This window comes from Cetorhinus maximus, chromosome X (assembly GCF_964194155.1).
Source record: "Cetorhinus maximus chromosome X, sCetMax3.hap1.1, whole genome shotgun sequence".
Classification (NCBI taxonomy): domain Eukaryota; kingdom Metazoa; phylum Chordata; class Chondrichthyes; order Lamniformes; family Cetorhinidae; genus Cetorhinus; species Cetorhinus maximus.
In genome coordinates, this window is record NC_135917.1 from 6,175,632 (window position 1) to 6,319,810 (window position 144,179).

General features: G+C 45.4%; 2 protein-coding genes across 5 annotated transcripts; one reads left to right on the plus strand and one right to left on the minus strand.

Moving 5' to 3' along the window:
- The first annotated feature begins 5,202 nt into the window (after positions 1-5,202).
- Positions 5,203-89,606, plus strand: LOC144672621 (transmembrane protein 198-like). 2 transcript variants are annotated; one of them, XM_078534447.1, is made up of 6 exons: positions 5,203-5,219; positions 6,013-6,539; positions 72,582-72,807; positions 86,568-87,143; positions 88,083-88,231; positions 89,463-89,606. In XM_078534447.1, exons 3-6 carry the CDS (start codon positions 72,651-72,653, stop codon positions 89,604-89,606), a joined length of 1,026 nt encoding a protein of 341 aa, XP_078390573.1. In that variant the 5' UTR covers positions 5,203-5,219; positions 6,013-6,539; positions 72,582-72,650. The 2 variants fall into 2 exon arrangements, with proteins under 2 accessions (XP_078390573.1, XP_078390574.1); XM_078534448.1 differs by lacking the exons at positions 5,203-5,219; positions 6,013-6,539 and adding an exon at positions 11,891-11,959.
- A 7,090-nt stretch (positions 89,607-96,696) lies between these two features.
- Positions 96,697-137,766, minus strand: LOC144672622 (matrix metalloproteinase-19-like). Of its 3 annotated transcripts, XM_078534449.1 has the most exons (13): positions 137,681-137,766; positions 135,208-135,335; positions 132,299-132,544; positions 131,921-132,032; positions 131,019-131,186; positions 127,881-128,467; positions 117,485-118,177; positions 116,216-116,909; positions 115,006-115,640; positions 112,664-113,364; positions 111,744-111,836; positions 105,600-107,390; positions 96,697-97,249 (listed from the first exon to the last, which is right to left on the minus strand). In XM_078534449.1, exons 1-5 carry the CDS (start codon positions 137,728-137,730, stop codon positions 131,135-131,137), a joined length of 588 nt encoding a protein of 195 aa, XP_078390575.1. In that variant the 5' UTR covers positions 137,731-137,766; the 3' UTR covers positions 96,697-97,249; positions 105,600-107,390; positions 111,744-111,836; positions 112,664-113,364; positions 115,006-115,640; positions 116,216-116,909; positions 117,485-118,177; positions 127,881-128,467; positions 131,019-131,134. The 3 variants fall into 3 exon arrangements, 1 of the variants encoding a protein (XP_078390575.1); XR_013574125.1 differs by lacking the exons at positions 96,697-97,249; positions 105,600-107,390; positions 127,881-128,467; ... (3 more) ...; positions 135,208-135,335; positions 137,681-137,766 and adding exons at positions 120,098-120,215; positions 123,510-123,868 and having other exon boundaries at positions 110,811-111,836; XR_013574124.1 differs by lacking the exons at positions 96,697-97,249; positions 105,600-107,390; positions 127,881-128,467; ... (3 more) ...; positions 135,208-135,335; positions 137,681-137,766 and adding an exon at positions 123,510-123,868 and having other exon boundaries at positions 110,811-111,836.
- Between the last annotated feature and the right edge of the window lie 6,413 nt (positions 137,767-144,179).

Here is a 144,179-nt window from a genome sequence, read left to right on the forward strand (position 1 = left end):
TTGTGAGAACTCAAGCGGTGGGGTTTTCCGCACCCGCACGCCGCCGGAATCTTCCGGTCCCGCCTCAAGCCAATGGACTTCTGGCTGGGGCTCCGCCTCGCCCACGGTGGGGGTGGGACCCACAACCACCCACAACAGGGCCGCAAAATCCCGTCCAAAGTTTCCAGGGGGCTAAAGCAGCTCTGAATCTCTTAAAAATTTGCTCATTCCCTCATAACATTTCCCTCAGGTTGGGAGCACTGTAGTTCAGAGAATCTAGGCAAGAATCAAGAAGATCTGAGGGGCCGTAGATGGAGCCAGAAAAGAGTGATCTTTAAATGTCTTGAGAGCGTTTGTGGAAACTTTCACTTAAGTACCCCCACACCTATTGCCCTTTTCATCCAATGCCCTGCCCTGCTTGGAAGTTACGATTTATCATTTGCCTTACGTATTCACATGGAGCTGTCTGCAAGCGAGATGATGGACAAGCAGAGATCGAGGCAAATTCCATCATTTTCATTTACATTACCACGCACAGAACTAGGAGCGCAAGTCTGACGGGATACTATTGTCACACTGCCCCCTTGTGCATACCTAACAACAAGCCTGTATTGGAAAGCGAAGAAAAACTTGCATTTCTATAACACCTTTCACAACGTCAGGATGTCCCAAAGCGCTTTGCAACCAATGAAATACTTTGAAGTGTAGTCACTGTAGGAATGCAGGAAGTATGGCAGCCAATTTGCACGCAGTAAGCTCCCACGAACATAGTGAAATAAATGACAATATCATCTATTTCAGGTATTGTTTGAGGGATAAATGTTGGACAGGACAACAGGCACCCCAGTTTGTCTTCAAATAGTGCTGCCCAAATAGTACCCCACAAAAGCTTCTAATTATAACTTAAACAGTTAAAGAATGTTCTAATTGCTGACATGTGAGACAGAAACAGAGAAAGACACGCACAGATAGATAGAGATAAGTAGTTAGAGTGTCTTTCCTCATCTTAGTTTGAGTTCCCTTCCAACTATATTTAACTTTGAAAGTAAACAAAAGACTTTTGAAGGAAACAGAAAGGAGGGGAATGTAGGAAGGGAAAGGAGGAGGGAAGCAGGTTGAGGGTGAGGAAAACTCTGGCTTCTCATCATCCATTCTTGGGAGGAGTGACGGAATAAAAGGACAGGTTGAGAGTTAAAGTGACTGGTAGCAGAGCAAGAGGGAGGGGAGCATACAGGAAATGAATGGATTGTTCAAAGACAAAGTGGTAGGCTACCAATGGGATTGAATTGGGATAATGATGGAAGTAGGGGGCTGGTATGAAAAGGAGGAGTAGTGAGAAGATGAGGGGGACGTGATGGGAGAGACAGTGGAGAATGCAGGGATTGGGGGAGGGGTAGTGGGAAGAAAGCTTTTGAGGGTTACTGACTTAACTTTCCAAGCAACCTCCACACAGTGAAATGTGTTACCCTCATGACTCCTTTAGGCCATCACCACTTCTTATGTGAAAGAAAAGAGGAAAAAGACAAAGAAATAAAAAGGGAAGGGGAGCAGGTGGGAAGAGAAAGGAAGAAATGAGGAAAAAGACAGAGAGAGAGAAACAGTAGCAAGAAAATGTAAAAGAGAGGCCATATGGTGCCATGGGAGATCAGTTATATAAGAGTGCCCATTATGTGAAAGTAGGCAGTGGCTCAGTGATATATTAGAAATATAAGGTTAGGAATTAACAAATGCTGGATCTGGCATTTTAGCATTAATCCTTCTTTTAAAAGGCTTAACTTCTCCATTAAAACAGCTGAGGAATGCCATCTGAATGAGTTAAATGCTCACCCACTATTATTGGCGAGCTCACATGTTGGCATATTGATAGAGGGCCGGGTGAGGCTTAGCTGTGATGCCTTCTCCCTCCCCATGCCACGCATGTGTGACCAACAGGAAATTGGTGAGGTGCCAGCACAAGAATGACTGCCTTAGGAGAAAGCGAACAAGGGAAAAACACTGTTAGAGAAAGGCACCTTTTAAAAAATGATGTGGAAGATTTAACAGATTCCAGCCTGAGTATGAATGGTGACGATGAGAAGTGAGAGATAGAACAGTGTCAGGAGGGGACTGATATGATGCCGCCCACTGCACATTCATCCTTGAGTTGGATTGGGTCAGGGGACGCGTCGCTGTTCTAGGACTGATATAAACACCCACAGGATAGCTTGGGGCCCTTAATTATACAATGGTGAGCTGGCAAGCCATTGTTCCAGGCATTATGTGAATGTGTGTACTGTGTACAGTCACTGCAGTTAAAAAAGTAACTCATTGTGTAAAGGAGCACTGTTTGGATAAACTGCAAAAAATACTAGTGAAATATAAATTGTTCAACAGTTAATGAAACAATCAAATTTGTCAATTAAACAGGAATTAATGCCCCAGCCATGGTGGGGGTTGGGGAGGAGAGTGGCTAAGTCTACAAAACTACAGCCCTCTCAGTGTCACTGTTGGCAGCTGCTGGACCCCAATAACTGACAGAATAAAAAGAGCCAGAGGGATGCACTGCACTGTGACCTGAGTCTGCAGGAGGCTTGTGTGTGTGAGGACAGAGAGTTACCTTATTACCACGATGAAAGATTCAGTGCTTCGATCTCTTGCCGGCAGGCCACAGCAATCAAAATTAAAAATCGCATTAGATGAAATAAAGGAACATCCATCAATTTTTTGCAAACATACAAGTTAGGATTGATGAGACGCAGGGAAACATCTTGTACTATGTCTGTTGCATAACTCAGTGGGGTCGACGTAGATTGTTTACAATGGGGCCACACTGTTTTGCACCCTTCATCTGTAACAGCAACAACAACAACTTGTCTTTAATGTAGTGAAACATCTCAAGGGGTGCCCCCCCATCAGACAAAATTCAACACTGAGCCACATAAGGAGATATTGGGGCAGGTGACCAAAGGCCAAACAGTGTTAAGGAGTGCCTTAAAGGAGGAGAGAGAGATAGAGAGGGATGGAGAGGTGTAGGGAGGGAATTCCAGAGCTCAGGGCTCTGCTTCAGGTCATGCTTTCAGATTAGAGGTTTGTGGTTTCACAGAAGGAAGCCAATGTTTTGTGAACATCGTTTGTGAACATTGTGAGGCTGAGCAAAAAATCATCACAGCAGGTTTCTTTTTCAAACTAAAATTACACAAGAGAAGGATGAGTACTTCTTAGAAAGATCGGAGGGCGTTGGACTGTTTTCAGGAGTTTTGTTTCTTCTTGGTGGGTTTAAAAAAAAAATTGCAACCAACATGGGAGGAGACCACACAGCCCCTCGATGCCTGTTCTGCCGCTGAATTAGATCGTTGCTGATCTGCCAATTAGTTTTGTCAGTAGGAGAGCACTAGACTGATCTTTTGGGACCCTGCAATGTTGTGGCTTCTTGAGATAGGTCCCAAAGAGGATGAGGAACAGGTGGTGGCAGATGACACGTTTGTCTAAATGACAGAGGGTAAAATAGAATCTACAGCACAGAAAAAGGTCATTTGGCCCAACATGTCTGTACCAGTGTTTAGGCCCCACATGAGCCTCCTCCCACCCTACTTCATCTCACCTGATTAGCATCTTCCTTTCTCCCTCATGTGTTCATCCAGTTTCCCTTTAAATGCATCTCAACCAATCCCTGTAGGAGCGAGCTCCACCGACTCACCACTGTCTGGGGAAAGAGGTTTCTCCTGAATTCCCTGATTAGATTTATTACAGGCTATCTTTTTTTGATGACCCCCTAGTTTTGGACTTTCTTTTTATTAACCACAAGTGTAAAAATAATTGTTCACCTATCCTCTTTCCAGAGGTCTGCAGTTTCTTCAAATAAACCTGTTTGCAGGAAAAGTCTGCTGTTTTTAGGCTGTATGTACAAGTGGAGATAATTTGGTAATTCCCTTTCAATCATGCCTGGAACCCACACTGTAAGTGACCAGGATTGAGTTTACCCACATGATTTTTATAATGCATCTATCCTCCACTCACTGTCTTTTGCTGGACAAATAATCCTGCTTTTGTCGGGAGACTTTGCTGTACTTTCAGTCAGGAGTTCTGTTACCTGTAGTTCATGTAGAGTGTTTGAAGAGACTGTTTGCTGGGTAAATAGACTGTGCATTGTAAAGGCGTAAATTAGACTCTGTTTGACATAAACTGGGCTCTGCTTTCTGTAAACTAGACTCCGTTTGACATACATCCCATTTCACCTCACAGTGGCAAAGAAAGACTTGCATTTATATAGCACCTTTCATGACCTCAGGACATCCCAAAGCACTTTACAGCCAATGAAACACTTTTGAAGTGTAATCACTTAATGTAGAGAACATGGCAGCCAATTTGCACAGAGCTAGCTCTTTGCTATTTGTGGGAGCTTATGATAACTTTGTTTAGCGATGTACTAAGCACAGGCCTTGAGGTCCATCAAGTCCTAAAGTGGGGCTTGAAACCCCAACCTTCTGGCTCAGGAGGTGAGAGTGCTACCCGCTGAGACAAGGTGACACTTCGAGATCATGCAGAGGGCTCCCGGCACTGGTGTCACTAACTCCAGAGGAGTTGCTGGTTGACCTGAGATAGAGAATCAGCTGGTGGTTTTTTTTTAAAAAAAGATTGGGATTGAAACATGATATTCACTGAGCTGGAGTCAAGATTAAAGCTCAGTTTCTAACAAACAATAATGTTTGAGGAGTGAAAGAAACTACTATTGGAGAACTGTTAACACATTCCTCATCTTGGAACTGACTGGGTTCAATTGTTTAAGAGATAAATGATTTGAATCAACCCACCCCAGCAAAATCACTTGTTCCCAAGTGCCTAAACATGTCAGACGCACAGAGAACTTCAAGGACACATACAGCCCCAAATTAGTACTGTAATTATCTGCAATTAGAATGCAGGGCAGTTTATTCCGGTTAAATGGGAACGGGAAAAATAGGTTAAGTTCATGCAAAACAATCTCATCTGTTTATTTTAAATTCAAACTTGAAGGATCTCATTACAGGAACTTACCATTTTACAGTCAATCGTAAACCAGCAGTATCAGGAGGTGAACATAAATGAAGCTTTTCTCTCTCTCCCTTCACTAGTGAGTTTAATTGGTAGAGTCTGGAAGTGAGGTCATTGCTAACTGAGTGTGGGGAGAAAAATTTAAATTCAATCTGCAAGGGAGAACAGTTAGTGTGTGAGAGAGGGCAGTTAGTGAAGGAGAGACTGAGAAGAGAGCAGTTAGTGAAGGAGTGACTGAAACACAGAGAGAGAGAGAGAGCGAGAGACAGAGAGTTAGTGAAGGAAAGACTGAAACAGGGAGAGGGAGAGAGCAGTTTGTGAAGGAAAGACTGAATGAGAGAGAAAGAAAGAGAGGGAGTTAGTGAAGGAGAGACTGAAACAGAGAGAGAGAGAGCAGTTAGTGAAGGAAAGACTGAACGAGAGTGAGAGAGAGGGATAGTGAAGGAGAGACTGAAACAGGGAGAGAGAGAGAGAAAGGGCAGTTAGTGAAGGAGAGACTGAACGAGAGTGAGAGAGAGGGATAGTGAAGGAGAGACTGAACGAGATTGAGAGAGAGGGATAGTGAAGGAGAGACTGAAACAGGGAGAGAGAGAGAGAGGGCAGTTAGTGAAGGAGAGACTGAACGAGAGTGAGAGAGAGGGATAGTGAAGGAGAGACTGAAACAGGGAGAGAGAGAGAGAGAGGGCAGTTAGTGAAGGAGAGACTGAAACAGGGAGAGAGAGAGGGCAGTTAGTGAAGGAGAGACTGAAACAAGGAGAGAGAGAGGGCAGTTAGTGAAGGAGAGACTGAAACAGGGCGAGAGAGAGGGCAGTTAGTGAAGGAGAGACTGAAACAGGGCGAGAGAGAGGGCAGTTAGTGAAGGAGAGACTGAAACAGGGCGAGAGAGAGGGCAGTTAGTGAAGGAGAGACTGAAACAGGGCGAGAGAGAGGGCAGTTAGTGAAGGAGAGACTGAAACAGGGCGAGAGAGAGGGCAGTAAGTGAAGGAGAGACTGAAACAGGGAGAGAAAGGGCTGTCAGCGAAGGAGAGACAGAGAGAGAAAGGGCAGTTAGTGAAGAAGAGACTGAAAGAGAGAGAGAGGGAGCAGTTAGTGAAGGAGAGACTGAAAGAGAGTGAGGGGGCAGTTAGTAGAGGACATAAAGATTCAAACTTAGTTTGTGAGAGATAGGAAGCCAGAGAGAGACAGCAAAACTCAAGTCTGAGAAAGAATAGTTAGTGAGTGTAGGCATTCAAACCAAGAGAGAGGGACTGACATTCATATTCAGAGAGACAGGAAATAGTTAAATGCCAGACCCAAACTGAGGGATTTGCAGCCAAGGCAGTGAGGAGTTCATTTCTCTGCTTGTCTCTCTTTCTTTCTGTCTCTGAAATCCTGTTCCCAGTGTGTGTGGACCAGTTTCTCCAAAGGCCACAGATTATAATATATGATTCACACGAAGTTAAAGAAGAGTTTGAGAGTTGTTTTGTGTAGACGCTTTGAGAGATATTTTCACCCCACTCCAGAGGAAATGGCTTCAGTGCACGAGTGCTGAGAGGCTGCTAAATTCAAGGGTGAGTAACATGTGTTGTCTGCTGACTTGAAGACTTGGCTTTTGTTCACTGTTTGCACGAGGCAGGGGTGACAGATAAATCCTTGAAGCTCTTCAGCGAGGGCCTGTTGCTTCCAGCACAGTACTGAAGTCAGGCAGCTCTTCTTGCTCTGTTTACATTGTTCCGAGGCTCTAGAAAAGAGGAAAGCCTGTTACTGGTGTGTGTATGTGGAAGCAAAACTCCAACTACAGATCCCACTACACAATAAGTCAATGAGGCTGGAAGAAAAGCCACAACAAAAGGTATTTCACATTTTTCTTTTGGTGCAGTGACTTTGTCACTTGTGAGAGACTGGCTCAATCTGAACCCGTGAGAAGAGAAAGGTGATTCAGGATTTGCCACCCATTCTCCAATGGAGTATCCATGTCTCTGGCATTGAGCCCAAGATGGTACCAGGGAACATGTGCCAGCATCATTTTAAGAGGAATATTCTGGAAATCTTATAAAATAAGATTGCTCTGAGTATTGAGCCACATCCATTTGTTTCACTGCCTGTATTCCTGACAACACGTGATAAACGCAGACTGTGTTGCTGTTTGCTTCCTTTGCTGTCTATTCAGTAGATTGGCAGCAGGGTTAATTCTATCTGATATGATTTCATATTGAGTTCACAAAGATAAACACAGGGGACCATTCAGTCCATCTACATCATCCTTCCATAAAAACAATAACTGCCATCTCAATAGTTTTTTATATCCACCTCTTGCTCACCAGGATATCGAACGGGTACTGACCGCTTTGTGTGAAGAAGTGCTTCCTGACAAGTTTGTCAGTTTGTACGTATGCCCCCGCGGTTGTGGTTTGCCTGACGTAGTGCTCAGGATTAACCTTTTCTATTCCCTTTGAGTCTCTCGTATCCTCCAAAGGGACCTCCTCATTCGTCGCCTTTTCAAGATGGAAGATTCCCAAGTTTTTCTAACCTCATCTCAGAGCTCGGTTCTCCCATCACCAGGAGTTAGATCGACCTCCTGGACATTTCCCTGCACTCTTTCAAGGGTCCCTTGTGCCTTCAGTGACCAGAATGAATGCAGTGCTCAGTAGACTGACAGACCAGAGCATCGCAAGGAAAAGGCTTGCATTTCTATAGTGCCTTTTACACCCTTAGGACGTCTTAAAGCACTTTACAGCCAATGAAGTACTTTTTCAAGCGTAGTCACGATTGTAATGTAGGAAATGTGGCAGCCAATTTGCACACAGCAAGCTCCCACAAACAGCAATGTGATAATGGTCAGATCTGTTCTGTGATGTTGATTGAGTTGGACACCAAGGAGAACTCTCCCATTCTTGAGTATTGTTGAAAAAAGAGACATGCTGTCGAAGATTTTTGTCTTGCACACATCAGGACAGGTGCAAGAATGTCAAATTTCAAAGGGTGCCGATTAGTTGGCAAGTGGACTGTGATTGAGGTGTTTCCCTGGGGAATGCACCAGGGAACAGTTATTCCCCTGTTATTTCCCAGCTGATGTTACTACTGGATGAGTCAGATCCCATAAGACCATAAGACAGAGGAGCAGAAATTAGGCCATTCGGCCCATCGTGTCTGCTCCGCCATTCAATCATGGCTGATAAGTTTCTCAACCCCATTCTCCCGTCTTCTCCCCGTAACCTTTGATCCCCTTACCAATCAAGAACCTATCTATCTCGGTCTTAAATACACTCAATGACCTGGCCTCCACAGCCTTCTGTGACAACGAATTCCATAGATTCACCACTCTCTGGCTAAAGAGGTTTCTCCTCATCTCTGTTCTAAAAGGTCTTCCCTTTACTCTGAGGCTGTGCCCTCGGGTCCTAGTCTCTCCTACTAATGGAAACATCTTCCCCACGTCCACTCTATCCAGGCCTTTCAGTATTCTGTAAGTTTCAATCAGATCCCCCCTCATCCTTCTAAGCTCCATCGAGTATAGACCCAGAGTCCTCAAACGTTCCTCATATGTTAAGCCTTTCATTCCTGGGATCATTCTCGTGAACCTCCTCTGGACCCTCTCCCAGGGTGGAACCTGGCTTGATAGATCCTAACTTTTATTTTTTTGTTTAGAAATGTGGAGGGCAGCTACTGAACAGAGTCACAGGAGTCTGCTGATGACCTTTTAACAAAAGAATAAAACATTTATTAAACAAGAAAAGATGTACTATACTCTACTAGTATAGTAGACTATATAGACTATAGTATATACCATACTCTACTACTCTACTCTACTATACGCTACTCCTTCACCCCAACTATACCTTTACAGATATGTATACAAATTCGTAAACGTTATACAGGTTACAAAATCTATCTTATACTCTAATGTTCACAGTAAGCACACAGTCCATGTAAACTAATGGGCGAACTGTGGTCAGACACACCACGCTCCAAAACCAAGCTTCTATCAATTTCTCATCGGCCCCCCAGATGCTTGTCACACAGTGAGCCAACTGGTCTCGCCAAAATGCTGTCTTTCCCACAAGGGCTTCCAATCTCCATGTTCAATGAACTCGCCCTGGAATTCTCTCCCAAACGGCGCTTTCTCTCGGGCATCTCCAATCAGGATCCACCTCCAGGGTTTCAACCTCTCTTTCCGAGGTTCCTTTCCTCTGGATCTCTATGTGCATTCAATCTTCACCTTCCACATGCACACTCAGATACTCAGCTGTGTCAAGCAGAACACCACTGCCCCAAAGGCCCACAGTAAGGAGTCACTGACCTTTGGCTGTTTCCTCAGGTCTTCTGGCATCTTGCAAGCCCACCTCAATCCAAGTTTGCTCCCTGGAGCTCTGTCTTTTTAATTCAGAGCCTTTTTCTCTGCTCCTCACCTCTTAACTTCACCTAACAGGATCTGTTTCAGATTCCTGTCCTCATCCCTTAACTTGACTGTCTTCCTAGGACCTCTTCCTGTCCCACTTTCTGGTTTGGGACGACTTCTTTGTTTTGGGACCTGCTCCTAGTCCCTCTTCTGTGTCTAGCTTCTTCTGTCACTTTCTTCCAAATGGTGTTTTCTTCTAGGTCACCTGACCCTCTTTTCCCACTGTTTCACTTTTGGATCGTCTTTTCCTTTTGCACAGGTGCAGAGCTGGCTTCCAACCTGGAATTAAAAAAAAAAAGAACTGTGCATGTGCGTAGGGCCATTTACCGGCCTGAAGAAGTGCATGTGCAGCCATTTCCCAGCTGGCACATGCACAGACCCACCAAAGATCATTTAAAAAAAGAATGATCTGCGCACGTGCAGCCATCCTACGGCCGGTGCATGTGCGGAGACTGCTGGGGCCCGATATCTCCGTTTTCAAAAGAAGTTTTTTTTTCCTTTCTCTTTGGGGTTCATCACACCCCAAACAAAAGCTTGGGGAATGCCCTGGTGCATTCTCCATGGCAACATTAGTGATGATGGTGGTGACGGCGGTGACAGTGACGGTTTGGCGGCTGTGTTGGTGGTGACTTCGATGATGGCGGTGGCATTGACGATGGTGTTGGCGGTGACAGTGACAGTTTGGCAGCTGTGTTGGTGGTAGTGATAGCAGTGCAGGTGGCGTTGGCAGCGGTGATGGTGTTAGCAGCAGTGGTGTTGGTACTGCTGATGTTAGCAGTGGTGATGGTGGTGTTAGTAGCAGTGATGTTGGCAGTGCTGGTGATGGTAGTAGTGATGGCGTTGGCAGCGGTTGTGGTGTTAGCAGCAGTGGTGTTGGCAGTGCTGGTGATGGTAGTAGTGATGGCGTTGGCAGCAGTTGTGGTGTTGCCAGTGACAGTGGTAGTGGCGGTGTTGGTGAAGGCAGTTGTTCTGGTGTTACCAGTGACAGTGGTAGCGGCGGTGTTGGTGAAGGCAGTGGTTGTGGTGTTGCCAGTGACAGTGGTAGTGGCGGTGTTGGTGAAGGCAGTGGTTCTGGTGTTGGCTGTGACAGTGGTAGTGGCGGTGTTGGTGAAGGCAGTGGTTCTGGTGTTGCCAGTGACAGTGGTAGTGGCGGTGTTGGTGAAGGCAGTGGTTCTGGTGTTGCCAGTGACAGTGGTAGTGGCGGTGTTGGTGAAGGCAGCGGTTGTGGTGTTGCCAGTGACAGTGGTAGTGGCGGTGTTGGTGAAGGCAGTGGTTCTGGTGTTGGCTGTGATAATAACAACATATCTGGAAAAGTTCAGCAGCTGAGCCCAACCAACAAAAAAAAAACTTGCCCACACTAAAATGTCTCGCTGTGGAAAAACTCCATCGCAAAATAAAACTCACAGCAAGTCTCGATTAACAATTTATTCTGTCCACTTCTGTCAAATTTGAGAAACATTTTGTTCAGTCAGCACTGACTGAAAGTGGTTGGTGGGCATGACTTTTGGGGAACTGAAATAACATTAAAAGACATACAGCGATGGAATCAGTGATTATTCAGCATTAAGAGTGTTTGTTAACTCGAACTTTTCAAAAAAAAAAGCTTCTGATAAGCCAAATATTTTTACTAGACAAAGGAAGCAGTGCAAAAACCAGGCTTTGACATGAAGCGGAGTTAGTCACTTGAAACGGCAGGAAAGCACTGATAAGTATATTGTGATCACGAAGCTCCTGATTAGTTTAATGAGAAACTTTATCTCCGGGACATTTCCACTGCAGTTATACAAACTGACCAGATTGAAACCAGTCTGTGCAGTGAGTGAGGATTTTCAACCACCCTCTGCAGTCATAAGAGCTGTGAATGAGCTCGTTGTGGACTCTGTAACTTTTCTTAACTCTTGCTTTCCTCCTTCAAGGCCCTCCTCAGAACCGACCCTCTTTGAACAAGCTTTTGGCCACCTGGTCTAATATCTCCTTATGTGACTTGGTGTCAAATTTTATGATACCCCTGTGAAGCGACTGGGGACATTTTACTATGCTAAAGGCACTATGTAAATGTAAGTTGTTGTTGCTGCCTACAGTCTGACTTTGAAGTAACCAGTTTTTAATTATATTCTCAAGCTAAAATATTTGAAATGCTTTCGTCTCGGTGTTCTACTCTTGTCTCCACTCCTCCTATGAAGGTGCCAACTAGTGCTGAGGTTGTGGGGTGGAGCAGGGAGTGGGAGATCAAGGGGGGAGGTTACAGCCCTGTGAGTACCAGGCACCCATTGGTATCTCCCAAATGTCATCCTTCATGTAGGCTATTCCACCATGAGGGAATCACAACTGACCCCTGCCGATGTGCTTTCCAGCAGAGGTCATTGGAAATAGGTGATCTTCATGATGGAGGGGGGGAGAGGAGAATGTGTGAAGAAGCCCAGCTTGAGATTGGCTGCTTATCTTTGTCTCCTTTTGTTAAGCAAGTGGCACTGAGGCCAAGAGCGGTGCCCTACACCTATGATCAGTGAACCCAGCACAGATCAGGGACGGAAACAATACCTGGGGCAATGATGCACGAAGGCAAAGCAGGTCTGTTTTGGCACAGAAGGCCAGGTTAGAAAATTGTCTGGTTTTAGTATTTCAAAGGCTGTTGAACCATTAACACGCAATTCCACATCAGAAGGGGCACTTAGCATTGAAATAAAACTTTTGTTCAAAAAAAAAAGAGAATGATCAAGAGTAGGAAAAGCAAAACTGTAATCTGATTCAGAAGGACCCTGTGGCCTGTGCAACAGACCCACAAGGTGGGACCTCGAGGCCTGTACAGCAGGCCCCTGCACACTAGCACTGGATTACTGCTTTGGGTTTACTTTGTTCTTTGCAAGTTATGGCTGTTGTTGATTTCGGTGTCATTGATTTGTGATATTGACACTATTGTGGGTTGGCGGAAATGATTCTGACATTGTTACTGCAAATGTCCTCAGTCTGCAGCTCATTGCCAGGGACTTGTGCGATCAAGTTTAATAAGCACCCTTTCTGATTTTGCCAATCTTCTCCTCCTCTCCTGAAGGTATTGACTGGTGCTGGGCTCCAGTTCCACAGGCACCAACCATCTCTCAGGTATCTTGCTGCGCCATTCTTCACAGAGGGCATAGATAGCCAGTGTTTGGCTATGGGGCTGTCACAGTTCACCCGCTTCATCCAACTTCCACATCTGCTTACTTTCCAATTGACAGTCACTAGCAAGCAATTGGGAATGGGAAACAAACTGATGTTCACCGCCAGTGCCCCCACCGCGCCGCCCCTCACCCCAGGGTCACCGAGGTAAATTGGAGCAATCCCAGCTGTGCCCAGTTGATATCTGCTACATCACCCCAGAGTAGCACTGTCCAGCTAAATATTGGAAAGACCAAAGGCATTGTCTTCATGCAGTCCCTGCCACAAACTCCATTGCCCAATCACTGACTCAAGCCCACTCCCTGGCAACTGTCTTGAGGTTGAACCAGACTGTTTGCAATCTTGGTCTCATACCTGACCTCGGGTTGGGCTTCTGCACTTATGCCCTCCATCATGAAGACCACCTATTTCCACCTCCGAAACATTGCCTGGCTTTGTCCCTGTCTCAGCTTATGTGCTGCTGAAACCTTCATCCACGTCTTTATCATCTCTGGACTTGCTATTCCAATGCACTATTAGCCAGCCTCCCATCTGTCACCATCCAGAAACTTCAGCTCGTCCAAAACTCTGTTGCCTGTGTCCCTCTGCGCCATGTCCCTTTCATCCCTGTGCTGGCTGACTTACTTTGGCCCCCACTTAAATAATGTCACAATTTAAAAATTCCCATCCTGGTTTTCAAATCCCTCTGTGTCCTCGCCCCTCCCTATCTCTGTAATCTCCTCCAGCCCCACATCTTTCTGAGTTCTCTGCGCTCCTCTAATTCTGGCCTCTTGAGAATCCCCCGATTTCTTCAGTTGCCTTGGCCCGAAATTCTGTGATTCCCTCCTGAAACCTCTCTGCCTCCCTCTCCTCCTTTTAAGAAGCTTCTTTAAACCTACCTCTTTGACCGAGCTTTTGGTCACCCGTCCCAATATCTCTTTTTGCGGCTCGAGAGTTGAATTTTGTTTGGTAACTGCTCCTGTGAAGCACCACGGGAGGTTTGACTGAGGTAAAGGCGCTATATAAATGCAAGTTGCTGTTATTGTGTTTGGATGTTACTTTTCTGACAACCACGAATTCTCTCGAGTCGTTGCATTACTTATTTGCATCATTTTGAGCAATGCCACAGTTTTAATGCGCCAAGTGTTTGAGTTTGAATATGATGTATGTCTGCAAGTTTCCAGTTGGGGGATGGTTGGAGGTGGGGTGGGGGCAGAAGGTGGGGTGGGGGCAGAGGTGCAGGATGAAGGAAGTTAAGCATATGGAGGATCTTGTGCCTCCTTAATTGATTTCAGAAAGCAGCTCATTCCCTCTTGACCTCAGTCCCTTCACAAGCAGAAACCCTTCTGATGACTATGGAAACAATTATGAGCCAAGACATTTAAAAAAAAATCTGGCACAAAGATTGCTGCAGAGAAACTTCAAGAGACATAATGTTCTGTGGTTTGATAGTTCTTAACTTCTACTCTATAATCAGTATTACAGACGTTGCAGAAAGCTTCAGTGAATAATGTGCATATTTTCAAAGCTGCAATGAAGAATCCTGTTCCTGAGTTTTTGGCTTAAGCTACACTGTTTCAGAAGATAACTCCATTTTTTTTTTGTCATTCTTCCATCCCCTCCCTGGCCACTTTATTGTTCTCCTCTTCCCTGTGCTAGCTGTCGCCAGGGTGAAATCTCGTGGTGTCCTCCAGTCGTGCCATTCTTATGTGAGTATAGACGGTGAGTGTGGTTGGGCTATTCGACTGTAGCGTGAATTGTGGTGATGCCAGATCCAAGGATCCTCGCCGTAAATCGTCACTGGGAGCAAACCGGCGCTGAAACCTGGGTCAGGGTAGCATGGTGCTGCATCAGGCGTTAGAGTGGGTGCAAAAATGATTGACCAGAATGGTTCCAGGGTTGAGGGGTTCAGTTAGGTGGATAGATTGGGGAAGGGGGAAAAGGGCAGTGAGTGGGACCATAAAACAAAGCCAGAAAATGCTCTCCACAGATGCTACTAGACCTGCTGAGTTTTTCCAGCATTTTCTGTTTTTGTTTCAGATTTCCAGCATCCACAGTATTTTGCTTTTATCTTAGTGAGTGGGACTAGTTGAGTTGCTCCGGCAGAGAACAGGCATGGAAATGATGGGCTGAACGGCCTCCTTCTGTGCTGTAGGCATTCTATGATTCAACTTACCCACTGAGCCACTGGCAGAAGCTTTTGGTAAAGTTTTGTTCAAAACAACCATTTGAAGTCTTATCAATTGCTTGCTACAAGTTGAGGCAGGTGGTCAGCCAGAGTGCAGACTTACCCTTTTGCTGTGTTTAACTTCTGAAGTTGTTGAACTCAAATGCTAAAGCCGGAGAGTTGTAAAGTAGAATGATGAGGACATCGTGAGTGTGGGAGTGGAGCGGAGAATCAACATGACAAGGAGCTCAGGGTGGCACTCGCAGACTGAACAAATGCAAGTGCAGGAGATGCCACAGCTGCCCTTTCACCTCCTCCTGCGTCACCATCCAGGGCCTCAAACACTCCTTTCAGGTGAAACACTGATTTACTTATACGTCTTCAATATCAGTACACTGCCTGTTCACTGTGTGGTCTCCTCATTGTCTAACTTCCCCTTGGTTCTGTTCCTTATATAAGCTGTTCATCTGTAATATCGTCTGACAAAAGGTGATCAATCTGAAACTTTGATCCTTACCTTCCTCTCTCCACAGAAGTTGGTTGACCTGCTGAGTGTTTCCACTATTTTCTGGTTTTATTTTGAATTTGCAGAATTCCCAATATTTTAAGTCTGATGATGCCTCATGTTGTCCCATTGCATCCAAGTGCAGGGGATACAGAGATGTCAAACTTTATTTGATAATCACTCCTGTAAAGCACCTTGGGATGTGTTACTATGTTTGAAGACACTATATAAATATTGTTGATTTGGGGAAGGGGTGGGGAGCAGTGAAAAGCTGCCTCTTAGGTACTGTGACATCTCTACAGCATCCAGATAGAGGATGGGGTGAGGGGTATTTGCAAAGCTTGTTCAAGGGCGATTTTTCAACTGTTTAATGCCTTGGTTTGAGTGAGTACAAAAGGATATTTGATAACATGAATTGAGTTATTCAAGGCTTACTCCAAGACAAGGATGAAATAAATTAAGCTGGATATTTCTGTAAACGAAGCTGGGTCCACAAATACAGGAACCCAGGTTGCTGAGATGAAAAGACTGGCTGTTGACGCCTCATTCAGTAAAGACACCACGCAACTGAACCATACAGATATAGAGCCTCAAGTTACCATTGCAATCTCTGACGCCAAGCGGAGAGGGGTTGGGTTGGGAGGAGGAGGGTGACTATAGGAATGCTACAATTGGCCTCAGTACCCGAATGAGGGGAGGGGGAAAATCAGTCAGGGTTCCCGCTCCTACTGGGTAGCACGTGTCATAACATAAGAAATAGGAGTAGGCCATTCAGCTCCTTCAGCCTGCTCTGCCACTCACTGATCTTCTACCACAATTCACTTTCCCCCTACCTCTTGATTCCCTTAGTGTCTAAGGTGAGGGCAGAATCAGGCTTTACAATGATGCATTCCATGGTTGAGCAGCCTACGAACACTCACTGTCCAGGCTTAGTGCTCCTCACCAGACTAGACTAGTAATCCAGAGGCCCAGCTAATGGTATGGGGACATGGATTCAAATCCAACCAGGGTATCTGGTGGAATTTAAACTCAATTAATAAATTTGGAATGTAAAAAAAGCTAGTATCAGTATTGGTGACGATGGCAACCACTATTGATTATTGTAAAAACTCATCTGGTTCACGAATGTCCTTTAGGAAAGGAAATCTGCCGTCCTTAATGGTTTGGCCTACATGTGACTCCAGACCCAGACCCAGAGTAATGTGGTTGACTCTGAACTGGCCTAGCAAGCCACTCAGTTCAAGGTCAATTAGAGATGGGCAACAAATGCTGGCCTTGCCAGTGACACCCACATCCCATGAAAGAATAAAAAAAAGCATCCCTTGCAGGATGACAAAAACGAATGTGTCAGCCAGTCCGTTTTAATCTCTTTTTTTGTTGTTGTTACATTGTTTCAGTATAGTGGCACAGGATTAAGTTGTGTTTCGGTTTATAAACAGTAACGGGATGATATTTCCTGTGCAGTATCATCTCATTCTTTTTAAAAGCATTTATTTCAAGATGTTGCTAACTTGTTAAAATAAAGTTACGAACAGGCAAACTGGGGCAGCTGAGTTATCAAGACCAGCATTGAGATGCAATGACCACTGCAATTCTTAAGTGGCTTGCGTTGGCAGCAGATAGAAAGAGATAGAAACTGAGAGGGGAAAAAGGCACAAAATCAATCCAAAATGAAGAATTGAAGACTTATGGTTGGCCAGGTTGAGGTTGGGGAAACAAGAAAAAAAAATCCATTATCCCCATTTGAAGAGTCTACATTAGAAGCGATGATTCTGGGAAGATGTGAAGGCTTTAGAGAGGGTGCAGAGATGAGTGGCTTCAGTTACGTAGATATGTTGGAGAAACTGGGACTGTTCTCCTTGGAAAAGAGGTTGAGAGGAAATTTGATAAAGGTGTTCAAAATCATGAGGGGTCTGGACAGATAGAGGCAAAATTATGTTGGCAGAAGGATTGAGAACCAGATAACACTGAAGGTGAATGGCCTGAAGCAATGGTGACAGCAAAAGGAAATCTTTTTTGCGCAGCGAGTGGTTAGGATCTGGAATGCACTGCCCGAGAGTATGGTGGAGGCAGGGTCAATCGAGGCCTTCAGAAGGGAATTGGATAATTATCTGGAAAGGCTACTGGGAAAAGGCAGGGGAGTGACACGAGGCAAGTTGCTCTTGCAGAGAGTCAGCATGGACACAATGGGCCAAATGGCCTCCTTCTGGGGGTGGGGGGGGGGAAGGCAGGGGGGTGGGATGAAGGGAATTGCTCTTGCAGAGAGCCGACACAAACACGATAGGCTGAATGGCCTCCTTCCGTGCTGCAACCATTCTATGATTCTATGAACTAAAGAGGAGTCTTTAGTAACAGGAGGAGGCCATTCTGCCCCTCAAGCCTATTCTGCAATTCAACTGGATCATGGCTGATCTGTACCTCAACTCTATTTGCCTGCATTTGTTCCATTTCCCTTGCTACCTTTATCCAACAAAGGTCAGTTTTAAAAGTTCCAATTATCATAGAAACATAGAAAATAGGAGCAGGAGTAGGTCATTCGGCCCTTCGAGCCTCTCCACCATTCAATATGATCATGGCTGATCCTCTATCCCAACGCCGTACTCCCGCTCTCTCCCCATACCCCTTAACACCTTTAGAGTCCAGAAATCTACCTATCTCCTTCTTAAATATATTCAGTGACTTGACCTCCACAGCCCCCTGTGGTAGAGAATTCCACAGGTTCACCACTCTCTGAATGAAAAGGTTTCTCCTCATCTCAGTCCTAAATGGGCTACCCCATATCCTGAAACTGTGACCCCCCCAGCCAGAGGAAATATCATCCCTACATTCGGTCTGTCCATCCCTGCCTAATCGGCCCAATCTCTCCTCATACGACAATCCTGCCATCCCAGGAATCAGCCTGGTGAACCTTCGCTGCACTCCCTTTATGGCAAGTATATTCTTTCTTAGGTAAGGAGACCAAAATTGCACACACGACTCCAGGTGTAGTCTAAGGCCACGTACAGCTGTAGTTAAGACATCCTTGCTCCTGGGCTCAAATCCTCTCACAATGAAGGCTATTTGCTTTCTTAACTGCTTGCTGCACCTACATGCTTGCTTTCAGTGATTGATGTACAAAGACTCCCAGGTCCCTTTGTACATCAACATTTCCCAATCTATCACCATTTAAATAATACTCTGCCATTCTGTTTTTCCTGCCGAAGTGGATGAGTTCACACTTATCCACGTTATACTGCATCTGCCATGTATTTGCCCACTCACCCAACCTGTCTAAATTGCCTTGAAGCCTCTTAACACCCTCATCGCTCACATTCCCACCAAGTTTCCTGTCGTCAGCAAACTTGGAAATATTACATTTGGTTCCCTCATCCAAATCATTGATATATATTGTGAATAGCTGGGGCCCAAGCACTGATCCCTGCACTACCCCACTAGTCACCCCCTGCCTCATTTATTCCTCCTCTCTGTTTCCTGTCTGCTAACCAATTCTCAATCCATGCCAATATATTATCCCCAATTCCATGTGCTTTAATTTTGCACACTAACCTCTCATGTGGGACTTTATCAAAAGCTTTCTGAAAATCCAAATATACCACACCCACTGGTTCTCCCTTATCTATTCTGCTAGTTACATCCTCAAAAAACTCCAGTAGGTCTGTCAAACATTTTCCCTTTCATAAATCCATGTTGACTTTGTCTAATCCTGTTGATATTTTCCAAGTGTCCTGTGATCACATCCTTTATAATAGACTTTAGCATTTTCCCTCCTACTGAGGTTAGGCTAACTGGTCTGTAATTTGCTGTTTTCTCCCTCCCTCCTTTTTTAAATAGTGGGGTTACATTTTCCACCCTTCAATCTGCCGGGACTGTTCCAGAATCTACAGAATTTTGGAAGGTGACAACCAACGCATCCACTATTCCCATGGCCAACTCCTTTAGTAACCTGGGATGTAGATTATTGGGCTCTGGGATTTATCGGCTTTCAGTTCCATTAATTTCTCCAGCACTGTTGTTTGAGTAATACTAAACGTATTACTAAATACTTTGGCACCCTTGTTACATGCATCTCTATTTCCTGCTTAATGCCATCCCCTACCTTACCACTACTGTTTGGAGGCCTCTAGACAACTCCCACTAATGTTTTCTGCCGTTTGTTGCTTCTGAGCTCTGACCCAGAGTGATTCTACATCTAGATTTTCTGAGCCAATATCCTCTCTCACTATCGCACTGATTTCATCCTTAACTAACAACACCACGCCACCTCCTTTTTCTTTTTGCCTGTCCGTCCTAAATATCGAGTACCCTTGGATATTCAGTTCCCGGCCTTGGCCACCCTGCAGCCATGTCTCCGTAATCACAATCACATCATACCCTTTAACGTCTATTTGCACTGTTAATTCATCTATCTTATTGCGAGTGCTCTATGCATTCGGATACAGTGCCTTTAGATGTGTCTTTTTAACATTTTTACACTTTTTTTTGTTTTATGGCCCTATTTGCTGCTAGCCCTCGTTCCCTCTGCCTTCCAATTTTGCGTTCTACTTTTCTGCCTTTCATTCCTATCTTTCTTTCCCTCTCTTGTCTCCCCCCGCTCAGGTTCCCACCCCCCTGCCAATCTAGTTTAAACCCTCCCCCACAGTACTAGCAAATATCCCTGCGAGGATATTGGTCCCAGTCCAACTGGGGTGCAACTTGTCCAACTTGCACAGATCCCATCTTGCCCAGACCTGTACAAGCTGGACGGGTTGCACCCCAGCAGGACCAGGACCAATATCCTCACAGGGCTATTCGCTAGTACTGCAGTATCCACAGGCTTTAGGGGAGAGAGTTCCACAGTCCTTTGTGTGGTTTTGCATCCGTGGTTTGAAAAGTGACAAATTTTAATGCTGCAAAACAAGATGGCAATCTGAGTGTGCGGCTGTGTGATTTTTAAATACCATGTGCAATCCAAAAAAAAAAATCCAAAGTGTTACTACACGAAGAAACACTTAATTTCCCCCCCTTCCTATCCCCTCTGCACACCCCCGATCTCAGGTTCTGAGAGCTGTCAGGGAAATTTATAGACTGTGACAAATAACATTCCAGAGTAGAAACATGCAGGAAAGTATTATTGCAAGCATGGAAAAAAGTTTATTTTTCCCCTCAGGAATTTTTTCCATTCCTGTTTGTTACAAATTTGAGGCCTCGCACCACACTGTTAACAAGCTCCAGCGATTTGTCAAGAGGCAATTTCCCTCCTTGGCAAAAGCCACAGATGGTCTATCTATATAGATCTTCCAAAAAACAAAACTGGGCAGGATTTTTACCTCGTCGGCTGGGCCTGGGAGTGGTCACGAAACTGACCGCTGCCCACAATCGGGCCCTGACTGCAATTTCACGCTAGCGGGCCAGTTAACAGCCAGCCAGTGTGAATTGCGCGCTGGAATGCTGAGCGCTGCCTGGGTGGGGGTGGGAGGAGGGCGAGCGTGGGAGTTTGCACAGGCGCGCACACTAAAAGCTCCCCGGAGGCACAGAACTGCCTCAGGGAGCTGAGGAATTTTAAAAACATAAATGAAGAACTTTAAAATGTTAAAAACATGTTTATAAATGAGATTTAAACTTTAAAAAAAATTTTTAAATTCCTGTTGGAAACATCCCGCTCATGGATGAGGTTTCATAAAACATCCAAAGGCCGCCTGGCCAATTCGCCTGCCCGCCAACCGTAAGGTAGCGAAAAATTGCATTTAATTATTACTTTAATGGCCTTAATAGGCCTGGTAATTGTTGGTGGGCACGCTGCCAACTCCGGCAGGCACCTGCCGACCGAAATGTCGCGTGAGTGTGTGATGATGTCGGGACGCTCGCCCGACATCATCACGCATCATTTTACGCTCCAGCCTGTTGGGCGCACGCCCCCATGCCGGGCAAAATATCCTGGCCAATGTCGTCTTCCTCAATGTTGCACCCTGTCAGTTTATAAAAAGTACTTTCAGGTGATGGATTCACATCAGAGGTAGCTTACATGTTGCAGGCAAACAATGGGTTTGCATATTCCTAATTTTAATAGCTCCACTATTGATGGCTGTGCCTTCAGTTGCTTGGGCCCTTAACCTCTGGAATTCTCTCCCTAAATCTCTCCACCTCTCTCTTTCCTCCTTTTAAGATGCTCCTTAAAACCTACCTCTTTGACCACTCTTTTGGTCGCTTGTTTTAAAGTCTTCTTATGTAGCCTGATATCAAATTTTGTTTGATAATGCTCCTGAGAGCCTTGGGATGTTCACCACACTAAAGGCGCTATATAAATTCAAGTTGTATCCCTGAGAGTATAGAAGATTAAGGGGTGATCATCTTGAGATGCTTAAAATGATTAAGGGAATTGATAGGGTAGATAGAGAAACTATTTCCTTTGGTGGACGGAGCCCAGAACAAGGGGGCGGAACCTTAAAATTCGAGCCAGGCCATTCAGGGGTGATGTCAGGAGGTACTTCTTCACACAAAGGAGAGAGGGAATCTGGAACTCTCTCCCCCTAAAAAGCTGTTGAGGCTGTGGGGTCAAATGAAAATTTCAAAACTGAGATTGATAGATTTTGATAGACAGACTGGGTGACCGCTTTGCAGAACACCTTCGGTCTGTCCGCAAGCATTACCCAGACCTCCCTGTCGCTTGCCATTTTAACACTCCACCCTGCTCTCATGCCCACATGTCCATCCTTGGCCTGCTGCATTGTTCCAGCGAAGCTCAACGCAAACTGGAGGAACAACACCTCATCTTCCGACTAGGCACTTTACAGCCTTCCGGACTGAATATTGAGTTCAACAATTTTAGATCATGAACTCTCTCCTCCATCCCCACCCCCTTTCCGATCCCCCCCTTTTTTCCAATAATTTATATAGATTTTTCTTTTCCCACCTATTTCCTTTATTTTTAAATGTATTTCCATCCATTGTTTTATCTCTACCTTTTAGCCTATTTCGATTCCTTCATCCCACCCCACCCCCACTAGGGCTATCTGTACCTTGCTTGTCCTGCTTTCTACCCTTAGTTAGCACATTCCTTAGATAATATCACCACCTTCAACACCTCTTTGTCCTTTTGTCTGTGACATCTTTTGGTTATCTCCACCTATCACTGGCCCTCTATCCAGCTCTACTTGTCCCACCCCCCCTTAAACCAGCTTATATTTCACCTCTCCTATTTTTCCTTCGTTCTGATGAAGAGTCATACCGACTCGAAACGTTAACTGTGTTCCTCTCCGCAGATGCTGTCAGACCTGCTGAGTTTTTCCAGGTATTTTTGTTTTGGTAGATTTTTGTTAGGCAAGGGTATTGAAGGATAAGGCGACAAGGTGGCTAGACGGAGTTAGAAATACAGATCAGCCATGATCTAATTGGATTTCAGAACAGGCTAAAAGGGATGAACAGCTTCCTCCTGTTCCATTGTCCCTAAAACAAGTCTTATGCCTTCAACAGTGGATCCTCCATCCAGCTTTCATAGACATACGTTTGCGAAGAAATGCTGGGTTTACCTGCAGCTTAAGTTACAAGTCCATGTCCCACAGTACTTTCAATGTCCTTATTTATTTGCATATGTTGTAGGCTTATGTTTAGGAGCTTTTTTGAGTAGTTTGCTTTTTAAAAGCTTTTGCTAGCATTCCAGGTTGGCATGTGTGTGAATACTTTCTGAAACGGGGCTTCTTTGAGCGTGTGTTAAGCTTCAGGTACTCTAGCAACTACCAGTGTCAAATATGTCAGGCATCTGTCCAGGGCTCAGGCGTCTCCACAGCCATCTGTTCTCTCCCGAATATGGCAAGTCTCTCCAGTGAGCTTCATACTTTCCTAGATTGTCATTTGAAGTGTTCCTCGATGGGCTAGAGCCTTATTTTTGGATTTCCCACTAATAAACAAGGCTCACAAGCTGCTGCTGGCTGATGTCAAGTGGCACAGAGCAAAGGCGCAGATCCAACGTGACTCAAAGGCATTTGTGGTGTAGAATATTCCCCTTTTCAGTTCCAAGGGTGGAACCCACAATGAGGGAGCAACAAAAGGAAAAGGGGTGGCCGTTTTAAAGTCACAGCTTGTGATTTTTGTTCTTGCCTTTGGTGGTTTAGGAAAACTTTCTCCCCACCAACAGTTAAGAAAAAAAAGTTTTAATGACCTGTACAGGCTGCCTAACAAAAACTTGTAGCTGCCTCCAGTATGGACTCTTTCTATGCCGTAATAATGACGCTGACTCCTCCAGGAGCTGCCAGGAACAGCAGAGCCTTCAAACTGGGTCACCCACCCAGGTTGGACATACTCCTGCAGGCATTATCACATGACCCTCCTGCCTCCGACTTGTCCCACCCCCATGCTATTGCCATTGGCTGCCCGACATGTCCATTATTGCAGCACACCACCTTCCTTCTCCAATTGGAATGGGAACTCACTCTTGGTTACCCAATTGGATGATTCTTGACTGTCAATCAAACAGCCTGTCTTCCCACCCCACCCAACCCAGCCGCCACCTCCAACACCTTTATAACAAATCAACAGCAGTGTTCAAAGTAAATTGTAAAAGAGAACTTCTTTATAAAAAATGCTCTGATGATTTTTCTCTGGAGTTGCTGAAAACACCATCCAGGCGATCAGTCTCTAATTCCTGGAGACTCCAGGGTAGCCCTGGAGGGTTGGCAACACAGCCTCCAAAAGGTGCTGAATGAGGCCCATATCTTCAGGCAGGTCTTGGCATTCCTGGAGGCAGTGGCACCAACTCCACTGGCACTGAAGCTGGGTCTTGTCTCGGCTGGGTGGCACAGTTCAATGTGGGCACTGGCCTTGGATAATAACTGGCACGATTGCAATCAACAATGGCACAGCTGATCCATTGGCAATTCTTTTTCAGTGCAATTAGAGGGTGCCAATCCTCTAGGAATTAAACATCAATGTCCTGGGCACATGCTGCCGGCAAAAAGCCGGGAGAAAAATTCATTAGGGCATTAAAAAATGTTATTTTAAATTTTTAGCTGACCATTTTTTGTTAATTAGCTTTGAGGAATGGAGATGGGGGAGGAAAGGGGCTATTTGACCAAATGGGGCAGTTGGAGGCGAGAAGTCATGCGATTAAATCTCCAGGAATATGTCCAAGCAGAGTAGGCAACTGGCAGTGTGACAGCAGCTTGGTGTTATAGTGCCCTCTGGTCCCCATCGTTGGGGGAAGAGGCATGTCAGTTCAGAATGATCCCTGGCAAGAGCTGCTGATTTACCTTTTTTTCTCCTCTGGCAATCTCGTTGCTTTCTCTGTCAATGAGGTGCAGAATTCCCAACATGACCAGATTTGAATGGAAACAACTGTTGGAATCGAACTCGAGCGAATCTGGTGTAATTATGGCAGAGGAGCATGCCGAAATGGGGGGAATTTATCCCACGTTCACATATCTGGACCGTTTCTGATGCCAAGGCTGTAATTAATCCTCTCCCGCTGCTCAGTCCATTTTGATAGATTTACCCTTTCCTGGACGTATGTTACTCAGAGAGCTGTTAAAAGATTTGTTCTGGAGATGATGGTAAGCCAGTGCTTTACTGTCCAGCCTCGGTTGCCCTGATTAATAATAAGGCATATTGTGTGGGACTGACACCACGTGTAGGCCCAGGCCAGGTTGGATAGTCAGGCCCACCTCCTAGAAAGCCATTAATAGACCGCAGAATCATAGAATAGAAGTTACAATGCAGGAGGCCATTTGGCCCATTGTGTCCATGCTGGCTTTCTGCAAGAACAACTTACCTAGTCTCACTCCATCACCTTTTCCCCGTAGCCCTGCAAATATTTTTCCTTTCAGGTAATTATCTAATTCTCTTTTGAAAGCCACGATTGAATCTGCCTCCACCACACTCTCGAGCTGTGCATTCCAGATCCTAACCACTTGCCTGCAGTTCTCCTCATGTCGCTGTTGGATCTCCTTAAATTGGTGTCCTCTGGTTCTCAATCCTTCCCCCAATGGGAACAATTTCTCCATATCTACTCTGTCCAGACCCTTCACGATTTTGAACACCTCTATCAAATATCCTCACGACCTTCTGTTCTCCAAGGAGAACAACCCCAGCTTTTCCAATCTAACCATGTAGCTGAAGTACCTCATCCCTGGGACCATTTTTGTGATTTTTTTTTTCTGCACCCTCTCTAAAGCCTTCACATCCTTCCTAAAGTGCGGTGCCCAAAATTGGACTTAATACTCCAGTTGAGGCCGATCCAGTGTTTTATATAGATTCATCATAATTCCCTTTCATGCTAGGTTAGTTACAACAATTAGGCAGCTCATTTTATCCCATGCCAGTAAATTACCTGATTTATTGACATGCCTTGATGGGATCTGACCTCTAGCCTGGTAGATAACCTCTCAGCTACTGCCTCCATTATCTAACTGCAGCTCTGCTGTAACTGCTCCCTAGCCCCAAGTTCTGTGCCAAAAAGTGGGACCCACGCCTAACTCTGGATACGTGTAGAAAGGTTTGATTGACTGTGTAACAAATCTGTTGGGGCTGAGCCACATGAAGCTGATAAGACTTCAAATAGCAGGGACCCTAAGAGTGAGGGAGGCACAACACTTAAGGATAAATAGCCCACAGAGATAGGATTGTCTTTGAATTTAAAAAAATAATTTTTCTTTCCCTGTATAAAAACTTAATCCCTCTTTATCATTTAATTAAAGGACAATCTTTTTGGTGAAACATAAAGCCAGCAACTACATATGCTGTAATATAAAAGGGAGACTTGCTAGGAAGAGTCCAGATCAGAATGAGGAGAGAATGGACACAGTTAATGCTTCAAGTCTGACCGGCGAAGTGTATCCGGCAGCATTGTGAAAGCTCTTTTTAGCTCTGAGCACATGGCCTTCACTCCTGGATGAATTGGAACTGCAATCACACCTTTTTTTGTGTCTCCCCTCCTCTCCTGATGCTGATTGGTGTACATTTCTAGAGGAGAGCTCACAACCTTCCAGTACCTCGCCCTGGTGATCACTTTTCGTGTATGAACCTAGACAGTGAGCACCAGTGTACTATTCCACTTTGGTATGCATCACATGCATTAGCACACTTTCTCAGCCGGTGTCACTAGGTAGCAAACGCCAGCCAGGGACTCTGGACAAATGTCTCTTTCTCCCCCCCACCACCCCCTCCCAATAGCATGTAGTCTAACGTTAACACTCCTACTGCAATCTCAGCTTAGAGTTGACTCAGTTCTGACAAGGGATCAAACATGGTATCTTCTTAGTCTATTTAGAATCTTACAGCACAGAAGGAGGCCATCATGCTTGTGTCTCTCTCTGAAAGGGCTATCCAATTAGTCCCACTCCCCCATTCTTTCCCCATAGCCTAGCAATTCTTCACCTTCGAGTATTTACCAATTCCCTTTTGAAAGTTACAACTGAATCTTCTTCCACCGCTCTTTTAGGCAGCGCATTCCAGATCATTAAAAACTTGTTGCATTAAAAGCAAAATCTCCTCGGATCCTCTCTAGTTCTTTTGCCAATTATCTTCAATCTGTGTCCCTTTGGTTACCGACCCTCCTGTCATTGGAAACAGTTTCTCCTTATTTACCCTATCAAAGCCCCTCATGATTTTGAGCACCTCTATTGAAATCTCCCTCAACCTTTTCTGCTCTAAGGAGAACGATCCCAGGTTCTCCAGTCTCGCCACGAAACTGAAGTCCCTCATCCTTGGAGCATTCTTGTAAATCTTCTCTGCACCCTCTCCAATGCCTTCACTCCCTTCCTAAAGTGTGGTGCTCAGAATTGGACACAACACTGCAGCTGAGGCCTTGGTAAAGTGTTGCTGTTGGCACCAGAGCAAAAACTGTATTTTTAAAGGAGTCCTGCTAATAGTTAGAATCAACCCTGCAAGCTGGAACAGGGAAATTGTGAGTGCTTCCACCCCCTCTCTCCATCCTCCCTAATCAGAGTAAAATTCTCTGTCGGTGATTGAGTCCAGTCTGCAATTCATCAAATTCAGTGCTTGCTTTATACAACTAAAGGGACATTGTGGCCAACCTCTCCTCCCATCTTACAAACAGGATGCAATGACAGAAGCTTACACTTAGTACCAATCAACTGAATCAGCACTGACCAGCACCTTTCAATAAGATCATGTCATTTTATTTTCCCTTTCTAAAACTCTGGCATTCCTGTGACAAGTGAAGGATTTTTTTTTTAACCTCTGCCTTCTCCAGCAAAGGAGAATGATTGAATCCCCACTCTGTTAAATCCTGCTCAGGATCCATAAAGTCACCTTGGCGATCTTTTGAGCTGTGTGTGAAAGTTTAACAGCGACTTTCTCTTTGAACTCATGTCCATCTACTCCGATCCAGTCAACCCCCGAGGATAAATTATCTGAGGTTTTGGCAGCTCTCTCTTGCCTGCTTGACCCCTTTAAAAAGCAGTAACTGAGTTGAGAGGGTCAATGGAAAGCAACTATTTCATCTGACGAGGGGAATCCAGAACAAGGAGGTGTGACCTTTAAAATCAGAGCCAGGCCATTCAGGGGTGATATCAGGAAGCACTTCTTCACACAAAGGGTAGTGGAAATCTGAAACGCTCTCCCCCAAAAGGCTTTTGAGGCTGGGAGTCAATTGAAAATCTCAAAACTCAAATCGAGAGATGTGAGGTAATTAAGGGACATGGAGCCAAGGCGGGTAGATGGAATTAAGATACAGATCAGCTATGATCTCATAGAAAAGCAGAGCAGGCTGGAGGGGCTGAATACTCTAAACAATTTTTTCTACATTCTAGAGAAAAAAAGCTTTAAATTTGGAAAGGATTTCTTTGGTTCCGTGGACAAATCCGTAGGATTGAACCTTGCTAGAGGACCCGAGGTGTGACACTCATCAGTGTTGGATCGCTGATAAAGGTCAGAGGAATAGATGGGGCACCTGAACTGGCACTCATACCTCTGAACCAAGCAGAAGGAAGAAAACTGCCCAGTATTACTCCCCTCTCCTGGTTGTTATGCAGTAGCCTGCGCTGAAATGTGCCCGTGTGGTGAGGGCCAAATGTGCTTGTCAGCAGTGCACCCACCCCCCCACACAATGGTGGACTAGCCGATGCATGAAAGAACACCATTTTGGTGAGTTACCTGGGCAGCCATGCCACTGTAACCCCAGCAAGATTCACCGCCCACAGGGCAAGAAAGGGGCAAACCTTGCGTTTGTGGTGTTGGTCCCTGTGCAGCAATGACTTCAAGTTGGTTTTGCGTGGGTTTACGTAGCAGAGGGCAGCTGCTTGGTTTGTGCTCTTGTCGATTTGTATGCCTGCTGGGGGTAAGTTGAAGTCAGTGGGAGGAGGCTTGTGTGGAGTATCGACACCAACATAGGCCAGCTGGGCCGAATGGCCTGTTTCTGTGCTGTCCGCTCAATGTAATCTAATCCTACCAAGTAAGATTTCAATGAAATGTGTAGCTTGCCACGGAAGGGAGTGCATGATACAGCTGCTCTTGTTGGCAGCGTTTCATTTGAGCGAGACACGGCAATTTCTGGAATCGATCCCAGACAGATCCTGTAGGAATTCTGCTGCATTGCAAAGCAGAAAGCCGGCATTTCCTAATGGGAATCTGCACTGATTTTTACCTGCTGTTTGTCACAGGATATTATTCAATCGATTTTGTTTGTCTTTAACAATACCTTATGTATCTTGCATGCGTGAATCCAACTCTTTTTGCTTCCCTCAGGGGAAACTTGCATTCATATAGCCCCTTTGACATCCCAAAGCACCTGAAGTGTGGTCGCTGTTGGTCTGTAGGAAATGTGGCAGCCAATTTGCACACAGCAAGCTCCCACAAACAGTGATAATGACCAGATACTCATCTGTTTTAGTGATGTTGGTTGAGGGATAAATATTGGTAGGACACCAGAGATAACTCACTTTCTCTTCTTCAAATAGTGCCATGGGATCTTTTACGTCTACTTGAGGGTAGGCTAGGCCTCAGTTTAACGTCTCATCTTAGCACCTTCAACAGTACAGCACTCCCTCAGTGCTGCACTGGGGTGTCAGCCTATATCTTGGGGCACGGGTCTGTGGAGTGGGACTTGAACCCACAACTTTGCAACTGGGAAGCGAGAGGCCTACCAACTGAGCCACAGCTGAGACCTTTCGATGAGGCGATTAGAAGTGTGGCTACAATTCGACTGTCAGGGTAAATTTTACCAATGGAAACACAAGGAGTCAGCACACAGACATCACTCTCTCGAAATCTAAGCCATGGAAGGCATGGGCAAGAAGGAAGTTGCATTCATATAGCACCTTATCAGATCCTCAGGACATCCCAAGGCATTTTACACCCAACAAATTACCTTTGATGTGCAGTCACTTGTTACATAGACAAAAATAACTGCCAATTGATGCACTAAGCAAGAAAGTGCTTCTTTGCTGATGAATTTTGCACTTGGAAATCTAAAGGATGATTCCCAGAACAAGGGATCTATTGTCATTTTGGGCACCAAGTCAAAATGGCATTGGGAAGTTCTCCAGGAAGGGAATTCTAAGATAATGGCAACTCCAGAAACATTGGTGGGTTAATGCACCACGTCGTTTATTATTGAGACACACAGGCCAGGGAGATTACAGGCTCAATTTCCAGTCTTACAGAGCATTACAGAGTGTTAACAGCACAGAAACAGGCCATATGACCCGACAGGTCCATGCTGGTGTTTAAGCTCCACACGAGCCTCCTCCCAACCATCAGTTTAAACATTTTATTCCTTTCTCCTTAGTGTGTTAATCTAGGCTCCTCCCTGTGGTAGTGAGTTCCACATTCTCACCACTCTCTAGGAAAAGAAGTTTCTCCTGAATTCCCTATTGGATTTATTAGTGGCCATCTTCTATTGATGGCCCCCTAGTTCTGGTCTTGCCAGTAATTCAGCCCGTGCTGCATGAGCTGGTTTCACCAGTGGAGCTCAGCATGCCTGACCTAGAGAGGAGATGATCAACCTGAGGTGCCTCTCCTGGTGCCCACCCAGTGATCCCTGCTTCAAAGTGAATGGTTGTGGATTAGTAAGACCAGGCTAAGATACACCTGCCACTGATCATCTACGCTCCCATATGAAGAGTCATAGAATTTATGGCACAGGAGGTGGCCATTCAGTCCATCAAGCCTATGCTGGCTATCCAGTCAATCCTATTGTCCTGCTCTATCCCCCTAGCCCTGCAAGTTTATTTCCTTCAAGTGCCCATCCAATTTCCTTTTAAAATCATTCATCATCTCTGCTTCTACCATCCTCGTAGGCAGCAAGTTCCAGGCCATTACCACTCACTGTGTAAAAACAGTTCTTCCTTACATCCGCCCGCCCAATATCGCATGCCCAAGACCTTAAATCTGTGTCCCCTAGTCCTTGGACCATCAGCTAATGGGAACAGCTTTTCGTTGTCTACCTTATCCAAACCTGTCTTAATCTTGTACACCTCTATCAAATCTCCCCTCAATCTCCTTTTAAGAGTAGCTACTTAACAGGGTTTTGCTGATCTATGATTGCTAGCAGCAACAACTTTTATTTATATAGCACCTTTAATGTAGTAATAACGTCTCAAGATGCTTCACAGGAGTGTTATCAAACAAAATTTGACACCGAGCTACATAAGTAGATATTAGATCAGATAACCAAAAGCTTGGTCAAAGAAGTTGGTTTTAAGGAGTCTTAAAGAAGGAGGTAGAGAGGCGGAGAGGTTTAGGGAGGGGATTCCAGAACTTGGGACCAAGGCAACTGAAGGCACGGCCACCAATGGTGGAGCGATTAAAATTGGGGGATGTTTAAGAGGCCAGAATTAGAGCAGCACAGAGATCCTCCATAAAGGTTATTTCTTGTAGAGCAGAAACATCGGGACTATAGCAGTTGCTGCCAGGTTACAGCCAGAACAAAACATCACATAAGGAATACCATCTTTGAGATGGAAACATTTTTTAAAAATCCCATGCTGTATTCATTGCTTTATGGAAATTTGGGCCTTCAGCCTGGAATTGAGTGAACAAGTGAAGAACAAATCCTCTTTTTGGTTCTCAAGCGATGGAGTAAAATCTTGGGAATGAGATTTATAACCAGCAAGAGTGAGTTACGATTTCCAAGAAACTTAGAGACAGAGCTTTCAAAATGAATCATGTTTGCGCTGTAAAAATGAGTGACGTGTGGACAATCTGGTTGGAGTGTTGAAAATTCCCCTGAACAGAGACCCAGTCGCATTAGGAGACTGTCAGGGACCTGTAATGTAGATTGACATAGCTGAGCCTTGAGGGTCTAGGGTGTGAACCCTTCCTGTTCACTTCAGTTGAAATAGTGTCTGATCTGCTTCAGACCATGATGCTATTACAGGCAAGAACTGCATAGGCCTGGGTTTTAATTTTGAAATCTTTTTTTGGAAGAGGCTGCAGGCATTAGTTCAGTGTGGCACCTTCAAAATAAAACAAAATTAGCCAACTCACAGCAGATTACTACTTGTGGAAGACGAACTCTTCCAGAATACGTCTGAGGGAGCAATGATGCAGCTCATCAATCACTGGGATCGCTAAATTCCGGGACTTAATGTCTGGACTTTGCCTGAACGCTCTTGTCAAATTATTTTTAAACTTAACAGTCCTTCTCTTAAGTCTCTACGACTTGATGTCTCCCTGGCATCACCAGGCTGTCATTTTCGAATCTTGGCTCTGACATTTCTTTACTGTTCATGGATGGTGTTGGGGAAAAATAGGATGCTAATTGCACCTCATAGAATCAGATAGCACAGGAGGCCATTCAGCCCATCACGCTTATGCTGGCTCTTAGAAAAAACTATCCAATTAGTTCCATTCCTCCCCATGGCCCTGCAATTTTTTTTCTTTTTAATTAGAGATCAATTGGGTAAATGCGATTACTGAATGTGGCTCTTAATGAAAAAGACCTGCAGTTCTACAGTGCCTTTCACAACCACAGAACATCTTAAAGTTCTTTACAGGCAATGAAGTACTTTTGAAGTGTAGTCACTGTCGTAGTGTAGGAAATGCAGCAGCCAATTTGCACACAGCAAGCTCCCACAAACAGCAATGTGATAACGGTCGGATAATCTGTGTTTGTAACGTTGACTGAGGGATAAATATTGGCCAGGACACCAGGGAGAACTGTCCTGCTCTTCTTCAAAGTAGCATCATGGGATTTTGAGAGGGCAGATAGAGCCTTGGTTTAAGGTCTCACCTGAACGGCAGCACCTCCAACAATGCAGCACTCCCTCAGCCTTGCACCGGAGTGTCAGCAGAGATTTTTGTGCTCAAGTCCTGGAATGGGACTTAAACCCATAACCTTCTAATTCCGAGGGGAGAGTGTTACCCACTGAGCCACAGCTCATACTGCCTTGGAGCCACACAAGCCACAAAAGTCCCCTGCCTCAGTTAACTGACTTTAACCATGCAGACACGAGGGTTGTTATAATTGGTCTCCGCATCCTTGCCTACATTGCAAGGAACAAAACGTCAGCCAGGGTCAATGTTGCCATGGATGTCTAGATTACAGCTTAAAAATTCAGGACATTTTCTCGCATAATGTTCAAACCCCTGGGCCTGTCAGGCACCCTAAGACAGAGTTTCCACTGCTAATCGTGAGGAGGTGGGCAAGGGGATGTTGGGATGAAGGCAAATCTGTCACTGCTGTGATGCCTTTGCTGGGCGAATAGCAGACTGACACCCACTACCGCAGCTGACTCACAAAGTGAGGGATCAGACAGTGAGGAAGCTGGAACATTTGGAAGTGAAAGCTAAAACACTAAACATTAACATTCCTGAGATAACTGGTTTTAGAAGCCTTCATCTAGGCTGATATGAGCTTGTAACGTCTCCTTGGAGATTGACTCTTATTTGTCAAGAGTAAAGGCGGTGAGCTAAATTTATAGAACTAGCTTTATTGTTGTCTCACTAGGTATTGCTAGTGAGGTAGGGTTATCCCAACCAGTGTGAAGGCCTTTTCCTGAAGTGCAATGTGGAGCCCTGGCAAGGAGACTGAACAATGAGCAGATCACAAATTGACAAATTATATACTGTCCTGAGCATGTTGTACTTTGGGATGGGGGACGTGGAGCAGAGGGGAGGACTTCCATCCACAGAAACCCTCAATCGAGGACCAAACTGCCCTCTGAATGACTTCAGGACTTTTGTCTTCATTCTCCTACCCAGGGAGGGGTGCCAATCCTCCATGATTGCCCTATCAAAAATTAATCTCCACTGAATAAAATCCTGAGGAACTCGAGGGTAAAATCACAGAAGCACTTAAATAAAAAAATGTATTCCACTCATTTCTTTGAACATGTATTTTCACTTATTATTTAAAAAATGGAGATTCAAAAAAGGGCAGCTTGATCCAGTCAAGAGTCAATGGACATTTAGACATTCTCCTGCCTGCTCAAAACATATCTTCAACTTAACCAAACATTTCGAGGAATTGGATGCCTGGTGGTTGAGAAACGCAACCTCGGGAGCTCTTTTTTGTGGTCCAAATTCCTGAAATGAGGCTCAGATATGTGCTGGAAAAGGGAATGAAAAAGCGTAAAAGTGAAAGGTTAGCTATAGTCTGTGGTTGAGGTAAATCAATTTTCCAACGTAACTCCGGCCTGGCATTTAAACAGGAGGAGGCTAAACCTCACACGCTTTCTCACAAAACTTGCCCACCTCCGGCGCGATCTTTTCTTTTCCCTACCCGCAATGGTGAAAGGAAAATGGCTCTGCAAAAATCTGCACAAGCTTCATCCTGCTTTTTTTTTGGCAGCGTCCCCATTGTGTCATTGGCCTGCAGCGGATTGCTGGAAACCCGCTCGCAAGCACAAAACAGCTTCCCCCCACCGTCCCTTGGCGAGGGGTCAAAGGTCAGAGTTCACCCATGACAACTGATCCCAGGTGCAGTTCATAAATCATTGCAGCAGCAGCTTGGTTTCTGAACGGGTGAGGGAGAAGGATAAACAGGATGCGACTGTTTGTTGCAGATAACAATACCTGCAGTCAAAATCCTTCCAGCAGGATTCCTTAATTAACCCTTTAGTCTCTTAATAATTCAGTGATAGGTGTAAAAAAATGGACTCTTTTGGCTGCAGGGCCTAGAGGGGATCAAAATCCAATGGCGGCTCCAACTCCTGATCGCTAGTATTCATTGAGGTAACCCTCTGCGTGTGTGGATTTTGCCTGAAAGAAAGATTGGGCTTGACTGTGATGCTCCCATGGTCAAATAACTCCTCAGCACTCACCATGAAGGCTCACACAATGGATACCTGCCTCCAGCCTGCACTCTGTGGCTGCCTCGGTTCACTCTTATTTGTGCCGCTGAAGGTTTGATGGAGAGGGCATGCAGGAAGAGGAGGCAACTCTGGTTGATTCCCCACAGCCATTGGAATGTAATCCCAATGTTGAATATGTCACCAAAGGCCATTCGCTTTCAGGATCAATGCTCCCCCCATCCTGTCCTGAAGGTGCTGACTCCTTCCTTCCGGTATCGAGTTGTTCTGTGAGCTCATCCAAAACTCTGCTGCCCGTGTCTTAAATCGCACCAAGTTCCCTTGACCTATCACCCCTGTGCTCGCTCATCTACATTGGCTCACAGTCCAACAATACCTCGGTTTTAAAGTTCTCACCCTTGCTTTTAAATCCCCCTATGACCTTGCCCCCCTCCCCTAACTCTGTAATCCCTGTAACCATCAACATCCTGGGGGTTACCATTGACCAGAAATTGAACTGGACCAGCCATATAAACACTCTGGCTACAAGAGCAGGTCAGAGGCTGGGAATTCTGTGGCAAGTAACTCACCTCCTGACTCCCCAAAGCCTGTCCACCAGCCTTCTACATAGAGCTGGAGATTTTATATTGAGGATAAAGTACCAGGCTTGGTTTGAACCACTGAGGTGTTGATGATGTGGGCTGCAGGTAACCCTGCCTTGGGACTGGTCCTCATCCAGATGAGGCCCATCGCAGGTTGGCATGGGGCCAGGAGGAGCAAGGGCCTGAGCAGCAAGAGGCAGCGGGGCCTCTAGAAGGTCAAGAGGTAATGGTGTAGAGGTATTGTCCCTGGACTAGTAATCTAGAGACCCAGGGTAATGCTCTGGGGACCAGGGTTCGAATCCCACTATGGCAGATGGTGGAATTTGAATTCAATAAAAATCTGGAATTAAAAAGCTAATGATGGGAAAAAAAGACTACAAGTGTGATGGAATACTCCCCACTTGCCTGGATGAGTGTAGTTCCAACAACACTTAAGAAGCTTGACATCATTCCTGACAATTCATTCCTGATTATTCATGGGATGTGGGCTTTGCTGGCTATGCCAGCATTTATTACCCATCCCTAATTTCCCTTGAGAAGGTGGTGGTGAGCTGCCTTCTTGAACCGCTGCAGTCCATGTGGTGGAGATACACCCACAATGCTGTTAGGAAGGGAGGAGCACAGTATGTGTGTTCCTCCATTTCTGGCCTCTTGCACATCCCCGATTAGTCCTCCATTGGCAGACATGCCGTCAGCTGCTTAGGCCCTAAGCTCTGGAATTCCCTCGCTAAGCCTCTCTCTCTCCTCCTTTAAGACACTCCTTACAACCTACCCCTTTGACCTGACCTAATATTTCCTTATGTAGCTAATTTTGTCTGAAAACACATGTGTGAGTGGTGGGTGTAAGGGGAATGTGGGGGATGGAGGGGTTTGTGTTGGGGGAGTTCATTAGGTTCTAGAGACTTACTGCTGCCAGTACCTGGCACAGAAAGAAATGTAAAGTCTGGTCTGAGGTACTGCAGAGTTTCTCACTGATGAATAAAGGGTCTTTTTTAAATTAAACCCTTGTCTCTCTCTTTTAAAAATGAAAACCATATGTCAACAGTCTTGTTCTGCACTTTGTAGAAAGCTGCATCTGCAGCAAATTCTCCACAGTCATCCTGTATCTGTAGCTAAGCAGCTGATTGCTGCCTTCTTTTCCAGCTCATTTGTGAAGGAGCTACAAGCTGAGGCATTGCCCGGGGGTAATGAGACTGACATTGATGGGCATAGTTGGGGTGTGAGGCGGTGAGTACTTTACCAGCCTGTGTTTGAGAAACGCCTGTTTCTTTTCCTTTTTGAATTGTCCCTGATTTCTTATGAATTATGCTTTTCATGTGTGCTACACAAAAACCCAAATAGCCTGTGTGTGTGTGTGATGGGTGGGGACGGTAGGCCATGGATACATAAGGGATTCTTATGTACCCTCCCTTTCACTACCCCCCCACCTCAGGGCTGCTGGTTTCCATATAAAATTGAAATACAGGCACTAAGGTTCAAAAAAGATGAACAAATATGATACTAGAACCGGGAGAGTATAACAATCAGGAAACATTGAACAGGCTGGGGCTCCTTTTTCTCTAGAAAAGAGAAGGCTGTGTGGGGATGGGGAGTGGAAATCAAGGTTCCCACTTCTGAACGCTACCTGTGTGGGTGCGTGTGAGTGGGATTGAGTGTCTCACCACTGTGTAACATGTCAATGCTCTCCCGAGCCTCATGCATGATATCACAGAAAGTTAACATGCATGTACAAGCAATCAGAAAGGCCAACTTTTATTGCAAGGGGCTTGAGAGTATAAGAGTTAAGGAAGTCTTGCTGCAATTATATAGGGCTTTGGTGAGACCACACCTGGAGTAATGTGTACAGTTTTGGTCACCTTACCCAAGGAAGGACATACTTGCATTAGAGGGAATGCAACAAAGGTTCCCTAGACTGAATCCTGGGAATAGGGGGTTGTCCAAGAGGAGAGATTGAATAGACTAGGCCTATATTCCCTAGAGTTTAGCAGAATGAGACATCTCATTGAAACATAAAATCCTTATTGGATTTGACAGGGTAAGTGCTGAGAGGCCGTTTTCCCCCCTAGCTGGAGAGTCTAGAACGAGGGGTCACAGTTTCAGAATAAGAGGTCGGCCATTTAGGATTGAGATGAGAAATTTCTGCACTCAGATGCTTGTGAATCTTTGAAATTCTCTACCTCAGAGGGTTGCGGATGTCAAGTATGTTCAAGAGAAAGGACAATACATTTTTGGACACTAAGGAATATGAAGATGAGGTGAAAAAGTGGATTTGAGGGAGAAGATCAGCCACGATTGTATTGAATGGGGCAGCAGGCTTGAGGGGCCAAATGGCCGACTCCTGCTCCTATTTATGTTCTTATATTTTTAATGGTCGCATGGTCATCACAAGACCCTTGTTACTGATGAAACTTATACTGCTGATCCATGAGGGGAATATTCAGTTAATCTGGTTTCAGTGGAGAGTGAGAAATGTTGACCAGTGAAGAGAAAATAGGGAAGAAACATGAGGGGAAAGGACTTGTTACCAGAGTAATCCCATCTGTAATCTTTTTAAATCAGGGACAACAGACTAACAAGAACTCACACGTATTTATACTGATTCTTTAACGTAGAATGAAACATCTTAAGGTGCTTTGCAAAGGCAGAAGGAAATGGATGCTGAGACATTAGGAAGGAGATATTAGGAGGGCTGTCCAAAAGTTTGGTCGAAGAGGTGTGTTTTAAGGAGAGTGCTGAAGGAAGAGGGGGAGGTGGAGAAATGGAGAAGGTTAGGGAGCGAATTTGGAGTGTGGAGTCTAGGCAGCTGAAGGCATGACTGCCAAAGGTGAGGCAAAGAGAGAGGTCATGCACAAAAGGGCAGAGCCAAGAGGATTGCAGAGCTTTTGCGGGGAGGGTGTTGTAGGCTGGAGGAGGTTCATAGAGATAGGGAAGTGTGAGGCCATGGGGGGGATTTAAACACAAGAATCAGAACTTTAAATGTGCAACGTCGGGGGACATAGAGAAGAAAGAAAATAAGAGCAACATTAAAACTCCGTTTTCTAAGCTTGTAGATTTACACTTTAAATAAGTATTTTAAAACCAGTGCCCTGTAGCGTAAGTTGCTATAGACAACAGCTGCTCAGTACTCTATTGCTGACATACTGTAAAACAATTAAGCCTTGGGGGAATGGGGATCATTTTTAACCATTAAAATGAGACTTGGTATAGCATACCCTTGGGAAGACTGCATAAACCTGGAGAGCAATGTGGTGTTGAGCTGCTGGCTGTTGACTCAGGTACAAAAGAAGAATAATTCTAAAGCACGTGTGTAAAAGAGTGGCTCACATTACAGAGTCTGGGGCTGTTGTAAGCTGCTTGTTACAGCAGTAAATCCGACTGTGTTTAGCAGGTGGCTGTCTAATCTGGTCAGAGCTCTTAATTAAATTAGAAGCTGGTTAGCTGGAAGGGGAGCAGTTGTTTAATCAGCAGGATGAGGGAATCCTTATGTGTGACTCGTTCTCGATGCTCAAGCGGTACAGAAACTCTGCAACAGGGCATTGCTGTACTTCCTAACTTATGTGGGCCTCTGCTTTATAGACGGTGAGAGTTGTTAGAGGTTTTGGCAGTTGTGGATATTGTACAGTGTATGCATGCTGCCCATAACTGGATGGTACCATAGTTTGAGTGCATGTTTAAAAAGGGTTCCTGGCGCTTATCAGAACTGTACAGACTGTGGCATGCAAATATACATCATTTTTTTGTGGCAGAGAAAATAAGAAAAAAGTGCCTCATCCTTTATCATCCTTGCTTTCAAATCTCTCCATTGCCTTACCCCCTCGTTATCCCAGTAATCTCCTCCAGCTCTACAACCCTCTGTGCCCCTCCAATTCTGGCCACTTGAGCATCCCTGTGTTTAATTTCTCCACCATCGGTGGCCGTGCCTTCAGCTGTCTGGGCCTTAAGCTTTGGAACTCCCTCGCTACACCTCTCCAACTCTCTACTTCTCTTTCCTCCTTTAAGACGCTCCTTAAAGCTTCTTTGACCAAGCCTCTGGCTACCTGTTCTAATATCTCCTTATGTGGCTCGGTGCAAAATTTTGCTTGATAATGCTCTTGTGAAGCATCTTGGGATATTCTACTGCATTAAACATGCCGTATAAATGCAAGTTATTATTATGTAAATAGTTGCAGCTGCCACTTTGCACACAGCAAGATTCCATGAATAGCAATGAGCTAAATGTCCAATTAATCTGTTTTTGATAAGTGTTGATTGAGGGAGGAATGTTGGTCAGGACAGGTCAATGTACTATTGAATTATATCTCCCTCCGCACATAAAGCTAAAGAAATATTCCTTGTGATGTTGCTGTGCTGGAGAAGACAGATGAAGTCTTCAAGAAAGAAAGACTTTCATTTATGTAGCATCTTTCATGATCTCACAATGTCCCAAAGTGCTTTACAACCAATGAAGTAGGAAAAACAGTCACAGTTGCAATGTAGGAAACACGGTAGCTAATTTGTCCACAGTGAGCTCCCATAACAGCAATGTGATAATGGCCAGATAATCAATGTTGGCTGAGGGATAAGTATTGGTCAGAACACAAGGATAACTCCCCTGCTCTTCTTTGAAATCGTGCCGTGCATTCATTCACATCCACCCAAGAGGCAGACAGAGATTCAATTTAACATCTCATCCTAAATAAGCATTTCTGTCAGTGCAGCACTCCCTCAGTACTGCAATGGAGTGTCAGCCTAGATTTTTGTGCTCAAATCCTGAATTGTGTTGTTGAACCCACAACCTTCTGACTCAGAGCTGAGACTGCTACCCCCACACATTGGGACTTACTTTAGTTTCTATGGATACTGACATTGTAAGTGTACTCAAAATTCATTCCCCCCTTCATGCTGTCTTTGGATGAATGAACATTTTCTATTTTCACCCCTTTTGTTCATCCTTCTTCTGACTGTAATTTGCTCTTGCATAGTCTGCATAATCTGACTATAGTCCAGGCACTAGGGGCTCTTTGGCTGTCACTCACTGAAGGAAGATGACTGAGAAGCATCTTAGGGAGTAGCTCCAGCTATGTCTTAATCTTATTTAACCTTTGTAATTAGTTAGCATGTACATAAATGTTTTTTCAACAAAAGACCATTGCCTCCAGCAAGATCCCTTCCAGAGTAAGAAGCTAATGGATTCCGAGATAAACCCATGATAACAGATGGTGGCAGCAGTGACTACACCCACACAGGAACAGTAGAAAATGGAGGGAAAAACCTCAAGTGAAGCCCAGCAACAGTGGATGAAGGACTTTGAAGCCAGCCCAGCAGCCACACCAGAGACAACTAAATAATGAGGGCAGCCCAGAGACTGGCAAGACTAGCAGTGTGGGAAAAGACAACCTCGAATCAGGGTGAGAAATGGCTACTACTTTACCCCTACCGGAATCATTTCAAAATATAGAGGGCCCCAGACAGACTGAGCTATGGCAAAATTGGCAAAGATGTTTTACCTGGTACTGCAATGCCTTAGGTCTTGTGAATAAAGAGAACAAGGTTCACGTTTGCATTTTGTTATGCATTGTTGGGAGCATTGCAGACAACATACTGGCCAGACAGGGAGTGAACAAAGAGACAGCCTCCTATGAGGATGTCATCGGAGCCTTTGGCTCATACTTCAGTCTTTGTAAAAATATTGTCTTTGAGAGGGCGAAATTTCATTGGCGCAGTCAAAAACAGGGTGAAGGGATTGACTCATTTATCAAGGAATCGTACCACCTAGCTGAAAATTGTGAGTATGGAACACTAAAAGACAACCTGATCAGAGATAGAATAGTCATTGGCGTTTTAGATGAGAATCTCTCCTGAGAATCTCCTTGAGAACCTGCTGTGGTGGGAAGAATGCCCTACCCGAATTGTACAGTGCCATGGCAGTGGCAAGTTTCGTCATTTTAAAGTGGTCTGCCATTCCGGTAAACCTGTGTTTACCAGACAGAAGAGGAAATCTGTTAAGGGAACATCCATTCAAGAAATTCAAGACTTTGACAACCACGAAATCACCTTCCCAGGAGAAATAAAGGAAAATAAAAAACAGTAGTGGAGTGCTGACATTGATGTAAATGGGCAACTGACTGAATTCAAGCTAGACACAGGAGCTGGTGTCTCAGTGTTATCTGACAAGAATTTCATGGCTGAATAAAGTGACACTGTAACCATCCTCTATTCAACTCCAAGGACCACAGGAGGATATTGCAGATCTTTCACTTCTCATTAGGGACAGGCTAGAAGAAGCGGGAACAGGATACACCAGGAATGATGGTGACCACCCACAAGATGATATTTTAGACCTTAATTTGCTCTTTTAAGAGTGCAAGGGTGCAATGTCACCACAGAGGCAGATGATCTGTTGGAAGATGATGTCTTGGACCTTACTACACTCTTTGACTCCACTGCCAATGATCACGAAGTCTTTGTTGTCTCTTTTGAGGAGAATTACCCTTTTGTTGAAGAACATAATAAAGAGGTGAATTTGTCTGCTTATTCCAATGAGCCCACCGACAACATGCATCAAACATTGCAAGCAGCCAGCAAAAAACTATTCAGGGAGAATGAGACACTTAACTGCAAATGAGATCAAACGTTTACCAGATTCATTCCTCGCTCAGGTATTAAATGCTTCACAACAAAAACAAAAACAGAATTACCTGGAAAAACTCAGCAGGTCTGGCAGCATCGGTGGAGAAGAAAAGAGTTGACGTTTCGAGTCCAATGACCCTTCAACAGAACTGAGTGTAGTTAGGAGAGGGGTGAAATATAAGCTGGTTTAAGGGCTTCTCTTGTCGTCACTACAGTGGTGAATGATACAGCTGCAAAGTTCTTCATCGGAGCCGGAAGTGCTTCATTTTGTCAAGCTGGTGCTTTCACCTTTCCCCAGTGTACAACACGGAAGAAAATTACAGGGAGAATTTGAGTTTTTTGTCTTCCTTTTCTAGGGTTTGTGTTCATTTGAATCCTGGAGGGTTCTGTTTTGAATCAGTTTTTCCTTGATTGGTCTTCACAGCCTTTACATTCAGGTGATTGTAAATGTCAGAGCCCAGGAGCCAGCTGTCGTGAGAAGCTGCTATCCCGCTCCATCAATGTGTTTGCCTTCCAAGATGATAAGGGAACACATCCTCTAAGAGAGTCAAGAACATTGTTGGGGATTGACGTCTTTGGTGAAAGTGACTTGGCGGGGGGGGGGGGGGGGTTGGGGTGGTGGTGCAGAAGTAGGAGTTGGATGGATAAATAGTACATGAGGTTAACAGTTTATGGGAGGAGTCAACTTTGGGGAGATGTAAAGGGTTAACTCTAATGATAGCTACTAAGCATGTGTGTAAGGAGCTATGTCACAGTGATGTCACTCACTGAGGGAAGATGACTGAGAAGTATCTTGGAGAGTAGCTCCAGCGTTGCCTTGGTCTTATTTAACCTTTGTAAATAGTTAGCATGTAAATAAATGTGTTTTCAACAAAAGACCATTGCCTCCAGCAAGATTTATTCTGGAGCAAGAAGCTAATGAATCCTGAGATAAAACCCTGATAAGAGGAATGGGAACCTGTATTTATTCCTGTAACACTTTCTACTGTCAAATCAGCTGAGATTCAGCGAACTCCAGCCTGACTCTGGACCTTACCTGGTGTGTGATGGATCAGTTGCTACTAGCCGCCGTATTTACCCAGTGAGAGAAGTGGGAAGACTAATTTCAGAAGTACAGATTGAAGTATCGGAAGCAAATATTGACATGTGAGATAGAAAAAAGAACATGTCACTGCTTGACATACATATACTTGTTAAAGTAATATGCACCACAGCATTCCAAAATCTTTGGCAGGGAAATACTTACTGCCGTAAAATTCCAAGGAGCTTGATAATTGGCTTTATTGTTTTAATAAGCATTTTTTTACGGCTACCTTGGGCAAGGATGCCTCTTGTCAGCCTCTCTGAGGAGGGGAGACTTAAATGACCATTTGGAATGTGACATGCTCAGCATCCCTCAGGAAATGAGCTGCTGTAGCATTGATTTGACTATTTAACAAGGGGTCCCCTGGATAAAATAAATAATGCTTCAAAAAAAGTTTATTTTCACCATAGAAAATACATCTTGTTTGCGCACACTTTCTGCTGCGGGGAGCTTCCATTTTATGAGAGGAGCAGGCCTGTTTTGAACCACTCAAGGCAGCAGTGAATGTAAACCCCTGGAACCTTGGCCAGACCTGTTGGTAAAATCCCGTGATGCATGGGAGGCAATCGATCCAATTGCCAGTATTGTCTGCAGTCCCTAATCACTAATATAAGTCTTCCATCCTGCTATCTAAAGGATATGAGATGATCAGTGTGAGATCCTGAAATAAGTAGGTTTGAATCCAATTTGGATAAACCTCTTACTCATGTCCCTAAAGGTTGCTGAAGAGGTTTGGAGTTCAACTTGCAGTGCCAATCCTAAATCAACGAAAATTTAGATTTGGCCCACAAATTGATGCTCAGTGACCATGAGACTTGTATATTAATGCTGAGATTCCAAGAAGTTAACACTGAACTGGAGCCTCACAGTTTGCACCTTGGCTTCCTTCTCTTTTAATGGCGCACATGTTGCCAATTCCATTTGGTGGCGGGGGTGGGGTGGGGTCAATAGGAAATACGGCTTAGTGTCTCAGTAAACTTACATGACAAGTTTACACAGGCAGTTTCCATTCTACGTGTAGACCCAGGAATTTCTAACTCAATCTGATCAAAATGTTTAAAGGATTCAATAGGGTAACTAGAAAGAAACCATTTTGTCTGGTGGAGGAAGCAAGGGGTCTTACCTTAAACTTAGGGCTAGGTCGTTCAGGGGTGAAATAGGGAAGCACTTTTTCACATGTAAGCATACGAGGGAGAAGGGAATAGAAGGCTGTGGATGTTAGGATGAGAGGAGGCTCGGATGGAACTTAAATACTGGCATGGATTGATTAGACAGAAAGGCCTGTTTCTGTGCTGTGTCATGTAACAAGGGGGAGTGGAAATCTGGAACTCTTCCCCCCCCACCAAAAGGCTGTGTGGATGCTGGGGAAAATTGGAGCATTCAAAACTGAGATTCCCAGCCCTCTAACCTTGCTCCATCCTGTGTGCAACTATATATGTATATTGTATACATATATCATATTAAAACAAGTTTGACAACTGGTTGCTGTATAACAAATATGACTCAGGCTTAATTAATGTGATCAATTACTTGGATGACTTTATAACCAGCGTTTAGCAAAACAATACAAATTGGAAGTTTTCTTATACACATGCTTTTAATTTAATTTTTACTATTGTTTTAAACCCTTGTTGCACACTCCCATATGTGATCCATAAAGCCCTAATTAGGCCGCAGCCACAAATTTAACAAGTTGATATAATATACCCTGTTATTTAATCACTCTAGTTATTTACCCCAGTTGTTAAGCTTTGGTTAAAATATTCCCTTGTCTCTTGGCATTGACTCTTGCTGGGGTACAGTTTACTGTCCCGTCTCCCGAGCAAGCGTTTGACAGAGCAAAATGGAGCCCGGCAACTGGCTAAATTCTGCCAACCCTACACAGATGGGCAATCGGAGTTGAGAACAGGTTTGAGAGCTGCACTAGATGGTGCATTTCACCAGCTGCAAGCTCCTAGCCTTGATTTTTTTTTTTCTGCATGAATAATTAAGTTGAAAAGTAGAGATCACTGTGACAAAAGTAAGGGCACGTTAATCCTTACAGAGAACCAGCAGGACTGGAGTTCCTTACAGCACCTGGGGCAGAGCTAGCACATCGTAAGAAGGAAGGGAACAAAAAGGATAGATTGGAAGAAACAATTTCCACTGGTTGGGGGTCTAGAACTAATGGGCATAGTTTAAAAAATAGAGGCAGGAGTGAAATTAGGAAACACTTCGACACACAAAGGGTGGTAGATGTTTGGAACTCTCTTCCACAAATGGCAATTGATGTTAGATTCATTGTTCATTTTAAATCTGAGATTGATAGATATCTGTTAATCAAAAGTATTAAGAGATATGGGGCAAAGGTGGGTATATGGAGTTAGCCCACAAATCAGCCATGATCTCGTTGAATTGCGGAACAGGCTTGAGGGGTTAAGTGGCCTCCTCCTGTTCCTAATTTCCTAAAGATAAACGTTGCATTTATATCGCGCTTTTCATGACCTCAGGATGTCCCAAAGTGCTTTACAGACAATTAAATATTTTTGAAGTGTAGTCACTGTTGTAATCTAGGCATCAACAACCTGTATTTATATAGCGCCTTTAACATAATGAAACATTCCAAGGTGCTTCACAGGAGCAGACAAAATTTGACACCAGTACTTTGAACTGGAATATTATACAATGCACCCATATAGCAATTGGTTTTAACAAGAAGTCTCTGAGACAACACTTAGAGGATCTGTTCTGTTGAAGGGTCATTCGGACTCGAATGTGTTCCTCTCCGCAGATGCTGCCAGACCTGCTGAGTTTTTCCAGGTATTTTTGTTTTTGTTTTGGATTTCCAGCATCCGCAGTTTTTTGCTTTTAACTTAAACTAGAACAGGCAGATCCTCTACCATTGCTACTGGGTCATTGTGGTGGGGGGGGGTGGTGTTTATTGTTCTGTATTGAACTGAACAAAACTTTAATGTTTCAAGAAACATTTTTAAAGATAATTAGCAAAAGAATCAGAGAGAAGATGAGAATTTTTTCTTACACAGCCTGTTATGACCTGGAATGTACCAACATGGTGGTGGAAGCAGATTCAATAGTAATTTTCAAAAGGGAATTGGATAAATACTTTAAAAAAAAAGTACAGGACTGTAGCAAAAAAGCAGGGGAATAGGACTAATTGGAATGCTCTTCCAAAGAGTAGGGGCAGACACGACGGGCCGAATGGCCTCCTTCTGTGCTTTATCATTCTATGTTGAATTGCTTACTCTACGAATTGATCACAAAGAAACCATTTTGATTGTCAGATTGTTCCCAAAAGTGACGATCACATCACTCCTGGTTTCAACAATAAACAAGCAAACAGCTTTTTGTGAATTTTCTTTTGCCAAACAAAGTAGGAGTAAAAGGTACAATGGGGGATATGTTGACATTTTCCAGATGTTCTATAATTCATTGACTGAAGGCCACACAAATGATACGATGCAATTTGTTTTTCATTGGGGGTAATAGAGGCTGGATTTTGCTCCACTCACTACCTTGAATCCATTGACAGCACTCTCTGATCTAGATCACTGGTATCAGTAGCTCGATGCCAAACAAGACTTGATGCCATCATGAATTCTTGATCATTTTAAAGCTTATCTGAATACTCATTGTAAAATGGACAGTTCTATGAGTGAAGAAGAATTACCTGAGAGTGGAGATGGGGATGAGACTGTGGGCGGAATTTACCGTGCTTGTTGGCGTCAGGCATCATGGCGGCTGTGAGCAGACAATATGGCGGGAAGGCCAAAAATTGGTTTCACGGCGTCGTGAAACCAGTTTGCAATCGTCCGCTGTGCCCATCAATGGTGGGCCGCATTTCCTGCTGCCACACGTTGGGAACGTCGTTTTAATACGTCTGCATGTCATTATAAGCCCTGCTCACCGCAATCATCCCCCCCCCCCCACGCTGGAATCTCTGGACACGTGCGACATGTTTCACAACTGAACATCAACAACGTGCACTTGGTGAGCTGCACTTCACTTGGGACTTTGAGACTTGTTTGCCTACCTTGCTTTGGGCAGCACTCGCAGTCATCAGCGCCAGGCTTCACAGGCAGCACCACATCACTTTTAGGGGGTTCATGGGCAGGTCTCTACTTATGAGACCAGCTGTAAGGCGGAGGTGGCTTTTCAACAGCTGCAGGGCCTAGGGCTTGCTTGGGGAAGGGGGAGAAGTGGCCTCAGGCAAGGGAAGAGGCTGCAGGGCGAGGGCTGTACTGGGGAAGGGGGTTATCCCAGGGTGTGTGTGGAGGGGGGGCACATGTTGATCTGTGCAAGTGGCCTCAAGATGGTGAGGGCTGAGGAGACAGTCTCCAGAGGAGATAAGCCAGATGGAGATGTGAGGGTGTGTGTGAGAGAGTGAGTGGTGATGTCCCTTGAGCTGGCAGTGAGTGAGATGCCAGTGAGTGTGTGATGGGCTTGTGAGTGGGTGAGTTTAGAGTGATGAGATGGTTGCCTTACCCTGGCGGTATGGATGAGATCATTCATCCTCTTTCTGCACTGGATGGCCAACCTCTTCTGTGCAGCGTTGGCACTGACCACCTCTGCCATCGCCCCCCAAGCTGGAGTGGTGAGACTGATGGGCCTCCTGCGGCCAGAGCAGGGGTAGAGGACATTGCGGCGGACTCCAACGTTTCCAGAAGGTGTTCCAGGCGTTCATCACTGAATCAGGGTCTGCAGTCTTCTTGCCTTTCGGGGCCATGTCTTCTGTGCAGCAGTCCTGGGCTGGAAGCACTGAGAGGCGTGCGTGTGGCTGCACTTTAAATATGGCGCCTGGTGTGAGGAAGCGGCGAGGTGACAGCCTGGCTGGCGAATTGGAGGCCGCCCACCAGCGAAATGATGCGTTTCCTGGGAATGCATAATTAATGAGACGGGGTTGGGATGCTATGGCGGGAAAGCCCACCATTACGGTCAGCGGGTAAAACATTCTTTTTCCCGCCCACTACCGCACTTAGTGAAAATCTGGGATGATTCCGCCCTATGGTTTGAATTTCTTCTTAATACTTCGCACTCACGATTAGTGCAAAGGTCAACCTCCTAAAAGCCAAAATGTAAACTCATTACGTGATTTATGTGGGATAGTGTGCCACAGGGAACTCTCATTGTGTTGGTGGCTGCATCAGGATTAGGACAGGATGTCAGTGTACGCTCCTGATCTCCAGAACGTGGAACTGGATGGCTCTTGCTCTGTTACAGAGGGCTCTTCAACAGCTCAGTATGTTTAAAAAGAAAAGACTTGCATTTCTATAGCGCCTTGCAAAATCTTGGGATGTTCCAAAGTGCTCTACAGCCAAGTATTGTTGAAGTGTAGTCACTGTTGTAATGCAGGAAACGAGGCAGCCAATTTGTGCACAGCAACTCCCACAATGGGATAATGTGATGATGACCAGATAATCTGTTCTTGAGATGTTGACTGGGGGAGAACTCCCCTGCTCTTCCTATAATAGTAAAATGGGATCTGATATGTCCACCTGAGGAGGCAGACAGGGCCTCGGTTTAACATCTCACCCAAAAGACGGCGCTTCCAACAGTACAGCACTCCCTTAGTATTGCATTGGATTGTCAGTCTGGATTATGTGCTCAAGTGACTGGAGTTTATTAAGTGAGTAGTTATCTATCTGTTCAGGAAATTCCCAGTAACCTGAGCTCAGGCAGCGTGAGAGGAAGGTGACATTACAATTGGTCTCGGGGTGGGGGGGGTGCGGGGGTGGGGTGAAAGCAGTCATGGTCCCCACTCCTGAATATCCAGCAGCCCATACTGGAACATGCATGTGCGCAGTGCTGGGTAAATACCGTTATTGCCACTGTGGTAAAATAGCTTGCTGGCATTTGGTGTTATGGTACACATGTGAGCACTAGCCATTTGGGAGAGGAAATGGAGGATGGACAGTGCCTGTAGCTCAGTGTGGAATCAATGCCTTATAGCAGCAGAGACAAAAAAAAATGAAAAGAAAAGAAAAAAGATAATTGAAAGCAGGAAGTACGAATCCTGAGCAAGTCAAGCTTTGCTTTGGCACAGTACAAGTGACCCACTTTGAATTGGCTCTGATTTCTGGCCCAATCAATTCATCCCTGATTTAGAGCATTTTTTGTTTCTCTCACAGTGTTCCCTTGTGTATATGCAAATGAGAAGGGTTTGAGCTCACTAGAAAGCAAAGTTAATGATCTACCGTCACAGAAAACAAAAGCGTTGAGAGCATTTTGTATGGGCCGATCTTGGTTATGTTTAAGAGTTGCTGAGGTGTCCGAGTCCAGATTCTGTCTGATGCGGTCGATGAACACTGGAGACTGAACGAGTTAGTCTCCGGCCATCCTCTTCTGATTGCTTTCTGAAAGCGCTCCAACACTGTGATGTATTCCCCAATTCCCAAGGTTTTGTAAAGGGCCTTAAATGAAAACCTGCTTTGGATTTTTTGCAAGTTATGTAAGCCTGTTTAATGTGGTGCATCCTCCAATCCCTCCATTTTGGATCCAGGTCCTGCCATTCCCACAAGCAGCAAGTGCCAATCTCTGGAATCAGATTCCTCCTTTATAACAGGCTGTGCTCAGAACAAGGGTGGTGTAGATGGAATGTAGCATTTTGCTTATTGGATAAATGTAATCAATGACAATGCTAAATTACACACAATATAATCTTGAAAGCCCATTTAGGAAAGAATGCACTTTTAAATATTCAATTTTCAATAAATATTAATGAGCACACTTCAAATGCAACCTTATTTCAGACAGAATATGATAGTTTTTCAGTAAACACTGCTTCATTGAAGAGAGCCTTTGAAAGACTATTAATAAAATGAAATTTGTAGGAATCTTCAGAACTGAGTGGTTAGCTCAATTGCTTTAGATTGGAGCCAGCATTCATGGACAAAAGGGATACAGTTCCTTTAACAAAGGCTTCAGTTACAGTGTCCAAAGTCAGAAGTGTGTGGGGTCGAGATTACAGCCTCTTATAGGGGAGTCAACAACAGCTTCCTTCTCCAACTCCAAAATGAGATGATATCATTAATAAGTAAGATTTGGAGGTCAGGTTAGTGTGGGTGAAGGACAAACCTTTTGATCCAAGTGCATTTTTTAAAGACAGAAAGTAACCCTTATAAATCATAGAATCGATACACCACAGAAGGAGGCCATTCGCCCATTGTAGCTATGCTGGCTCCCTGAAAGCTCTATCAAATTAGTCTCACTTTCCTGTTCTTTTCCAATAGCCCATTTTCCTTTTTAAATATTTATCCAATTCCCTTTTGCAAGTTACTATTGAATCTTCTTCCACCGCCCTTTCAGGCAGCTCATTCCAGATCATAAACTCATTGCTGATAGACATTTCTCATCTCCCCAAGTGTACAGATAGCCTGGTTCTCTCCATTTTCTGTACCTGTGATTTTCCTATATTTTCAAGACATTTCTGAACTTGGGGGTTTACAGAAATATCATGGCTTTTTTTGATGTGTACAGAGCAAGATTCTGCAGCAACACAAATGCAAAATACTACAGGTACTGGAAATCTAAAATAAGAACAGAAAATGCTGTTGATCATGCAGTAAGTCAGGCAGCATCTGTAGAGGGAGAAACAGGGTTAATAACCTTTCATAGACTTGAAACATTAACTCTGTTTCTCTCTCCATAGATTCTCCAGCAATTGGTCCTAAGTCCTTTCTCATCCTGCCTGTTTAACCAATACTGTACGGTTCCTGCTGTTTCACAGCTGTCATCTAGGTGCTTCCTTTCAACAGCGGTTGTAGGTGAAATGAACCCACTTCTGCCCAGAGTCAGTGTTGAGGTTTTCCGCAATCCCAGAAAGCAAAGTCTTTGAAATGTTTCCATTCTGAAAGAAGCACCGTTTAAAAATTACCACTGTATCAAAACTGTGTGAAAGTCACATGGGTGCAAAATGTGATGTGAACCACAGCTTGAAAACCGTGTGGAGGCTTTCCACAGCAGACTTGTGATCGTTGTCTTGCCTCGTGTTGTAATTTGCTTCAGTGAGATTGCTGAGAGATTGAGGCGTAGTTGTAAGATCTAGGTATACGTGTATAAGATTATGAGGGACATGGACAGGGTGGATAGGGAGCAGCTGTTCTCCTTAGTTGAAGGGTCAGTCACAAGGGGGCATAAGTTCAAGGTGAGGGGCAGGAGGTTTAGGGGGGATGTGAGGAAAAACTTTTTTACCCAGAGGGTGGTGACGGACTGGAATGCGCTGCCTGGGAGGGTGGTGGAGGCGGGTTGCCTCACATCCTTTAAAAAGTACCTGGATGAGCACTTGTCATGTCATAACATTCAAGGCTATGGGCCAAGTGCTGGTAAATGGGATTAGGTAGGTAGGTCAGGTGTTTCTCACGTGTCGGTGCAGACTCGATGGGCTGAAGGGCCTTTTCTGCACAGTGATTCGGTGATTCTATATTTTTTGGGGCTTAAGGGATACTGAGTGCCTCAGTGAATGAAGGTAATTACTTACTTCTGTGAGTAAGCTTTTGCTGATGGTATGGACACCTGTTTTGGAAAGTGTTTTTGTGGACATGGGTAATGTACCTGACACTGTAGCTGAAGCACCTGGAAACATTGACCCTGACTATAGTGTCTCCTTCCCAAGTTGGCACCTGGAACATCTGGTTTCAACAGTTGGTTATGAGCCCTTTTTAAAGACCAAACATCTCACACCAGCAATGTCCCCCCAGTCCCCCCCAAAAACTGGTGTCACTCATCATTTCAACACATTAAACATAGGATCTATTGGAATGATAGAGCCATAGGATCTCTATGAGGTTTGGGTGGAGGTGGGGTGGGAGGTGGATGGTGTATATACTGGAGTCTTACTTCATTACTTTTTGTGGATTAGGGAATATCCATGCAAATCTTGTCCTCAGGAGATTAATGGAGTAAATTTTAGATTAGGAGAGAGATTGATGATATTGTGACTGCCTTTTGTTGCATTTTTCTTATGACTGCAATATATTTTTGAGGTTAATGTGCATTATAATAACTTTAATGCTCAAAGACTCCTGAAATATGTAGGCTCTTTTTTCCTTCTTCAGTTTTGCATGGACAGTATCTCAGCGTTTTAGACTGTGCTGATGCTTGTAAGGTTTTACACATTACACTTTTGTTCTCCTAGGCATCTGATCTTTGGTTTGCATTACTTCTCCTGCACAAAAGACTTGATATTTTGTACCTCTTCTAATTTATGATGAAACTGAAGTTAGATAGAGGTATAAGAGTTCCAATGCCACTGTTAATTCAAGCATGAAAGACAAAACCCATTCATTTGACTCCTTGCCCTGGATTTAACCTTCTTATTCAGTTTGTAGAATCTAAACTTATTGCAAATGATATTTCACATGCATTTTGTGTTCACTGGCACTGATGCCATCAGTGCTTAGCAGAAGATCTTCTGTTCCTCCTCAGTCAGTGATAAGTTTTCCTCTGCTCCAGCTACACCTCGAGCCTTTCTTAAACCCGGTTTTATCTACTGAGCGCGAGGACTTTCCAGAGGGTTGCAAGCGAAAGTGACGGTGCCAAGGAAGTGCAGCACAATCTTCACAGTTGCACCAGGTGCACAATTCAATGTTTACCCACTTAATCCTGCTGCCATGGGCAACCAGCTGGCAGATGCCAATCAGGAGCCCAATCTCCTGGAACCTTTGGGTGGAATGAACCAGTGTCAGATTATTGTGAGACCAGCAGTAGCGCAAGTGTTTGCAGCACTGATGAGTTTTGTCTTGCATACTTGAAACAACTGTTATTGGAACTCCTATACCTATATCTAGCTTCAGCGCTCATGAAGTATTTGCTAATGGTACCCTTTTGAACACCCTTGCCTCTGCTGTGGCGGTATTGAGTTTATTATAGATTGCTGATATATGGTACTGTAGCAACTGGCATACTAATTATAGACAGAGCCCAATATATTTTAATCCTTAGTGTTTCATTCCATTTGTCTGGAGTCTACGACAGCAGATCTTAACATTTTGGAGTGTCCACTTTCACGGGGCAGTTCCCAACCAGACAGTCAAAGGTTGTTCCCGAAACTGTCCGGTTTAATGGAAAATAGTAAATTGTCCATGGTCAGGTGATGAATATAAGATAGCAAAGGAGTTGAAAGACTTCAGAAACTCCCTCCACAGAGCCACATAGTCGGTAGAGCCTACAACTACGTTGTGACTGTTGACATTGCAATTTACAATGGTAAGTCTTGGCACAAAGTGTGATCAAAAATCATAATAGGAAGTAAGGCTTACGTCGGGGAAGTGTGGGCCTAATGCACAATTGTATTTATAGTATCTAGGTATTGATGCTAAAAAATTGCTGGCTGAGAAAAACTTGACCAAACCTCCAAATCAGGACGATCTTGGAATAGAGGGAGCATTCTATTATTTTCAAGGAAAAATCTACCTCACCACCTGGGCAAAGAGAAATTGTGCGAGTGGAAAACACCATTGTATTTGGAAGGCTCCAGCTCCAGCTGGAAGATTAAGGCTTCTTTTTATGCGAGGGGTAGCAGGGGCGAAAGATCTATTTTACATGACTGAATAGAAAATAAGTTTGAATTTATTCATAGCCCTAAGGGTATAATCTATGGACTTAATGTAACCTGATGATGCTCTGCTATCTCCTAATGGCTCCGTGTGAAATACGTGGGCATAAATATCTGCCTTGATGCTAACATCACATTTTGTTTCTAAAGAAAAGTATCCCATGCGCTACAAGAATTGTAATGCTCTCCCGTGGTTTCTAATTAATACTGAGCATTGCCCTGGCTTGACACAAGGAATTTTTGCCACACTTAAATGGGTAATTCTTGCTGGCCCATTTGGACAGCATCTCCTTTTGTGCTGGCTGAATTCATCCAGACTAATGCAATGCGCCATGTTAAACTCCCTATTGTTAAGGCAATGATTATAGTAGTCTGTACTGAGCAAATAGACCTGAAGGTAATTGCAAAAATGCATCCTGCTCCCTTTCAGAAGATTTTACCTAACATTCTGGAATGAAATGGCTGATGTGAAACTGAAGTGGAAGTGTTCCAAATCCAGGGAGTGTATTTTGAAAGCCTTTCAAGGCTTAAAGTGCAGGTCAGAGGATTGGTTCTGTCTGAAGAAAGAAAGGCTTGCATTTAAATAACATCTTTTACAACCACTGGACGTCTCATAGCGCTTTACGGTCAAATGAGTTACTTTTTGAAGTGTATTCACTGTTGTAATGTAGGAAACACAGCAACCAATTTGTGCACAGCAAGATCCCACAAACAGCAATGTGATAATGACCAGATAATCTATTTTAGTGATGTTGATTGAGGGATAAATATTGGCCAGGACACCAGGGTTAAGTTCCCTGATCTTCTTTGAAATAGTGCCGTGGGATCTTTGACATCCACCTGAGAGGGCAGACAGGGTCTCAGTTTAAACATCTCATGCAAAAGATCGCACCTCCGACAGTGCAGCACTCCCTCAGCCTTGCTTTTTGTGCTCAAGCCCTGGACTGGGACTTGAACCCATAACCTCCTGACTCAGAAGCAAGAGTGTTACCAACTGAGCCATGGCTGACAAGAAAAAAATGACTGCGCGCACCCAGGTGCCAGTAATGTCACACTCCCAATTCTGTAGTTGTTCACAAATGTTCAGGGGTGGTGTTGAGACCCCTCATTATGGGTGGGTGCTGATGGGACCGGAAATTTCCGCTCAAAGTTAACGGACTTTTGGCTGCTCCCCACATTTTCCAGTCCCGCCCATGCTCATTAAGGTAACTAGGCCCCACCACGAATTGCCTCCTCAGTCCTTGTCAAACATTGCTTTATAATGCTCCTATGAAGCGCCTTTGGACATTTTATTTACGTTAAAGATGCTATATAAATGCAAGTTGTTGTTGTATGCTAGTATAAAATGGTCACTTCTCAGCTTCCAAACTTTCCACTCCTAAAGCTGAGACTGTGTGGTTTGTTTTCGGGTGGGATGGTTTGGACTGGTTAATTCTGCATTATGTTTCTCCCGCCAGCAATTTGCTGCCGAATTTCTGTCCGTACAAGTTTCTTTGCAGAAATCCTGAGCCCCAGGCTTGTTGCTGCTGCCGCCAACTGCCAACCTCGGCTCCAACTACACTGCTCAGCTTGGGCATTTCACAGGGTCGGCTGCTAATGACTGTTCTGAATTGGAAGGAGGTTAGACAAGTACAGGTGGAGGGAAGGCAGAAAAGGCGTGCTCATCCCTCAGGTCTCTGGTGCCACTCTGAATTGGCTCAGGAATCACCTCAGAATAGTTGCTTGGGCCCAGCTGAGGAGACCTGCCTTTTGATGTCTCCACTGAGACTCCTTCCCCTGAAGCCTGAAGGTGAGATCCAGCACAGGGATAGCCCTATCCATTGCTAGGAAAGGCACTGCAAGATTGAATTTTTACATAACCAGAGCCATCAGTGCTAACATTTGCCACAGTACTCACGAATGGATCACCAATGCATCAAGCAGATGGCAGAAACCTTGACTGTCGAGACTTGTTTTTCATTGAAAGGAGGTAACAGAACAGGAGGGCACAGTGCCTTTTGCCAGCTGCGAAAGTCTTATTTGAAGTGCAGGGCCTCATTGATGGCACCCATCAATATATGACAAGGAAAGTCTTTCATTCCATCAATGTTCAGATGGTGTTAAGACCATAAGAATGTAGGATAACATGCGATACCCCAACATCAACCACAAAGGGCCCAAAACTCTGCAGATCCCTCTAAGGGAATTGAAAGGCAGCTGGCCAGAACTTTCACCTTTGATGTGGGCAGGCCATTTGACCCTGTCCCAGATTGCAAGGATGGGGTCATTTACATACCCTGGGTGAGTGGCTTGCATGTGTGGAGGTGGGAAGCACCTGTCCCAATGAGGTGCACTGTGCTGCTCTTATTAGAGAACTTGGAGCCAAGGAAGGGCTGAGGGAAAAAAAGACAGTAGAAATTTTTGAATGTGTCTCAGAGAGCGAAGCAGGAAGTTCCTAAAGGTGTGTCAATCATAGACCATAAGACATAGGAGCAGAAATTAGGCCTTTCGGCCCATCGAGTCTGCTCTGCCATTCAATCATGGCTGATAAGTTTCTCAACCCCATTCTCCCGCCTTCTCCCCGTAACCTTTGATCCCCTTACCAATCAAGAACCTATCTATCTCGGTCTTAAATACACTCAATGACCTGGCCTCCACAGCTTTCTGTGGCAATGAATTCCATAGATTCACCACTCTCTGGCTAAAGAAGTTTCTCCTCATCTCTGTTCTAAAAGGTCTTCCCTTTACTCTGAGGCTGTGCCCTCGGGTCCTAGTCTCTCCTACTAATGGAAACATCTTCCCCACATCCACTCTATCCAGGCCTTTCAGTATTCTGTAAGTTTCAATCAGATCCCCCCTCATCCTTCTAAACTCCATCGAATATAGACCCAGAGTCCTCAAACGTTCCTCATATGTTAAGCCTTTCATTCCTGGGATCATTCTCGTGAACCTCCTCTGGACCCTCTCCAGGGCCAGCACATCCTTCCTGAGATACGGGGCCCAAAATTGCTCACAATATTCTAAATGTGGTCTGACCAGAGCCTTATAAAGCCTCAGCAGCACATCCCTGCTTTTATATTCTAGTCCTCTCGAAATAAATGCCAACATTGCATTTGCCTTCCTAACTACTGACTCAACCTGCAAGTTAACCTTAAGAGAATCCTGGACTAGGATTCCCAAGTCCCTTTGCACTCCAGATTTCTGAATTCTCTCCCCATTTAGAAAATAGTCTATGCCTCTATTCTTCCTACCAAAGTGCATGACCTCACACTTCCCCACGTTGTATTCCATCTGCCACTTCTTTGCCCATTCTCCCAACCTGTCCAAATCCTTCTGCAGCCTCCCCGTCTCCTCAATACTACCTGTCCCTCCACCTATCTTTGTATCATCTGCAAACTTAGCCAGGATGCCCTCAGTTCCTTCATCTAGATCATTAATGTATAAAGTGAAAAGTTGTGGACCCAACACTGACCCCTGCGGAACTCCACTAGTCACCGGCCGCCATCCTGAGAAGGACGCCCTTGTTCCCACTCTCTGCCTCCTGCCAGACAGCCAATCTTCTATCCATGCTAATAACTTGCCTCTAACACCATGGGCTCTTATCTTACTGAGCAGCCTCCTGTGCGGCACCTTGTCAAAGGCCTTCTGGAAGTCCAAGTAGATAACATCCATTGGCTCTCCTTTGTCTAACCTACTCGTTACCTCCTCAAAGAATTCTAATAGATTTGTCAGGCATGACCTCCCCTTGATGAAACCATGCTGACTTTGCCCGATTTTACCATGCACTTCCAAGTATTCTGAAATCTCATCCTTAATAATGGACTCTAAAATCTTACCAACGACTGAGGTCAGGCTAATTGGCCTGTAATTTCCCATCTTTTGCCTCACTCCCTTCTTAAACAGGGGGGTTACATTAGCAATTTTCCAGTCCTCTGGGGCCCTCCCTGACTCCAGTGATTCCTGAAAGATCACCACTAACGCCTCCACTATCTCTTCAGCTATCTCCTTCAGAACTCTGGGGTGCAATCCATCTGGTCCAGGTGATTTATCCACCTTCAGATCTTTCAGTTTTCTTAGCACCTTCTCCTTGGTAATGGCCACTATACTCACCTCTGCCCCCCGACTCTCTTGAACTTTGGAGATGTCACTCGTGTCTTCCACTGTGAAGACTGACGCAAAGTACCTATTCAGTTCCTCCGCCATTTCTTTGTTCCCCACTACTACTTCTCCAGCGTCATTTTCCAGAAATGTCCACTTTTGCCTCTCTCTTACCCTTTATATATCTAAAAAACTCTTGCAATCTTCTTTTATATTACTGGCTAGTTTATCCTCATATTTAATTTTCTTCCTCCTTATTTCTTTTTTAGTTGTCCTCTGTTGGTCTTTGTAGGCTTCCCAATCCCCTGGCTTCCCACTGCTCTTCGCTGCATTGTATGCTTTCTCTTTAGCTTTTATGCTGTCCCTGACTTCCCTTGTCAGCCATGGTTGCCTTGTCCTCCCTTTAGTATGCTTCTTCTTCCTAGGGGTGAATTTTTGCTGTGTCTCCCAAATTACTCCCAGAAACTCCTGCCATTGCTGTTCCACTGTCTTTCCTGCTAGGCTCATCTCCCGGTCAATTCTGGCCAGCTCCTCCCTCATGCCTCTGTAGTTGCCTTTATTCAACTGTAATACCGTTATATCTGATTCCAGCTTTTTCCTCTCAAATTGCAGGGTAAATTCTATCATATTATGGTCACTTCCTCCTAAGGGTTCCTTCACCTTAAGCTCCCTTATCAAATCTGCCTCATTACACATCACTAAATCTAGAATTGCCTGTTCCCTAGTGGGCTCCACCACAAGCTGCTCCAAAAAGCCATCTCGTAGACATTCCACAAATTCCTTTTCTTGGGATCCACTACCAACCTGATTTTCCCAGTCTACCTGCATATTGAAATCCCCCATGATCACTGTAACCTTGCCTTTCTTACACACCTTTTCTATCTCCTGGTGTATCTTGTGCCCCACATCCTGACTACTGTTTGGAGGCCTGTACATAACTCCCATTATGGTTTTTTTACCTTTGCGGTTCCTCAACTCTACCCACACAGATTCTACATCATCTGACCCTACATCATTTCTTGCTATCGATTTAATTTCATTTCTTACTAACAAAGCAACTCCACCCCCTCTGCCAACCTGCCTATCTTTTTGATAGGAGGTATATCCTTGGATATTTAGCTTCCAGTCCTGATCCCCTTGCAGCCAAGTCTCCGTAATGCCCACCACATCATACCTGCCAATTTCAATCTGCGCCACAAGCTCATTTACCTTATTTCGTATACTGCGTGCATTCAGATACAACACCTTCAGTCCTGTATTTCCCGTCCCCTTTCTCATTGTCATTGATCGAAAGAACTTAGGCTTAAAAGCTCACTTGTAGCCCTGCATTATCAGTCTTGTGATGCTCTCCATTCTACACCAGTCCCATTAACAATATCCTCTGCCTGATCACCTCTGACTGTGCTGCCATGTCTTCCACTGCAACATTCATAAAGCCCTTCTGTTACACTTATTTTTGTACCTCTGGTTCAATGTTTGGTTCCCTCACGTTTGCCTTCGGTGAGAGCGTAAGGGTTTGTGTTGCCTTCTTTCTGTACTTGTGTTCCTTTGAAGAGTCACCTCAGTGAATGGGGGAAGAACAAGTGTCTGCTGAGTGCACTTGTTCCTCAATCGTGACCTCTTGGTCCAGGTGCTGAGATTCCTATCTTCCTGCTGGGTTACGGAAAGACCCTAACTACTGTCAGCCCTCTGGCCTTTGAGCTGCTTCTGTCCCCATCTCCCTTTTCTGCAACAGATCCTGGTCTCCTTGTGCAGCACATCTGTCACCTTCAGTTGGTCTTCCTCACTTACACTCAACGCCTCACTAAAGTGATACCTCCTGATCCTTTCTCCAGATTCTGCTGAGGTCCAGGTGTGTGAGCTGGTGTTTGTAGGGGCTACAGTGTTGCGACGTGGGCGCGTGTCTATTTTAAGAAGGACCAGTGCGGCACCTGCCCATGCTGGATGTGTCACAACTTTGTACAGTCTCCAATCATATGGAACGTGCCTTCCTGGTGAGGTAGTAATGATGTTGATACAGATTGGGACTGACAGAATAGTTAGTGACTCTCTTTAGAGGAGCATAATTGGCCTCTTATGGCTGCATGACCCTTTGCTTCACAAGCATGTGGATGGACGCCTGAGAGAAAATGGCGGCATGCTTATTGTCCTGGGACAATAAACAACCGGTTTGATCTGCTGTAACCATGGCTCACTCTGACCTCTGCATCACAATATTGTAGTTTCTAGCCCCACTTCCAAGACTTGAGTGCATAATCTAGGCCGACGTTCTTGATGCAGTACCGAGGGAGTGCTGCACTGTCAGAGAAACCATCTTTTAGATGAGACATTAACCCAAGGTATGTGTAAAAGATCCCAAGGCACTTTTCGAAGAACAGCAGTGAAGTTCTCCCCAGTGTCCTGGCCAACATTTATCCCTCAATTAATATCACTAAATCTGATAAACTGATGATTATTACATTGCTGTTTGTGAGAGCTTGCTGTGCACTGTTTAAGTGCAAGTCTTTATTTGTTCATTTGTAAAGATGCCGCTATGCTCATTATGCTCTTAATTGTGATACTTGGAGCAACTTATAAACAGAGACCATACAAAATCCAACATTGAAACTTTGGATGGACAGAGTTGACTAATATTGGAAATGATAACACTCCTTGCATTGCTGGTTTAACTGTTTAAGTATGCACCAAACACTGAAATAGTTTAAAGAAACTGGGACATGAGTGTAGTCATCTACTCCAATCAAAGAATGAGGTCACAACAACAACTTGCTTTCATATAGCCCCTTATAGACAACTTTGGAGAAGGAATTGTTCTGTATCACTGCAGAGTAACAAGAGCAATTCTTAATTCTCCAGAAGCAGTATCATTGGCCTGAATTTTTCATTCATCGGGCGTGTGCGATCAGTGGGCCTGGGAGTGGACAGGAAACAGGCCCCTGACTGCGATTTCACACTGGCTGCGATTTCACACTGGCTGCGATTTCACACTGGCTGGCCAATTAATGGCCAGTCCAGTCAGTGGGAAACATAAGCTGAGGAAGGCTCCGCACTGCTGGTGGGGTGGGTGGGAGCGGGAAGAGGGTGAGCACTGATGTCACTGTGGGTGTTGGTGAGCGTTCCCAGTGAGGTCCCTGAAGGCAGACGGCTGCCTCAGGGAACCGCAGACCCCCACAGAATAAACAAAACAACAAAAATGCTGCAAAATATGTCCATGCAGCACAATCAAGCACCTGAAAGCACACCTCATAAAAAAAACAGTCCCCAGATATCTCTCTTTATTTTATTTCCCCACGGAGATTTCACCCTGCCCTGGGTCGAAGTTTGAGCAAAAATGTAAAGGCCGCCTGGCCGATTGGCCCCTCTGCTGTCTGTAAAAGTGGACGGGCCACGAAAAATCGCTTTCTATTGCCTCCTTAATGGGATTAATTGCCTGCTTAATCATTGGTGGGCGCGATTCCAACTGCTGCGTGCGCCCACAGAGCGAGACATCGTGTGAGTGCGCAATAACATCGGGACACTCACCCGATGTCACCTCGCGCTATTTCACAGTCGGTGAAAATTCATGATCTTCTGTGTTCGTTTTGCCTGGGTGTGAGGGGACCAAGACCTCACACTGTATGTTTTTATAAAATAGGTATCTTCCAGGTTATTTCTAAAATTTAGAAATAAAAAACTGGATAAAGACCTTTTAAAATGGCTGAAGCTATGTCTGTCTGTGACCTTCAAACAAAAGGAGCTACCATGGCAATAGTGAAGAAACTTGCACCTCATTATCTCTGAAGAGACACTAATGACCCCCCTTGTGGGCTACAAAGACCAAATTCAAAGACACCTATACAAAGGCCATCTGCATTTCATAACCCAGGCTGGCCAAGAGTAGTCTGCTCGTCTACTGAGACAAAGAGCCCCGCAATCTTCTTTTCAATTCTTAATGGTTGAGACTTTTAACAATCTCGGGGACCCAGATGAGGGATGCACATCTCTTTGTCAAAGACAGTGTGGAGAGGTGGGAGTCATATGGCATGGGCCTCTAGCTTGTGTAACCAGTAATACTGCCTTGCTGTGCTGCGAATTCTCAGTCTTCTATTTACCATTCTACGACCAACCTCACAGAAAAGGAGCTCTCTGCCCATGTTTGAACACCTGGCCCCATCTATACTGCTTCCACTGGAACTTCTGTACCCTCGTCTACAAGACTTTTTGCCTGCCTATCTCATCATGTGAAGTCAACACCACCGGAAAAGTGAATTACCCAGCATCGGTTTTCAACCCGCCGACCTCGGTGAAGGAATACCTCATTGGATTTTGATTCTGGACCATGGACCCACGTGAAACAATATTTCTTTTCTCTGTAGTCTCTGCACTGTAAATCTTTCCTTTCTCTATCCCTCTTTTACTGTATGAATGCACAGGAGGCAATGTTGTGACCCTCCTCCCACATTTTGAGCGTGTGCAAATAAACTAACCCTTTGAGTTCACCCTATCTCGAGTTTGCTGTTGGGTTATTAGCAGAAAATTGGATCACACCGAAACTGAGGGGTTGGGAAATACGCCACCGCTTATAAAGGGGGAAGCAAATCAAAACCTTTCTGTTTACGGACAGCTGGAGAAAGAAGAAATTAGTGTGGATCAAATTAACCCCCCACCTCTCCATAACACTGTGAAAATTTGGTTCCAAAAAGTACTTTTTAGCAGACAAGGCACGATTGGGTTAAACCACAAAATATAGAGGATGTGACTAGATGAGCATCATTAAGTGCTAGCTCATGAATAGCACCAAATGGAAATATGATTGAGACTTGAGTCATTGGCTGTCATTCCCTGTGTTTCATCGAGTAGAATTGGCATTGGTCCTATTTATGTGATGTGGCCAATCCTTAAGTCAGCAAGTTCTTTTAAAAAAAACATTGAAAGGGCTACAAGTATCTTGCTCTGTTAAACTGTGGTTAGATTTTGGCATATTGGCCAAAGTGTTAGGAAAAAACTTGTCAGAAGTAATACTCCACAGGAAGATGCCATTGTGGTGTTGTAGAGGCTCCATTATATTGAGCAGAAGTTCAGTCTGTTACAGCAACTCATTTGGTTTCCTCTTCTCAACTCCCTCCAAGACATGACAGAGCCTTAAATGGGAAATGGAAAACAGACTTTGTTTGTGGTGAGATCTGCTTGAAAGTAGTTGTGGAAACTCCTCATCTCTCGCATGGTGCATGGACCACTGCCAGACTTTCCAGCCTCATCCCCAGTCTGTTGCAGCCACAGTTTGGAGACTACTAACCAGATGTAAAGGGGAGAATGTTTCTGCAATGACTCAACTCAGCCGGCTGTGAGAATTTCACAGGTCACGTGAAATGTCACACACCGGCTCTGAGGTGGGACAGCCCAATCACTGAAGGAATCCTCCTTTACTTTTGGCAGAAAGAAATGGATTTGTTTGTCTTGATGGAGAATATGCTGTGAACTTTGAGGGGAGAGACAGGAAATCCTTCATTAACCCTTGCAGGACTATGGCAGAATAGGCCACCATTGTTTCTGAATTGGGAAATGTTCATTGGCATCTTCTTTAATAGAGATTCTATTCTTGCAGGATTCATTTAATTAAAATCAGTCCAAATTAAAATCATTCATCTTTCATATGGATATACATGTACTTTCCACCAGGAAGATTAGAAATCAGAATCTGGAAAATGACCCAAACATTAAAAAAACAGTTCTATTTTGAGGCTGTTTGCCCAGATATGTCAGGAGATTGTACACTATCCACCTGTGATTTTGCATCCATAAAAATTAATAAATGGAAAATCACAGACTGGAAGTTTCACAATACTCCAGGAGTAGGGGAACTGAAGGTTTTACTCCATAGTGCCTTAAATCAAAAGAAACTGTGTGTGGGTGAAGGGGCAGCATAGACAGGAAGTGGAAGAGAACTAAGATAAAGTTTGCTCTTGTGGTGGTCACTATAGTGCCAGTAGTATGTTTAAAATAGTCCAACCCATAAAACTATCAACCTGGTAAAATGAGACTCCACTAAAATATGCATGTGGTCCTGGTTAACTAAAGACTGGTCTCCTAATACTCTTGTCAACCAACCTGCATACTAATTAATGAGCTAACCTTAAATATATATTTCATTGCAGATCAAGACAAACTAAATATGTAACTACACATCAAGTAACTGGAGGGAGTGCTTAAATTTTGGATGTAAAGTCACCCACGTGCCATTTCTCACGCAGTCACCATTTCCTGAGTCTTTTTTAAATGAACCTGTTCTGAACTGACCAACATGTGGCATGTGGTTTAAAAAAAATCTTGTAACACCACTTGTCACCAATAGAGATACAAACTAAACCCAACATATGTCAAAGTAATAAAGGTCAGAATGGGGTCAGGTGGACTGGATGCACTAAATCCATTATCCACTCAATACAGGGAGCACCCTTCTGATTCATGAGGCTTAGTCAACCTCCTGGGGCTTAAGATGGAGGCTGAACAGCTTTACTCCATTCAGAGCGAGGGCAGGGTTATGCAACATGTATATTTACCTTTCTCCATCTATACTTGATATTTACTGAGAAATTTGGCACAGAGAGCTTCTCCTGGCATAGTGGTTAGATCATTTTAATTTGTTTTTTCCTTAAGCCCTAAGTTTCAAGGACTCTCTACAGTGATAACCATCTGTAGCAAATGGATTTAAAAATTCTCATTCTTTTCAAATCGCTCCATGACCTTGACCGATCCTATCTTTATAATCTCCTGCAGCTCAACAACCCTCCAACATATTTATGCTCCTCCAATTCTGGCCTCTTGCACATGCCCACTTCCTTTGCTCCACCACTGATGGCAAGTGCTTTCTGCTGCTTGCGTCCTAAGCTCTAGAATTACCTCCTTAAACCTTCCTACCTCTCTTTCCTCCTTTAAGACTCAACTTAAAACCTACGTTTTTGACCAATTTTTTGGTTATCTGTCCTTGTATCTCTTTACATGGCTCGGTGTCAAACTTAGTTCTATAATGCTCCTGTGAACCACCTTGGGATGTTTTACTATGCTAAAAGTGCTATATAAATGCAAGTTGTTGTTGATAATCATAAAACCAATCCGATCTAAATGAATTTGATTTATCGCGATGAACTTGGGCAAGATACCAGAACATATTGTGTGCTTTTAGATCCCCAACAATAGCTAGCACCTGTGGGGGTAGGGGTGCGAAACCTAGGAAACATTTAGAACAGTTGTCTGTGAGTTTCATTCATTTTAAGCATACACATTTTTAAAAAATGTACTCCACAGTACTTTTCCCAATGTTAATGTATTTCACTGTATATGTCATCGCTTTAAGATGGACATGTCTTTGTGGAGTATGCACTCTTTGTAAGGGCAGCCATATTTAAGCAACCTGACTAACAATGTCCTCTGTAACACTTGAACACAATCTTTGGAATTCTGCATCGTCGAGACAGAGATTTTTAGACACTGAGGAAATTAAGCAATATGGGGATAGTGCAGGAATGTGTAGCTGAAGGAGATCAGCCATGATCGTACTGAATGGTGGAGCAGGCTCAAAGGTGCCAAATGGCCTGTGTCTGCTCCTATTTCTTATGCTCTTATGTAATATTTGCCCACTCCTAACTATAGATCCAACATCTCCAATGCGTCTAACTATATTGGACAGTCTTAAGTAGTCCAACCCAAATCCATTTGGGCTTATTTCCAATTAGCCTTAATCCTTTCAAGATGGATAATTTAGATAGTAGCTTGATGGCAGTAAAAAGCAGTTTGCTCATCGACTGAAGTGCACGTGTGGACATTGATGGGTCTCTGATGCCACCCAGTGGCCAAACACAGGATTAGGCTAGCCACACACCAGGGGGTAGTGGGAGGGGAAGGGGCAGTCAAACAACCCGTGATGAGGCCAGTTGTAGCGCCCAACTGTCAATTCGGCTGAGGGCAACTGAGCCTGGACTATAAGTCTCAGGGACTCATTGGACTCACTGAGCTGAAGGGGAAACCCATTGCAGTAATTTTATCGTAACGTCATCTTTGGGTATTCCATTGATCATTCGATAATGATTTCACTGGAAAACACAGTACTAGTCGCTAGAGCCTGAAGCATTAATTGGGCAAGTGCTACCCATTCCGTGTGTATTTTTTCTAAACTTTGGATCGTCTTTGGTTCAGGTCCAAACATTCCATGCATACTTTTCTTTTGCTGAGTCTATGTTCTCAAGCTTCTTTGTTCCTGCTGTGCTGGTAGCCTCTCATGCCTATTGTTAATGGTTTTGGGCATTTGTCAGCACTCTGAATGAAAATGTGGGGTGCCCTTGGTGTTATAATTATCTATTCAATTTTGTGTCAAATTGTGCTCTAACTGACATCCCTATCGAGCAGAAATCTCCCAGCAGAACAAAAGCCAATATCCCTGCGTACCTAGTTGGGACAAAATCCACATTAACTTGACTGGTGTGCACTTACGTAATTTGGAAGGCAATTCTAGCCAGGGGGAGCATTCTTGCCCTGAATGAATCACATGCAGTATCTCAACATGCTTCACATACAGTGAATTACTTGGAAGTGCAGTGACCATGATTGTGTAGGTAAGTACAGCAACCATTTTGCACACAGCAAGATCCCACAAGCAGCAGCGAGCTGAATGACCTGTTAATCTTGAGTTTTTTTTAACTGTTAGTTGAGGAGGGCCTGTTGACCAGGACACAGGGCAGAACTCTCTTGCTCGTCTTCAAATAATGCTATGGGCTCTTTAAGCTCCCACCTGATTGGGCAGATATGGTCATGTTTTGAACACCTCATCCAAACAAGAAACACTACCGACAGTGTAGCACTCTTTCAGCACCCCACTGGAATATCAATCTAGATTATATGCTCATGGGGAGGATTTTCCCCTCATCGTGCGCGCGTGACAGGCGGGCCTGGTAGCTGCCGTGCAATGGTCGTCCGCCTGCAATCGGGCCCCGACCGCGATTTCACGCTGGTTGGCCATTAATTCACCAAGAGCCCCAGCGCTGCCTGGGTGGGGGAAGGGCGGGCGCAGAAGTCAGCGCACGCGTGCGGGTACGCTCAATGAAAGCTCCCTGAAGGCACAGGGAGCTGAAGGTTTTTAACATGAAATATAAAGAAAGGAAAAATAAGGGAAACGTCCCCTCACGCGACTCTCTCATGTGAGCAGGGACATGTTAAAAATGAGATTTAAAAGTTTTTTTTAAATCACTGTTCGGAACCTCATCCCGCCCGTGGATGAGGTTTTGCAAGAAATGCAAAGGCCGCCTGGCCTATTCGCCCACCTGAATGGTTGGAAAGGGGAAGCGAAAAATTCCATTTATCTAATTGATTAAGCACGCCCGCTGAACGAAATATCGTGAGAGTGCACGATGATGTTGGGACACTCGCCTGACATCATTACTCACTATTTTACACCCGTTCAGGTCGGGCGTGTGCCCACCAGATGAGGGAAAAATTCTGCCCCAAATCTCTGGGGTGGGACTTGAGCTCACAGACTTTATTCGTAGAGGCAAGGGTGTTATTGGAAGTTTCAGCATTGGTAAAAGGCTGGCCGTTGGAGAATACAAAGAGTCAATTGAGGAACAAGCTTGTTGACTTGGCCATGCGCAATAATGTTTAGTGTAACAGCTCTAGCAATAATAAGATGGCTCACAGTGTGCTAAGCAGATCAGTCAGATGAATGAAATGATTGTTTAGCAGCAGGGAAGGAAAAGCTGCTAATTGCATCAGTTTATCTAGGACTAAGATTCATTTATACAGCACAGATATTAGTTGCTTGCTATGCTGGCCAGTTTCTGAAACAAGAAAGTGGTCATTCTGACCCCGAACAATATGTATGTTGTTCAACAAGCTCCCAAAACTTCTAAGCCCATTTACAGTATCGGGAGTTATGGCTTTGAACATGGGCTGTCATGGATTTAGCTAGATTTATTTATTAGACCATGACCTATTCTTCACCTCCAAAGCTTAAATTTTCCTAAGTAATAGAAATAAAATTGGAATTTTGTCTTTTGTTACAGGATCTCAGCCATTCATCAGTGCCACACTGAAACCAGCTGCTAAGCAGTGCAGATGAGTAGTTCAGACCAGTTTCCTTCAGATATGTGTGCAGTACTTGTACATGTATGTCTGTCATTTTCTGTTGTCTGTTTCTTCTCTCTTGTTCTGCAGTCTTTCACTTCTTCTGAGGGTCGGTTTTCAAAGCCTGTGGTTCTTTAAGAGTTATCCCAGATAATGAGTGTTGGCAGGTTAATCAGCTGTGGGGAAATCCAATTCTGTTCTTGCTGTACATCCAGCCATGTGCATTTCCTATCAAGGTCACTGGATAGTGACTGGGACTCTGATGCTCACCACCTGGGCTGGAATCAGCTAATTCAGTACAGATCAGAGGCCAAATCTGTCTCATGCTTCAGAACCGGAAGGAATGCATATTAATGACTTAGTACATAGAATTTACAGCAGAGAAACAGGCCATTTGGTCCAACAGGCCCATGCTGGTTTTTGTGCTCCACATGAGCCTCCTCCCACCCCCTCTTCATCTAAACCTATCAACATATCCTTCTGTTCCTTTCTTCCTCATGTGTCCATCCAGCTTGCACTTAAGCATGTCTCTGTGATTCACCTCAGTTACTTCCTGTGGTCACAAAATCCACTTTCTCACCACACTCTGGTTAAAGAAGTTTCTCCTGAATTCCCTACTGAATTTATTCATAACTATCTTATATTGATGTCCCCTGGTTTTGGTCACCCCCCAAGAGGTGGAAACATCTTCTTTATGTCTACCCTATCAAACCTTCATAATCTTAACAATCTAAATTGTGGATTATGTAAATTGTTCAGCAAATGTGATACTGTATGAAGACTTATAGGCCAGAATTTTCTACTTGCTGTGTTAAGTGACCTCTGCCAACATGGTACTCACCCTTCCCAAGTGCAAGAGGTCGTTGAATCGCTTGCGGCACATGTGCGTCGCGCCACGTCATGGGAGCTGACTATCTCTGCCACCTCCTCCCAGGCACGTTTGGTCATATGGGGGGGGGGCCTCCTCCTCCCGTCCCTAGGAACGAGGACCTCCCACCATGCTCCCACCTCCTCCAGGAGGGCAGATAGGCACTTGTCAGAAAACCGAGGGGCACAGTGCCCTGCTGCCCTACCCTCCTGCCTGGCCTGCTCATCAGGGGAGCCCTTCTACTGGCCACGATTCACAGCCTTTGCAAGGCTGCCTGTGCTGTATTTGAACAGGACACCGGGTCGCCATTGAACCCGGTGGTCATTGCACCCCTGCCGCCTCCCGCCCACTCCCGCTGTCCTCGGGAGCCGCGATTCACGCTGGACGGGCCTTAATTGGCCTGCCCGCGTAAAATGGCGGCGTGGACCCGATCACCACCCGCGCGCGCCCACTCCCGAACTGACAGGGAGAAAATTCTCCCCATAGGGATTTTCATGACCACTGGACATCTCAAACCACTTTACAGACAATAAAGTACTTTTTGAAGTGTAGTCACTGTTGTAATGTCAGAAACCTGGCAGCCAATTTGCACACAGCAAGCTCCCACAAACAGCAATGTGATAATGACCAGATAATCTGTATTTGTGATGCTGGTTGAGAGATAAATATCGGCCAGGAGAACTCCCCTTCTTAGAAAAGTACCAGAGGATCTATTAAGCCCATCTTACTTAACATTTCAGGCGGAATTGTCTAGTCCCGTTGGCATTGGGCATCATGGCGGGCAGGGGAGACAATTTGGCTGAAGGGCCAGGAATCAGTTTCATGGTGGCGTGAAAGCACAGCGGGATCATCCGATGGTGTCCGCCAGGGGGGAACGCCAATCCCGCTGGAGGCCGGAGTGAACCCGATTTGCTTCCCGCTAATGAGATGCAACGTAAGACCCGACCAGAATCGTCCCCCATGCGCCAGATTTACCATTACACCAGCCCAGAACACGTCTGGACAAGTGTGACGTGTAGAAGTCGGGACTCACTGTTAGGGCCTTGCTCATTGTGGATATCCAAGGAGCAGGAGATTCTGGAGCCCGACAGCTACCAGACCCGGGAGGACCATGTGCATTGCATGTTGGGTGGATTCTCATGGACATGGCTCCATCGCGAAGCAGCTCACAGAAGGTGGAATGTCACCATTGATGCTTCGGGTCTGCTTTGGAACATCACGGTCTTGGCCATGGGCTGCTATGGATGATCAGCGAGGGTGGGGAGAGGAAGATGTACCGGGAGGGCTGGTGGGACAGGAAGGTCTAGGCATGACTGGGAGAGGAAGGTGTACGGTGAGGGGGTGGGGGGGGAATGAAGGTATCGGTGGGGGGCGCTTGGTAAGGTTGGCAGGGGGGTACAAAGGTGTCGGAGGGGGTGAGGTTGGGAGTAGGGAAGAGGGAGTACAGGGGGAAGGAGAGCGTAATGGGGAAAAATGCAGCAAGCGAGGAGGTAGGTGCAGGGTGGGAGGAAGATGCAAGGGAGGGATTTTGGAGGGGGGAAGAAGGGAGTTCAGAGGGGGGAAGGTGTCCGGGGGAGGAGGGAGTTCGGAGTGGGGGAAGGTGTCCAGAGGGAGGAGGGAGTTCGGAGGGGGTGGGGAAGGTGTCCGGGGGGGAGGAGGGAGTTCGGAGGGGGTGGGGAAGGTGTCCGGGGGGAGGAGGGAGTTCAGAGGGGGTGGGGAAGGTGTCCGGGGGGAGGAGGGAGTTCGGAGGGGGTGGGGAAGGTGTCCGGGGGAGGAGGGAGTTCGGAGGGGGTGGGGAAGGTGTCCGGGGGAGGAGGAGGAAGGAGTTCAGAGGGGGGAAGGTGTCCAGGGGGTGGGGGAGGACGGAGTTCGGAGGGGGGGAAGATGTCTGGGGGGGGAGGAGGGAGTTCGGAGGGGGGAAGGTGTCCGGGAGAGGAGGGAGTTCAGAGGGGGGAAGGTGTCCAGGGGGTGGGGGAGGACGGAGTTCGGAGGGGGGAAAGGTATCCGGGGGGAGGAGGGAATAAGGGTGGAAGAGGGAGTAAGTGGGAGAGGGGCGATGTCCAGGTGAACGTGCAAGGGAGGGGTCTGTAGAGTCAATGACTGCCTTCTGGGGAGCGAATTGAGGGTGGGTGTGGTAGGAGGGAATGGTGAGAATGACCAAGGGCAGAGTGAGGCGGTAGGGTGAGGGTGCGTCAGTAGCGGTAGAAGGGACGGCGGTAGAAGATTCTGTCATGGAATCTGGAATTAAAAAGTCTAATGGTGACGATGAAACCATTGTCGATTGTTGTAAAAACCCATCTGGTTCACTAATGTCCTTTAGGGAAGGAAATCTGCCATCCTTACCTGGTCTGGCCTACATGTGACTCCAGACCCATAACAATGTGGGCGACTCTTAAATGACCCTGAACAAGGGCAATTAGGGATGGGCAATAAATGCTGGTCTAGCCAGTGACGCCCACATCCCATGAACAAATAATAAAAAAATAATACCGGAGTTCAACAATGATGGGGGAAAGGACATGCGTGATTAAGGGAGGGGAAAAGATGCAGGAGCTAATAGTATACTTCACTACTACCATGGTTGTCGAAATCGAAAGTGGGCGGAGCCTCGTGTTGGACGGGCACAGGTTCTGCTTGGGAGTGTGGTCAGTGGGTGGGCGGAGATGTAGGGCAGCTCATACGGACGACTGAAAGGGAATCCCAGCAAGCAGCATTGAAAATGCTCGGGACAGTGAGATGAGTGTGATGGAGGGCCTTGAGGGCCCCGGCTTTCTTTGGCTGTCCTCCTGTGGGCCAGTTGCTCCCTCTGCAGTGACAGAGGATGAGGTTGAGGGGATCACAGGCAAAGGGGACTGGGAGGGAGAGGACAGCCTCTGAGATTCCTGAGTGGATGACCCAGGGGTGTCCAGCTGCCGCTCCTCCTCCCTTCGGGTGCGAGGGGGTCCCAGCCTGACACTTTGAGGGGAAGGAGCACCTGGGGGGACATCAGGGTGCCCTGTTTCCTTCTTGTGTTGCCACTGCAGGAACTCATCCATGGCTACCATGATGGAGTGCAGGTCTGCGCACATCTGTGTTCTGCTGGACCAAGGTCTCCATGGCGTCCGCCATCATTCCTATGGAGACCTCCATACGCGCACATGTGGGCACCACTTCATCAGAGAGCAGGCAGACCCACTCCTCCAACTCGCGAGCCAGTCTGTTGAGGGCTTCCAACAGCTCTGTGTGATATTCCCCCACCTTCTGCTGACTCTCCACGATGAGTTGGAAGGCTGAATCCAGAAGCTAGTCATCTGACTCAGGCCTCACAGATGCCTCTTCCCCAGCAGTCCTTCGAGTGTTGGGAGCTTGGCTGAACCTACCTCCTCCTGCTGTGGACATGTGTCCGTGTGGTGACCACCAGACTGTGAACCCGAGCCTGCTCTAGGTTTAGGTCCCACCGTGGTGTGTGTCTCTGCGCTGGTGGAGGGTGGGGGTAAGTGCTGTGACGGGTCTTCCAGGCTGCTTATTTCCAGCTCTTCAATGGAGGAGGTGTCCGCTTGGCTGGAGGTGAGGACCTGGATGGAGCTGAGGGACTGGCTGGCTGAGGGTGTCGGTCGCTTGGCAGAGCTCCCTGTGAACCAAAGTAGAGATAATTAGTGCACGGCAGCAGAGTCTAAAGCAGGAGAGAGAGAGCTCACAGTTACATTGAGAGAGGGATGATGTGGTGCAGGATCCTCATGTGGGTGTTCGCTGCTGATCTCACCATCACCACAGGCACGGTCTTTGCAACCATTAGCTTTAAAGTGCAGTAACTATTGTTTAGTTATGTATTAATTATAAAAGCCATATTTCTTTTTCTGTCTCTAGTTAGGCAGGTACAAAGTATGTGAGATTTTAGGCAACAGGTAATGTTTGAATGCCATAAAATTTGGAAATTCTTAAGTGCCAGGGAGCATTTTTTTTAACATTATTGCAAGTATGGCTTTAGGTACTATGAAGGAAAAGCTTTTGCTACAGGCCAATGCAGATGGACATTTTGGCATCCTAATGATGCATTTGTAGAGAGCCAGTGCATCCAACCCCGAATTGGGCTACATTTGTGAATTCATTAATCAGCATGAGACATTTCAGTTGGGGGTCTCTTTGGATTTGCCCTGTGGTTAGATACACTTCATATGCCCCATTAGCTGCAGGGTCCCATACCTATACCTACAATATCATGAATGCACTGAGGAAAATTCACTTGGTTCCATTCTGACTTTCTATGGGCAAGGTGGAATGGCCACTAGTTTAATAAAAATTTAATCCTGTTTCATTTCAGATTTCCAGCATCTGCAGTATTTTACCCTTTATCTAATTCTGTTTGATTTGTGTCTTTCTCTTGCAGGACTTGCAGTGCTCTGATTGGATGGACAGACCCACCTAACGTTCTTGCTCCTGTTGATTTTGGACAGCTATGACCTCTACACTGTTGGACTTTAACCTCATGGACACAGGTCAGGAGGACATCATTGTGAACCGCTGTGACCTGGAGGTGGAAAGGAACTATCAACTCATTCCATCTATTATTTGTGCCATGTGTTGCCTTTTTGGAGTCATCTACTGCTTTTTTGGTGAGTGAGGTATTAATAAATGTGTGTGAGACACCTAGAGAGATGCTGCACTGAGTAATAGCACATTTCAAAGTGGATTTGTCCAGATACAGTGAAGTTCTATTGTTGCTGTTGATCAATTGCTGACTCAATTCTATTCCCCCTACTCCTTGACCCCCACCTATGGCACCTCCCCATGCCCACGCAGAAGATGCAACACCTGCCCCTTCACTTCCTCTCTCCTCACCGTCCAAGGGCCCAAACACTCCTTTCAAGTGAAGCAGCATTTCACTTGCATTTCCCCTAAATTAGTCTACTGCATTCGATGCTCCCAATGCGGTCTCCTCTACACTGGAGAGACCAAACGTAAACTGTGCAACCGCTTTGCAGGTGTGGTCTGTCCGCAAGAAAGACCCAGACCTCCCTGTCGCTTGCCATTTTAACACGCCACCCTGCTCTCTTGCCCACATGTCTGTCCTTGGCTTGCTGCATTGTTCCAGTGAAGCCCAACGCAAACTGGGGGAACAGCACCTCATCTTCCGACTAGGCACTTTATAGCCTTCTGGACTGAATATTGAATTCAATAACTTTAGATCTTGAACTCCCTCCTCCATCCCCACCCCCTTTCCGTTTCTTCCTCCTCCCTTTTGTTTTTTCCAATAATTTATATAGATTTTTCTTTTCCCACCTATTTCCATTATTTTTAAATCTATACCTGTAATGCCCTATCAGTCTTTCCACCCCACCCCCACTAGAGCTTTACCTTGAGTGTCCTGCCATCCACTCTTAATTAGCACATTCGTTTAGATAATATCACCACCTTCAACACCTCTTTGTTCCTTTATCTGTTACATCTTTTGATTATCTGCTCCTATCACTGCTTGCTTGTCCCTACAACCACCCCCCCTCCCCCCCCCACCAACTTCTCTTCCACCACTCCCCCACCTTAAACCAGCTTATATTTCACCCCTCTCCTATTTTTACTTAGTTCTGTTGAAGGGTCATGAGGACTTGAAATGTCAACTCTTTTCTTCTCCGCCGATGCTGCCAGACCTGCTGAGTTTTTCCAGGTAATTCTGTTTTGTCAAGTCTATTGTTGCTCAACTCCGTGTTCATCAGGTTGAAGAAAATGTTCCTTAATCTTGGATCATTAGAATTAAAAGTCTTTGTAGGCTGAAGCAGTCCCTTCTGGGAAAACAGAGGAAGCAGTTGGAAGTATTGTTTGAACTGATGCAAATTTTTGTGAGCATCACATGTGACTGTTTGGCCTGGAGGATGGAAAAGGAAAGCTTTGAAATGGCAGTCTTGTGGCCTGGGAATTGAAGTGATGCTTGGGAGGCTGTGGTTTGATAGGCAAGGATTGAGGCAGTGCCTGTGGGGCGAGCGCAGTTACAAAGCAAATGAATAAACAGTGAGATTGTAGCACCATGTTTTTGTGGAAGAGAAATTTTCTTTGTGTCAGATAAATCGCACATAACGTAATTTGAAAAGTTAGTCAGGTGTGAAAGGACAGTGTCCTAAGTCACTATTGCCACAAAATTGGGCCAAGCAGTGCTTAACACTGCCGGTGTTAAGTCGCGAATTGAAAAAAGTTGCCATTAAAGCTTTCAGACATTCCTGGCATGGCCCATGCAAGTGTAGATGTGCCGTGTGTGAGCTGGAGACATACAGAGTGGGTATATTGTGCCGTCAAACAGTCTCTAATATTGATTTGACACCTCATCTGCCACAGAGGTCCAGTTAATGCCCTTGATTGAGCATTCCCAGGTGAACATGTGTTCAGTAGCCAGAGGGACCCATCAGTGTTATTTAGAGGGCCAGGTGAGGTGCTTTCAACCTACAGAGACAATGGGCAGGAGTTTTGGATGGTGGGGTTTCCCATCTTGCTGCCACCCGTTGATTCGCTGCTGATCACAGCAGCCCCTCAGCCATTCAACCATGGAGTATTAATTGGCTGGAAGTCCCGCCTCAGAGAGCTACCAGCTAATCCGATTGGCAGGCAGCTCTGCAGTCCTAGCAGTGCCAACAGCACTAGTGGCCAGGACTGGGACTACATGCAGTCCCCAGTTTCTAAGTCTCAGAGTCCAGGACCAGGTAACTGTGGGGTTTCGTGGCAGGGACAGGAGGTGAAACCTGGGGGAGGTGGGGTGGGGGGCGGTGTGTGTGTGTGTGGGGGTCTTGATGGAGAGGCCAAGGGACAGAGGGAGTATCCACAAGGGCAGACCTTGGTCGGGGGGGTGGGTGGCACCCAATATGGAAAGGGGGACCTTTAGGAAGACACTGCCCCCATTTCCTGCCCGAGGCTCGAGCAGGGTCACTTTTCAGCTTCCCCGCTGCCCCTGAGCTCCTCCCACCAGACTCAAAATAGAGGCTGCCCAGGAAGTGGCCTTTAAGTGGCCAATTATTGGTCTCAATTGGGGCGAGGGTGGGCAGGCCGCCCTAGGTCTCACCTGCTCCGCCCCCACCCCTATGAAATTACGGACAGGTTGGGGACATGTGGGAGGGTGGCAGGGAGGCCACCTGGGGAATTTTATTGTCCCCCCTACCTGCAAATCTGCTAGCGGGGGACCATAACACTCTACCTAACGTGTTAGTGGAGCTCTGCTGTAAGCCTTTTGGATTTTCAAGGGAGTACTGCTGGATCTGACTAGGAGGTCAGAGGTGTTGGAAGGCCTGTCAGGAGAAAGCCTGCTGCTTTCAGTGAGGAGGTCTATAGCTGCAGTTCCTCTTGGGCTGCAGCATGACTTGGAAATGGAGAACATGCGGCAGAGAGTGGAAGCTGCGTCTAGTGGGAGGAGGAATAGGAAAATGGGAAAAGGCATCCAGGATCCCTTCGCTCTGGATGAGCTGTTGAGAGCAGATTCTCAGACTCTAGTTCTTTTGAGATCACACCCCCACATCATAGTTGCTCCACAATTTCCCACCTTTCAACCCATCCGCTACGTACTGTACCATCACAGCATTTCCTTGGCTCAAATCCTGAAAAAAAACCATTCCTTAACAAATTCACTTCCAATAGCACATGCACAATTGAACCATTCACCTTTCTGCATTCCCTTTGTGTCTGTTTTGCAGGACTGCAGATGGTCTTGCAAGATGACCTTGAGCAACTCTGGGCCTAGAAGGCCCGGCTTCAGGCTGCATGTGCTGCAGCAGTCTGGGCTGACTGAGGCAACAACAGGGGCACTGGCAAAGTGGCAGCGGTGGAAGAACGAATGCTGTTATCCTCCGAGAGGACAGCAGGTTTGTGCTGCACAGGGCCACTGTCACTCCCTTGGGGGGTGGCACCTCAGATATTCTAGTTATCTGTTGGTGAGCAGATAGATGGACTGCTGTGAAAGCCAGCACGCCCCTTTGAGCACTAGTGTCCGCAGCCATAGATGGCAGCAGTCTGAGCCTGCATGGCAGCAAGCGGGGAGCTCGTGATCTCAGTCTCAGCTTCCACTGCAGCACCCAGATGTTGGGTGGCTTCTGCCTGTGCTGCAGTGGAAGCTGAGACATTGGCCACAAGATGGTGCATCACAGGTTGGTCTACAAGTGTTTTCATGGAGTTGGCTGCTCCTTCCACGCTGAAAAGGATGGGCTCCAAGCTCTGCATGAAGCCCTGTGCCAAGTTGGAGCCTAACTCCTCCATGTGCCTTGACATTGGCAGGCCTGCCAGATAGTCTGTGTAGCAAGCATCTCTGTGTCCAGGTCCATCAGCATTCTTCTGTATGCTACCCCATTGCAATTCTCATCTGAGTCCCCTGCAGCAGAATCATCGGCCAAATCACCCTCCGATGAGCTGGCACACAGACTATCCTTTCCCCCTGGCCTGGCTGCAGACTGCTTGTGCCCAGTGACTCACCACATGCAGATTCCAACTCTATACTAACGTCTGAGGTACCCACAATGCCAGTATGTGAGTTGGTGTTTGCGAGTGTCAGATCAAGAGGGAATGTTTCTTTATCAGTGGTGTGTTGTAGCTGTCAACCTTCCTCCTGAGGCTGTGTTCGCTGGCTATGCGACAGGTCTCAGGGTATCTGAAAGCAGAAATGCAGAAGGAGAGGATTGGGGTGAGGAGTGTGGATTGGTAATGGGGTGGGAAGCAAGTGGTCCATGGTCACACCATCTGCAGCTTGCACTTCATGCCATTTAGCAGGATGAGGGGGGGGGGGGGGGGGGGGTAGGATTTGAGATGGGGCATAATGCAGTATCATACTGTCATTGTCAATGGAGAACAAGCCCATGCTGCATTGCATTTCCAGCTGTGAACTGGCAGCTAGTGCACAGTTATCAGCAAAAAGAAACTCGTCAAGTGTGTCCTTGGAGAACTTGGTCTTGGCCTGGAGTCATCTCAGATTGAGCAGCTTCCCGTCCATGCAATATCTGATTTCGATGCCAGGACCACCATCATGGAAGACATTGGAAAGCATGGCGGAGAAAAACATACTGGAAAGGGTTGGTGCTAGACCCCTACAACCCGGATGGGTGACCAAAAGCTTGGTCAAAGAAGTGGTTTTAAGGAGGGTTGTGAAAGGAGGGGAGAGAGAGGTAGAGAGGTGGCGGGTCTTAGGAGGAAGTTCCAGAGTGAGGCCTAGGTAGCTAAAGGCACAGTTACCAATGGTGGAAAAAAGACAGGGAATAAGCTCAAGAGTCCAGAGTTGGAAGAATAGAAAGTTGGGGTGAGGGGGTTTTGATGCTGTCGGACTGCAGGAGGCTACAGAGCTTGGGAGGGGTGGAGTTTTTAATTTGAGGTGTTGGAGGAGTGGTCAGTGAGCACAGGGGTTATTGCAGAGTGAGTCTTGCATGAAGCATCAGTGCTTTGAATCAGTTGAAGCTTATTGAGAGTGGAGGACGGGATGCTGGCCAGGTGATCTTTGGAGGTGATAAAGACATGGATGAGAGCTTCAGTACCAAAATGGGCTGAGGCAAGGGCAGAGGCACACACAAATATCAAATTTTACTCTAATCGTGGTTATTCCCTGTACTTACAAAACCAGTTCACTGGCTTCTTCCTTTCATGTGTCACTGCGGGTTGTAAGTATAGACTGGCTTACTGTGATATTGATGGTAATAATTGCCATAGTTCTCAGTGACCTTTGCACCACTGTCAGTGCCCGCAGGATCCAGCCAGTGATAATCTACACCCTGCCCACTTCCAGGTGATTTTCCTAAACTTGCTGTTCAGAGCATTATCTGGACTTTGCACTCTGACCTAACATTATCACTGCCATCCCTCAGTTCCAGTATATCGAACTCTTTTCTTCTATAAAGGCAATTGATATAACTGGAGGTCACAATGAGGGTTTTATTGGGTTATTTTCCACCCATTTGTCACTTTTTAAAAAATGAATGTTTTATCTGGTCTTATAATCTTTGCCTTTCTATTTAATTTGCAGCAACATTGAGCCAAAAACGAATTGATAGGTATTGCAGATGTGTTTTCGCCTCTGCTCTATTTATTCAATCAAGTTACTTGCTCTCTGCTTACTCTGGATCTCTTCCCAGTTAAGCAGCTACACCTTATATTACTTCAGAGACTTGAGCACAAAACCTGGGCTGATATTTCAGCCCCTCCTCTTATAGAGAGTGCATTTGTGTGAATGCGATTGTGCATTTGTTATACTGGCAATCTGTGAGTCATGTTAGTGATCAAGTGCCAGCAGTCTCAGGCCTCACTGCTGAAACACTGGCAACAGTCTATAACAGTGTTAAACTCTGGGCACTGGCAGCAAAGTATAAAAGTGCTGAACACTGGCAGCAGAGTATAACAGCGTTAAATTCTGGGCACTAGCAGCAGAGTATAACAGCACTAAACTCTGGGCACTGCAGCCAATTATAACAGCACTAAACTCTGGACATTGGCAGCAGATGAGAAGGGCACTAAACACTGGCAGCAGATTATAAGAATGCTAAACTCTGGGCGTTGGCAGCAGATGAAAAGAGCACTGCACACTGGCAGCAGATGAGGATAGCAATAAACACTGGCAGCAGATTATCAAAGTACTGAACCCTGGGCACTGGTAACAGATGAGAAGAGCACTCAACACTGGCAACAGATTATAAGAGTGCTAAACTCTGGACACTGGCAGCAGATGAGGAGAGCACTAAACACTGGCAACAGATAATCAAAGTGCTAAACTCTGGGCATTGGCAGCAGATGAGAAGAGCACTGCACACTGGCAGCAGATGAGGATAGCAATAAACACTGGCAGCAGATTATCAAAGTACTGAACCCTGGGCACTGGCAACAGATGAGAAGAGCACTCAACACTGGCAACAGATTATAAGAGTGCTAAACTCTGGACACTGGCAGCAGATGAGGAGAGCACTAAACACTGGCAACAGATAATCAAAGTGCTAAACTCTGGGCATTGGCAGCAGATGAGAAGACCACTGAACACTGGCAGCAGATTATAAGAGTGCTAAACTCGACACTGGCAGCAGAAGAGAAGAGCACTAAACACTGGCAGCAGATTATATAAGTGCTAAACACTGGGCACTGGCAGCAGATGAGAAGAGCACTAAACACTGGCAGTAGATGAGAAGAGTGCTAAACACTGGCAGCAGACAATAAGAGTGCTAAACTTTGGACACTGGCAGATGAGAAAACCACTGAACACTGGCAGCAGATTATAAGAGTGCTAAACTCTGAGCACTAGCAGCAGATGAGAAGAGCACCAAACACTGGCAGCAGATTATAAGAGTGCTAAACTCTGGACACTGGCAGCAGATGATAACAACACTAAACACTGGCAACAGATTATAAGAGTGCTAAACTCTGGACACTGGCAGCAGATGAGAAGACCACTGAACACTGGCAGCAGATTATAAGGGTGCTAAACTCTGGACACTGGCAGCAGATTATAAGAGTGCTAAACTCTGGACATTGTCAGCAGATGAGAAGAGCACTAAACACTGGCAACAGATTATAAAAGCGCTAAACTCTGGGTATTGGCAGCAGATGAGAAGAGCACTAAACACTGGCGACAGATTATAAGAGTGCTAAACTCTGGACACTGGCATCAGATTATAAGAGTGCTAATATCTGGACACTGGCAGCAGATTATAAGGGTGCTAATATCTGGACACTGGCAGCAGATTATAAGAGTGCTAAACTCTGGACACTGGCAGCAGATTATAAGAGTGCTAATATCTGAACACTGGCAGCAGATGAGAAGAGCACTAAACACTGGCAGCAGATTATAAGAGTGCTAAACTCTGGACACTGGCAGCAGATGAGAAGAGCATTAAACACTGGCAGCAGATTATAAGAGTGCTAAACTCTGGACACTGGCAGCAGATGAGAAGAGCACTCAACACTGGCAGCAGATTTTATGAGTGCTTAACTCTGGACACTGGCAGCAGATGAGAAGAGCACTCAACACTGGCAGCAGATTTTAAGAGTGCTTAACTCTGGACACTGGCAGCAGATGAGAAGAGCACTCAACACTGGCAGCAGATTTTAAGAGTGCTTAACTCTGGGTCTTGGCAATAAAGTAATACAGAGCTAAACTCTGGGCACTGGCAGTTTATAAGAGTGCTACAAGAATCTATCTCTGACATAATAGTCTGCCTGATTTGGTTGTCAGTCTTTGGTGTTCAGCACACATATTAATTGGTCAAAAGGCAGTATATATATATTTTATAATCCATGCATCATTTTGTGATATGACCTTCATTCATCCAGTATCACAGGTGAGGAAATGCAGTTCTTTCTGCCTTAAATAAAAATAAGATTTAAAATGCTATAACCAGGAAGTTTGAAATGTGTTAATACAAATGGATATCGTGTTTTGGCCGCTATAAGTGAGTGCCTGTTTTAACATTAAAATGGTGTGGACTTTACTGAGGGAGTACTGCTTTGTTGCCCTTTTTCAGCCATCCCAGGGGAGTTTGCCTCGGTGTCCTGACCAATATTTAATCTCAACCAACATCTAAAACCAGATTATCTGGTCATTATTACATTGCTATTTGTGGGATCTTGCTGTGTGTAAATTGGTTGTCACGTTTCTGACATTATAGAAACTAGGAGCAGGAGTAGGCCATTCGGCCCTTCAAGCCTGCTCTGCCATTCATTATCATCCAACTCAATAGCCTGCTCTCGCTTTCTCCCCATACCCTTTGATCCCTTTCACCCCAAGAGCTATATCTAACTCCTTCTTGAAAGCATACAATGTTTTGGTCTCAACTACTTTCTGTGGTAACGAATTCCACAAGCTCACCACTCTCTGGGTGAAGAAATTTCTCCTCATCTCAGTCCTAAATGGTCTGCCCCATATCCTCAGACTGTGACCCCTGGTTCTGGACTCCCTCACCATTGGGAACTTCCTTCCTGCATCTACCATATATAGTAGTGACTTCAGTTCAAAAGTACTTCATTGGTTGTAAAGCACTTTGGGATGTCTTTAGGTTGTGAAAGGCACTACATAAATGCAAATTCTTTATTATTGGTGCCTTTACACTGCTATTGCTTTAATGGGGAAGGTGAACATCAGCATAGCCCATTCTCAGTGCTGCTGTCCCATTTGTTCTTTGCTTTTCTGGTGTCATTATCAATAAGCCCATAGGACATTGAGTGGGATTTTTCAGTGCATGTAAGGGGTGATTCTATGATCCAGTGCTTGCAGTGAGCACATGTTAAGAAACCATGTGCAGAATTTTAGGGCCCTGTCAGGGCAGTAAAATGCGGTGAGCCATTCAAAGGTCCATAAAATCCTGACGGCGTAAAATTCCACCTCATGGGTATTAACCACACAACTCCTTGAAAATCACTCCATCTGCATTTGTATGCCATCTTTAATGTAGTAAAACATCCCAAGGTGCTTCACAGGAGCATAATCAAAGTTTGACACCATAAAATGATATTAGTGCAGATGACCAAAAGCTTGCTGAGAGGTAGGGTTTCATGAGCATCTTAAAGAGGAGAGAGAAGTGAAGAGGGTCAGAGAGGAAATTCCAAGTTTGGGGGCCTTGACAGCTGAAGGCATGGCCACCAATGGTGGAGTGATTAAAATCAAGGATGTTCAAGAGGCTAGAATGATGTCAGTAAAGATCTCAATCTGAGCATTTTAATTTGTCAACCTTATGACATCTGATGCACCAAATCAGCTCCAATAGCAATAGTATGGTCGTTTACATTTTTTTATCATCGGGTGTACTCCCCTTGTGCCTCTAAATGAGGGCTAACCACCAATTTACACACCCTAAAGGGAGTTTTCTGATTCATTTTTGGGAATTTTTGATTTACGAGTTAATTATATGATAAATCATAGGTGGTGTTGAGACCCTCCATTTTGAAAACTAGAACTTTACAAAATGGCTGTTGCGAGTGAAACCTCTTACAAGAAGTTTGATGCTCTTATTGGCCTGGCTGAAACTGCAATGAATTAAATGTTCCAATTACTTAATGAAAATGAGAAGGCAGCAGGAAAGGAGCCTGTGTAAGCCAACTTAATTAGATCCTTCCCATCCAAATAGAGGCAATTCATATAATCTTCTGGGATTCCTAACTAAGCTCAAGGCTCCACAGTCCTGTTTGTTAAGTGTCTGATGCATACAGATCTGGATCCAGTCTGCTGGGACTAGTAACAGGTGCTATTGCTGCCAATTAATATGAATGCAATAAAAGGGAAGAAAAAGAATGTGGAACCTAAACATGGATAGTTTTGGGCAGCTTCAACATACACAGCTGTGAAGCAATCTGATGTGCTAGAATTATCTACAAGCAGAAATTGGACATGTCTTTTTTTTCCATTTCAGAGCAGATGCTGTGCACTTTATCCTGCTCTTGGTTCTTTTCATGACTTCTCCCTAACTGTGTCCCGCTCTTATTGTATTGAGTTGTTCCTGTATATTCCATGCTGCTGAGATGTTATAATGCCATGATTATTCTAGAAGTGCCAGTGATGTGAAAATACGTAAGCCAGTGCAGTGACTGCAGAATTTCATGGTGTACAGTCAAAGTGGGGAACTGTGTCAGTTTTTAATTGAGAAAACTAATTGAAAGGCCAGGGTTTATAGTGTGATATCACCATGGTTGCACAGTGCAGATGTGAAGCTGAAGTCAGAGTTAGGAGCCAAGCAGGAGTTTTTAAGGCTGGCGCCCAAGTTATTTGTTGAGGTCTTTCCCAAAAAGGACTCAATTGCGATGTAGTCAATATGGATGCCATTGCTCTCAGCCCCATACCATGAACTTGCTCCAAATATCCTGCCCCCACCACCAACTAATATGGAGGTGAGTGGCCATTTTACAGACAAGATAAAACAATTTACAAGTTACTAAAATATAGATTTTGTTTGTGTTGTGTGATCCTTTTATTGCCTCTTTATGTTCAGCCTGCTGCTATCTTGTGGTCCACCTGCTCAGTGGTACCTTCTGCCGATAGACTTTGGTGCTACAGGCAATTTACAGCAGATTATTTATAACAATGCACCTTATTCTTAAAGGAGAATGCTGTGATTATGAAATTAGAGATTGCTTCGGAAATATGCTTTCAATAAAATATTATTTGTTCTCTTAAACACACCTCGGTAGGTTATTTGCAGTTCAGGTGACGTGTTGAAAGAGTAGCCTCTATTTTTTTAGTCCTTGAATGCGTTGTTGTCTCCCAAATCTGTTCCCATCTTTCTCAGAAATCCATGTTTGAATCCCTTCAAATCAGGTTCCTGCCTCTGCCACAGTACCGAAACGGTCTCTTATCAAAGATACAAATGACATCCTATGTGACTGTGACAAAGGTAAACATTCCCTCCTCATCCTTCTCGACCTGTCTGCAACCTTTGACACGGTTTGACCACACCAGCCTCCTCCAACACCTCTCCACTGTCGTCCAGCTGGGTGGGACCTGCTCTCACCTGGTTCCATTCTTATCTATCTAATTGTAGCCAGAGTATCACTTGCAATGGCTTCTTTTCTTGTTCCTGTACTGTTATCTTTGGTCACCCCGCAAGGATCTATCCTTGGCCCCCTATTTCTCATCTACATGCTGCACCTTGATGATATCATCCGAAGACACGGCGTTAGCTTTCACATGTGTGCCGACAATACCCAGCTCTACCTCACCACCACCTCTCTCGATGACTCCACTCTCTAAATTATCAGACTGCTTATCCGACATGCAGTACTGGATGAGCAGAAATTTCCTCCAATTAAATATTGGGAAGACTTAAGCCGTTGTCTCGGCCCCCATTCCAAACTCTGTTCTCTAGGTACTGACTCCATCCCTCTACCTGGCAATGGTCTGAAATTAAGCCAGTCTGTTCGCAACCTTGGTGTTACATTTGATCCTGAGATGAGCTTCCGACCTCATATTCGTGTCATCACTGAGACCGCCTATTTCCACCATTGCAACATCGCTCGACTTCACCCCTGTCTCAGTTCGTCTACTGCTGAAACCCCCATCCATGCCTTTTCTACCTTTAGGCTTGACTATTCCAATGCACTCATGGCTGCTCTTCTACCTTCCGTAAACTTGAGGGCATCCAAAACTCTGTTGCATGACTTGCAGCATGACCTGCTCCCCTATCACCCCTGTGCTCGTTGACCTACATTGGCTCCCAGTCAAGCAACATCCTGATCTTAAAATTCACATCCTTGTTTTCAAATCCCTCCATGACCTCACCCCTCCCTATCTCTGTAATCTTCTCCAGCCCCACAACCCTCTTGAGATCTCTGTGCTCCTCTAATTCTAGTCTCTTGAACATCCCCGATTTTAATTGCTCCACCATCGGTGGCTGTGCCTTTAGTTCCCTGGGCCCCAAGTTCAGAAATTCTCTCCCTAAACCCCTCCGTCTCTCTACCTCACTTTCTTCCTTTAAGACACTTCTTAAAACCTACCTTGTTGATAAAGCTTTTGGTCATCTGACCTAATATCACTTTATGTAGTTTGGTGTCATATTTTGTTTTATAATGTTCCTGTGAAGTACCCTGGGATGTTTCATTACATTAAAGGTGCCATATAAATATAAGTTGTTTTTCTGTTTTTTATGTTTCTATGTAGCCTGTTCATGTTCAGTTTCCAAGGCTAAAATGAAAGAAAATACCAACCACAGGCAAAGTATTAAACACCCAACAGCTACCAGAAACAAGTTGGGGCTGAAATTAGTTAAAATGTATCTGAATGGCCTGAACAACTTTATAATAATGCTTATGTAGCTGTGCTTGTAGCATGGCTAGCTGTGTCCATATTATCTGGCTTCCATTTGTTATCCAGAACAACCATTCAAACTTAAGGAAAGTCTATAGGAGCCATGATAGGACTATTTGTGTAGCTTCAAATTGCTGACTATATGCGAACTCAGTCTGAAACTCGGACCAGAGGCTAAAACTGTTACTGAGAATCTGACTCGCCTTAGAGCACCTCCTGCTTCAAAGTTATTTCAGATCCTGCAGGATGTGGTTTCAATTTGGGATAAGTGAATCTGGGTGTTGGACAGGCAAGCTTCCACACTGTGCATGTTGTAGCTTTCACTGATTTGATCCACACTTTCATACTCACTGTCCCTTTTTAACCAGGCCCCAAAGTTGTCAATATGCTTTTCTTGAATTGACAACTTAAAAACTCAGAGCTGGTTTCATTCAGTAATCATATTGGCTTGAAGTTAATGATGTTTTTTTCTGCTTTGTGTGTCAATCATGGCTCAGTGAGTACACTCTCACCTCTCAGACAGGTCATGGGCTTGAGCCCCACTCCAGAGACTTGAGCACGTAAGATAGGCTGACACTTCAGTGCAGTACTGAGGGAGTGGTGCACTGTCGGAAGTGCTATCTTTTGGATGAGACATAAAACTGAGGCCCCCTGTCTGCACTATCAGGTGAATGTAAAAGATGCCATGGCACTATTTGAAGAAGAGCAGGAAAGTTCTCCTGCTTTCCTGACTAACATTTATCAGTCAACCAACACTGATGACTTGGTCGTTTATCTTCTTGCAGTTTGTGGGATCTTGCTGTGCACAAACTGGCTGCTGTGTTTTCCTCAATTACACCAGTGACTGCACTTCTGAAGTATTTCATTGGCTGTAAAGTGCTTTTGGCCGTCTTGAGGCCTTGAAAGGCACTATAGAAATGCAGGCTCTTTCTTTAAAAAACCTTCTCAATCCCCATCACTCTTTGACAAAGTTTTTGATCACCCCTCCTAATTCCCCTTCCCTGTCTGATTTCCATACACCGTTCTGTGAAGTACCTCAGGTTGCTCTTTGTGTTTAAGACCTCATGTAAGTGCAAGTTGTTGCAGATTATTTCTTAAATCTGGAAAGATTCCAAACTGTCGTAGGAACCTTGCCAAGTGTCTGACAGATCTCGGAATATTGACACATTCTGGAGTTTTACAAGGCCAGAGAAAAAAGGCTGCCCCAAACCAAAACACGACGGGTCAATCTGAAATAAAAACAAAAAATGCTGGAAATGCTCAGCAGGTCAGGCAGGATCTGTAGCGAGTGAAGCAGTGTTAACGGTTCAGGTTGATGAACTTTCATCAGAACCGCTGTTGGAAACAAACTGGTCTCTTAAAGATGGCAGTTATCAACTAGTTTCTGAATCCGTTGATAAACTTGCCTCAGCGTGGTGGTGAAATAATAATGAACCCAATCTCCACTGTTGTGTAATTCAAAGAACTGGTCTTAGCAGCAAGTGCGCTATTGCACAACCTTATGTAGGGATAGGAATTACTGTTGCCTGTTTGCTACTGTAAGGGAATTGTTAACTCAGTTAAGCATCATGTTGCATGACAGTTATTGTTTCTGTGCCTGAGTTCTAGTGTAAAAGTTATTAATCTAACTTTTTGAAACCTTTGTTGCAGGTTATCGCTGTTTCAAGGCTGTCATGTTCCTCTGTGGGCTGATGTTTGGCTCCATCATCATTTTCCTGCTGTGTTACAAGGAGCGAGTTCTGGACATTCAGTTGAGCGTGGAGGCCAGTGCTGGGATTGGTCTAGGCATCGGAATCCTGTGCGGACTGGTCACCATGCTTGTCCGTAGTGTTGGCCTCTTCATGATTGGCCTGGTGCTTGGCCTGCTGGTAGCAACTGTCACCCTCATTGTAATGGAGCAGTTCTACCACCCACACACCATCTGGGTTCCAGTGGGGCTTCTTATTGGTGTCGGGATGCTGTTTGCTGTCTTAACTTTACAGTGGCAAAAACTCTTCACCATTATCTCCACTGCAGTCTTTGGTGGTGCCATCATTACACTGACTGTGGATTATTTCATCGAGCTGTTTATGTTGGCACAGTATGTCTATGAGAGGCTTAAGATTGCTCCCTCGCTGCCTATTTGTTGGTACAGTTGGGTGATCCTTGGCATCTGGCCAGTGCTGAGCATGCTGGGAATTCTGGTCCAATGGAAACTCACAGCTGAAGGCTACTCACATACTGAAGGTAAGGCCAGCTCAGGCTCATGTTTGTGTGTTCATCCTGTGAACATTACCTCTGTGAAGGGGAGGGGGTGACGGTGGAGGGCAGGGGAGTTTTTTTTTACATTAATGACATTTGGAAAACTTTTATGAAAGGATTTTCTACTTCTCTGTCTGTTATCAAACAGACCATGAGGGTACTGTTGGAGGGATGCTGACAGCCCTCTGGTTCTTTGTCAACTTGTTATCTATAACTTGTCATCTCAGCCATCCAGCTGAGCCTGAACTTGCTGCCATCGGTGCCTGCATGCATGCACTTTAGAGCAGAGGTCACTGGACAGTGATCAGTGGCAGAAACATTGATGGTTATTCAACCTGTTCCTTTCCTCTAGTCTGGGGGTGGCCTGAGACCAATTCTAGTGTCCCCAGCACTCCCCCCACTTAACTCATGAAAGACCAGGGATCAAACCTGGCACATTGCTAGTTTGTGTGGCATGGAACACACTGGATGATGGTTTTAGCCACTGAGCCATTTGAATGATAAGATTCTCACATTGAACGATCAGTGCTTTGGAGTGGATCTATTGGAGGATTCAATGGACTCATTATATTTCCTGCTCAGTTGCAGCATTGGTGCTGATCTCCAGTAATCATCTGGGTGGAAAGACCCTTTGCGACCAGGTAGAGAGAGTTCACTGGTGCTGCCCTGGGTTCATTTGTTCTGCTGTTTGTTTGATGACCAGTTTCTCACTGAAGAACATTGCTAGGTCCAAATTTCTTGCAGCCATGACTGTTTGCTGCTGAGGAAGAAGAAAATGGGAATAATAGAAGTGTGTTTTGGCTCAATTGTTCTATTCTTGAGTAAAGATGGAGACATCCTGTAAAGGGTGGGTGAGGAAGAGGAGAAGGAATTAGAGGTATTAATACAAATTCTGTCACCACTAATGCTTTCTTCTTCCTGTAGTTATTATCAGTAAACGACAAAAACGAGTGCAGTTGATGAGAATACGACAGCAGGAAGCAAAGAAGCGACAGAGGACATCTCAGGCAGAGGGCACATACCGCAGGAAACCATACCCAGTCAAACGGTACACGGGAGACATCCTTTCACCGGTAAAGTATCAAAAGTCAAACTCTTTTCCCTGGAATATTGGAATGAGGAGAAGCAAGAGCATAGACCCGCTGATCTTAGCATCTCCATTCTTCTGCACAATGTTAAGCTACATGGTTACATAGAATTACATAGGATATATGGACACAGTAACAGGCCATTCCGCCCAACTGCTGCCGGTATTTATACTCCACGTGACCTTCCTCCCACCTCTCTTCATCTAACCTATCAACCTAACTCTTCTCCCTCATGTACATATCTAGCTTCCCCTCAAAGGCATCTCTGCGATTTGCCTCAGTTACTTCATATATAACCAATACCAACACAGGAATCGAGTAAGGTAATGAGTTCTGTGATTAAAGGGTTGTGTACATGGGAGCGAATTATAGGAATCAGACTGAGTGATGCAATAGAGCACTAGAATGCCTGCTACTCATCCAGCCCTCTTACCCAGTGTTTGTTCCCCTGCTCTCCTGAAAGTGTTGGCTCCTTGTGGGATGTGGTTCCATGGACACTGGCTGTCCTCGTGCCATTCTTCATGTGTGAGCCAAGGCATCAAGGCTGGGATTTTCCACTTTGGTTGAGTTCCAGTGCAGTGCCAGTGGAATAAGAGTTCTGCCCATTCTGATCCCAACTGATTTTCTGTTGGCATTCCCACTTCTATTGGGAAGCCTGATTTGAAGGGCAGGAGAGAGTAAATTGTGGGGGGAGGTTTGCAAAATGTTGGCTGCAGCTCTTGCTATCTGAGGGGAGTTGGAGAAAGGATTGGGGGAGGGGGAGCAGAATGGAGGATGTGGATGGGGGAAGAGGAGCAGCTTCTTAACCAATTTCCCACCTATGTCTCCTGGTGTTAGGCTGGAAAGCCACAGCAACTCCAGTGGAAAATCCTGACAAAGAAAGAAATCCTTCAGATTCTGGGAAGTGGTTACTGTCCCAATTTCCATATAAGAAAGAACCAGAGTCCACATGAGGAAAAAAAATGTTACACAGTGAGTTGTTAGGATCTGGAATGCACTGTCTGAAAGTTGATGAAAGCCGATTCGATCATAATTTTCAAAAGGGAATTGGATGAATACTTGGGGGGAAAGTTTACAAGGCTATGAGGAAAGTGCTGGCAAGTGGGATTAATTGGATAGCTCCATCAAAGAACCAGCACAGATGTGATGGGCTGAATGGGCTCCTTCTGTGCTATATCATTCTATAATAATTAATTTCTCTCTCTTTCCCCTCTAGAGCTACATTCAGAGTATCCGAGATCGGCAGACAGCAACATCCATGAGCAGTCTGAACACAAACATTCACACCATCGTGGATCTGGATTATGACTGTGGTTCCACTGTCCCACTCACAGCCACAACTCCCGTGGTCACGGCATGAGCTAGTCATAATTGCACAGCGTGTACTGGTCAAGGTTATTAGTGAACAACGAGTTTATTTAGATCCTAGCAGGTGACAAGTAGATAATATGTGGCGCTCTAGCCAGAAGTCTCCACACACCATGGTCTGTTTGTGTCTCTCTCTAGGAATCACAGTTCCTGCAACTATGAAGAAATCTCTCAAGTCTCCTAGTTTGTTACCTGCCTGAACAGTTTTTTCAGCAGTCTGACTGAAAGGGCCAGCTGGCCAGAAGAAATGACACCTCTGCTCAACAGGCATCGAACACAATGCAAACCACTCCACCTCATCTTTCACTAATGAAAAGGGGCTTGTCATGGGAAGCGGACCAACATGGCATATCACCCGTCAGGGAAATGTGTGCCTTGGTGACCCAGCAAATAAAACCATGTGCCCCATGCACACAAAGAATAATCAGGACAAGTGTACAGCTAATTTTTGAAATGATCTTGGATTCCGCCTGTTTCAGGCTGCATGTTTTTCAATTAGCTTGTCACCCACTCACAGCAAGACCTATAGCTGTTGTCTTTGGGCCATCAGTGTGGCTTTTTATGCAGCCAAGATTCATCTTTAACTATTTCTTTTGAAGGTGCCATTTAATATATAACCTATTCAACTGTTTGCTTTTGAAGCCAGAATGATTTAATGCCCATCTGTAGTAGTTTAAACATGTTTAAACATTCAGTGCAAGCACAATAGGCCTTTAAGCAGCAAATTGTCTTACTTTAATGCTGTTCAACTAAACCTGCCTCTTCAAGTATAATCCAGCTGAGTAAATGGCCAAATTTTAAATATAAAATGCAATTGCTCCCTTTATATTGTACTGTAGCTTTCTCTACCTATGTTCCTCCTATTGCCAATCAGGGATATAAGAGTGGTGGCAAACCTGTTGTTTGTGATTGAGTACTTGGTATTTCCCATTTCATCACCTTTTCAAATTCCAGGTCTGTATGAATCAGCAAACATGTGATTCAAACGCCACTCAAAGGGACAGGTCCTTTTCTTCATTCTTTGACCAGTGTAAATATCTCCAGCACCTCTTGACCATTCAGGTACTCTCCCAGTGGACCTCACACCCTGAACTACAGCTGCCATCAACTCTCAGTCAATGAAGAGCAAAGGACACTTACACTGTTTCTGCACCGAGATGAACTCTGGCCAGGAATCTGTTGGAGATGGACTGATGGTGTTTATATGTATGAAATTCAATGCACAAAATAAGTGCTAGGTCTAAGATGGATGAAGACAGAAAATCCCTATAGTGAAAAGATAATAGGTATTTGTATTATGGAAAATAAGCTCTCATTCCTATTTGACAGCACAACAGAGATGAGAAAATCAAATGGCCAATTTATGGTGAACTTTGAACTGTAGCAAATTTGCTCAGAGAATGAAAGGATAGTGTTTCAACTCCTACGTCTATGACGTGCAAATGGGATCTATGTGTATCATGGGTTAGGGAGAAGGGTTCAGTTTCCTGGTGCCCAGGTGGGTCCCACTGCTCAGATAGAAAAACATCAACCACCACACCCCTCCCCAAACCCCCCATTGCCAATCTTTTCTTTGATAAATTGATTGTCTACATAGTTTCCCATCTAACTTTTGTTGCCAAATTTGAACCATGGTCCTTCAGAACTTTCTTGCTATCTGCACACAGTCCTCTGATAGATAAGCAGCCATTACTTCCCAGTGACCTCAACTAGTATGACCACTCATTTGACAAAGTGATAGTAATAATAATTTGGCAAAATTAATTAAGCCTTTGATTTAGAGTTTGAAGGTTATAAATGGGGGGTGTGGCGGGTGGTGCATGGTTGGGAGGAGAGAATCTGTCAGTTATCTGACTATTAAAAGTATACTGTCAATTTTGGGATCTATTTAGAAGACTACACAGGACATGTTTATAATCTGCAAAGTGTTGGAAACACCTTGAAAATATCAGGGAAGTCTTCAGAGTATTGAATATAGGATTGTTTGAATCCTCCACTTGTAGAGGGAGTCATTGATTTTCAGTGTTTAATAATAAAAATCTCACGGGGCTGATTTCACTTATATATATATTAGACTCCACCCGCCTTTTTATAACATAGTGAAACAATTCATAAGTGGATCAGCTTCAGGTTACTTTGGAGGTGGCTGAGAGATGTCGGTTGTGCAGAGTAACTGAAGCTCTGTCCATGATCACATCAAAACTCCATCCATGTAGACTGCCTGTATCCTGTGGATGTTCTGTACACTACATCAGGCCTCCAACACATAGACTGCCTGTATCCCATCGATGTTCTGTACACTAAAGCAGAGCTCCATCAGTAAGACTGCCTGCATCCTGTGGATGTTCTGTACACTATCAGCAGGGCTCCATCATATAGACTGCCTGTATCCCATCGATGTACTGTACACTACAGCAGGGTTCCATCACATAGACTGCCTGTACCCTGTGGTGTTCTATACATTACAGCAGGGCTCCATCACATATACTGCCTGTATCCCATCGATGTTCTGTACACTACAGCAGAGCTCCATCAGTAAGACTGCCTGTATCCTGTCAAGGTTCTGTACACTACAGCAGGCTCCGTCAGTAAGACTGCCTGTATCCTGTCAAGGTTCTGTACACTACAGCAGGCTCCATCAGTAAGACTGCCTGTATCCTGTCAAGGTTCTGTACACTACAGCAGGCTCCATCAGTAAGACTGCCTGTAACCTGTGGATGTTCTGCACACTACAGCAGGGCTCCATCAGTAAGACTGCCTGTATCCTGTCAAGGTTCTGTACACTACAGCAGGCTCCATCAGTAAGACTACCTGTATCCTGTGGATGTTCTGTACACTACAGCAGGGTTCCATCACATAGACTGCCTGAATCCTGTGGATGTTATGTACACTACAGCAGGGCTTAATCAGTTAGACTACCTGTATCCTATGGATGTTCTGTACACTACAGCAGGGCTCCATCCCCATAGACTGCCTGTAACCTGTGGATGTTCTGCACACTACAGCAGGGCTCCATCCCCATAGACTACCTGTACCTTGTGGTGTTCTGTACACTACAGCAGAGCTTCATCACATAAACTGCCTGTATCCTGTGGATGTTATGTACACTACAGCAGGGCTCAATCAGTTAGACTACCTGTATCCTATGGATGTTCTGCACACTACAGCAGGGTGCCATCAGTAAGACTACCTGTATCCTGTAGATGTTCTGTACACTACAGCAGGGCTCCATCCCCATAGACTGCCTGTAACCTGTGGATGTTCTGCACACTTCAGCAGGTTCCACCATATAGACTATCTGTATCCTGTGGATGTTCTGTACACTACAGTAGGGCTCCATCCATGTAGACTACCTGTATCCTGTGAGTGTTCTGTACATTACAGCAGGGTTCCATCAGTTAGACTGCCTGTATCCTGTGGATGTTCTGTATACTACAGCAGGTTCCACCATATAGACTACCTGTATCCTGTGAGTGTTCTGTACACTACAGCAGGCTCCATCAGTTAGACTACCTGTATCCTGTGGATGTTCTGTACACTACAGCAGGGTTCCATCAGTTAGACTACCTGTATCCTGTGGATGTTCTGTACACGACAGCAGGGTTCCATCACATATACTACCTGTATCCTGTGGATGTTCTGTACACTACAGCAGGTTCCACCATATAGACTATCTGTATCCTGTGGATGTTCTGTACACTACAGCAGGGCTCCATCCATGTAGACTACCTGTATCCTGTGAGTGTTCTGTACACTACAGCAGGGCTCCATCCACGTAGACTGCCTGTATGCTGTGGATGTTCTGTACACTACAGCAGGGTTCCATCACATAGACTGCCTGTATCCTGTGGGTGTTCTGTACACTACAGCATGGCTCCATCAGTTAGACTACCTGAATCCTGTGGATGTTCCTTACGCTACAGCAGGGTTTCATCAGTTAGACTACCTGTATCCTGTGGATGTTCTGTACACTACAGCAGGGTTCCATCACATAGACTGCCTGAATCCTGTGGATGTTCTGTACACTACAGCAGGGTTTCATCAGTTAGACTACCTGTATCCTGTGGATGTTCTGTACACTACAGCAGGGTTCCATCACATAGACTGCCTGAATCCTGTGGATGTTCTGTACACTACAGCAGGGTTTCATCAGTTAGACTACCTGTATCCTGTGGATGTTCTGTACACTACAGCAGGGCTCCATCACATAGACTGCCAGTATCCTGTGGGTGTTCTGTACACTACAGCAGAGCTCCATCAGTTAGACTACCTGAATCCTGTGGATGTTCTGTACACTACAGCAGGGTTTCATCAGTAAGACTACCTGTATCCTGTGGATGTTCTGTACACTACAGCAGGGCTCCATCCGTGTAGACTACCTGTATCCTGTGGATGTTCTGTACACTACAGCAGGCTCCATCAGTTAGACTACCTGTATCCTGTGGATGTTCTGTACGCTACAGCAGGGTTCCATCATATAGACTGCCTGTAGCCTGTCGACGCCCTGTACACTGCAGCAGGGCTCCATCCACGTAGACTGCCTGTATCCTGTGGATGTTCTGTGCATGACACCAGGGCTCCATCCACGTAGACTGTCTGTATCCTGTGGATGTCCTGTACACTACAGCAGGGCTCCATCACATAGACTGCCTATATCCTGTGGATGTTCTGTACATGACAGCAGGGTTCCATCTCCATGGACCGCCTGTACCCTGTGGATGTTCTGTACACTATAGCATGGTTCCACCAAATAGACTACCTGTACACTGTGGGTGTTCTGTACACTACAGTGGGGCTCCATCACATAGACTACCTGTATCTTGTGGATGTTCTATACACATACAGCTCTCTCCATCAGTTAGACTGCCTGTACCCTGTGGACGTTCTGTACACTACAGCTGGGCTCCATCAGTTAGACTGCCAGTATCCTGTGGATGTTCTGTCCACTGTAGCAGGGCTTCATCACATAGACTGCCTGTATCCTGTGGATGTTCTGTACAGCAGGGCTCCATCACCTAGTCTGTATGCACAAGAACATGAATTAGGATGTTCTTTTTAAAATTCAGCTCTTAATTGCAGTGAAGATGAATGAAATGAAAAGATAGAAAAAGTGTCTTTATACATTTTAGCTTGAAAGAAAAGAGTTACGTGAAGGGGTCTGAGGAGTGAGCAGGAAAGTGGAGTCAGTCTAGAAGAGAAAACACCAGTGCCTACCTCACGGTGCTTCAGTGCTGCAGCATTCAATGATTCCTTAGACTTGTCTGGGTAAAGTTATTGAAAGAGCAGCATAAAACACAAGGCCGGTCTCTGTAATGATGGACAGTACTGTGCAGTGAAGTATTTGCACTGGGGAAGCATTGCAGCATCACCGTAGCTTGTTGGTGACAACTAAATGTAGGAACTTAATACAGAGCAGACTGTAGTTCCCTCTGCAGACTTGCGTGTTCTGTGACAGTCAGATTCCAGTCTTCAGTCACTATCATAGCCCCTGAAGATCTTGGGTCTTCAGCCTGTGTAACCAGCCCTGTCAGAGAGGGCGAAACATTTCTTCAGCTTTGAATCTGTCAACTTTCAACAAGAAAGTGGAGAATTTAAAAGCGTTTGAGTTTTGTTTTAAATTTCTTCTCTCAGGTTTCACCATGGTTTCTAACAGCCTGAAGCATCTGGGGACCTAAAGAAGTTTCTGAACATACGGTGAATTTGGTTACAGCGCATGCCCTCGGTATTTGGCTGAGTTTTCACCCTCCTAAAGTTCCTTCAAGTCAGATGGTCAGTCAGCTTTCCTAATGTTGTAACTTTACACCAGGGTTTAACAGGCGAGGCTCACTCATTTTTTGGTGCCATCAAATATAAATCATTCACGTTGTCTGGCCTGCTCTTCTGCCCAGCCAAGAAGCTGCTCCTGAAGATGCTAACTCAGTTCTATGGATGTTGGCTGTTCTGTGGTGCCTCTGGTATCTGGCCTGAGAGGCTGTCCTTTCTGACCATACATAAGAAGAAAACTGTAGGAACTTCGCATTTGAGCCCAGTCCTGTTCTTCTTGATGGACACTCAGGCACGGGTTACTGGGCAGTGCTCAGGAGTGGACATCCTAGTTGGTCTCTATTTTCTCCTCCCTGGTGCAGAGGCACTTAGGCTCACCAATGCGCTTCTCTGTTGAATGTGGAATTTGCTAGCAGAGGGAATGGTTGAAGTGAATAGTATTAGATGCATTAAACGGGAAACTAGACAAGCATTTGAGGGAGAAGCCAATAGAGGGTTACAATGATAGAGTTAGATGAGAAAAGATGGGAGGAGGCTTGAGTGGAGCATAAACACTGACAAGGACTTGATGGGCTGAATGGCCTCTTTCTGTGTCATATATCCTATGTAATGTCATGACTGTCCCAGCTGTGATCAGGTTAAACCTAGCACATATTGGGGAATTAAACCTTTGCCCCTCCTTCTCTGTGTGGATCAGTATTGCACTGAGCCATCAGGAAACCTGATCTGCCTGTGTTCATAAACAGAAGTTGAATATCATGAACGGCTCCTTGCAGTCGGTGATTCCATTTTTATATTGTGCCAATATTGAAGTTGATGAACTAACCTTACTCCCTCCACAATATTTCCATTTATTAATAGAAGTTAATTTTGCTTGTATCCTTTGTCTGAATGATTGATCCATTTATTGAATGTGGAGATTCTTCCTGTAATGTTTCTTTGTGACTTATAAAGACATTTTTTTTACATGAAGTGTCTGCGAGCATTATTTTTGGGTCTTGCCAGCGAACTTGAAGCAGTGCCATGCTGGGTTTAAGGATCATCTGAAACGGGATGGGGATATGGTGGGGGCAGGGGGAGAGCAGGATAATGCAGGTAGAGCTCAAATTCGTGGTTGTTTGATTTGTGGTGAATGAGAAAGCTCATTGGTGACATTAATAGTTAATATCTGCATGTCATGGACCACAGAAAGGAGTAGGTTTGCGACTCATATTGATTGTATTCCTGACCTCCAAGCCCCTAAATTTTTTACATCTACAATACTGAAGTGTTCAAAGAAAATGAAAATGATAATTGTTTTTAATATGCCTCTGATTTTTCTTCCCATGTTGTTTGCAGCAGTGTCCAGGAGATGAAAATTAATTCCTGGAGATTCTGGGACAATGTTGGAAAGTGGGTAATGCTGGGGGAGATAATGGAATCTTTATTTTGAAAATAGGTTTTCATTTTGTTCTTTCAATGGGATGTGGGCATCGCTGGCTAGATGTCTTCTAGATGGTGGACAGGCTTTAGGGAGTCAGGAGGTGAGTTACTCACCACAGGTTTCCCAACTTCTGATCTGATCTGCTCTTGTAGCCACAATATTTATATGGCTAGTCCAGTTCAGGTTCTGATCAATGTTGATGTCAATCAAGTCCCATTAAACTGCGAACCACACACTAAGAGGACACAATGTGGATCACACACTTCAAAGAAGCAATTTGAATTCACAAGATAATTACAGATGAGGAAGGCCAATTGCTACATCTTGGTCCTTCCAGCCAGAAAGACTTGAAACTTTCTTCACACATCATCGAATTATTTCTTAAGCGATTGCTGAATTCTTGCGTCCACCATTCAATTTGGGAGTTCAGTCCAAGTGTTGATCATTCTCTGTGAAGAAAATCTTCCTGATATCAGTCCTTAATTTCCCTTTTACTGGTTTAAACCTGTGAACCTGCTTGGCTTACACTCACAATTTAATTTAAACTCACCTGGATTTACTTTTCCATATTGTTCACCATCACGTGGACCTCTGTTCGATCACCTTAGAGCAGTGCCATTCACTAAAAAAATTGTAAGGGCCAATTCGGATATTGGAAAATTTTAACCGGGTTGCAAGTAGAATTTTAAAAATACTTATAGATTCATTGTGACTTATTTCTTCAAAAAGGTATCTTGGTGTGTAAAAGGCAAAAACTGATCATACTAGTCAAAGACATTAGTAACTGTATACAGTATGCCAATTGTACAGTTATTAATGTGTTTAATAACTTACTAACACTTCATACTTACCTCCCACTGCCTGACTATCCCGCTCCCCGACCCTCCCTCCTACCACCATTCTCCCGCTGCCCAACCCTCCCTCCTACCACTACTCTCCTGCTCCCTGACCCTTCCTCTCGTCCCCTTTCTCCCTCTTGTTGCCACCTCTTTCCCTCTCTCACTCCCTCTCTCCCTTGCGCCACCTCTCTCCATAGACCATAACACGTAGGAGCAGAAGTAGGCTATTTGGCCCATCGAGTCTGCTCCGCCATTCAATGAGATCATGGCTGATCTGATAATCCTCTACTCCACTTTCCTGCCTTTTCCCCAGAACCCTTGATTCCCTTACTGATTAAAAATCTGTCTATCTCAGCCTTGAATATACTTAATAACCCAGCCGCTACAGTCCTCTGTGGTAAAGAATTTCACAGATTCACTACCCTCTGAGAGAAGAAATTCCCCCTCATCGCTGTCTTAAATGGGCGACCCTTTACTCTGAGATTATGCCATCTGGTCCTAGGCTCTCTCACAAGGGAAACAACCTCTCAGCATCTACCCTGTCAAGCCCCCTAATAATCTTATATGTTTCAATAAGGTCGCCTCTCATTCTTCTAAACTCCAATGAGTACAGACCCAACCGACTCAAGCTCTCCTCATAAGAAAATCCCTCCATACCCGGGATCAACCTAGTGAACCTTCTCTGGACTGCCTCCAATGCCAGTATATCCGTCCTTAGATAAGGGGACAAAAACTGTTCACAGTATTCCAGGTGTAGTCTGACTAGTGTCTTGTATAGTTTTAGCAAGATTTCCCTATTTTTATACTCCATTCCCTTTGAAATAAAGGCCAACATTCCATTTGTCTTCCCTATTACCTGCTGAACTTGTATGCTAGCTTTTTGGGATTCATGCATGAGGACCCCCAAATCCCTCTGTGCTGCAGCTTTCTGCAGTCTTTCTCCATTTAAATAATATTCAGCTCCTCTTTTCTTCCTGCTAAAGTGCATAACCTCACATTTTCCTACATTATATTCCATCTGTCAAGTTTTTGCCCAATCACTTACACTGTCTATATCCCTCTGTAGACTCTTTGTGTCATTCTCACCACTTGCCTTCCCACCTATTTTTGTATCATCCGCAAACTTGGCGATAGTACATTCACTTCCCTCATCCAAGTTATTAATATATATTGTAAATAATTGTGGCTCCAGCACTGATCCCGGTGGCACTCCACTAGTTACAGGTTGCCACCCTGAAAATGCCCCCCTTATCCCAAATCTCTGTCGCCTATTAGTTAGCCAATCCTCTATCCATGCTAATATACTACCCCTAACACCATGGGCTCTTATTAAGTAGCCTTACGTGCGGTACCTTATCGAACGTCTTTTGGAAATCCAAATATATTACATCTACTGGTTCCCCTTTATCAATCCTGCTTGATACCTCCCAAAGAATTCTAATAACTTTGTCAGGTATGATTTCCCCTCCATGAAGCCATGCTGACTCTGCTTGATTATATTATGCATTTCTAAATGCTCTGCTATTACCTCCTTTATAATAGACTCTAACATTTTCCCAATGATGGATGTTAAGCTAACTGGCCAATAGTTACCTGTTTTTTGTCTCCCTCACTTTTTGAATAAGGGTATTACATTGACAGTTTTCCAATCCTCTGGGACTTTTCCAGAATCTAAGGATTCACAGAATCACAGAGTGCAGAAGAGGCCCTTCAGCCCATCGAGTCTGCACCGACACATGAGAAACACCTGATTTACCTACTTAATCCCATTTACCAGCCCTTGGCCCATAGCCTTGAATGTTATGACGTGCCAAGTGCTCATCTCGGTACTTTTTAAAGGATGTGAGGCAACCCGCCTCCACCATCCTCCCAGGCAGCGCATTCCAGACTGTCACCACCCTCTGGGTAAAAAAGTTTTTCCTCACATCCCCCCTAAACCTCCTGCCCTTCACCTTGAACTTGTGTCCCCTCGTGACTGACCCTTCAACTAAGGGGAACAGCTGCTCCCTATCCACCCTGTCCATGCCCCTCATAATCTTGTACACCTCGATCAGGTCGCCCCTCAGTCTTCTCTGCTCCAACGAAAACAATCCAAGTCTATCCAACCTCTCTTCATAACTTAAATACTTCATCCCAGGCAACATCCTGGTGAATCTCCTCTTCACCCCCTCCAGTGCAATCATATCCTTCCTATAATGTGGCGAACAGAACTGCACACAGTACTCCAGCTGTGGCCTCACCAAGGTTCTATACAACTCCAACATGACCTCTCTATTTTTGTAATCTATGCCTCGATTGATAAAGGCAAGTGTCCCATATGCCTTTTTCACCACCCCACTAACGTGCCCCTCCGCCTTCAGAGATCTATGGACACACACGCCAAAGTCCCTTTGTTCTTTAGAACTTCCTAGTGTCATGCCATTCATTGAATACTTCCTTGTCAAATTACTCCTTCCAAAGTGTATCACCTCACACTTTTCAGGGTTAAATTCCATCTGCCACTTATCTGCCCATTTGACCATCCCATCCAAATCTTCCTGTAGCCCAAGACACTCAACCTCACTGTCAACCACCTGGCCAATCTTTGTGTCATCCGCAAACTTACTAATCCTACCCCCCACATAGTCATCTATGTTGTTCATATAAATGACGAATAATAGGGGACCCAGCACAGATCTCTGTGGTACGCCACTGGACACTGGCTTCCAGTCACTAAAGCATCCTTCTGTCATCACCCTCTGTCTCCTACAACTAAGCCAATTTTGAATCCACCTTATCAAATTACCCTGTATCCCATGTGCATTTGCCTTCTTTATAAGTCTCCCATGTGGGACCTTGTCAAAGGCTTTGCTGAAATCCATATAAACTACATCAACTACACTACCCTCATCTACACACCTGGTCACCTACTCAAAAAATTCAATCAAATTTGTTAGGCATGACCTCCCTCTGACAAAGCCATGCTGACTATCCCTGATCAAACCTTGCCTCTCCAAGTGGAGATAGATTCTCTCCTTCAGAATTTTCTGCAATAGCTTCCCTACTACCGACTGAGACTCACTGGACTGTAGTTCCCTGGCTTATCTCTACAACCCTTCTTAAATAGTGGAACCACATTAGCTGTTCTCCAGTCCTCTGGCACCTCCCCCGTGACCAGAGAGGAATTAAAAATTTGGGTCAGAGCCCCTGCGATCTCCTCCCTTGCCTCCCTCAGCAGTCTGGGACACAAATCATCTGGACCTGGAGATTTGTCCACTTTTAAGCCTGCCAACACCTCCAATACCTTGTCACTCCCTATATCAATTTGCTCAAGAACCTCGCAGTCTCTCTCCCCGAGTTCCATACCTTCATCCTCATTCTCTTGGGTGAAGCCAGATGTGAAGTACTCATTCAACACTCTACCGATGTCCTCTGGCTCCACCCATAGATTGCCCCTTTGGTCCCAAATGGACCCTACTCTTTCCCTGGTTATCCTCTTCCCATTGATATACTTATAGAATATCTTGGGGATTTTCCCTACTTTTGCCAGCCAGAGCTTTCTCATATCCCCTCTTTGCTCTCCTAACTGCTTTCTTAAGCTCCACCCTGCACTGTCTGTACTCCACTAATGCCTCTGCTGATTTGTTTCCCTTGTACCTGCTAAAAGTCTCTCTTTTCCTTCTCGTCGTAACCTGAATATCTCTGGTCATCCATGGTTCTCTGGGCTTGTTACTCCTTCCTATCACCCTAGAGGGAACATGTTGAGCCTGTACCCTCCCCATTTCCTTTCTGAACGCCCCCCACTGCTCCTCTGTAGATTTCCCCACAAGTATCTGTTCCCAGTCTACCTTGGCCAGATCCTGCCTTATTTTACTAAAATCCACTCTCCCCCAATCCAAAACATTTTTTTGCAACTTGTCTATTTCTTTGTCCATAACAAGCTTGAACTGTACCATGCTGTGGTAACTATCACTAAAATGCTCGCCCACCACCACCTCAGCCACCTGTCCGGCTTCATTCCCCAGAATTAGGTCCAGCAATGCACAGTCCCTTGTTGGACCTTCTGCATATTGACCTAAAAAGTTCTCCTGTACACATTTTAAGAAATCCACTCCATCCAAGTTTTTAACACTATGCCTATCCCAATTAATGTTGGGAAAGTTGAAATCTCTTAATATAATTACCCTATTGTTAATGTTTTTACACACCTCCATAAATTGTGCACATATTTGCTCCTCAATTTCCTGCTGACTATCTGGGGGTCTATAATAAACACCTAACAATGTGGCTGCCCCTTTTTTATTCCTAAGCTCTACCCACAAAGCTTCATTCGATGCCCCCTCCAAGATATCATCTCTCCTTATTGCAGTAACTGACTCCTTGACTAATAATGCAACGCCTCCTCCTCTTTTACCCCCTCCCCTGTCTCGCCTGAAGACTCTATATCCCGGAATGTTGAGCTGCCAATCCTGCCCCTCCCTCAACCACATCTCTGTGATGGCTACTATATCACAATTCCACGTGTCAATCCTCACCCTTAACTCATCCGTTTTGCCTGTAATACTCGTGGCATTAAAGTAGAGGCCATCCAGCCTTGCCTTACTCTCATGAAACTTAATGCAGCTGTACTCCTTCTGACTTGATTGTTTTACTGTATTATTATGTGTTCCTATTCTGCTACCATTCTGTGTCCCCACCCCCTGCCGAATTAGTTTAAACTCCTCCCAACAGCACTGGCAAACCCGCCCACAAGGATGTTAGTCCCGCTCTGGTTCAGATGTAGACCGTCCCGCTTGTACAGGCCCCACCTTCCCCAGAAATGGTCCCAGTGATCCAGGAATCTAAACCCTCCCTCTTGCACCAACTCTTAAGCCACATATTCATCTGTGCTAATCTCCTATTTCTGAGCTCGCTAGCATGTGGCACTGGGAGTAATCCAGAGATTACAACCCGAGAGGTCCTGCTTTTTAGTCTACTGCCTAACTCCCTGAATTCTTGATGCAAGACCTCATCCCTCTTTCTACCTATGTCATTGGTACCAACATGTACCATGACCTCTGTCTTATCATCCTCCCCCTTCAGGATGCCCTGCAGCCGTTCAGTGACACCCTGGACCCTGGCACCAGGGAGGCAACATACCATCCTGGAGTCACGTTGATGGCCACAGTAGCGCCTATCTGTTTCCATGACTATAGAATCCCCTCTTCCTCCCCTCCTGTACAGACAGGCTGCTTGTGGTGCCAGAAGCTTGGCTCTGTCTGCACTCCATGGAGGAACCAGCGCCCTGATCAGCCTCCAAAATGGAATACCGATTTGTGAGCGGGACCCCAGGGGACTCCTGAACTACCTGCCTGTTTCTCTTGGACTGCCTGGTGGTCACCCATTCCCTTCCTTCCTCAAGTCCCTTCAGCTGCGGTGTGACCACCTCTCTAAATGTGCTATCCATGATGCTCTCAGACTCACGGATGCTCCACAGTGTCCCCAGCCACTGTTCCAGCTCTGAAACCTGAGCTTCCAGGAGCTGCAGCTGGACACACTCCCTGCACACATGCTGGTCCCGGGCACTGGAAATGTTCCCGGCTTCCCACATAGAGCACGAGGAGCACACCATGGCTTTGAGCTCTCCTGCCATGACTTATCCCTTTAAATTAAACCTTTTAAATCAATTACTTTAGGGCCCTTCTTTCCTGATCCTCGTTACTACAGAATATACAAAATATAAACCACAAAAAGACCTTAAACCTTAAAAGATTGTTGGAAGATTACTACCAGTGCATCCACTATCTCTGTAGCTACTTCCTTTAATATCCTAGGATGCAACCCATCAGGTCCAGGGGACTTATCGGCCTTTAGCCCCATTAGTTTCTCGAGTACTTTTTCTCTAGTGATAGTTATTGTATTTATTTCCTCCCCCACTTTAGCCCCTTGCTCGCTACTGCCACCTCTCTCTCTCACCGCCTCCCTCCCTCCACCCCTTCTCTCCCTCCTGCCCCCTCTCTCCCTCTCGCTCCATCATTCCCACCCACCGCCACCCACCCTCTTGGCCGCTCTCTCAATCTGTCCACCTCTTTTCTGCTTCTTGACCCTCCCTCTTGCCGCCTCTCTCCTGCTCCCCAACACTCCCTCCTGTCACCTCTATCTCCGCTTTCCAGCCCTTACACTTGCCCCCTTCTCTCCCTCCTGCCACCTCGCTCCAGCTCCCTTACCCTCCTTCTCACTGCCTCTCTCACTCCCTCGCTGCCTCCCACTTCTTCTCGCCAGCTCACTCCCTCTCACCCATTCTCTCCCTCCTGCTTCCTGACCCTCCCTCTTGTCCTCTCCCTCTCAACGCCTCTCTCCCTTTCTCCCTCTCACCACCTCTCTCCCTCCCGCCCCCTCTCTCCCTCTTACCACCTCTCGCTCTCATCATCTCTCTCGATCTCTCCTTCTCCCCCTTCTGCCCCTCTCTCCTTCTCGCCAACTCACTCACTCTCGCCACCTCTCTCCCTCTCGCCACCTCACTCACTCTCGCCACCTCTCTCCCTCTCGCCACCTCTCTCCCTCTCGCCACCTCACTCTCTCGCCACCTCTCTCCCTCTCGCCACCTCACTCACTCTCGCCACCTCTCTCCCTCTCGCCACCTCACTCCCTCTCACCCATTCTCTCCCTCCCTCTTGTCCTCTCCCTCTCAACGCCTCTCTCCCTTTCTCCCTCTCACCACCTCTCTCCCTCCCGCCCCCTCTCTCCCTCTTACCACCTCTCGCTCTCATCATCTCTCTCGATCTCTCCTTCTCCCCCTTCTGCCCCTCTCTCCTTCTCGCCAACTCACTCACTCTCGCCACCTCTCTCCCTCTCGCCACCTCACTCACTCTCGCCACCTCTCTCCCTCTCGCCACCTCTCTCCCTCTCGCCACCTCACTCACTCTCGCCACCTCTCTCCCTCTCGCCACCTCACTCACTCTCGCCACCTCTCTCCCTCTCGCCACCTCTCTCCCTCTCGCCACCTCTCTCTCCCCTTCTCTCCCTCTCGTCCCCTCTCTCCCTCATGCTGCCTCTCTCCCTCTTGCCACCTCTCTCCCCTCCCTCCGCATCCTTCTCTCTCGCCCCCTCGTTGCTTCCCTCCCTCTTTCCCCCTCTCACACTGCCTCTCGCTCTCACCTTCTCTCAACCTCCTGCCACACCTCCCTCCCTCTTGCCCCCCAACCCCTCTCTCCCACTTAACCCAGCTCTCCCTCTTGCCCCCTCTCCCTCCCACCCCTCTCCTCCATTCAGCCCTCTCTCCCTCTCAACCCCTCTCTCTCTTGCCCCTGCTCTCCCTCTCTCCCTCCTGCCCCTCTCTTCCTCCTGCCCCCTCTTGCCCCTCCCTCCCTTTTGCTCCCTTTCTCCCTCTTGCTGTTGCTCTCCCTCTCGCCGCTTCTCTCTCTCTCACACCCTCTCTCACTCTTGCCACCTACATACGAACATATGAAATAGGAGCAGGTGTAGGCCATTCGGCCCCTCGAGCCTGCTGCGCCATGCAATAAGATCATGGCTGATCTGTTTGTGTTTCGAATTCCACATTCCCATCTGTCCCCGATAACCTTTGATTACCTTGTCGAACAATAATCTATCTACCTCTGCCTTAAAAATATTCAGTAACCCCGCCTCCAGAGACAGAGTTCTAAAGTCGCACAACCCTGAGAGAGAAAAATATTTCTCATCTGTCCGAAGAGGGCGACACCTAATTTTAAAACAGTGCCCCCCTAGTCAAGGCCATTCAGGATCTTATATCCTTCAGTCAAATCACTCCTCACCCTTCTAAACTCCAGTGGAAATGAGCCCAGTCTGTGCAACCTTTCCTCATAAGGCAACCCACTCATTCCAGGTATCAATCTAGTAAAACTCCTCTGAACAGCCTCCAATGCATTTACATCCTTCCTTAAATAAGGAGACCAAAACTGCACACAGTATTCGAGGTGCGGTCTCACCAATGCCCCACATAACTGAAGCATAACATCCTTACCTTTATGTTCAATTCCTCTTTCCACCTCTCTCCTGCTCGCTGACACTCATGACTGTCCCAGCTGTGATCAGGTTAAACCTAGCACATATTGGGGAATTAAACCTTTGCCCCTCCTTCTCTGCGTGGATCAGTATTGCACTGAGCCATCAGGAAACCTGATCTGCCTGTGTTCATAAACAGAAGTTGAATATCATGAACGGCTCCTTGCAGTCGGTGATTCCATTTTTATATTGTGCCAATGTTGAAGTTGATGAACTAACCTTACTCCCTCCACAATATTTCCATTTATTAATAGAAGTTAATTTTGCTTGTATCCTTTGTCTGAATGATTGATCCATTTATTGAATGTGGAGATTCTTCCTGTAATGTTTCTTTGTGACTTATAAAGACATTTTTTTTACATGAAGTGTCTGCGAGCATTATTTTTGGGTCTTGCCAGCGAACTTGAAGCAGTGCCAGGCTGGGTTTAAGGATCATCTGAAACGGGATAGGGATATGGTGGGGGCAGGGGGAGAGCAGGATAATGCAGGTAGAGCTCAAATTCGTGGTTGTTTGATTTGTGGTGAATGAGAAAGCTCATTGATGACATTAATAGTTAATACCTGCATGTCATGGACCACAGAAAGGAGTAGGTTTGCGACTCATATTGATTGTATTCCTGACCTCCAAGCCCCTAAATTTTTTACATCTACCAAACTGAAGTGTTCAAAGAAAATGAAAATGATAATTGTTTTTAATATGCCTCTGATTTTTCTTCCCATGTTGTTTGCAGCAGTGTCCAGGAGATGAAAATTAATTCCTGGAGATTCTGGGACAATGTTGGAAAGTGGGTAATGTTGGGGGAGATAATGGAATCTTTATTTTGAAAATAGGTTTTCATTTTATCCTTTCATGGGATGTGGGCATCGCTGGCTAGGCCAACATTTATTACCCATCCCTAATTGCCCTTGAGAAGGTGGTGGTGAGCTGCCTTCTTGAACCGCTGCAGTCCATGTGGTGTAGGTACACCCACAATGCTGTTAGGGAGGGAGTTCCAGGATTTTGACCCAGCGACAGTGAAGGAACGGTGATATATTTTCAAGTCAGGATGGTGAGTGACTTGGAGGGGAACTTCCAGGTGGTGGTGTTCCCATGTGCCTGCTGCCCTTGTCCTTCTAGATGGTAGTGGTCGTGGGTTTGGAAGGTGCTGTCGAAGGAGCCTTGGTGAGTTTCTGCAGTGCATCTTGTAGGTAGATGGTACACACTGCTGCTACTGTGCATCGGTAGTGAAGGGAATGAATGTTTGTGGATGGGATGCCAATCAAGTGGGCTGCTTTGTCCTGGACGGTGTCAAGTTTCTTGAATGTTGTGGAAGCTGCACTCATCCGGGCAAGTGGGGAGTATTCCATCACACTCCTGAGTTGTGCCTTGTAGATGGTGGACAGGCTTTAGGGAGTCAGGAGGTGAGTTACTCGCCACAGGTTTCCCAACTTCTGATCTGATCTGCTCTTGTAGCCACAATATTTATATGGCTGGTCCAGTTCAGGTTCTGATCAATATTGATGTCAATCAAGTCCCATTAAACTGCGAACCACACACTAAGAGGACACAATGTGGATCACACACTTCAAAGAAGAAATTTGAATTCACAAGATAATTACAGATGAGGAAGGCCAATTGCTACATCTTGGTCCTTCCAGCCAGAAAGACTTGAAACTTTCTTCACACATCATCGAATTGTTTCTTAAGCGATTGCTGAATTCTTGCATCCACCATTCAATTTGGGAGTTCAGTCCAAGTGTTGATCATTCTCTGTGAAGAAAATCTTCCTGATATCAGTCCTAAATTTCCTTAGGTCAGTGCTATTCACTAGAAAATTCATGAGGGCCAATTGGGATATTGGAAAATTTTAATTGGGCTACAAGTAGAATTTTAAAAATACTTATAGGGCAGGATTTTCACTTTGGCTGGTGTGCGCACGCCTGACCCGCTCGAGCGTGAAATGACATGCGATGACAATAGTGCGGTCGGCGGGCGCGTGTGGGAATTGGCAGTGTGCCCGCCAACAATTAGAAGGCCTATTAAGGCCATTAAAGTGTTAATTAACTTAAATTTTTCGCTGCCCGCCCTGCCTAATGGTGGGCGGGCAGGTGAAAAGGCCAAGCAGCCTTTGCGTTTTTTGGAAGCCTCATCCACGGGCAGGATGAGGTTTCCAAAAGCAAATAAAAATAGAATTAAAAATTTTATATCTCATTCATAACATGTCCCTGTTCATGTGACAGAGTCACATGAGGGCACACGTTTTCCAGTGTGCTCCTGCGCGCATGCGTGAAGTTCCCCAGCTCATCCCGCTCGCACTCCTCCCCACCCCCCACTCAGGCAGCGCTGAGCGCTGCAGCATGCGTTTCACGGTGGGCGGGCCTTAATTGGCCGGCCAGCGTGAAATCGCAGTCCGGCCCCAATTATGGGTGGTGGTTGGCTTCCCGGCTGCCCCCGCCAAGCCTGCCCGACAAGGGAAAAATTCTGCCCATAGGGAATTTTTGGGTCAGTGGGCTGCTGCGATCAGCGGGCTCAGGAGTGACTGGGGAATGGACTGCTGACCGCGATCAGCCCCTGACTGTGATTTCATGCTGGCGGGCCAATTAACGGCCAGCCAGCAGGAAAGGCACACTGAAATGCTCAGCGCTGCCGGGGCGGGGGTGGGAGGAGGGTGAGTGCTGAAGTCAGCACGGGCGTGGAGGGAGCGCGAAATGAAAGCTCCCTGAAGACAGAGAGCTACCTCAGGGAGCTGAAGAATTTAAAATTAATAAAGACAGAATATAAAATCAGGAAAAAATGTCCACACGTCAGATTGAGACACCTCAGCATATGGATGATGAGAATTTTTTCAAAGCATTTTAATCTTTTTTTAAAATTAATCACGGAAACCTTATTCCGCCCTTGGATGAGGTTTCCTCAAAAAATGCAAAGGCCGCCCGGCCGATTCGCCCACCCGCCAACCGTAAGGTTGCACAGGCAGTGAAATTTAATCAGGCAGTGAATTTAATGGCCTTAAAAGGCCTCTCAATTGTCGGTGGGCGTGCTGCCGACACTAGCGCGCACCTGCCGACCAAAATATCGCACGGCAATGTCGGGAAGCTCACCCGACATCATCACGCGTTATTTTACTCCCGATCGGGTCAGGCACGTGCCTGCAGGACATAAAATTCGGCCCATAGATTCATTGTGGCTTACTTCTTCAAAAAGGTATCTTGGTGTGTAAAAGGCAAAAACTGATCATACTAGTTAAAGACATTAGTAACTGTATACAGTACACCAATTGTACAGTTATTAATGTGTTTAATAACTTACCAACACTTCATACTTACCTCCCATTGCCTGATGGTCCCACTCCCTGACCCTCCCTCCTACCATAAATCTCCTGCTCCCTGACACTCCCTCTCGCCGCCTCTCTCATGCGTCCCAACCCTCCTTCTCGCCCAGTCACTCCCTCTCGTCGCCTCTCTCCCACTCTCTAACCTTCCCTCTCGCCCCCTCTATCCCTCCAGCTGTCTCTTTACCACTTCCCAAACCCCCCTCTTACCCCACCTCTCCCTCTCGCTGCCTCTCTTCCCCTCCCTCTCACCCGTTCTTTCCCTCTTGCCACCTTTTCTCCCCCTCCACGTACCTCCTTCTCACCTCCTCTCTTCCCCCTACTACCTCTCTCCCACTCACTGACCCTCCTTCTCACCCCTCTCTCCCCTCCCTGAATCTCCCTCTCAACCCCCTCTCCCTCTCATTTCCTCCTACCACCTCTCTCCAGCTTGCTGACACTCCCTCTCGCCCCCCTCTTCCTCCAAACGTCCCTCTACCATTTTCCGACCCTCTCTCTCGTCCCCTCTCTCCCTCACCCCGACCCTCCCTCCCTCTCACCTCCTCTCTCCCTCTCCCTAACCCTCCCTCTCACCTCCTCTCTCCCGCTCCCCAACCCTCCCTCTTGCCCACTCTCTCCCTCTAGCTGCCTCTCTCCTGCTCCCCGACCCTCCCTCTCGCCCCCTCTCTCCCTCTCCCTGGCCCTCCGTTTCACCCCCCTTTCCTGCTCCCCGACCCTCCCTCTCGCCCCCTCTCTCCCTCCATCTGGCCCTTTCCGCTCCTCAACCCTCCCTCTCGCCCCCTCTCTCCCCCCCACCCCCTCTCTCCCACTCACCCCCATTCACTGCCCCCTCCCTCTCGCTGCGTCTCTCCCAGTTGACACCTCTCCCTCTCTCACCCCTCTCTCCCACTTGTCTCCTCTTGCCCTCTCACCCCCTCTCTCCCATTCGCCGCCACTTCCTTCTCACAACATCTCTCCAACTTTCCGCTTCTCTCTCTCTCAACCCCTCTCTCCTGCTTGCCAACACTCTCCCTCTTGCCACCCGTCCCTTTCACTGCCTTTCTTCTCCTCACCGCCTCTTTTCTGCTCAGTGCGGCAGGGTCTTGTGCCCTACCCTGATGAGATTAGAGGTGGGGAAGGCATATAATCTGGTGGAAGAATGTCAGTGGGGATCTCTCCATCTTCCTGCCTCCACCCCGATGAACACTTAAGTGGGCAATTAATGCCCATTTAAGGGCCTCATCCCACCATCACGGGGGGCTTGCCAGGCAGGGAGCATAAGCAAATCTTGATTGTGAGACCCAGCATCCAAAAGGGTTGGGGGGGTGGTGGAGGTCCATTGAAAGCCAGGCTCCTTCCCTTGCTGACGAGCTCCTCATCCCCCTCTTCGGAGTGCCTCTTCTTGTGACACCCTGTCCACCATCACTCACCTGTGCCTGGTTCCTCCTCAATCCAGGGCCTCAGGTGGATGTAACACTGGCGGCGGCCACCACCTCGCTGGCAGCGCTGCTGAGTACAGCAGAGCTGCTGGCCAATCAGACGGGAGGGCCTCTCAGTGGGAGGGACTCCCTCCCTCGGGGTCCTTGATCCCAGAAAAGGACCACATGTTAAGTGCCTGAGTGGCACAATATGTGACACGGGTGTCAGGCCAGCTCTCCAGCCGGCAGCCAAGACACCCAACGCCTTCATAAGATTCTTTGAAAGAGTCACATGTGCTGTGGATAAAGGGGAACTGGCGGATGTACTGTACTTAGATTTCCAGAGGCATTTGATATAGTGCCACATCAAAGGCTATTGTGGAAAATAAAAGCTCATGGTGTAGGGGTAACACACTGGCATGGATAGAAGGTTGGCTAGCTAACAGGAAGCAGAGAGTTGGCATAAATGGGTCATTTTCTGGTTGGCAGGATTTAATGGGTGGTGTGCCATAGGGATCAGTGCTGGGGCCTTAACTTTTTACAATTTATATAAATGACTTGGATGAAGGGACCGAAGGTATGATTGTTAAATTTACTGATGAGACAAAAATTGGTAGGAAACTAAGTTGTGAATAGGACATAAGGAGGCTACAAAGTGACAAAGATAGATTAAATGAATGGGCAAAGATCTGAAAAATGGAGCATCATGTGTGCAAACGTGAAATTGTTCATTTTGGCAGGAAGAATAAAAAAGAAGCTTATTATCTAAATAGTGAGAGATTGCAGAGCTCTGAGATTCAGAGGGAACTGGGTGTCCTAGTGCATGAATCACAAGAGGCTAGTATGCAGGTACAGCAAATAATTAGGAAAGCTAATAGAATTTTATCATTTATTGTGAGGGGAATTGATTATAAAAGTAGGGAGGTTATGCTTCAGTTGTACAGGGCACTGGTGAGCCCACATCTGGAGTATTGTGTACAGTACTGGTCTCCTTATTTAAGGAAGGATGTAAATGCATTGGAAGCAGTTCAGAGAAGGTTTACTGGACTAATACTTGGAATGGGCGGGTTGTCTGATGAGGAAAGTTTGGACAGACTAGGCTTGTAACCACTGGAGTTTAGAAGAGTAAGAGGCGACTTGATTGAAACATATAAGATCCTGAGGGGTCTTGACAGGGTGGATGTGGAAAGGATGTTTCCTCTTGTGGGAAAATCTAAAACTAGGGATCAAGTGGGAGCATCAGGGAGGGAGGTGGTAAATGGGAAAGATGCAGCGAGTGGGAAAGTCGATGAATGGCGGAGAGGTGGCAAGCGGGCTGCGGGAAAGACAAGTGCAGGCTGCACACTGAATACCGTGGCTTTAGGTCATTCAGGCCCAGCAGTGCTTAGGTGTTACCCTGCTCCAGTGTCTTGTGTGTCCCTCTATCTCCAGTGATCCAGTCATGAACTGCCCATGTGGTCTTTCTGCACCAGCACATCACTCTGTGCCCTGCAAGAAAAAATGACTCCTTTGCAAATTAGAAATCCATTACTAATACAATGCACATTTTGGCAAATACAGTCATGAAACTAACATTTGTTACTGTGAAATCTCAGTTGGAAATTGAGTCACTGAGAGCCAATCAAAAAAATAATAAATCTATGCTCCCCAGATTTTTCTCACTTTCCCTCTTGAGTCTTACTTCATGTTGATGTCAAGCCCAAGCACTGACTGCTCCCATGACATTGAGTTTGAAATTAATAAGTGTGGCATGTTTCCTGGAAGGCAAGAGGAAGCATCATGTCAGAGATCTTGTTCTCTGTGACCGAATCATACCTCTAGTCCTGTTTAATACCCCCTTTTACTCTTACTGGCACTATAAATTATATCCCTGTATATTGCTCATTGCATGTGAATGAGGAAGTGTTCTTTATCTCTCTCTCTCTCTCTCTCTCTATATATATATATATACATATATATGGTGGGTGGGGAAGTGTCTTCTCTCTTTCTCTCTCCGCATGAATCTCTTGGTGTGATATCTTTATATTATCTCCACTCACATTTTTTTATATATCCAAAACTGCTGGCCATTAAACTAGCTGTAAAGTTCCTGATGAAGCATTTGACTAATGAAACTTAAATGGCAGAAAGCAGAATTCAAAGACTACTTTAAAAACACAACATGAAGAAAAGGCATGATATTACCCGAGGATGAGCTAGCCAAGTCTCAGCACGGTAAATTGAGCTGGGTTTGAGACTGTGTGAGGCCTGTCACAAATACACATCAGTGACACTGAGTTAGAGGCTGTCACAAAATCACTCTTCTTACCACTTACCAGCTTTCCTTTTTTAATGCTCCAACAAAATGATGACTTTACATATCGAGGAGAAACAAATTTCTTGTCTTAGTTGAAGCCTGTTGACTGGGCCTCTTCCCTCTGGAGTATTGGCACTGAATCCATCCTAGGAATATGTAATCAAAGTTGTCTCCTGTTTTTGCTTGTTAAGATTCAGAGATCAAACGTGTCGAGGCGTTCTCAGTTGTGGTCTTCTTCATGGTAAAAACTATCCAATGTACGAATCCAGCAAAAGGCATCCATGTATAAAATTATATCCATCAGTGGCCCCTTTGTGATTCCCCCCAGATGACTGACTGATATTCAACATTGAACCAATCAATGTGTACAGGTCGCCCTGTTACAAACACTGCCTCCAAATCTTGGACTTGCTCTTTGGGTATCCTGGTTCTGTGAGTAACTGATTGTTGACACGTCAGTATTTATCTCCCATGAACAAGTAAATCTTGCTTCATAAAAAGAGAATTTGCTAGAAACAGTCCACAGGTCAGGTAGCATCTGTGGATAGATAGAAATAAAGTTCATGTTTCAGGTCAGTGACTTTTTTCCACAAGTAAGTCTCACCATTTTTCCAAGTGATTGCAGCATCGAGGTTTGATAGTGAACAGGTTGCCGATGTTCTTTGGAGAACTGCTGAGGTTGTTTCAGTGGTTTGCCTCCCACTGCCAGTAACCATCGTCCTACAGTAAGACAAAAAGACAATGTCAATATTTCCTGTTCTGTGGTGATTACCAAAGTTGTGCACAGCAAGATCCCGCAAAATGAAATTAGATAATTTGGCAGACAATCTGCCTTGGTGGTGGTAATTAAGGGAGGAAAGTTGGCCAGGACACTGAGAAAACTCTCTTCTTCAAATAGTGCCATGGGGAGCTCGATTTAACATCTCATTTGAAAGTGGCAGCTCTGACCATGCAGCATTCCCTCAGTACCGCACGAAAGCATGAACCTAGAATATGTGCTCAAGTGCAGGTTTTGGGCTTGAATCCATGATCCCTCACACAGAAGCAAGAGTGATAACTACCTAACCAAGGCTGACGCATGTGATACAACTGTAAGTGATAGGGGAGGGGAAAAACCAACAGCGTTAATGAAATGAAAAGCTGCTGCTTTATATCGCCAGAAAGAATGAACTTACATTTATATAGCACCTTTCATAACCTGCAGATGCCCCAAACTGCTTCACAGCCAATGAAGTACTTTTGGAGGTGTTGTAGCATTTTATCAAATTAAGGAAATTTCCATTACTATGCCCTTTTGCCTTGCACCATCATTCCTTCTGTCATTTAATCTCTCCTGTCTTCTATCCTATCACAGACCTTCCCTTTCACTCTTCCCTCCCACCTTTCCCTGCCTCTGTATTTGCTTAAAACCTGTTACAACTCGAACTTTTCCCAGTCCTGATGAAAGGTCATCGACCTGAAACATTAACTCTGTTTCTCTCTCCACAGAGGCTGCCAGACCTGCTGTTATTTCCAGCATCCACAAAATTTTGCTTTTGTGTAAGACAGTGCTGGATAAGCGAGGCAATGCACAAGGTTGCTACTGTCAATCACCCAACTTTCCTTGGTTTCCCATTACAGATAACAAGTGGCCATTGATATTCAATCACATTTTAAAGAGTTGGACATTTCCTTTCCTGTTTTCTTTCATTTGTGTTATGTATGAGCAGATTTGAAGTTCTGTTTCTCATAGTGAGGCAGAGGTTATGATGTCTCAAGTTGAGTGGAAGCGAGGGAGGGACAGGCACCCTCAATCACAGTGTTTAAACTGCCTGGTCCTTCCCCTACAAACACACAATGAAATGCCTGCATTGAAAATTATTCTAGGAGCAATGGACCAAACTGACCACTCTTCAACAAACATTAACTTGTGTTTCTCAAGCATTCTTTTTAATGCATAATTCATAGATTAATGAGATTAAAGTCCGTGTGGCAAATGCCATCCTAGTTCTTTATTTCACTGGCTGATTTCATGTGCCCATAAACCTCCAGGATAGCACATGTGGTATTGATCAGGGAAACACTCAATGCCAGTGCCCTTACTAGCCACATATGAAAACTGACATCTGATGATCAGACAGCAGTGCTATCTATCTAGGATCTGTTTATATCAGAGGGTGTAAAGTAAGCAAGTGCAAAAGGAAAATGATGTTACCTAGGAATAAGTCAGTTTAATCTCATCATAGTACACTAAACTGGGGTTAAGGTCCAGGGTAAGGCCAGTCCCAAATATACATTAGTTACATCCAGTTAGAGATTCTCACAATATCAGACTTCTGCACACTGGCATGCTTTCATTTTTGAAAAAGATTCCAGTCCTACCTAAATGTTGAAGCCTGTTGACTGGACCTCTTCCCTCTGGAGTATTGGCACTGAATCCATCCTAGGAATACGTAATCAAAGTTGTCTCCTGTTTTTGCTTGTTAAGATTCAGAGATCAAACGTGTCGAGACGTTCTCAGTTGTGGTCTTCTTCATGGTAAAAACTATCCAATGTACGAATCCAGCAAAAGGTATCCATGTATAAAATTATATCCATCAGTGGCCCCTTTGTGATTCCCCCCAGATGACTGACTGATATTCAACATTGAACCAATCAATGTGTACAGGTCACCCTGTTACAAACACTGCCTCCAAATCTTGGACTTGCTCTTTGGGTATCCTGGTTCTGTGAGTGACTGATTGTTGACACGTCAGTATTTATCCCCCATGAACAAGTAAATCTTGCGTCATAAAAAGAGAATTTGCTAGAAGCATTGCACGAGTCAGGCAGCATCTGTGGAGAGATAGAAATAAAGTTCATGTTTCAGGTCAGTGACCTTTTTCCACAAGTACATCTCACCATTTTTCCAAGTGATTGCAGCATCGAGGTTTGATGGTGAACAGGTTGCCAATATTCTTTGGAGAACTGTTGAGGTTGTTCCAGTGGTTTGCCTCCCACTGCCAGTAACCATCGTCCTACAGTAAGACAAAAAGACAATGTCAATATTTTCAGTTCTGCGTGGACTGAGCCGATATCAGGCAGGCCAGAGGCAGGAACCTGATAATTGGACTCAGTGACACTGGGCTGGATTTCTGCACTGGTTTCCTACTGACTGAGATGTGCTGGATAGTGCTCACATGTGGATTTCAGGTGTTGACAAGAATAGGAACAACTGTTAGAGAAGAACCTTACCTAGTTAGATCAGCACCAACAGGGGAGCAAGGCTGATCTCTGGATAGGAAAATGCTTCTTTTTGTTTACAACCATCGATTATGTGAGGGATCGTGGAACCCCGGTCAATCCAAAGAACACCCCAACCACACAAAATCATATGTTAAAAATGACTTGTGCTAATCAGATAAGCATTGTCTATCAAAGATATGTTGATATCATTGCATGTAAAATAAGCAAGTGTGAAGGGAGACTGATATGTTACCTGTGGGTGAGCTAATTGAGTGTTAGCACTGGGTTGGCTTTGAGGCCTGTCATGAGTACACATCAGTGTCATCCAGTTAAGTACCCCCACAAAATCACTTTTCTTATCACTTACCACCTTTCACTTTTAAGATTAAAAGATGACTTTACATATCGAGGGGAAACAAATTCCTTGTCTTTGTTGAAGCCTGTTGACTGGGCCTCTTCCCTCTGGAGTACTAGCACTGAATCCATCCTAGGAATACGTAATCAAAGTTGTCTCCTGTTTTTGCTTGTTAAGATTCAGAGATCAAACATGTCGAGACGTTCTCAGTTGTGGTCTTCTTCATGGTAAAAACTATCCAATGTACGAATCCAGCAAAAGGTATCCATGTATAAAATTATATCCATCAGTGGCCCCTTTGTGATTCCCCCCAGATGACTGACTGATATTCAACATTGAACCAATCAATGTGTACAGGTCGCCCTGTTACAAACACTGCATTCAAATCTTGGACTTGCTCTTTGGGTATCCTGGTTCTGTGAGTAACTGATTGTTGACACGTCAGTATTTATCTCCCATGAACAATTAAATCTTGCGTCATAAAAAGAGAATTTGCTAGAAGCATTGCACAAGCCAGGCCGCATCTGTGGAGAGATAGAAATAAAGTTCATGTTTCAGGTCAGTGACCTTTTTCCACAAGTAAATCTCACCATTTTTCCAAGTGATTGCAGCATCGAGGTTTGATGGTGAACAGGTTGCCAATATTCTTTGGAGAACTGTTGAGGTTGTTCCAGTGGTTTGCCTCCCACTGCCAGTAACCATCGTCCTACAGTAAGACAAAAAGACAATGTCAACATTTCCAGTTCTGCATGGACTGAGCCGATATCAGGCAGGCCAGAGGCAGGAACCTGATAATTGGACTCAGTGACACTGGGCTGGATTTCTGCACTGGTTTCCTACTGACTGAGATGCGCTGAATAGTGCTCACATGTGGATTTCAGGTGTTGACAAGAATAGGAACAACTGTGAGAGAAGAACCTTCCCTAGTTAGATCAGCACCAACAGGGGAGCAAGGCTGATCTCTGGATAGGAAAATGCTTCTTTTTGTTTACAACCATCGATTATGTGAGAGATCGTGGAACCCCGGTCAATCCAAAGAACACCCCAACCACACAAAATCATATGTTAAAAATGACTTGTGCTAATCAGATAAGCATTGTCTATCAAAGATATGTTGATATCATTGCATGTAAAATAAGCAAGTGTGAAGGGAGACTGATATGTTACCTGTGGGTGAGCTAATTGAGTCTTAGCACTGGGTTGGCTTTGAGGCCTGTCATGAGTACACATCAGTGTCATCCAGTTAAGTACCCCCACAAAATCACTTTTCTTATCACTTACCACCTTTCACTTTTAAGATTAAAAGATGACTTTACATATCGAGGGGAAACAAATTCCTTGTCTTTGTTGAAGCCTGTTGACTGGGCCTCTTCCCTCTGGAGTACTAGCACTGAATCCATCCTAGGAATACGTAATCAAAGTTGTCTCCTGTTTTTGCTTGTTAAGATTCAGAGATCAAACGTGTCGAGACGTTCTCAGTTGTGGTCTTCTTCATGGTAAAAACTATCCAATGTACGAATCCAGCAAAAGGTATCCATGTATGAAATTATATCCATCAGTGGCCCCTTTGTGATTCCCCCCAGATGACTGACTGATATTCAACATTGAACCAATCAATGTGTACAGGTCGCCCTGTTACAAACACTGCATCCAAATCTTGGACTTGCTCTTTGGGTATCCTGGTTCTGTGAGTAACTGATTGTTGACACGTCAGTATTTATCCCCCATGAACAAGTAAATCTTGCGTCATAAAAAGAGAATTTGCTAGAAGCATTGCACGAGTCAGGCAGCATCTGTGGAGAGATAGAAATAAAGTTCATGTTTCAGGTCAGTGACCTTTTTCCACAAGTACATCTCACACTTTTCCAAGTGATTGCAGCATCGAGGTTTGATGGTGAACAGGTTGCCGATGTTCTTTGGAGAACTGCTGAGGTTGTTCCAGTGGTTTGCCTCCCACTGCCAGTAACCATCGTCCTACAGTAAGACAAAAAGACAATGTCAACATTTCCAGTTCTGCATGGACTGAGCCGATATCAGGCAGGCCAGAGGCAGGAACCTGATAACTGGACTGAATAACAAGATTGTGATGAACTCAAAATAAGCCATGAAACCAAAGCTGAGAATCCTGGTATGTTCCATCGCACCAATTTTGACATACGGAAATGAGTGTTGGGCGATCAATGAAACAATGCAGAGAAGAATTGAGGCTGAAGAGTCGTGGTGTTTGAGGCGAATAATGAAGATATCTTGGACAAGTCACACTACCAATGAAGAGGTGCTCGTAAAATCTGAGACCGAAAGAACTGTGCTGACCAAGATCAGGAAGAGACAGTTGGAATTCCTTGGTCACGCAATAAGAAATCATGATTCAGAAAGTCTGATGCTGATGGGAAAGATCGATGGCAAAAGAGATCAGGGTAGACAAAGACGATCTTTCTAAAGAGCCTCACCAACTGGATGAGTGTATCACCAATGAAGATTATCCACGTCTCTAGAGCAAGATTAACATGGAGGTCCATGGTTACAAACGCCTTCTTAGGGCATGGTACCTGAAGAGATGGAAGAGTCACTGGGCTGGATTCCTGCACTGGGTTCCTACTCAGTGAGACATGTTGGAAAGTGCTCATGTGTGGACTTCAGATGAGGACATGAACAGGAACAGCTGTGAGGGAAGAACCTGCCCTAGTTAGATCACCTTTAGCAGAGGAGCAGGGGGAAAAAATGTTTCTTTTTCAATCTACGGAAATGGACACTTTTGAAGGTGACAGTTTTTCCAAATTAATTTCTATGGAAGCTTTATAATTTTTGTTTAAAGCCCTTGAAACAACTGGCTGTTGGCATTTATTTTATCTCTAAAATTTCAAATTAGCTTTTATTTAAGCCCTGATCAGTTCCCTCTTCCATGGTCCTATTATCTAAACTCTCAGACACAAATGAACTCTCCAATTCCACACTGACTCCAATGTCTTCCCGAGTTAGAATTTCTCCACATGGAATCCCGCCTTCCATTTCATCCTGAATTCAATCAAAACTCTGCAAACAGACCAGGACACCCTGCTTCTGTGAGGGCCAGCTTTCCCTTCACAGTTACTATAATGCCTGTTGTGGTTCATTGTTACTCAGGATGTCAGGCAAATGGCAGATCAGGGTGCCACACACCGTGCAGAGAGCTCTCTAGAGTTGCAGATTGGTGCAGCAGATTATCAGATTGATCAATGAAGCTGGAGTGAGATGGAGCATTGTCACGCAACTGTGTGTGCTTACTGGCAGTCTCGCTGGGCAGCTTTGGAACAACACTCTGTCATGGAGCACAATTATGAAGCAATCGCTTGTACTGTTATGCAGTTAGTCAGAATCAACTTTGCATATCTATTTAATCACCTAACACCACCGTGGGAGCACAGTCAACACCATGTCTGCAGCAGTTCAAGTAGGCCCAAAGCCACCTTCCCAGGGATGGGCAATAAATATCGGTCTGGCCTCACTGCAATGAATTGCCATTAAACTTGTGAACCACTCACTCAGAGGGTACAATGTGGATCACACGCCTCACAGAAGCAATTTGAATTCACAAGATAACAACAGATGAGAAAGGTTAATTGCCCCATCTTAGTCCACCCAGCCAGATAGTGTCGACACCCCCCCACTGCAGTATCTAATTGTTTCTGAAATGATTCCTGGGTTCTTGCATCCACCATTCAATTTGGGAGTTCAGTCCAAGTGTTGATCATTCTCTGTGAAGAAAATCTTCCTGATATCAGTCCTAAATTTCCCTTTTATTGGTTTAAACCTGTGAACCTCCTTGGCTTACACTCACAATTTAATTTAAACTCGTCTGGATTTGCCTTTTCCATATTGTTCACCATCACGTGGACCTCTGTTTGATCACCTTACCTCATTCAGGCCCAGCAGTGCTTCGATGTTACCCAGCTCGAGTGTCTTGTGTGTCCCTCTATCTCCAGTCCTCCAGGCATGAATGTGGTCTTTCTGCACCAGTACATCGCTCTGTATCCTGCAAGAAAAAGTGACAGCTTTGCAAATTAGAAATCCATTCCTAATACAATGCACATTTTGGAAAATACAGTCATTGTGAAACTTTAACATTTGTTACTGTGAAATCTCATAACCAAACTGAATCACTGAGCCATTTGAAACAAAAAATTCAATCTCTGCTTCCCAAGATTTTCCTCACTTCTGCCCCACTGTCACTTTTGTCTCCTGAGTTTTGCCAGAATACAGTTCCATGGACACTAACATCCTTATGAGCACGCACTAATTGTCACCTTTCAAACGTAAATGTCAATAGTCCAAAGGCTGTTCAACTATGCAAGTTGTCCCAATCAAGCTGAATTGTGTCTTTACATATAGCAGCTTTCCACCAGGGGTCACTGAAGAGCAATCTGGCATAGGATCCTCAGCTGGTGTTTAGAACTAGACACCTTCCGAAAAATACAGTTAACAATTCTTGCCAGGAGCCTTGAGGCCTGAATGAGAAAATAGCATGTCCAATTGATTTCCAGTCAGGGCTCCCAGCTGCAGTGACCAGATCAGATTAAGGAATGTTGCAGGCCTTTTGGAAGCTGCTCTCCCTCTTCCCCTGTGTGCCCCCCCACCCGGCTTCCCCATCCAAATAAAGCCAACATTGTTCCTCTCCAAATTTCAAATTTGTCCTGTGTCCAAGGACGACTGAGTTCTCCAAATCAGCCTTTTGTTCTTTGTAAGAAAGTGTGTATTTCCCACATTGTCTCGTGTTGTGTATTAGTCGATCATGCCAAGACCAGGCACTGACCCATCTCTCCTCCTCACTTTTACATGATTTGTAGTTAAGTTTGAAATGAATGAACGTAACATATTCCCCAGAAGGAAGGACTAAGAATTATTGCGTATGTTGGAGACTGTGTTCCTTGTAGGGACACAGGACTCAGGAGCGGGAGTAGGCCATTCAGCCCTTTGAGCCTGCTCCGCCATTCAATAAGATCATGGCTGATCTGGTTGTGATCTCAACTCTACTTTGCTGCCTGCCCCCCCATAACCCTTGACTCCATTCTCTATCAAAAATCTGTCTAACTGAGCCTTGAATAAATTCAGTGACCCAGCCTCTACTGCTTTCCGGGGAAGGGAATTCCACATACTAATGACCCCTTGAGAGAAAAAATTTCTCCTCATTTCTGTCTTAAAAGGTAGGCCTCTTTTTCTTAAACTGTGTTCCTGTAGTTCTAATCTCTCCCAAAAATGGAAACATCCTCTTAGTATCCACCCTATCAAGTCCCCTCAGGCTCTTATATGTTTCAATAAGATCACCTCTCAATGTTCTAAACTCCAATAGGTATAGGCCCAACCTGTTCAACCTTTCCCCGTAAGATAAACCTTCATCCCAGGAATGAGCCGAGTGAACTTTCTCTGAACTGCTTCCAATGTAATTATATCCTTTTTCAAATAAGGAGACCAAAACTGTACGCAGTATATACTCCAGATGTGGTCTCACCAAGGCCCTGTACAGCTGCAGTAAAACATCACTATTTTTATATTCCATTCCCCTTGCAATAAGTGCCAACATTCCATTTGCCTTCCTAATCACTTTCTGTATATTAACTGCATACTAACTTTTTGTGATTCATGTACCAGGACACCCATATCCCTCTTTTTTATTCATTCACGGGATGTGGGATTCCCTGGCTGGGCCAGCATTTATTGCCCATCCCTAATTGCCCTTGAGAAGGTGGTGATGAGCTGCCTTCTTGAACCGCTGCAGTCCATGTGGTGTAGGTACACCCACAGTGCTGTTAGGGAGGGAGTTCCAGGATTTTGACCCAGCGACAGTGAAGGAACGGCGATATATTTCCAAGTCAGGATGGTGAATGGACCACCAAGTTCTGCAATTTCTCTCCATTTAAATTGTATACTGCTTTTCTATTCTTCCTGCCAAAGTGGACAAGTTCACATTTTGTTACATTATTTCTATATCTGCCAAGTTTTTTGCCCACTCACTTAACCTGTCTATATCCTTTTGCAGACTCTATCTCCTCTTGACAACTTACTTTCCTATCTATTTTGGTGTCACTGGCAAATTTAGCTACCATACAATTCAGTTCCTTCACCCAACTCATTGATATAGGTTGTAAATAGTTGAGGCCCCAGCACTGATCCCTGTGGCACTCCATTAATTACAGCTTGCTAACCTGAAAAAGACTTACTTACCCCTACTTTCTGCTTCCTGTTAGCTAACTAATCCTCTATCCATGCTAATATGTTACCCGCTACATCATATAGCTCTGTTAATTAAGGATAACATTAGTACAGTAGTGAGAGATGGCCTTGGCTCAATGTAGAATCAGTTTGGGTAGAGATAATAATAGTAAAGGTAAGAGGTCACTTGTGGGAGTAGTTTATAAGCTCCCTCACAGTAGTTACATGGTAGGACAGGGTATCCAGGAAGAAATAAATGGGGTGTGTAAGAAAAGTACCGCAATAATCATGGGTGACTTTAATCTCATTTTCTCCCTCTGACTATACTGTCTTCTACTGCCACTACATTCCTGTTAGCTCCCCCTGCTTGAATGGTTTCCTGTATCATGGTGCCATGATCAGTTTGTTCATCCATCTTGCAGTTTTCACTTACATCCATACGGGCTGCAAGAACCTTGATGTTTTTGGACAGTGGCATAGGCTGAGGCTGCTCCACTTCTACCTTCTGGGTCCCCGTACCTGCCTCACTCGCAGTCACACCCTCCTGTCCCTGATCACTGACCAAAACAGAAAGCCCTATTCTAAGGTGTGACTGCCTCCAGGAACAATGTGTCCAGGTAACATTCTCCCTCCCCGATGTGTCACAGTGTCCGCAGCTCAGCCTCCAACTCAATGATTTGAGCCAAAGCTCCTCAAGCCACAGACACTTACAGCAGATGTTTTTGCCCTGGATTAGATTGGTGTCCAGGAACTCCCAAATTCTGCAGTCACAACACATCCACTGCCCTGTCATCTTCATTGTGTGTTAATTAATTTATTTTCTAATTTAGTCTATAATTTACCCTACCACACCTAATAAGCTTCACTACTGCTGGTAAAGTTTACTAATATGAATAAAACCTTACAATTACTAATAAATTACATGAATTTGAAAGTGACTGAATGAAATCCCCTGGAGCCTTGGGTGATTCAGTTTAATCTCAGCACTTGGCTGGGGTTAAGTTCCAGGGTAAGGCCTGTCCCAAATACATACTAGTGACATCCAGTTAGAGACTCTCACAATATCAGACTTCTACACACTGGCCTGCTTTTGTTATAAAAAAAAAGATTCCAGTCCTACCTAAATGTTGAAGCCTGTTGACTGGGCCTCTTCCCTCTGGAGTATTGGCACTGAATCCATCCTAGGAATACGTAATCAAAGTTGTCTCCTGTTTTTGCTTGTTAAGATTCAGAGATCAAACGTGTCGAGACGTTCTCAGTTGTGGTCTTCTTCATGGTAAAAACTATCCAATGTACGAATCCAGCAAAAGGTATCCATGTATAAAATTATATCCATCAGTGGCCCCTTTGTGATTCCCCCCAGATGACTGACTGATATTCAACATTGAACCAATCAATGTGTACAGGTCACCCTGTTACAAACACTGCATTCAAATCTTGGACTTGCTCTTTGGGTATCCTGGTTCTGTGAGTAACTGACTGTTGACATGTCAGTGTTTATCCTCAATGAACAAGTAAATCTCACCATTTTTCCAAGTGATTGCAGCATCGAGGTTTGATGGTGAACAGGTTGCCGATATTCTTTGGAGAACTGTTGAGGTTGTTCCAGTGGTTTGCCTCCCACTGCCAGTAACCATCGTCCTACAGTAAGACAAAAAGACAATGTCAACATTTCCAGTTCTGCATGAACTGAGCTGATATCAGGTAGGCCAGAGGCAGGAACCTGATAATTGGACTCAGTGACACTGGGCTGGATTCCTGCACTGGTTTTCTACTGACTGAGATGTGCTGGATAGTGCTCACATGTGGATTTCAGGTGGGGACAAGAATAGGAACAACTGTTAGAGAAGAACCTTCCCTAGTTAGATCAGCACCAACCAGGGAGCAAGGGGAAAAAAAAGTTTCTTTTCCATCCAAGTACATGAATCATTGAAATTCAACCATGGTCGATTCAAGGAAACATATTCATAAAGAAATAAGTGACATTTCCCCATTGAGTTTCTCCTGGATGAACGGGGAAGTGTTTTCTCTCCCTCTCTATCTGTCTCTCACTCCCTCTGTCTCTGTCTCCCTCTCTCTGGGTGAATGGGGAAGTGTCTCTCACTCTCTCTCACTGTGAACTCTCTCTTTTCCTCTCTCTCACTCTTTGAGTGACTGAAGAAGTGTTTTCTCTCTCTGGGTGACTGAGGAAGTGTTTTCTCTCTCTTTGCACAAATGCAGAAGTGTCTCTCTCCCTCTCTCTCTCACTCTGCCTGAATGTGGAAGTGTGTCTCACTCTCTCTTGGTCTCTCCCTCACTCTCACCCTCTGGGTGAATGGGAAGGGGTTTTCCCTCTCTCTCTTATAACTTTATCTCTCTCAATCTCTTTCCCCCTCCCTCTCTTTCTCTCTCTCTGTGAATGAGGATGTATTTTTTTCACACTCTGGGTGAACGGGAAAGGGTTTTGCCCTCTCCTTGTCTCCATTTCTCTCCCTCGGTGAATGGGGATCTGTTTTCTCTCTGGGACAATGGGGATCTGTTTGCAATCTCTCTTGGCGAACGAGGATCTGTTTTCTCTTTCTCTGTGAATGGGGATCTATTTTCTATCTTCCTTGGTGAATGTGAACCTAATTTCTCTCTGGGTGAATTGGGATCTGTTTTCTTTCACTGGGTAAATGGGGATCTGTTTTCTCTTTGGGTGAAGTTGGATCTGTTTTCTCTCTCACTGGGTAAATGGGGATCTGTTTTCTCCCTCTGGGTGAATGGGGATCTGTTTTCTCTCTGGGTGAATGGGGATCTGTGGTTTCTCTCTGGGTGAATGGGGATCTGTCTTCTCCCCCTGGGTGAATGGGGATCTGTTTTCTCTCTCTGGGTGAATGGGGATCTGTTGTTTCTCTCTGGGTGAATGGGGATCTGTTTTCTCCCTCTGGGTGAATGGGGATCTGTTTTCTCTCTCTGGGTAATGGGGATCTGTTGTTTCTCTCTGGGTGAATGGGGATCTGTTTTCTCTCTCGGGGTAAATGGGGATCTGTTTTCTCTCTCTGCTTGAATGGGATCTGTTTTCTCTCTAGGTAAATGGGGGTGTTTTCTCGCTGGCTAAACAGGGACCTGTTTTGTCTCTCTACCTCTCTCTCTGGGTGAATGGGGATCTGTTTTCTCCCTCTGGGTGAATGGGGATCTGTCTTCTCCCCCTGGGTGAATGGGGATCTGTTGTTTCTCTCTGGGCGAATGGGGATCTGTTGTTTCTCTCTGGGTGAATGGGGATCTGTTTTCTCCCTCTGGGTGAATGGGATCTGTTTTCTCTCTAGGTAAATGGGGGTGTTTTCTCGCTGGCTAAACAGGGATCTGTTCTGTCTCTCTACCTCTCTCTCTGGGTGAATGGGGATCAGTTCTCTTTCTAGGTTAATGAGGATGTTTTGTCTCTGGGTAAATGGGGATCTGTTTTCTCTCCCTGGGCGAATGTGGATCTGTTTTCTCCCTCTGGGTTAACGGGGATCTGTTTTCTCTCTCACTCTCGTGAATGGGGATCTGTTTTTCTCTCTCACTGAATGTGGATCTGTTTTCTCTCTCCTGGTGAATGGAGTTCTATTGTTTCCCTCTCTCTCTCCTCTTTCTCTGTGAATGGGGGCCTGTTCTTTTCCCTCTCCTCGTGAATAGGAATGTTTTCTATCTCTCTGGGTGAATGAGAATCTGTTTGCTCTCACTGGGTGAATGGGGATCTGTTTTCTCTCTTGGTGAATGGGGATCTGTTCATCGCTGTGTGAATGTTGATCTGTTTTCTCTTTCTGGGTGAATAGGGATGTTTGTTTCTCTCCCAGTGAATGGGAATCTATTCTCTCTCTGTGAATGGGGGTCTGTTTTTTTCTCTTGTTGAATAGGGATCTGTTTTCTTTCTCTCTGGGTGAATGGGGATCTGTTTTTTTCTCTTGTTGAATAGGGATCTGTTTTCTTTCTCTCTGGGTGAATGGGGATCTGTTTTCTACTTCTCTTGGTGAAAGGGGGTCTGTTTTCTCCCTCTTGGTGAATGGGGACCTGTATTCTCTCCCTAGGTGAATAGGGATCTGGTTTCTCTCTGTGAACGTGGATCTGTTGCCCCTCTCTCGTTGAATGGGGATCTGTTTTCGCCCTCCTCTGAGAATGTGGATCTGTTTGCTCTCTCCCGGTGAATAGGGTTCTGCTTTTTTCTCTCTCTGTGAATGGGGATCTGTTTCCTTTCTCTCTGAATAGGGATCTGTTTTCTCTCTCTTGGTGAATGGCAATCTGTTTTCTCTCTCTCTCTTTCCCTGAATGGGGCCTATTTTCTCTCTCTCTGAATGGGGATCCGTTTTCTCTCTCCTGGTGAATGGCAATCTGTTTTCTCTCTCCCTCTGTTAATTGGGATCTGTTTTCTCTCTCTCGCTGAATGGGGATCTGTTTTCTCTCTCAGTGAACAGCAATTTGTTTTCTCTCTCTCTTTCTCTGGGTGAAGAGGGACATGTTCTCACTAGATGACTGGGGAAGTACTCTCTCTCTCTGGGTGAATCTCTTGGTGCGTGACATCTTTATATTTTCTCTACCCACTCTTTTTTTATACATTCAAAACTTGTGGCCATGAAATTAATGGCAAATTTTCTGGGGGGGAAAAACCTGACCAATGAAACTTAAGAGGCAGACAGCAAAATTTAAAGACTACTTTAATATCATTATTTGAAGACAAAGCATCTTTCTTATGAAGATAGTGACACAGATAGAATTCAGTTCGAGAGCATGTAGTTAAACCCCAGGATCGAAATCCACAATCAATGATGAGAAACCTTTCCTTTAATAGAATGAAAGAACTTGCATTGACATGGTGTGGCATCACATCTTCAGGACATCCTGACCCTCTTTATAGCCAAATTATTACTTCAGAAGTGCTGTTATTTTGGCAACCGTAGCATCAAATTTGTGCACAGCAAGATCCCACAAGCAGCAATGAGATAAATGGTCAGATACCCTGTTTTAATGGTGGTGGTTAAGGGAGGAATATTAGCCAGAACACTGGGATAAATCCCTGTTCTTTTTCAAATAGTGCCATGGGATCCTTTTCATCCGCTTGAGCTCACACAGATTTAGTTTTACATCTCATCTGAAAGACAGCAACACTGACAGTGCAATGCTCACTTTACAGCACTGAAATGTCAGCCTAGAAAATGTGCTAGAGTGGGGCTTAAATCCACAACCCTTGATTCCGAAGTAAGAGTAATGCCAACCTATCGCAGGCTGACACTTGTGATATGACCGTAAATGATGGGGGTTGGGAACCAATAGCATTAAAGAACAGAAAAACTCTAGTGATAAGGCAGCAGTGCTGTCTATCAAGAATGTGTTTATACCACAGGGTGTAAAATAAGCAAGTGTGAAGGGAGGCTAATGTTACCAGAAGGTGAGCTCAGCACTGAGCTGGGTTTGAGACTGTGTGAGGCCTATCACAAATACACATCAGTGACACCTAGTTGGAGGCTGTCACAAAATCACTCTCTTTACCACTTACCAGCTTTCCTTTTTTAATGGTCCAACAAAATGATGACTTTACATATCGAGGAGAAACAAATTCCTTGCCTTTGTTGAAGCCTGTTGACTGGGCCTCTTCCCTCTGGAGTATTGGCACTGAATCCATCCTAGGAATACGTAATCAAAGTTGTCTCCTTTTTTTGCTTGTTAAGATTCAGAGATCAAACGTGTCGAGACGTTCTCAGTTGTGGTCTTCTTCATGGTAAAAACTATCCAATGTACGAATCCAGCAAAAGGTATCCATGTATAAAATTATATCCATCAGTGGCCCCTTTGTGATTCCCCCCAGATGACTGACTGATATTCAACATTGAACCAATCAATGTGTACAGGTCACCCTGTTACAAACACTGCATTCAAATCTTGGACTTGCTCTTTGGGTATCCTGGTTCTGTGAGTAACTGACTGTTGACACGTCAGTATTTATCCCCCATGAACAAGTAAATCTCACCATTTTTCCAAGTGATTGCAGCATCGAGGTTTGATGGTGAACAGGTTGCCGATGTTCTTTGGAGAACTGCTGAGGTTGTTCCAGTGGTTTGCCTCCCACCGCCAGTAACCATCGTCCTACAACAAAACAAATGTCCCCTTTAAGTATTTATCAGATTCCCTTTTGAATGTTATTATTGAATCTGCTTCCACTGCCCTTTCAGGCAGTGGGTTCCAGATCACAACTATTCACTGTGTAAAAAGAAATTCTCTAAATAGCCTCTATAGTTCTTCTGCCAATTATCTTCAACCTGTGTCCCTCTGGTTACTGACCTTCCTGTCATTGGAAACAGTTTCTCCTTATTTACTCTATTAAAACCCCTCATGACTCTGAATGCCTCAATTAAGCCTCCTCTTAACCTTCTCTGCCCTATGGAGAACAATCTCAGCTTCTCCAGTCTCTCCACAATAACTGAAGTCCCTTGTCCCTGGAACCATTCTGGTAAATCTCCTCTGCACCCTCTCCAAGATCTTGACGTCCTTGCTGAGGCCTAACCAGTGTTTTATAAATGCTTAGCATAACTTATTTGCTTTTGTACTCTATGCCTCTATTTATAAAGCCAAGGATCCTGTATGTTTTTCTTAACAGCCTCATCAACTTGTCCTTCCACCTTCAAAGATACCTGTGCATGGACTCTCAGGTCTCTTTCTTGCTGCATACCTTTGAAACTTCACCATTTAGCTCATATTGCCTCTCCTCATTTTTCCTTCCAAAATGCATTACTGAACTCAAAGGAAGTTACGCAAATAGATCACAACTCTGTGCTTAAGTGAGGGCAAGCTTTACTCTCACAATTACGAGAATGCCTCTCCTGCTCGTGGTGTTTTGTTACTCAGGTACAGGGTGGTCAGGCAAAAGGCAGATCAGAGTGTCACACTGCAGGGAGAACTCCCTAGAGCTGCAGATTGGTGCATCAGAAGGATCAAAGAGTCAGATGCACGGGGTCACACAACTGTGGGAACATCCAGAGTCGGCAGACCAGCTGCTTAAGACAGCTCTGGAAGCTGAAACTGGCAGACTCTATTTTTGGAACAGCTCTGGGACAATAAGCGACAACTCACGGAGCACGATTATGAAGCAATGACTTGTATCATTCTGTCATGAAGTTATTAATGTATATAATATTATTGGAATTTTTTTCTTAAATAGAGGGTTAGTCTGTGGTGTGTCTTAATTGGATTAAAGCCAGCTAGTCTGGGTGCTTTAATGTATACTAGTTTTGAGGTGTAAGCAAGTCCAGGATTCTCTTAAGGTTAACTTGCAGGTTGAGTCGGTAGTTAGGAAGGCAAATGCAATGTTGGCATTTATTTCAAGAGGACTAGAATATAAAAGCAGGGATGTGCTGCTGAGGCTTTATAAGGCTCTGATCAGACCACATTTAGAATATTGTGAGCAATTTTGGGCCCCGTATCTCAGGAAGGATGTGCTGGCCCTGGAGAGGGTCCAGAGGAGGTTCACGAGAATAATCCCAGGAATGAAAGGCTTAACATATGGGGAACGTTTGAGGACTCTGGGTCTATACTCAATGGAGTTAAGAAGGATGAGGGGGGATCTGATTGAAACTTACAGAATACTGAAAGGCCTGGATAGAGTGGACGTGGGAAGATGTTTCCATTAGTAGGAGAGACTAAGACCCGAGGGCACAGCCTCATAGTAAAGGGAAGACCTTTTAGAACAGAGATGAGGAGAAACTTCTTTAGCCAGAGAGTGGTGAATCTATGGAATTCATTGCCACAGAAGGCTGTGGAGGCCAGGTCATTGAGTGTATTTAAGACCGAGATAGATAGGTTCTTGATTGGTAAGGGGATCAAAGGTTACGGGGAGAAGGCGGGAGAATGAGGTTGAGAAACTTATCAGCCATGACTGAATGGCGGAGCAGACTCGATGGGCCGAATGGCCTAATTTCTGCTCCTATGTCTTATGGTCTTATGGCAATAAATGCTGTTTTAGTCAGTGACACCCACATGCCATGAATGAATTAAAAAAAAACGCCAATTGTTGTAGGAGCCCTGACAGGATGGCACAGGGAGGGGTAAATCAGCCAAGTTCCCAGCTTCTGGTGGCTATCAGGTTTCCCCTGCAGGGACTGTGCCTGTGGAAGGACAGTATTTGGGCTTGGTTGTGATTTTCACTCTGCCCACTTGCTCGAATTGCCTGCCAACACACATTGCCCTGACTAGGTTGTTAATAATTATCACAGGGAGAAATGTTGGTGGCTGCTCATCCCAACAGGGTGTTAGCGTCTTCAGGAGAGGAGGAGAATGAACAGAAAAAAAACATATTGCTGGTAATTTATCTGCTCAGCTGTTAAAATGATTACTTTTGAAATCAACAGTAAAAGCTGCTAAGTGACCTCAGTTTATTTTAACCTGCACTTTACAAACAGTTGCAGCACTAATAGCTACTGGCAATGCTACAACACCTGTCAAACTCCCTAATCTCAACAGCACCGTGACAATGCACTTACAGGTACTGCAGCCCTGAGCTTCAATTTCTTATGTATGAGTGAGTATCCATCAGTGATGGTGCAGGAAGAGCTCTATGGTGAGTATTTACAACCTGAGAGGCCAAGCAAAATGGGCAGCTGTCTCCCTCTCTCCCATCAGTGAAGTCATTCAGCTGTCTTACCTTTAAAGAAGAATATTCTCCCAATGAACTGTGAGCGAATGGCAGCATCCAGGTTTCCAGGTAATTCCTTCTACTGTTGGTTGATTCTTATGGGATATCTAGCGCCATGGTTGTCACTAACAATCCAAGTATAATGGCCTTTGAAGGCATAGCCCTACTGGCTTGAGCCTAAAGGGAAAACACCACAATGAGGATGATTCACAAATATACAGTATCCTGTGTTCATTCAGATCACGGCCAACCCCTGGACATGCAGTATATGAAGTTGGTGCTTTCCACTCTGTGGCATGAAATGTTCGTGCTCCAGGGCTCTTGTGCCATGATCGTGCCCTGGACAAAACAGATTGCGCAAACTCTCATTCCCTCATTCCATTCCCACAGTACTCTGAGACCAATTGTGTTGAAAAAGAAAAAACTTGCATTTCTATAGCACCTTTCTCAAACTCAGGACAGGCCAAAGTGTTTACAGCCAATTAAGTACTTTTGAAATGCAGTCACTGCTGCAATATAGGACAAGAGGCAGCCAACTTGTCCACAGCATGATCCCACAGACAACTTCAGTTTAACATCTCATCCACAGCATGATCCCACAGACAAATTCAGTTTAACATCTCATCCAAAAGACAGTGCCTGTGGCAGTGCAGCATTTCCTCAGTACTGCACTGGGATTGTCAGCCTGGATTATGTGCTCAAGTCTCTGGAGTGAGACTATGAAGCCATAACCTTCCAACTCAGAGGTGAGAAAGGCACCCATTGAACATTGGCTGACACTGTATCCGCTCTGAGAGTCTTGGGTAAGGTAAGTAATAATAAATTACTATTACTATACTAATAGTAATAGTACAACTATTATTCTATACAGAGGTGCCTTTGCCCATTGCTCATTAAAGCCTAAGACTTACTGAGAATGAAGGCGTTGAGATCTGCCATGCAGTGATCTGGTTTCCGCTGGTTGGTGGCATTGATGTGGTGGCAGCGCCAAGATGATGGGCTCGTTGTCAGATTCTTGTTTACCTGGGGAATTCCCAAAAAACAAGACAATCAACATTTCCAATACATTCCTGGCAATCTTCAAGAGCAACTGATTTCACCCCCCATCATTAATAGAGAATGCCTCAAGCAGAAAATGCCTCAGAAAGGACCCAGCTTCAAGCATTGGACTGTGCTGAGATTACTGATCTCAACTGGAGCTTTTACAGCTAGCCTCAGAAACTCTGGGCTTTGGGGGGGTGGGGAAGAGGATCAAACAAATACAATTGAGACAAGTGGCTGTTACTTACCATATAGAGCTTGTATTCTTTTTGTGTCATCTGAGTGTAGCCTGAAAGCTGGGTTGTACCCAGAGTAGAACGATGCTATTAGGGCACTGTGGACCTTGGAGTGGCCAAGTCCGAGGACGTGTCCAATCTCATAGGCTGCAACCAATCTCAGGTTAGTCCCTTGTGTTGTTCCTTCTGTCCAGGTCTCATCTTCATCAAAGTAGGCCCGCCTATCCTCAGGGGTGAAGAAATGTGTGAGGGTCCTACCTGGAGAAGAACATGAGATACATGTAGGGTTCAGATCTAGTGTACGGTTTGAAGTAAGTTGGCTGAGATTTTACATAAGCTGTCGATTGTAAGTTCCACATATCCTCACATGCTGCTGCAGAAAATGTTTTCCATTCACTGTCGACTATATCCCAATTTAATGACTGAATAAAACTGACACCTGCCATTTATTCCCCCAGGTGCTGCTTTATATTTCCAGCGTTTTTGGTGTATATTTCTGATTTCCAGCATTGGTAATTTTGACTTTCATCTCCAATAAGTGATTCCTATTTGTACTGAACGTAAATTGATAGCTCTATCTTCCAGTTCTTCTTTCACTCAAGTAACTGGGGTGGGGGTGCAAATTGAGGTGAATTGTAACAATCTCCAAGTGGCCTCCCACTGAGCTTTCTAACTTGCCTATCAAATTTATAACTGGCACAAAAACAAAATGCTGCAGATGCTGGAAAACTGAAATTAAAGCAGAAAAGGCTGAAAATACTCAGCAGGTCTGGGAATATAAATGAAGAAAAACAGAGTCAGGTTTTCAGGTTTGCATCTCCTCAAGACCCATCTTTCATTATTTCACTTGTCCCATTACCATCTCCTTTTGCCTGGCACCATCATCCCTTTTGTCATTTAATCTCTCCTGCCATCCAGCCTATCACAGATCTTCCCTTTTGTTCTATCCCTCCCTCTCACACTTTTCCTGCCTCTGTACTTGTTTGAAACCTGTTACATCTCTAACTTTTTCCAGTTCTGGTAAAAGATCACTGATCTGAAACATTAACTCTGTCTGTGTCTCTCTCTCTCCACAAATTTAACCTGGTTTTCATTCTGTGGTATTGCACAACTTAAAAGGCCCTTTCCATTACCAATGCTGGTCGGTCTGGATTTTGGTGCTTTTCTCAACTAAAGTCCTTGATCAAGAAATCCAAACCCAGCCTAAACGACTCCACGCAGGTCAAGGTAGTTTCAAAGTTTTGGTCCATTATTCAGTTTACTCCATTCACAACCCTCTCAGAGCTATAATGAAGCAGGTCTAACTCCTATCTGTTAGCCACAGGGTCCTCACAATTCTCCCACCTGGCCCATCGAATCACGTGTTACCATCATGGCTTCCACGAGCAAAATGGGTTGCAATGTCAGTTTGTCCACTCTTGATGGCTTGAAAAGTGAGGGGAGTGACGTCACTCCAGTACTAGAGCACAGTTTGTATGGCTTTCCTGACCTCACTCAAGGTCACGTCTGGGGTGTACTTTAAGATTTGATAAGTTAAATGTTTTCTCTGCCAGCGTCACAGAGTTTCAAATCACAAGACAACACACACTACTGAAAAGCACTGCGACTTAGAATGGTAGAGAGGGGATAGTGGTTGAGAAATGAAGAATGCAAGAGGGAGAAGAGAGAGAGAAAAGGAAAAAGAGAAAGTGATAGAAACATTAAGAGTGGAAGTGAGGTGGTGCAGAAGGAGGGACTGAGTGATGACCCCCAGGAGAAGAAGGGGGTGAGCAATACATTGAGAAAGAGAAAGAGAGTCAGATAAGGAGAGAGAGAGAGAGAGAGAGAGGCACAAGAGTGGGAGGGAGTTGGTGCAAGAGGTAAAGGAGGGTAGGGAAGAGAGAGAGAGAGTCTGAAAGCTAGGGACTGAGGGATACAAGAGCAAGACAAGGACACAGACACCAGCAATGAAGTGCTAAAATAGTGTGCTGAAGGCTGGGACAGAGACATGCTGAAAGAATGACATGACAGCTGTGAAGAACTCCCAAAAATGGATGGTTGCAGTCACAGGCAATAGACAAATCTGGCCCTTCTGAAGGAAGCTGTATGTTAAAAGAAACAAAAGAGGCCAGATTTGGTAAGACAATAGCAAGGAATCTCTCAACTTCTTTGTGAGTCAATATTAAAAATATGTTTTACATTTCATTCAAGAAAAATGAACTTGAAGATAAAATAGTCAAGAAGAGCCTGATTTAGATTTACAAAATTTTAAAATCATATTTCAAATGTTGCCTTTGAATGGGATATAGTCAACAGTTTCTGCAGCACCGTGTGAGGATTTATGTGTCAGGCAAACGACAGGAAGAGGCTCCAATTTCTTCATTAACACCTCACTTCTGACAGACTAATATTTGCATTTACATCTCACATTATCAGAACACGACATCTCAAAATCTCAAAGCATTTCAAGCAATGAATTACTTTGGGAGTGCAGTGACAGTTGGGAAACTGAGCACTTCCAAAGATCTACATGTGAATACTAGAATATGGACAACAATTCACCAAGGCTCCTTCAACAGCATCTTCCAAACCCACGACCACTACCATCTAGAAGGACAAGGGCAGCAGATAGATGGGAACACCAGCGCCTGGAAGTTCCCCTCCAAGTCACTCACCATCCTGACATGGAATTATATCGCCGCTCCTTCACTGTCACTGGGTCAAAATCCTGGAACTCCCTCCCTTACAGCACTGTGGGTGTACCTACACCACATGGACAGCAGCGGTTCAAGAAGGCAGCTCATCACCACCTTCTCAAGGGCGATTAGGGATGGGCAATAAATGCTGGCCCAGCCAGCGAAGCCCACATCCCGAGAATGAATACAAAAAAACATGTGCTTTGGGATCACAGCAATAAGAGCACTGGAAAAGAGCAGATTTACCTAAAAGGGAGAACGTTAGAATCCTGTGATTAACAGAATCCTTCACTCTTCTGGGCAGCCTCATTATTTCCAGTGTGTTTCTGTCCAAAACTCCAGTGACAGGGAGGCCGAACATCACCTGCAAGGACCTGGAGACAAAGAAAGGGAATATGTGAGTGAAGATGGCACAGGAGAATGTAAGGAAGAAAGAGAGAAAGGACAGAAAATAGGGGAAAAAGAATCCAAAGCAGTACATTTTGCCTGATCTCTATTTAACTCTACTGGAACATTGGATGAAGCTCATTTCAGTTTGCTAAGTAACTGATTTCCTTTTATTTCCCCCACTCCCCCTCCACTGCTCCTGCTGTCTTACAGGCATCTTTACCCCCTGTCTGATAGGCTTTCATCATGTGTAAGCCAAAGTAGTGATTCCCAGCAGGTTATTCAACTGCAGGAGGCATCATTTTCAAACCCAGTCCGATCTTGCCATACACACTGGCACACTTTCAGCAGGGTTTATGAGAAAGCAATGTGGAGTAGGATGCCTGGTTGACTTTTCTGCTCTTAGATATACGGTTGCATATCTGCATACATGCACAAATACTTGCATATTTTGTAGACAGTGGGAGTGAAATTAGTGTTTTCCAACAGTGTGGAAATGAGCCATTGTGAATTCGCAACTCAATTTGCACCCTGTTCGATTTATTAAAGTCAAGGGGAAGGAAATCCAAGCATGGTGTAAAACAGGCTACTAATTTGCTATTGCATATCACCACACCACTGGCAAAAATACATTTTATCCATGTCAAGTTTATGCATGTTATTCTATAGAGTAGTGAGGACTATGAGTGGAACCAGCCCTTCATCCCTCCATGCTGAATAAACTGGCTGAAAACCTCGTTCAGCCCTTTCATGGTTATGCTCCTGAAACAACAGGAACTCCATATAATTTGCCATAACAGATCAGTTCATTATTGGAAATGTGAACAATATTTTGCAGTAATTGCCAAACGAAGCATCTGACAGTTAGTCAATAGTGGGGAGGCAGAAATATTATAGGTCTGAAGCCCAGTAATTGTTAGCATGTGTTACAGCTGGAGTTTCAACAATGAAGTCGAGAGTTAAAGAGTTAACAGCCTTATTGTGCAGCCTCGTGAGAACGCGATTGAGAATTTCCTCCTTAAGAATTCAGGAACTGGTATCACCTCAGAGATCTCACAAGGAGCATTATACATAGATAAAATGAAATGATAAAGCAAGATTTATTTTTGTTAAAAATAGGCAATTGATTGTGCTTTGGAATCTGTTCAAAAACATGATTGCTGTAACAAAATGACACAATGCTGGCTAGCCAGGAGTCACCTGCAGATGGCAGTCTCACTGAGTCTTGAATATAGCTCCGATATCTTCTAACGCCTGCCTTGTTCTCCTCTAACATTGCAACACCACTTGCCTTTACAAAAAGGTGCATTTTCTGCATCAGTTTTGCGCCTGCTGGGAGTACCACACAGGCACACCCCATAATTTTCTCTCCACCACATCTCCAAAGTCTGTCACATATGCCTTAAGCGAAGTGACCATTGTTATGTAGGTGGCTGCGATATTCCGTCCGCACCAGCAACTTCGCACAAACAGCCAAGTTGTCGAGAAATTGATCTGTTTGTTCGACAGAGTCCTTTATGTTCAGGAGCTCCGTTGGCAGCACAAGAGCCATGCATCTGCAGTCAATGGCACTCTGGTATGGCAAAAAGGCCTGAAATTAAAATATGCTACTGGATAAGCAGTATGGATATTTAAAGCATTACTTAGGGCACACAGTTTTTGTTGAGTAGAGCTATGACAAAAAAAAAACTCTGGTCATTCGTTTTAATGAATGGCCCAAAATCTAAAGTAATCTCAGTAATCAAGAATTAACAATAAGCAACAAAACTCAGTCATTTCTGGTAGCTATAAAACACTGACAAAATTGGCAGTATTGTCATGCTGTCTGCCAGGGGCTTCTACATCTCAGGAATGTGAAGCTCCCTACGATCGGAAAGCCTACAATTGACCAGTGTTCTTGGTCTAGGATGGAAAAAAGATGCCAGGGTTCCTGTTCCTAATCGCTAGCTCGTGACTTGTTGGGGGGGTCTGGATTTAGGTGAAGACAGATTTGGGCTTCGATTTGACACCCGCTGCTGTCAGATTAGCAGAAGATTCCAGACAGTGCTAACTCCTTGAAGAGGCTTCTCTCTGCAGGTCAGGCAGTCTGGCCCTGCTGTGGGTGCATCTGGGACCTCTGAGCACAAAGAAAAAGCTCCTCTAAATATTTATATAATTGCTTTTGGTTTTCTTGTATAATTTGATCCACACACAGTTGGCTTGCTTCCATCAGGTTTATAGAGCCAGCTGAACTTGGAGCCAAATATGGGAATCTGTATAGAAAACAACCACCAGGAGAGCACTTAGAAAGAGGAAGCTGGAAAAATGATCAGATTGAAAATCAACCCATTACCTGAGTGCTTCGATGAACTCCTTCCGCTGCTCCACTGGTTTATCTGACATCTTAATTGGTTTGTCCAGATAGCCATATGTCACCAGGTAATTCTGCAGTGAAAAATTTCAACAGTTTAATCACCAAAGTATGGACTTTACTTAGGGCCTGATTTTAACCCATGCAAAACCCATCCAATTACACAGGGTTAAAATCAGGCCTGATGTTTCACCTGCAACTCTCTGGCAACACCATCAGGGGCTAATATAGGCTGATTTTAAAGTCATTCTGCTTTGTCCCCCTTTTCTTTCCTTCCCACCACCACACCCCGCCCCCTTGCTTTTCCTTGCCTCCTGTCATGAAGGCACTCATGCAACTGTACCCCATGAAGAGTCAGGAGAGGAGGGATGCAAATTGTCAGGGAGAAACAAATTAGGAGAAACAAATTAAAATACACTCCTTCAAATTCTCTCCCAGCCCCAAGCCCTTCCTTGGTTATAGTGTGGGCAGCCTGCTCCAGACTTCTGTCAAAGTCTCTGAAACGCAAGGAGATGTGAAAAAGTTGCCCAGTCGTCCTATCCTCTTTGCTGTCCACCCAGAGCAGTATGTCCAGGATAGGGAACTCAGCTGCATGGGTCAGTGTCATTCTTTTATCCCACCCCACGCTGACATTCAAGCCTCTGAACCATCATGCTTCACATGAGAAGGATTTAAGAATTGTCATTACCTAAGCAATTCAGGGCCCAGCTCAGCAGAAGCCAGAGGAAAGTTTCAATTTGACACCTTATGTGTCGACAACCGCTTAGGTTTTAGTCAATGATTTAAAGCAAGTGAACTTACACACAAAACCGCAGCAACACAAAACATTGGAGAGGTTTTGCTGCTCAACATTTTTGGCAATTTAATTGTTAAAAGACACATTTAGCCCTTGTGGAAAACATGTTAGGAAATGATTGAAGTTCACAGTTCGGTCATTCTTGTCTGTAAGAAGATTTCATGCCCATCTCAACTCAGGTGCAGTCCTACAGTTGTCAGCTGTCCTTTGGTACCTTCCCCAGTGACCATCCTCCATGTACGAGAATGGCCAGTGAGTGTTGGCAAACTATTCAACCACAGGGGGCAGTACAGGTACATCTGATCCTGTCCTCAATCACACGTGCACTCTTTGCAGCAGGAGGCAAGAATCTTGTTGACTTCTCTTTTTAGTTCAAAGACCATTTGTAGACCCCCTGCCTGCTGCCCCAACTAACTCAGCAAGGCTATAGGTGGAACTTGGCACCTTCCTGGGAAACAATCATTCTCAATGACTGGAATTATGATTCCCAATCAGAGTTGTTCCTACCAGCATCCTTCAGAATCTCACTCATTGTTCCTCATCACACAGAAACTGCACCATCTGAACAAAGCAAACTCAAAATAATCAAGATCGGGGAGTGTGGAGAAAGGATATGAATGAGCAAATGGCCCTGAGTGAGAAGGGGAAATTGGGAAAAACTGCAGAGGAGCTATCTAAACAACAGGAAAATCAAGCAAACTTATACCATCGCCTCTTGCTCCTTTGACTCCTGGAATATGGCAGCAGAGTAGAGAGTGTCCAACGATGCACAGAGACCCTCACACCGAACATCACAAGCAACTGTCGACACAAAGCTTTCTTGCAGTTCAGCAAGCTTTCAGGAGCCTCTCGGCTAATTCTGTCCTCGTCCCTTATAAGCACTCATTGAGCAGGCTGGCAGCAATGCAGAGGACGAGTATGTCTGACTCATCTTCTCGTGCCCTACAGAGTCTTGCACTCAATTAAAGGAACACTTCTGTTATCGTACAGCTTTTTACCTGGACCCTTTTTAAGCTGCTGGTTACTTCGTGTCATAAAATCATAGAAATTTACAGCACATAAGGAGGCTATTCAGCCCATTGTGTCCATGCTGGCCAACAAGTAGCTATCCAGCCTAAACACTTTCCAACTCTTGGCCTGTAGCCTTGTAGGTTATGCTTCAGGTGCTTATCCAAGTGCTTTATAAATGTTGTGAGGGTTTCTGCCTCTACCATCCTTTCAGATAGTGTGTTCCAGATCCCCACCACCCTCTAGATGAAAAAAATTCCCCTTGAATCCCCTCTAAACCTCTTACCCTAAATCTATGCCTCCTGGTTATGGACCTCTCAACCAAGGAGAATAGGTCCTTCCTCTATCTAGACCCCTCATAATTTTACAGACTTCAATTAGATTGCCCCTCAGCCTCCACTCTCCCAAAGAAAGCAACTCTAGCTTATCCAATCTTTCCTCATAACTAAAATTCTCCAGTCCAGGCAGCATCCTTGTAAGTCTCCTCTCTACCCTCTCTGGTGCAATCACATCTTTCCTATACAGCAGTGACCAGAACTGGACCTGGTACTCCAGCTTTAGCCTAACTAGTGTTTTATACTGTTCCAGCATAACCTCCCAGCCCTGATACTCCATGCCTTGGCTAATGAAGGTAAGTATCGCAGATGCCTTCTTAACCACCTTATCTACCTGTGCTGCCACCTTCAGGGATATGTGGACATGCACTCCAAGGTCCCTTTGTTCTTCTACATTTCGCAGTATCCTATCATCTCTTCCTTGTTCGCCTTCCCCAAATGCATAGGGAGATGTCAGCTGTGGCTCAGTTCATAGCACCCTCGCCTTTGAATCAGAGGGTTGTGAGTTCATGTCCCACTCCCGGAAACCAAGAACTGTGATTGTACTCGAAAAGAGTTGCAATCCGTGACTGTTGATAACTCGAAAGAGTTTCCCCAAATGCATTGCCTCGTACTTCTCCGGATTGAGCTCCATTTGCCACTGTTCCACCCACCTGACTAGTCCATTGATATCTACAGCTTTCTTCCTCACTATCAACCACACAGCCATTTTTTTGTATGGTCTGTAAACTTCTTAATCATTCAAGTCCAAATTATTGATCTATATCACAAAAAGCAAAGGGCCTCATAGCCCTGTGGTTCCCCACTGGAAACAGCCTTCCAGTCACACAAACACCCATCAACCACTTCCCTCTGCTCCCTGCCTCAGCGTCAATTTTGGATACTTGCCACTTTGCCTTGGATCCCGTGGGCTTTTACTTTCATGGCCAGTCTGCCATGAGGGACCTTATCAAAACTCTTGCTAAAATCCATATCAACTATATCAAATTCACTATCCTCATTGACCCTCCTTGTTACCTCCTCAAAAAATCCAATCATATTAGTCAGACATGACCTTCCCTTAACAAATCCATGGCTGTCTTTGATTAATCCATCTCTTTCTAACTGAAGATTTATCCTGCCCTTCAGAATAATTTCCCCTCCACCGAGGTTAGACTGACTGGCCTAGAATGACTCGGGCTATCCCTATCTCCTTTTTTATACCATGGTACAAAAAAATGATTAAAAACTGTGAAAACTGACTGAAAAGAGTGAGACTCAAGGCTACCGGCAGGGAGAACTCTGATGGGAAATCCTCATTCCAGTCTTTGAAGCAGGACAGCAGGTGGGAGCACAGTATCAGGTGACTGGGAACCACTGGCCAGGACCTAAGAGGCAGCTGCAGTAGGGGCTTTAGGGAGGGTCTCCAGTTTGGGAAGATGGGAGGTTGGTGGTGGGGTGGTAATATCGATCTCTTGTAGAAACTGTCAGCGGTATACATTAACCTCAACGCCTGTGGTGAATTGTAGAGCTGTTGTATTACTTCACCATGCTGATGGGGTTCTGGCTCACTTGATTTCTGCAGTTAAGCATTTTTGTAGAAGGAGAAAAAGAGAAGCAAACTATATTTTTGCAAGTGGTTCAGGATATTGATACTTGACAGCTTAAGCAGGACCACAGCAGGCCATCCCATGAGACTGCAGCTGTCAGGTTGGCACCTTTGCGCATTTTTAATGGAATTATGGGTGAACTCTTTCACAATTCCATTCCACTTGGTGTTTTATTGCCTGCTTTCTATTTTTAAATCTCTATGTCGTTTTAGTGACAGTGGGTGAGTGCACTATGTGGCGTAGTATAAAGTAGATGGACCAGTAAGATCCAAATCTCGATCCCTGAACTCCGCTAGTGAATTGATTGCAGCTAGGGTAGGGTATGGCTGTCTACAACTGACCCCAGTGCTCTGGATCAACAAGGGGCGAATAATATCCAAAAGGCCCATCCCCACTGATTACCACCTAGAGACCTGCTGATGCCAGATTTGTTACTTAGGTGAGGCACCAGAGGACACCTAAAATATATGTAAGTGTACTGAAACCAGAGCCAGCAGCTTCAGCATGACTAAGCACCTCCAGAGAGAACCAGCAACTCCAGCCAGACTCAGTACCTAGGGCCAGAGTCAGCACCTCCAGAGGGAGCCAGCACCTGACGCCAGTCAATGCCTCCAGCCAGAGTCAGTACCCTGAGAACTAAGCAGCACTTCTGGAAAGAACCAGCACCTCCAGCCGGGGTCAGCACCTCCAGCCAGAGCCAGCACCTCCAGCCGGAGTCAGTACCTTCACCCAGAGCCAGCACGTCCAGTGAGAGACAGCATGTCCAGAGAGTCAGTGCCTCCAGCCAGAGTCAGCATCTCCAGCCAGGGCCAACACCTCCAGCCAGGGCCAACACCTACAGTGAGAGTTGGTACCACCAGCCAAAATCAGTACCTCCAGCCAGAGCCAGCACCTCCATTGAAAGTCAGCAGCTCCAGCTGGAGTCAGTGCCTCCACGGAAAGTCAGCATAAGCCAGCCGATCAGTACCTCCAGCCGGGGTCAGCACCTCCAGCCGGGGCCAGCACCTCCAGCCGGGGCCGGCACCTCCAGCCGGGGCCAGCACCTCCAGCCGGGGCCGGCACCTCCAGCCGGGGCTGGCACCTCCAGCCGGGGCCGGCATCTCCAGCCGGGGTCAGCACCTCCAGCGAGAGTCGGCACCTCCAGCCGGAGTCAGCACCTCCAGCCGGGGTCAGCACCTCCAGCCGGGGCCAGAACCTCCAGCCGGGGCCAGCACCTCCAGCCGGATTCAGCACCTCCAGCCGGGGCCAGCACCTCCAGCCGGGGCCAGCACCTCCAGCCGGGGCCAGCACCTCCAGCCGGGGCCAGCACCTCCAGCCGGGGCCAGCACCTCCAGCCGGATTCAGCACCTCCAGCCGGGGCCAGCACCTCCAGCCGGGGCCAGCACCTCCAGCCGGGGCCAGCACCTCCAGCTGGGGCCAGCACCTCCAGTGAGAGTCAGCACCTCCAGCCGGAGTCTGCACCTCCAGTCGGAGTCAGCACCTCCAGTCGGAGTCAGCACCTCCAGCCGGGGCCGGCACCTCCAGCCGGGGCCGGCACCTCCAGACGGGGCTGGCACCTCCAGACGGGGTCCGCACCTCCAGCCGGGGTCAGCACCTCCAGCGAGAGTCGGCACCTCCAGCCGGAGTCAGCACCTCCAGCCGGGGTCAGCACCTCCAGCTGGGGCCAGAACCTCCAGCCGGGGCCAGCACCTCCAGCCGGATTCAGCACCTCCAGCCGGGGCCAGCACCTCCAGCCGGGGCCAGCACCTCCAGCCGGGGCCAGCACCTCCAGCCGGGGCCAGCACCTCCAGCCGGGGCCAGCACCTCCAGTGAGAGTCAGCACCTCCAGCCGGAGTCGGCACCTCCAGTCGGAGTCAGCACCTCCAGCCGGAGTCAGCACCTCCAGCCGGAGTCAGCACCTCCAGCCGGGGCCAACACCTCGAGCCGGAGTCGGCACCTCGAGCCGGAGTCGGCACCTCCAACCGGGGCCAGCACCTCCAGCCGGAGTCGGCACCTCCAGCCGGATTCAGCACCTCCAGCCGGGGCCAGCACCTCCAGTCGGAGTCAGCACCTCCAGTCGGAGTCAGCACCTCCAGCCGGAGTCAGCACCTCCAGCCGGGGTCAGCACATCCAGCGAGAGTCAGTACCTCCAGCCGGAGTCGGCACCTCCAGCCGGAGTCGGCACCTCCAGTCGGAGCCGGCACCTCCAGCCGGAGTCAGCACATCCAGCGAGAGTCAGTACCTCCAGCCGGAGCCGGCACCTCCAGCCGGGGCCGGCACCTCCAGCCGGAGTCGGCACCTCCAGCCGGGGTCGGCACCTCCAGCCGGGGTCGGCACCTCCAGCCGGAGTCGGCACCTCTAGCCGGTGTCGGCACCTCCAGCCGGGGTCAGCACCTCCAGCCGGGGTCAGCACCTCCAGCCGGGGTCGGCACCTCCAGCCGGGGTCAGCACCTCCAGCCGGGGTCAGCACTTCCAGTGGGGCCAACACCTCCAGTCAGTGTTGTTAGAATCATATCTCTCAAGACTGAATTTTTCTTTTACAAAATGGAAGGACCTGGGATGATCTAGACATTTGGATGTTAACCTGGGATTTTTTTTAAACAAGTCATAAGTTCACCTTCGAAGTGTAAACAAGTAGGCCTCTTCCAAGAAACCACCTGACCTATATGGTACTTGAGGAAGATCTGGTGGTTTGTTTAAACTGCACTCATTTTAACGATGGAAAAAAAATCTGAAGGAAGGGTGATAACTTGCTGGGAATCACATGGGAGGGA

Coding starts and splice junctions, on each gene's coding strand:
- LOC144672621 (XM_078534447.1), top strand. CDS start 72,651: ATGACCTCTACACTGTTGGACTTTAACCTCATGGACACAGGTCAGGAG. Junction 87,144..88,082: donor AGGCTACTCACATACTGAAG/GTAAGGCCAGCT, acceptor TTCTTCCTGTAG/TTATTATCAGTAAACGACAA. Junction 88,232..89,462: donor CGGGAGACATCCTTTCACCG/GTAAAGTATCAA, acceptor TTTCCCCTCTAG/AGCTACATTCAGAGTATCCG.
- LOC144672622 (XM_078534449.1), bottom strand. CDS start 137,730: ATGTCAGATAAACCAGTGGAGCAGCGGAAGGAGTTCATCGAAGCACTC. Junction 132,033..132,298: donor AAGAATACAAGCTCTATATG/GTAAGTAACAGC, acceptor GGAATTCCCCAG/GTAAACAAGAATCTGACAAC. Junction 131,187..131,920: donor TCTCAACGCCTTCATTCTCA/GTAAGTCTTAGG, acceptor TTTTCCCTTTAG/GCTCAAGCCAGTAGGGCTAT.